This window comes from Pinus tabuliformis, chromosome Q (assembly GCF_031772625.1).
Source record: "Pinus tabuliformis cultivar Carrire ecotype Pingquan chromosome Q, CPIR1, whole genome shotgun sequence".
Classification (NCBI taxonomy): domain Eukaryota; kingdom Viridiplantae; phylum Streptophyta; class Pinopsida; order Pinales; family Pinaceae; genus Pinus; species Pinus tabuliformis.
Window position 1 is genome coordinate 681,009,863 of NC_142296.1, and position 133,246 is coordinate 681,143,108.

A 133,246-nucleotide genomic window follows, 5' to 3' on the forward strand; every position below is an offset into this window, starting at 1 on the left:
CGGTCCAGGTGATCCACATGGATAGGAAATAAAAAAGCAGAAATAAGAATTGGATGGCAAAGGAAGGCAACCAACTAGGAAGGAAAGGAAATAAAAGACCAGGAAAGATGGAAAAAAAGATGAAAGGCCTGGAACCGACTTCAAGAAAAGCACTAAGCAAAAGAGGTGGGAAAATAGGAAGGAGAGTATGCAAAACCTTATCAACACATATTATGTAGGAACCCTGGATAAGGTGAAAGCTATAATCTCTGAATGGGAAAGAGAACTAAACACAAACATTGAAAATCAAGAGATCGAGGCAGAGAAATGGGAAATAATTGTCAAAAATCTAGGTAATACCAGAGGTCGGCAAACCATCCAACAATATTGGGTCATGAAAAACATCCTGGCCCATGCTATGACAACCTATAAGGAAAGAGAAGACCCAGAGGAGGATGGACTAGCAGAACCAAGTACGAAGGACCTGCAGAGGGAGATACAATCTGTCAAAATGCAACTGTACCACAACAACCTCGTCTAAATAGTATCAAACAGAGTCTCCAGAATATGATGAGAAGTGAAGTTCTGGGTTCAAGCACGAAAGCCCCAACCCAATTGATTCTTCAGATGAATGAAGCAGATCAGCCAATATAGCCAATATATTTTTTTCTAGATGACAGTGAGCATTTAATTTTTTAGCAAGAATTATATAGCTGACAAAATCACCAATTTAGCATGGATGGTAAGAAAAACTATTTACAAATTTTGGACAGTGTTTGATGCAGACAGGTGGCCAACAAACCTGGTTTCCTGCGGGCAGGTTGAGGCCACCTGCAGTTTATTTGAAATCAAACTTATTTTCATGAAATATGAATAGAAAAAGGGATCTACCAATCTTACACAAAAAAAATTATGAATTGTCTTTAAGAGAAGCAGTGCATTATTATCTTCATTCTTTTTAAAAGCATTCGGTTGTTTCTGTAGATGAGTTGGAAGGAAGTTGCTTTATGATTACTAGTTTATTTCATGCCTTTTCACCTTTTCAACATAGCAATAATATTTTGAGATGTTTTTGAATTCTTTATTTCTTTCTTTTGAATGGGGCCTACATTCCCTTGTCCCCTGGACAACTGAGGAAGACTTTCTGCAAGAGTCAACTCAACCCATAAGTATATTCCCAGAGTGTGTTTACTTTGCCTTCAAAGAGTCTCGTTCATTTTTCCTGAATGGTGCTTCTTTTGAATTTCTTGCAAAAGCTTGGTTTTTTTTACAAATCCTTGAGGTCATATTCTGGCATATATTGTGCTATGCCTCTAAGTTTACTTACCGGAATTGACAAATTAAATGTTGGTGGAAATCTAGAATTGATACCTCCCGACAATAAATACCACAAGGCAGGATAAAACAGGGGATGACTGTGAATAAATATTTTGTGACTGTAATAATTTTGAAACTCTATGTTTTTATTTAGTGGAAGCGCCTTTGAAGACTTTATGCACAGTTAACTATTCATTGGAGCTTGAGACCACCTGTTTGTGGAGGGCCCCTGCAAATAGTGAGGGTTTTTAACCTGTAGATTTTCCTTTCTGTTATTATTTGTTGTAGCATTTTCACATATGTTTATTGCATAATTCATAGATTTATTTCTTATCTTAGTTTGATCTTAACTCTCTTCTATAGTTTCTGAAGCTTATTTGAATCGTCAAAATACCAATGATTTCCTTGTGACTTCTTTAGAATTTCATTAAAAAACATTTCAACTTCATAGCATAAAGATGTTTCTCTCTATAGATTTGGGTATATAGATTTCTTAGAGCTTTATGTTCACAACATTTTTATTAAAAGCGTTTCTTAGTTTAATTTGAGAAGAAGAGTGGTTTGTTTGCAGTTACTTTCTTTAACTTTCAATTTTGAAGCAAGAGTGAGTTAATATAGTTTCTATTAAGCAAGTGAGAGTTAACTTAGTTTATATTCATCAAGTGGGAGTTAATTTATTATTTTTTCTGCAAGTGTAAGTTAATTTAGTTTTTATTCTGCAAGTGTGAGTCTATTTCTGCAAAGTGTGAAGTCTTCATGGTTTCATTTTTTTTAGGTAAGGAATATTGCTTTAAATTCACAATCATTTTATTTTCACTACATAGCAATGTTAATTTCATTTTGAAATAGGAATACAAAACTTAAAAACAGATTTCCAATAACTCAATAAATTAATAAATCCAACTTAATAAAATGGCTTCTAGCATATATAGTGCACTTTCACTTCACAATTTTACCAACTACGGTCGATAATTTATGTAATCAATTTAAGACAATTAAGTTGACAAACATTTTGGTGTTGTTGCTGGGGAAGTGTAAATAGAAGTCTTTATTTCTCTTGGATAATAATAATAAAAAACAAACAACAAAAATAAAAACATGATATGCATAGGGAAAGAGGTTCTAGGGGTAGATTTGAAGGTAGAGGAAAGAGTTTAATTCCAACAACATCACTTACCCCACCATCACCTCGTAGTGCCACACCACCTACACAAACTCGAATTCCATCCATAACAGGCAAACAAAAACTCCATGATATATTAATATCTGAAATCCTACCTAGAAGAAGAAGATCCCATATCTCAAATAATAGGAGTAATTTTCCTATCTTCAATTGGAGAACAAATTCTAGCTCAAGAGTTGGAAGTTCCTACTGAAGAAGAGGAAGAAGAAGCCTATTTTAACAAACCATTGATAGAAGAACTAGAGGAACTAGATGAAATTGAAAACCCAATCTTGCAACCAAAACCATATATTAGTTCTAAAGAATCTATAATGGCTGGAGAAGGGGAAGAAGAGGTACATAATTTGAATGGTGAACAACCTAGGATTGGAGGAGAAAGAGGAGGAAATAGGGGAGGTGGAAGAGGTGGAGGAAGAGGAAGAGGAAGAGGAGAAGATATAAATCCAGAACCCTTTGGATTTCCTATCCTCAATGAAGATACAACTGTGACAATGAAAAATATCTCACCCTATATCCTTCCAAACTTTCATGGACTAAGGAGTGAAGATCCTGAAACATTTCTCTTTGAATTTTAAGTCTTGTATAGATCATATGATTATCTGCATGATGCTCAAAAGTTGAAATTATTCCCTGCAACCCTTAAAGATGCAACATTAAAATGATTTATGAGTTTAGGAATAAACTCCTTAAGAACATGGGAACAAATGAAAACTACATTCTTAGAGAAATATAAGTAGTACTCTATTCCCCATAATATTAAGGATGAAGTCTTTAAAATGGTACAGAAAGAAGATGAAAATCTTGAAGACTTCATGAAAGATTTGTTGATAATGTTAAAAGGGAAAAAATGAATAATCTAGATGAGGAGACTTTGAAAGATCTCTTATTGACATCCATTAGAGATGAGTGGATTGATCTTCTCAATCTAATGGGTAAGGGATAAATTTCTCAATTGTCACTAGGAGAAATTTTGTGAGTTATGCATACACATTTCAAGAGGCAAAGCAAGAGTCGGCAAAAATCTAAGAGATCCTCTTCTATAAAGGATTAATAAATCTGCAGCTGGTACAGTAAGTAGAGAAGAATTAGGAAATTTGTTTGATAATTTTAAAACAATATCTTAGGGAGTCTTAGTGACCAAATTGACACCCTTAAAAAAGAAACAAGCAAAAATATGAAAATGACGCATTGTCCACTTTTTTCCCTAATAGCAGAAAAAAACATGCCTTGCAAGAATGTCCTCTTGATTTAAAGAGTGTAGAAACTTGTGTTATATGTGAAAAAAATCATGATACAAAAGAATGTCCCTCAATACCATGTCCTAAAGCTATCTATCTAGAAGAAGGAGTACCAAATTAGGGAGATACTCTTTGTTTTATTGCTAAAAGACCTTGGCAGAATCCACAGCCAAATACAACTCAAGGCTTTAACACTCAACCATTTGCACAATAATCACAAAGTAATTGCACTGCCCCAATGCCTTGGCAATTTTTGCCACAAACTTGGTCACAAGGATGGAAAAATCCTTGTGGAAAGTATCCTCAATATTCTCAATTTCCACAATTTCAAAATTCATATCCTACTTTTCCTCCACAATATTATCCTCAGCCCGTTCAATGAACTCAACCTCACAATTTGAATCCACAAATTTCATTACCGTTTCGTCAAAGACCAAACCCAATTTCCTACCCAGCCACTCCCAAATCCGAACAATAATAAAAATTCACAACCTGTTTACAATATGGAAGGACACAATTTTCAAACTTACATGATAACTCCACTAGATATAAACAATGTTCAACTTAGATTTGGTAGAATATTAGAAAAGAAGTCCCCATGAGTTGTTATTCAAGAAAGTGAAAAAGAAAAGATCTTTATAGTAGAAAAATCTCTTAATGAAAAATAAAAAACTCAAAAAAAAGTTACTACAACACATTCAAATAACTCAACTCCTATTATGGAACAACCTTCAGTATTTGTTTCAAAACCACCTTTTCATGAGAGATTAAAAATTGATGAAGAGCTAGAAAAAAAAAAATTATTGCCTAATTATGACATGTTAGATGAACTGAAGAATGTTTGCATAAATATTCCTTTGCTACAAGACATTAATGAAATACCAATTTTCGCAAAGACAAATAGGGAATTAAGCATAAAAATACCAAGAAGAAAAAGAAAAGAAATCAAAAGAATTCAAATAGTTAGAAAAATTGTAGATATCATGATGGGTAAGACAACAATTCAGAAATATATTGATTCAGGAAGTCCCATTGTGAAAACACACATCAATGGTGTAGAGATCCCAAATACATAGATTGATCTAGGAGCAACAATAAACATAATGAGTAAATAAACTATGAATCAATTAAAACTTTCTAATCTTCAATATACACCTACACTGTTACAACGGGCAGATAGATCTGTAATCAAACTTGAGGGTGTATTAGAAGATATATATGTATCCTTGGATTCTTGGCAATACCTTGTCGATTCTATGATTTTAACATCCAAGAATAACTTAGGAGGACATCCATTGATTCTAGGAAGACCATGGCTAGCTACAACCGATGCTTTTATAAGTTGTAGATCTGGTGATATGTTCATTTCTGATGGGAGATTGACAAACAAATTCACATTGTATCCACTTGAAAAAACAACAATAGAGGTTAAAAATGAAGAATGGATAGATGATGACATTGATATAAGACCAATATTTTCTACTTCACAAATAGATGAGGAAGATCAAATTTTGAATTTAATAGAAAATAATGAATCTTCATCATATTGTGAATCTAGTCAGAGTTTTCAAGGACAATACAATATTGAATATTTATCATCTCGTCAACTATCCTTGCATTCTATGGAAAAATTTGGCAATTCTACAATTGAAATCTTTCAAGGAAAAACTTTGAATATCGATAATAATTTGGGAAAATTTCAGAGGAAAGAATTAATAAATATGTTACAAGAACATTCCTCTGCCTATGCATGGGAATATACTGACATGAAGGAAATTGATCCTAATACTTTTATACGTCATATCTTCATTGAAGAAAATGCCAAAACAATTCTACAACCTCAAAGAAGAATGAATCCAAATCTAAGGGGAATTGTTAAGGAGGAACTGCAAAAAATGTTGAATGTTAATTCCATCTATCCAGTATGAGATTCTTAGTGGGTTTCACCCTTAGTAATTGTTCCTAAAAAGAATGGAAAGTGGAGAGTATGTATTGACTATAGGGAATTGAATAAAGCCACTTTAAAAGATCACTTTCCACTTCCTTTCATATACCAATTTTTAGATGTGTTGGCAGGAAAGAAATATTTTTCATTCTTAGATGGATTTAGTGGGCATAATCAAATCAAAGTAGCCCAATAAGACTAAGATAAAACTACCTTTACCTTCCCATGGGGAACTTATTCTTACCGAGTACTTCCTTTCGGATTATGTAATGCACCTACAACATTCCAAAGAGCAGTATTAGGCATTTTTTCTGATCAAATTCATGATTATGTGGAAGTGTATATGGACGATCTTATAGTTTATGGAAATTCTTTTGAAGAAGCTCTTAAAAAATTGGAAAAAGTTCTCATTAGATGTAAAGAGGAAAATCTGTCACTAAGCCATGAAAAATGTTTTATGATGTTTACCGAGGGAAATGTTTTTGGACACCATATTTTAGGAAATGGAATTAGAGTGGACACATCTAAAGTAGAAGTTATTTCTAAATTACCAATTCCAACCTGTCAACGAGATGTTAGAATTTTTCTTCGTCTCACTGGTTATTATAGAATATTCATAGAAAACTTTACAAAAATTGCATCTCTACTTTTCAGACTACTCACAAAAGACTATGAATTCAGTTGGAATTTTGATTGCCAAAAGGCCTTTGAGACATTAAAAGATAAAATCTCTGAAGCACCCATTCTTCAAGGACCAAATTGGACATTACCTATTCACATTTCAACTGATGCTTCAGACATAACTTTAGGAGCTATACTAGGACAAAAGGATTTAATTCTGTATGCCATTTATTACACCAGTAAAAATTTGACTCTTGCAGAGTTAAATTATACTATAACAGAAAAGGAGTTTTTAGGTGTTGTCCATGCTATCAATAAATTCAGACATTACATTACGGGCTACAAAATAGTTTTACATAAAAATCATTTTGCAATTAGGTACCTAATGAATAAACTTGTCACTAATGGCATAATTACAAGATGGTTGCTATTGTTGCAAGAGTTTAACATCACTATTTTGGATCAATGTAGGAAATAAAATACAGTTGTTGACTTTTTGTCTATAATTCAAAATGATAATAATGATGAACCTATAGAATACAATTTCCTCGATGAATATATTTTTGCAGTATCTACTAAATCACCTCGGTTTGCAGATATTGCTAATTATTTGGCTACAGGGATGTTACCATCCTATTTATCTCCTCGAGAAAAAAGGAAGGTAATTCAAATTAGTGCATCTTATTCATGGATAAATGAAGAATTTTATAAAACAGGGCCAGATCTGATCATCCGAAGGTGTGTTAGAGAATATGAAGTACCAGAGATATTAAAATCTTGTCACGATGAACCATGTGGAGGACACTTCACTGACAAAAGAAATTGCTACAAAGTCCTTGTCTTAGGATACTATTGGCCTTCCATTTTTAAGGATGCCAAGAAGTATGTCAAGAGATGTGATAGGTGTCAAAGGATGGGGAAACTTGTTCCCTCCAAGGAAATGCCTCTACAGCCTCAGGTACCTATTCATCCTTTTGAAAAATGGGCTCTGGATTTCGTTGGTCCAATCAATCCACCATCGAGACAGAAAAGGTACATTCTTGTTTGCACTGATTATGTTACAAAATGGGTAGAAGCTAAAGAACTTCCTTTTTCTACTGAAGATGTTGTAGTTTCATTTCTTTTTGAGGATATCTTTACTCATTTTGGTGTCCCAAGGGAAATTATAACAGATCAAGGTACTCAATTCACATCCAAGTTGGTACAAAAGGTAATGGAGGAGTACAAAATCAAACATCAGAAGTTCACTCCTTACCATCCACAAGAAAATGGACAAGTGGGATCCACCAATAAAGTAATTGAAGCGATTCTCACCAAAATTGTGCATCTGCATAGAAGAGACTAGGCAAAAAAGCTTCCAGAAGCTTTATGGGCATACTGTACCACATGGATAAAAGATATAGGGAACACTCCCTATGAGCTTGTTTATGGGAAGAAAGTCATGTTTCCTATTGAGTTTCAGGTCAAAACTTTCAAGACAACAGTTAAATTTGGTCTTGACCTTTCAGAAGCACAAAGACAAAGGATGGAGAAGTTAAATGAACTCGATGAAATAAGACAAGATGAAATCCAAAGAACCAGCCTAGTTCAACAACAAAGATCCAAATGGCATGACAAATATAGCAAAGAGAGAAAGTTCTAGCCAAGAGATTGGGCATTACTTTTTGATTCAAATTTCAAATATTTCCAAGGGAAATTTCAAACTCATTGGCTTGGGCCCTATGAGATTGAAACAATCTTTGATAATGGTGCAGTTAGGATCAGAACTATTGATGAAAAAAGAACCGATTTTCTTGTGAATGGTCATCAATTAAGAATATATCATAAGCTATTGACAAAGGAGGAGTTTATCAAACATTTGCAAGACAACAGTGAATTCTAGTTGGTTAAGAAGGATTTTCCTTCTCCTCCAACTTGACTTATAAGTCTTTTTCTTTTCTAATATATATATATATATATATATCTATATATATATATATATATATATATATATATATATATATATATATATATATAAAATAAAATTTCTATAAACATGAAAACCAACACTATTGGCATGTTTATATAGAAAACTTAGGGTGAAAACCAAGTAATTTTTGCATTCTAAATTTTCTTTCCCATTCTCATTTTCTTTTTGTCCTCTTTTTCTTTTCAGAAATAAAATAGCTACATAATATCAAGAAATATGCATCTAGAAATATGCATCTTTCACATAATTCTGCAGCTGATGTTTAACAAGAATAACCAATTGGAGCAATTGAAGCAGTGATCAAATTCATTCTTGAAAGCACCTGAAGACAATGAAGAAAAGAGCAAACAAAGGTCACAAATATGAAAGTAAGGGAATGCAAAGGTATGCAAACATTTAAGTTAGTAATAAGGATAAAACATTAAGTATATAAATTTTATGATGATTGTATCTCCAGTTAAAAACATCGTTGCCTAAGGTTGAAAGATATTTTGGTCATATCACCATAACACCGCCATTTATCTCCAATCATTTCACAACACTCCCGACTCATATTCGAATTCATTGAAGTAATCGCCGAAATCACCAACTACATTCATTAAATACTCTAAAACAATCACTTCACTCATTCATCTCTCTTCCTCATTTTCGTTAATACCCTAGCAGAAACCACTAATTCTGAAACCTTGATCCATTTTCTGTCAAGAAGCAAGTCAGAGGCAAAAATTTCTGATCGTGGGGATCATTGTGAGGTCTGAACCGAATGGAATAGAATCCATGGAGTGAAAGAGATGTTGCAGAAAGAGCAGTGGCTACATTTCGCGGAGAAATTTGATGGTTTCAACAAAGAGGTGACCAAATCCTTCGCTGGAGATTTTGATGGAGTATAAGTTGAGATTGGAGATGTTAAATTCGTAGTGACATAGTCCCTTATTGATAAAGCTACCGGCCTATCCAGAGGAGGAGAACAATGGTTTAAAAACAGAGGCTTATAAAATCAAGAATGGAGATTTTCTTAAAGAATCCATGTATGGACATATCCATTTTTTAGAAAGGTATCCCGAGCGCTGCACTTAAAAGTAAATGGAGAAATCTATTATTGGTTATTCAACAATTTATGTCTTGTGAAGGGAGGTTTGGCTACATGTTATTTTATCACATTCCCCTAATGATTCATTTTCTGGAACGAAATAAGATCAATCTCTCATACTTTTTGTTGAATAGATTAACAAAAATGTCAGGAAATGTACAAAAAAAGATTCAAATTATAGAAACTACTATGTATCATGGCCTCATAAAAATGATAATTGAATTCGACCTTAAGGGTTAGGATATGATTGGGAAAACTTATTACTTAGAAACCATTTTAAGGAAGAAGAAGAAGAAGATGCCAGTAGTAGTAAAGGAAAAAAAGGGAGAAAAAGAGTATCTGAAATCCCAATTCAAAAGTTACCTCAACAATAGTCCCAGGAACAATCAGAGGATGAAATTCCTATTGCAAAAATTTTAGGAAGCATAAAAAGGAAAACTGTTAGAAGAAATAAAGTCAACAAAGAAGAAGAAAACACATCCAAGGAGATAGAGGAGGTCAAAACAGAAAAGAAAAGAATTCAAATAAAAAACCCTCCTCCATCAAATGTGAGAAGAAGTGCCATTCTTAATCAAGCACTGAAGGAACCATCTCTAAAAGTCATGGAATATGAGGAAATAGAGAAGCATAAGACTCCTTCACCTACTGCCATTTCACTCATTCAAAGCCCAAGTCGAGGAACACCAGAGATAGATTCAATACAATAAGAGATACACAATTATATCGAATCTCTAGAAAATAAATCCATAGAAAAGACATCTGGTTCAACAGTGCATGAAAAGGAAGACTAGGCTAGTAGCCCACAAGAACCTCCAGTTATAAATATTTTAAAACAAGAAATATTTCAGCTGGAGATGCTAAATAGATACATACAAAAGGAACATGAAGCCTTGAAGATGTAGAATGAAATCCAAAGAACCCAAAATGACAATATTCTCTTACATTTGGGTCAGTGGTATAAGAAAGATAAGAAGTTGAAACAAAAGAATCAAGTCCTTAAAAGAAAAATGATAAATCTAAAATACAAAATTATGATGAATAAGCCAAGGATGGCAATGGCAAGGAAAAAGGTGAAAAAGACAAATTTAGATGTGCTAGATCGAGTTTCAAAGGAGATGTAGTAGTTGACAAGGGCACTAATTTTTGCATTTTTTCATGAGGACATGCAATGACCTCCATGTGGGGAATGTAGAACCTCATGAATGCTTCATATTGACACTCTTCTTCACTCATTTTCCTTCTCCTTGACCATTATTTTTGACTTGATCGGCATCGAATTACATGTTTTTGACATAGGTAAGGTACTAATTATCCTATTTTTCATATTTCAAAAATGTTCCTTATTATTAAGTTAACTTTTTCATTGGCTACCGGATTCATGCAATTCTGCAGCTCACATCCACTTCTGTAGCCAACTCCATTATTGAATGGGGCTCTAGGTGCCATTCAAGGAAAGAAAGATATGGGCAGAAAGAGGTTGATCCCCTCAACGATCTCCTCCTATATATCTACACAAAATCATTAGAAGATAGCCTGAATCATGTGGTCAAAGGAAAATGTCAACACGTAGCTGGAGAAAGCAAGCGAGAGTCCAAGATGAAAACGCATGAAGATTTGCTTTGCCGAATAGAAAATCATGAGCGGATCGCTATCTATTAGAAGATAAAATTAGTAATATTAGTTTGATAAGTTTGAATTAGAACTCTGTTAGCGAAAACTAGGCATGAAAGCCTCAAACATTTATTAAATGACTTTTATAAATACCATAAGGTAGGAAAAAACAGGGGACAATAGCGAATTAATATTTTGTGACTGTAATCATTTTGAAACTCTGTGTTTTTATTTAATGGAAGTGCCTTTGAAGACTTGATGTACAGTTAACTGTTTGTTGGAGCTTGAGACCACTTGTTTGTGGAGGGCCCCTACAAACAATGAGGGTTTTTAACTTGAAGATTTTCCTTTGTGTTATTATTTGTTGTAGAATTTTCACATATGTTTATTTCGTAATTCATATATTTATTTCTTATCTTAGTTTGATCTTAACTCTCTTTTATAGTTTATGGAGCTGATTTGAATCATCAAAGTACTAATGATTTCCTTGTGATTTCTTTGGAGTTTCATTAAAAAACATTTCAACTTCATAGCATAAAGATGTTTCTCTCTATAGATTTGGGTATATAGATTTCTTTCAGATTTATGTTCAAATAATTTTTATTTAAATGTTTTCTTAGTTTAATTTTAAAAGAAGAGTGGTTGTTTGAAGTTACTTTCTTGAAATTTTAATTTTGAAGCAAGAGTGAGTTAATATAGTTTGTATTCAGCAAGTGAGAGTTAATTTAGTTTCTATTCAGCAAGCGAGAGTTAATTTAGTTTCTATTCATCAAGCAAGAGTTAATTTAGTTTTTATTCTGCAAGTGTAAGTTAATTTATTTTTTATTCTGCAAGTGTGAGTTTATTTTTGCAAAGTGTGAAGTCTTTATGGTTTCATTGTTTTTTAAGTAAGGAATATTGCTTTAAATTCACAATCATTTTATTTTTCACTAGATAAAAATGTTAATTTCATTTTCAAATAGGAATACAAAACTTAAAGACACATTTCCAATAACTCAATCAATTAATAAATCCAACTTAATAAAAAGGCTTCTAGCATATATAGTTCACTTGCACTTCACAAGTTTACCAACTCTGGTTGATAATTTATGTAATCAATTTAAGACAATTAAGTTGACAAACAGTTAGCTACACGGGCATAATTATCTTAAGAAAATACATTCATTAGCCTTCACTGCACTTTCTGATCTATCATATTTGAGCCATTTCCTTGCTCGTTGGTGCACACTTGGTCCATATAAAATCATACATGAACAAACCATTCACTTGCACACGTAACACCTTGATCTCCATCACCTTATATAGATTTTTCCTTTGCAAATACCTTAGGTAAATCCCTTAGTAATGTTATTATTTGTTGACGGGATCAAATAGATGTTGCCAAAAAAATACTATGGGAAATTACTATGTTAATAGCCTCTGGTATCCAACTTTCCATGGTTTGGATTATGCACACAACTTTTCTTCATACTACCTACATATGTATGTGACTCTGCTTCATAAGGGTTGCGTATGTTTTTCAATATGAACAATTTCCATGCATTCTATACCAATATTTCTAATATATACATTAGTTACATAACCATCATATTATAAGAGAGTTGACATCAAGGACATATTTGTCAAGTAGGTTTCCATCAAGAACAACACATTAGCCGTAATGCCAACAACTTCTTTCAGTCAGGTTTCTACCATGTTGTGCATATTATATGCCTATCCCAACGTCTCTGAATTTCATGATTCTTGGGTTTCCCTAATTGATGGGGAATTTTAGGGCTATAACTTTGATTGTGACACCCTATTGTCCAATAACCTTACTAAGCACATATTTTCTTTCCACACCTCCCGAAGTGTTTCTGAAAAACAAAATTCCTCCATTTTACATGTCTACTTACATTATGGATTGTCTTTGTTTTTCTTTGTATTTCCCAACCAGAGGATGGAAACGAACCCCTTCTGATCTTCTTCCAATTCATATTTATCATAATTTTATTTAGGATTCTAATTATTTTGATCATTTTTATGAAATTTACCACTGAGTCATCATGCCTATCTATGAAATAGTATTTGAAGCTAAGCCTCCTAGAATGTCCCCAGAAGCCATGGAAAACCTTAAGAAGATTTGGAACTAGTTTAGTGAAGAATTGTTTACATACATTAGAGCTTGGGGAAGATATGTGACACCTCACGTCTTACCCCTCTACATTCCTAACAAACTACTGTGCAGAGAAGTGGCCTACCAGACTATAGCCCATGGAATTACCAAGGTTCTCAGAGACTGCAATAAAAGGGTTTGGCCCCAGTTTCCTCTACCTTTCGACATTTATTCCCTAGATAATTATGGTCATGTAGAGAAAGAGGTGAAACCTATAGAAGTCTTAAAATTAGCCACCATCCTTGTGAGGGCATATTATCCTAGAAGAGTAGCATGATAGGTTTATAAAACCTATGAAATAAGAAGGTTTCATCATGAAGAACATAAATTTGATGATTTGTTTGCTGAAGCCTCCTCATACAGTACAATCTTAAATAGTGTGGATGAAACATTGTCAATAGAGGAACATGAAAAAAATTTCACTTTCAAAAATTCAAGATTGGCTCCTCTACCGATGGATTTATTACAACCCCCCTTAGAAAAATGTGTCTCTCTAAAGAGAACGATGGTTTTTGCTCAGTGTTGTAGCGGCTACAACCACCCTCCAAAATTTTGCCTTAGCTTCATTTTGGAGCCTCCCTACCAACCATCCTAACAACTTGTCTTGCATTGTCAAGTACATAGGCTTCATTAGTTTTTCAATGGATTGCCAACCTGTGCATGTCAATTTACTTCACTTATTTCAAAGGCTGCCATTCCTGACTTAAACTAGTTGCTAGTTGATTAGCTCCCTTAGAAACTTTTGCAATTCTGGAGGGGAACCAACCTTCCCTCCAGAAATTGCACAAATCTGTTAGACAGCCTACTAGGCTCAGAAATTGTGCAATGTAGTCAGATAGGCTTCCTTAAGAAAATTCCGCAATCTAGCCCAACACTGTAGCTCAACCCAGAAAATTGTGCAATTTCTGGCAACAATCAGCTGCTCCTCCCAGAAATTGTGCAATCCCTCTGGGACAACCAGCCTAGCTCCTCCCAGAAATTGTGCAAATCTCTCTCTCAATTAAGCATGTTGTTTCATGTGCCTTCAGGTTGACCAGTTCCACCGAGGACCCAGCAAACTTGATTTGCATGCATGGGCTACTTTTTCATGAAATAGCAGAAAGCAACATGCAAAAAGCATCCCTAGATTTTAGGGATCTATTTTTAGCAGTTGGAGGTTACATGCAAAGATCATTTTAGAAACTTCCCTCCAAGTGTCGCTTTTACTATATTTGTGGCATGCATGTCATAAGCCTCAAACTTATTTATTTGATGCTTCAGAGCTCATTCTTCACATCGATCTTGGAGCTATGACATCCCACAACACATCTAGGAGTCTTTGTCACATCCAGCTCAGTTATTTCCGAGTAAGTCCGCTTTACTTGTCTTTTGCAACATTTCTATCACATTTTGTGTTTTGGCTTGTGTGCGTGTTGTCTACTTGATTTTTGTGAATGCTTACTGTCGTTTGCATGCATGTTAGCCTATACAAGCACCATTTAATTTTTCATTTGCATCTCACTATTGTCGTATGCATGACACTATTTTGCACAGACGGACGCTGATTCGGCGAATCATTTCACACACATGCATTTTTTTCCTTTTTCTGAATCTTGCATTCGTTGTTTGCATGCATGGTCATTCAATCTTTCCTACACTCAATTTCACCATGCATTTTGATCTCCATATGTTTTCAGTCGCCTGTCGGCAGGTTTGGGAAACCTTGGCCTGGACTTTGCCTTGCCTGGACATCATTGCGCATTTCTGAGAGGGAAGGCTCTTCCTTCCCCTCAGAAAATGTGCAAATTTGGCTAGACAATGTCCTCGAGACTTGCTTTACGCAATTATGACTGGCAATTTCTGCTGGCCTAGAAAATTGCACAATGCGTCTTGCATGAATTCCCAACTAAAATTGCACATTGAACAATCTCAGCACCCAGAAGGTCAGTCTGGATTGTGCATTGCACAATTCCAGTAGTCAACCAGCCTCCCGATAGTCTGGACTGCCTTTTGTGTAGTCCCTACAGTTAGTCTCCCAACCTCCCAGTGAAAATTGCGCAATCCTTGCCATCATTCTCTTGGGTATGTTGCATGTCAGTCCTCAATTTTGATTTGTTTTAAACTAACATATTGCTTTCCATGGATGTCATAATGTCTCCAGATATAGCAGGTGTTAGTCCATCTCTCAGTAGTTTAGGATCAATGGCCTCCAAGAGAGCAGGGTTAAAGGACACCGACGAAAGCACAACTGGAGATGCAGTTGAGTGAGTGTCTATGAGTTTGTCGATCTATGAAGACACGAAGCTGATCATAGACAAAGAAATCAAGATGAAATGTGAAGAGATCAATGATGCATTCTCAGGCACATTTGGGGAAGATCTTGAAGACCGCAAAGTTTATGTGGACATTCACAAGTCCGGATTGTACCAGATTGCATGCAGGTATCCCATGTTTCCATGCACTAACATGATACATTGGATCATCTCGAACACTTCTCCTGAGACGATGGTGTTAAGCAGTGTCAATTGGACAAAGATTGCTACCTTTAGGGCACAGGACTATTAGCAGATGTACCACTTACCGAAGCCAGTGATCACCATGGAGACACCCTTCAGCATACCCAACAGTAATGCCAACTCCAGGGATATCTTGAAGCACTAGGTGAAGGAGCTAGCCAAGTTCAGAATGACACCCAACCATATTTATAAGATGAAGATACTATGGAAGGCATATTAGTACTTGGTCATCCTTGCATGCCGCTTGTATGACCAAGAGAGTATGGAGACCTTCCCGTAGAGTTGGGTGATCATGTTGGACCAATTGGCCAATGAAGGCAAAGCATGCAACTGGTCCGACATGTTGGCTCATAGGCTGAAGGAATAGGTAACAAGAGCTTTGAAGCCACCCAAAGGTTGGAAAGCAGAAATCTACATCTCCGCATACATATTGGATGCAATCTATACCCGTCAGGAATTCCTAGGGTTGAAGTGGGCATGGACATCAGTGGAAACTTCTGTAAACACTTATTGCAAACTATTTTCTGAATGTAGCTTCCACGGAGTCATCACACAGTTGTCAAATAATTTTGTCACCCCGGTGTGAAAGATGATATTTGAGCAGGATCCACCTTGCATATCAAAGGAAGCAATGGAGGCATTGATCGACATAGCGGATTGGTATGCCTCACCTTTTGGCACCTTCATACAGATATACGACGCGAAGAATCCTTCGCATGTTGTATTGAAGTTTTCCATGGAAAAGCTCATCATGCAAGAACTGTCGTACCACATCTCAGCAGGACTGTCAACTAAACTACATCGGAAGAAGAAGGCACCCAAGCCCACTCTTTCATTGTGGATCACGTTGTACGAGATATAGAACCTCAAGCAAGCGGATGTCGAGACATAAGAGTTCAAAAAATTTACCTTCGGCACTAGAAGCTTCAATCTGTATGAACCACATTATTTTATGAAGGATCACTGTGCGAGAGTGAAATTTCCTTGGATCTACGGGGTGTGTCATTGGGCTGAGAAAGACCCATGGAGATATTGTCACAACTTCTCCAGGCACAATGGACTAGTCGGCATCACTATGGAATGGTTAGCCGAGCAACATGTAGCAGCATCTAGAAGAGCACCAGTAGCAACAGTAACAGAGGGTAACACACTTTCATGTGACAAAGGCAAGAGAAATATTGTCGATGACGTAGAGGCAGAACAAAGCTACAAGTTCAAAGTGAACCCACTTGTGGAAAAAGCAACTTATGAAATAGAGGCGAAGAAGTGACACTGTGACAAGAGGAACGTAGAAAGGTAGAGAGATAAATAGAGGATGGAGGAAATAGTAAAGTAGTTGCAAGAGTTGAAGGAGCAACTTCAGAAGGAACAAGAGTTGTGTAGACATGAGAGGGAAGCACAACAAGGACTATTGGGCAGCGAATCCCCCCATAGCGGGTTTTTGGGGCTTGTAGCCCGAATTTTGGTCAAATGTAATGTAAGACCCCGCGAAATGCAGGTGCAGAGCACGAGAGTCTAGTGTTGTTTTCCCTAATTTTTTTGTAATTTAATATAGAATGTGTCGGCCTACCCATGGTCCATGGACCATGGGAATGTATAAATAGAGCGAGGCTCCAAGTGTAGAGGCAAGATTTTAGTCCTGATCTTAAGTGATATGGGTTTTTGAACGAGAAATTTGCTCTGAGTCTATAAGTCCACGTTTTGGGTCATAGTAGTAGGAAGAGGCTCTACAGCTGAGTGCGTAGAGGCCTCGTAGAGTCCACAGCTGTGTGCATGGACCCCTGCAGCTAAGTGTGCAAGGTGGAGTTGGGATTGTAACTGAATAGAGGTTTAATGAAAGATAAGTTGATTCTGCAATATTGTGCATCGGCTCGTAGATCTTAGTGTTTATACTTCTGTTATATTTTTATGCATCTCTTTATAGTTTATGATTGCGCACACTTGTTATGAATGTTGAATGATTGATAAGACTACTGGGCCCACAAAATTAAGTTAGATCTATAATAATAACATAGTAAGGGTAAAGGATCTAGAAAACACCTCGTCGCGATTTGTACTAGAGCTATGCCAAGGTCGGACGGCTGCGTGAAATAGTGCAAGTGCACAAGATTGGTTTGCGAACTTCCCAGACCTCATAAAGACATCCATAGGGTGTGGAAACCTAGTTCCAGCACCCTCCCATACTACCTCTGGTGAGACCTCAGTCCACGCTCCGCGGACTGTTTCCGAAAGGGCCGATAGTTTCGGGATTTGTTTGGCTAAATCACTTCTGAACCTGGGTCAGGCCCCAACAAGCCAAAAAATGGTTCTGTTGCTGGGACCGGGATCTGCCTAAGGGATATCTAATGTCAGAACACTGGAATCCCACAAAGAAGGAAATTGAAGAGTGATTAGATCAGAAGCTTCACGAGTTCGTGACACAGGAAAACAGAACTCCACAGGTATCCGAGAAGAGGTGGCTGTATCGCTACGTATATACAGAAATCCAAGAGATCTTCTTCACGTCCTTCTCTTCAGAGTTATATGATTGGATCGCGAGGTTAGCCAACAGCCAGGGAAGGTACAAGCTCGATCAACCAATAGTGTGGACTCCAGAGTTAGTGTGCAAATTAGAGGCATTAGAAGATAAGATCGTACAAGCTGTGGACCATTGGCTCAACCGGATAATAGGGGGATTTATAACTGAGTTTGCGATAGACATGACCATGAGCTATAATGAAGAAGAACAACATTTTCTTAAGGGACTGCGAGGTAGGTACATTAAATCCCTAAATACCTGGATTAAGATGTTGTTATGTGAAAAACGGGTGATGCGAATACATTAATGTTTGGAACAACGTGGAGCGGAAGGATATACAAAGGTACCAAGGGATCAGGAAACAATCCTTTAATTTCACCCTCGCCAGAGAGCAAGGAAGAACGCGCTCAAGTTTCTCCAAGAAGTGCGGTCAATTTGATAAGGCAGCGCATTCCGCAGTTATCACCTCTACTTACGCCATCACCCGCTTCACCTACTTCACCTCCATCTTCACCCACCCCACCTCCACCACGCCCATGGTTCAGCATGGCGACTGTGGTCAAGCTACCCGTATCCAGAGGAGTAGGAATGAGGATCCGGACCAGTTCTGGTTCATGGTAAGAGAAGTGTGGGAAGCACAAGGGGTCATAGATGACAACATTAAGAAGGCCACATTGGTAAGCACACTGCAAGATCATACGCTGACATGGTATATAAAGCACTCGAATGATCACCCAAATGCATGAATAGCGAAGATCCAAAATACGCTGAACAGAGAATTTAGCCGACCGAAATCAGAGACACAATCAATCATCGGATTTAAAGAGATAGCAATGCTTCCAGGCGATACCCCCTGGGATTTGGATCAGAGATTGAAAAGTACAATCCACGAGGCTAATATGACGCTAACAGATGCACAACACTGCGCATGGCTTTTAGCGTCTTTGACACCACACCTGAGGACGACACTTTCACAACAGAAGCTTTCAACCCAGGCCGAAGCATTGGAAATGGAGATGAGGTTGCATGAAACACTGATACAGGATCTGGGGTTGGGAGTCCAACAAATCCATGCGTAACTACAGAATCTATGCTTGGAGATCCAAAGTTTGAAGCAGGATAGGGCGCCGCGGCTAGAGGCGCGCGAAGAAGTGTGGTGCATAAAATGCAAAGGACAGGGCCACAACAAGGATCACTGCGCAGTATTCGCGAACTCCTTGGCAGGAGGGGGACCAATGCCGTTGAGACCAGAGGCACAGGTAAGGCCAAGTGTGGCACCCACGCTCTGGTGTGCGATCTATCAGGTATGAATAAAGCACACGACGGACAACTGTCATTTGTTGCAGAAGTATACACAGACTCCCCAACAGTTGTTCTGCAAATTTTGTAGATCGGTGGGCCACGACAAGCGTACTTGTCGTAGCTACGAGTTAATGATGGAGCCACCCCAACATATAGAATTCAGACAGAAACACGAGGCCTCGAATGAGCTGTAGGGATGGCGCGCATTGGATTTCAGGGCCAAGGTCGAGGACGAGGAGGAATGGGGCCAGGAAGGGGCTGTAGACAGTTAATTTGTTACAATTTCGGAGGATCAGGGCGCTACGATTGTGATTGTATGAACCTGAAAAGACTATCTTGTTCATACTGTGCTCAATTCGATCATGAAGCAGTAGATTGTCCTACATTGATCGCGAAAAAGCACGAGAAAGGGGTACTTTAGCCTACTCCAATGCAGAATATTCAAATGATGAGGTCTCAACCACGCAAAGAAGACCCAAATGTGAATGTGGTGCTTTGAAATGGCGCAAATACAGGGGAAGATAAGGGGAAGCAACCTGAGGAAGATACATGCGTTCGCAAGGAACCTACAAAGGAACCTGAGTTTGACTTGGAACACGCAAAGGAGGCATTTATGGAAGCTAAGAAGAGCTTTGTGGAGGCCTCTACTTCAGGTAGTAAGGATCAACCAGAGCCAAGAATGGATCCTTTTATGCTAACTACCTTTTTAGAGACATGCATAAAACTGTTGCGCGACAACAAGGCGGTTAAAGGACTACAGGAGTTGATAACTAGGTGCGCAGGGTCAGGGGAACCACGCGTAGTCCAGAAGCTGGGAAAGCATGCATTGTGCACTGGGAGGGAAATGAGATTGACAGCATAGATTGGTGAATATGAAATGGATCAGGTAATCTTAGACCTGGGTTCGGACGCGAATGTGTTACCAAAGCAGACATGGGAATGCATGGGCAGGCCCGCGTTACAATGGTCCCCTATTCAATTATGGATGGCGAACCAACCAAATATCTTGCCCATGGGGAGGTTGTAAGGGGTAACAGTGGATATCTAAGGCGCGAGCACGCAGACGGACTTTGAGGTAATAGAGATTGTGGATGATAGTAACCCTTACCCTGCGTTGCTAGGAATAGACTAGGCCACTGATATGAATGGAGTCATCAACATGAAGAAGCGGAAGATGATATTCGAGAAGAAGTCTCTACGCGTAGTAGTTCTGCTAGATCTAGCTAAGGGAGCGTGCTACACTGAACCTGTGCGCGATGATGATAGTGACGATGAGCTGGATTACATTTACCAGATAACGGCACAAGACCAAGATCGAGTGAACCCAACAATAGATGGGAGAATCTCATGGGAGCGTGACAATTCCTGTACTTTGGATTCAGATGAAGAAATAGAACACTGGCAAAACCGGTTGCACAAAGTAATGACGTTGAATTTCAACATGATGATTAGATCACTGTGGTGCGTGATGCCTGAAGCAAGGGAACTGCCAAAATATGATGGGGTAACAGGAGTGGATGAATTCTTAGACAAATTTGAAAGTGTAGTACTAGAACAGCAGTGGTATGGTGCGCTGGAATGGGCGTTGTGCGCGACACCCACACGATGGTGGAATACACACCAGAAGAATATTGGAAACTGGCGCGAATGTAGAAGATGGATGCGCTTACGATTTGGAAGTCCCCAGTGACGAATGCGAGTTGGGAAGCCAGGACGCAACAGTTTGTGCGCCCACTTGTGTCGATGGGTGCAGACATGTGTTGTGCAAGAACCTCCCAGACTAAGGATCGAAAATCAGAACCTGACGTGGCAGCAGGGAAGGCGACGCACTCCACAATTATTCCGCGATGGAGCATTCAAAAAGCTATGCGGAGTCATGAACAGAGTTCACCAGGCAAGACAAACTGACTGGGACCTGCGCATACCAGCAGTTCGATGGGCCTATAAGACCATAACCAAAAATCAGAGCATTGAAATGACCCCAACACTGACAAGAAGAGATGAAACCAGGAGAGCAGAGAAGAATCCCCAGGCTACAACTCTCGCAATTGGGACAAGACATGAGGACCTATGTAAAGGAATTAGGTAGTTACACAAAGCCATTCGGAGAGGGAGATTGAAACTTCGTGAACTCGACAAAGATTGGGCATGACTGAGGAAGAAAAACGTGACATTGGACAAAGAAATCAGCGAACTAGAAACCAAAGTCATGCAAGTGGGCCGCGAGAAACTAAGCATGATGGGACCAAGTCTAGGCAGCCCTACTACTGCATTAGAAGGAGTTGTGGCCCTACTACCATGGCTGCGATCACGCCTTACTAAACAAGGGAGTGTACCATACAAAGAAGAACGCGACGCACTAACGGATGCAAGGGTATTTGATAGGTGTTCACGGCCCAGGCTAGTAGGAAAGTTGAAGCCTCGCAACGGGGGTGCGACCACTTGACTATCTGTAGGAAGCACAGTCTCAGCACTCCAGGCAGTTGAAAGAGGGCGTGAGACTATAAACGAGTCTGTAGGAGACTACTGGGCCCACAAAATTAAGTCAGATCTATAATAATAACACAGTAAGGGTAAAGGATCTGGACAGCGCCTCGTCGCGCTTTGTACCAGAGCTACGCGAAGGTCGGACAGTTGCGCGAAATAGTGCAAGGGCGCAGGATTGGTTCACGAACTTCCCAGACCTCATCAAGACATCCATAGGGTGTGGAAACGTGGTTCCAACACCCTCCCATACTACCTCTGGTGAGACCTTAGTCCAAGCTCCACGGACTGTTGCCGAAAGGGCCGATAGTTTCAGGATTTGTTTGGCTAAATCACTTTTGAACCTGGTTCAGGCCCCAACAAGCCAACAAATGGTTCCACTGCTGGGACCAGGATCTGCTTAAGGGATGTCCAATGTCGGAACACTAGAACCCCACAAAGAAGGAAATTGAAGAGTGGTTAGATCAGAAGCTTCACGAGTTCGTGACACAGGAAAACAAAACTCCGCAGGTATCCGAGAAGAGGTGGCTGGATCGCTACGTATATACAGAAATCCGAGAGATCTTCTTCGCGTCCCTCTCTTCAGAGTTGTATGATTGGATCGTGAGGTTAGCCAACAGCCAGGGAAGGTACAAGCTCGATCAACCGATAGTGTGGACTCCGGAGTTAGTGTGCAGATTAGAGGCATTAGAAGATAAGATCGCACAAGCTGTGGACCATTGGCTCGACCGGATAATAGGGGGATTTATCACTGAGTTTGCGATAGACATGAACGTGAGCTATAATGAAGCAGAACGATGTTTTCTTAAGGGACTGCGAGGTAGGTACATTAAATCCCTGAATACCTAGATTAAGATGTTGTTATGTGAAAAACGGGTGATGCGAATACATTAATGTTTGGAACAACGTGGAGCGGAAGGATATACAAAGGTACCGAGGGATCAGGAAACAATCCTTTAATTTCACCCTCGCTAGAGAGCAAGGAAGAGCGTGCTCAGGTTCCTCCAAGAAGTGCGGTCAGTTTGATAAGGCAGCACATTCTGCAGTTATCACCTCTACTTTCACCATCACCCGCTTCACCTACTTCACCTCCATCTTCACCCACCCCACCTTCACCACCCCCATGGTTCAGCATGGCGACTGCGGTCAAGCTACCCATATTCAGAGGAGTAGGGAATGAGGATCCGGACCAGTTCTGGTTCGTGGTAAGAGAAGTGTGGGAAGCACAAGGGGTCATAGATGACAACATTAAGAAGGCCACATTGGTAAGCGCGCTGCAGGATCACACACTGACATGGTATATCAAGCACTCAAATGATCACCCAATTGCATGAATAGCGAAGATCCAAAATGCGCTGAATAGAGAATTTAAACGACCGAAATCAGAGACATAATCAATCATCGGATTTAAAGAGATAGCAATGCTTCCAAGTGAGACCCCTTGGGATCTGAATCAGAGATTGAAGAGTACGATCCGCGAGGCTAATATGATGCTAACGGATGCATAGCACTACGTATGGTTTTTGGCGTCTTTGACACCACACCTGAGGACGACGCTTTCACAACAGAAGCTTTCAACCCAGACCGAAGCATTGGAAATGGAGATGAGGTTGCATGAAACACCGATACAGGATCTGGGGTTGGGAGTCCAAAAAATCCATGCGCAACTACAGAATCTATGCTTGGAGATGCAGAGTTTGAAGTAGGATAGGGCGCTATGGCTAGAGGCACGCGAAGAAGTGTGGTGCATAAAATGCAAAGGCCAGGGCCACGACAAGGATCACTGCCCAGTATTCGCGAACTCCTTGGCAGGAGGGGGACCAATGCCATTGAGACCAGAGGCATACGCAAGGCCAAGTGTGTCACCCACACTTTGGTGCGTGATCTATCAGGTGGGAAGAAAGCACACGACGGACAACTGTCATTTGTTGCAGAAGTATACACAGACTCCCCAGCAGTTGTTTTGCAATTTTTGTAGATTGGTGGGTGTTATAGACATTTTTGGGCACTGCAACCCCAAGCATAAATGTCCATAAACCAAGGGCCCCTAAGTCCCTAAAGGTGTTGTTCCAACCCGTAAAAGAACAAGGTCAACTGATTACAACATCTCTCAGAAGTTCTCCATGAAAATCTACTCAGAACTGGTCAAAACTGGACCATTTCACCTGCTCCATAGGCAAAGTGCGTTGTATCCCACTTGAATACACACAGTAGGTGCGATGCATGTCAAAAAACCCTTCTATGGGGTGCGATGGGCGAGAAGGGACAAATGGCAGGGTCAATCCGCAAGGTGGAGGAGCATGGAATCTTCCAGAAACCTCTCCTGTGACACTTGCCTCTCTGAATTCGACCAGGGATGAGTAAGAGATCATCAATCTCCAAGTGGAATCAAGAACTATCAGAGAGAAGACACTAATCAAATCTCAAAAGCTGACTCACCTCCCTTGCAAACATCTATATATGGATCCCTCATCCTAGAGATCCAGAGGCTGGAATTTTGTATCTTGTAAGGAAGTGTTGTTGGTTTCTTGGTGCAATATCATAGTGTTAGGGGATCTAAGCTTTTCATGAGGTGAAGAAGGGCTTTCTTGCTGAGAGGATGATGCTGGGTCAGAACAATTGGTTGTAATCCTCTTTGCTCTTTCTTGATTACCAATAAAGTTATTCAAGTTTTCCTCCACATTTTTGTATGATTGATGATTTATGCATTTGTGTGGTCAATGTACATCTGATCCTATATTTTTTATGATAATAGATCTATGTTCCTAGATAGTGTTATGCTGCTTTGATTCTACAGGTACTCTTTGAAGTTGGGTAGACAAGGAAGCGAGTGGCAAAGACCTACCAGAAGAGAGAGGAATCAAGCAAGGAACCAAGCGCAAGACAGAGGTTGGTCTCCTTATTCTTCTCTTATCTATTTCTCATAAAGGAAAACGAAAGCAGTTTTTAGTGTGTTTGTTTCTAAGGTAGCTACTAGCCTTAGTGGGACTAGCAGCTCTATATAGACACTAGTTTTCCTGACAACAAAATGGTGACTCCACTGGGGAGCGAGTAGATTGTTTGTTCATATATATTTGTTTACTTTATAAACTTACAGACGGAGCCTGAAGTCAAGCCAGCTAGCCTTTGAACTGCATTTTCTATGCAAGTGCAAAGTAGATCAACGATGCTTCAGTCTATCTCCGGATTTTGTGTATGAATTAAACGATTGATTTACAAGCTCTCTAATTGCCCTCGTGGTGGCTCTAGTAACCTCAGATTACCCCTGTGATTGATTTATTGATTACCACTTGTTCAGCCTAAATACTTGAACTAAACTACAAACTGTGACTCAGAATCCAATCAAAGTCTCGTCCTTAGTCCAACGCACTGTCTGTTCTGTGAACTTCAAATGCATCGCACTTCCCAAGTGTAGTAGGTGAGTTGCATTTCAGTTTCACTGTGTTACAGGTGCGCTGATCAGACAAGGCCTTGTTCCTAAATTTTGGTTTCTGTGTTCACTCTTTTCAGCTCTATTTAGGAGTTTTGCTGCCTGTAGGCAGTACATCTCGGTTGAAACCCCTTTCCTTGTTGTTATTCCTCCTCCATTGTGCAAAGATCTGTAAATTTTTTTATGTATTTTTGAGTCATTTTCAGTTCTCCTTTACAAAGAAGTAGCGTAATTGTACTGTCGTTTCTTGATTTGAAAGTGTCGCAAGTGTCATTTTTAGTCATAGAAGAGAATCTGATTGTTCTTGATAGTCGATTACACTGTTACTCTTGTATTTGATTTGAGTTAGTAGTTTTTCAAGTGTCGAAAGCAAGTTTTCAATTCCAAATAACAAAGTGTCGTCATTGTCCTCATTTTGTTTTGAAAAGAAACTTGTTAGTAATTTTCGCTTTGGAAAATAATTCAGATTTACGCTTAGCTTTCCTTTTATCATTCACACATTAAGAAGGCTAAAAACAAATACATGCATGTGCATTTGCATTTAGACTGTTTGTTGGTTTGATTTAGGACAGTGCATATAGTGTGTGCTCTCTGCTCTTTGTTGAAAGAACGCCATCTCTCTTTCCTTAGTAGCTAGGATTTTCATTGCAAAAAGAAAATTAAACGATTGTTTATCATCTTAGATTGCATTTTAGGAATTGTACATCTACGTCATGTGGTGAACCCAAAGGGCAAATTTCTTAAGCAAGATCAACCATAAAATAAATTCAATGAATCTAAAAACGCTTTGGAACCTAATGCACAACATCTAGAAGTCTAGGCTAGAGACGTATTCCGGCGTCGTAAAGCCTAGTAACTATTGTTTTCACTATTGGTTGGGTGATTCCTCCACTTTGAGACGATAAGTGCCAGTACGGACTTGTGCTTTCACGTACCGTCGAGTATATTTTTGGAGACCACAATAGGCTTTATCCTTTATCCATAGGAAGCCGTGTCTGCCGCCCTATCGATCGCAATGCACTGAACACAGCATTCGGGAAGATTGACTGTCGTAGCATAAAAAGTATTCTGCAGTTTTGCGATTGGTTTGGTAATCCCTCTGTCTAGATTTCCAGAGCAGTCCCTTTCTTTCCTTTTCAGACTCCTTAATGGAAAAGGTCCATTTGAGCACTTGTCGCTTCAAGCTCATTAAAAATAGAAGGCGACTAGAGTCATCTTTTGTTTTTTCTCGACTCTTAAAAATTGAAAAAACAAGTTGTGTCAAAGCGTCTAAAATTTATTTTAAACAAAATAATCATCACCTTCCCTATGTTGATCTTAAGTTGAGAAAAATGGAGTCCACCAACCAAGGAGTTCCCCTTGGAGGAAATCCTAGTCCTTTCTCCTCTTGGGGAGATGTTGGTGCACCCCATATGACCACATTGTCTCTTCCAGGATTGACAATTGGCTTGCCCGTATGGCTCTTCTCAACTTCTGTCATTCAGAACACCGTGATTCTTGAACAATCAAGTCAGCAACTAAACGATATTAGAGTTACCCCCCAACCCTCTACTTCGTCCAATTCTTCCTCTCCTCCTTCCTCTTCGCTTGATGAAGCTGGTAAAGCCCAAAATCAAGTAACTGAGAAGAAGAAGGAGAAGAAGAAGAAGGAGCCAAAGGCGAAAAGGGGCAACCAAGCATCGTCTAGCGAAAATCCACACACTGCACCGACCAGGCCTAAATCGCCATGTGTCATTTGCAAAGGAGACCACTATCATCGAGATTGTCCTTGCATCCCTCGGATCTTAAGGGACTGGTCTCCTCGTTTTCACAATCCGGTGTCATCAACCTCTGACGATCATGTTGAGCATACACCGTCAAATAGTGAAAGTGAAGCCCCTGGACAAAAAGGAAAATATAAATTTCCTTGTAAATTGTGTGAAGGCGATCATGTCGTCCACCATTGTCCCTTCTTAGATGAAGCTAAAAGAGTTTTGGACGACCGTTCGGTTTCACCGTTACGGCTTCCTCCTAGATACAAGAAACTCTTACCGTGTCCGTCACTAGTTGAAAATCCGGCTGACACACCCTTGTGGTCAGCCGAAGCGTCTATCATTGAAGATAAACCATTTGAATCCATACTAGATGAAAGTCAAAAGGTCGAGGTGGCAATTGACCCGGTCTTGCCTTCAGAAGGTCCATCTTCAGATGATACAGTCACCGAAGAGAACAAGAACGACACCGTTCAAATTCTCTTCGTAAGCACAGACTCTGATGAACATGGTGGCAGTCTACCCGTTCCTTTACCGCAGGAAGGAAGTTCACCAGAGTCGTATCCGACCATCTATTCGGTCCCACCTCCAAGCAACCTGGTTGTTTCCTTTGACTGGAATCTACTAGGCAGACCCCGTTTACCAGCTAGTGTACCATTCCGAATCATTGCTCAAATATATAGAATGGTCATGGCTGGTACCATCATAGATGAAGGGGATTCTGTGAGTATCCTTTCCTCAACTGCTTGGAAAGCGCTTGGTTTGCCATCGCTTTTTCCTGAGATGAGAAACCTAATAGGATTTAACAAAGGAACCAGTCAACCATTAGGGATACTTCCCGATGTGTCGATAACATTGAGAAGGAAAACTATTCACATGAACGTAATGGTAGTCCAAGGACCCCTGGATTATAATCTACTCCTTGGACGAGACTATATTTATTGCATGGGAGCCATTGTCTCCTCACTCTTCAGAGTAATGTGTTTTCTGCACGAAGGAGGAGTGGTCAAGCTCGTAGACCAGCTTTCATTCCCCGGTTCACACACAGCAAATAGTCATATACCAACCCTGAATGGTATTTTCATGCAAGGAATGTCTCATTAATCCCCAGTCCGCCCTCCTGATGAGCGCGAGTGATTCGAAGGGCATGACTGAAACCCAGGGGGCATGCACCCTGGCCTGTTTCGACAGGAAAACCTTGGGTATAGGGTGGGTTTCCGCGGAGAGTATATGACTGGCCTGACACACCCATCCATTTTGGAAAATGGGATTAGACCGGAATAAGATACCTTTGTTGAGGTAGGCCTTTCCCGATAAAACAAATGTTTTGTCTGCAAATTGAGGGGTAACCTGAAAAGGTAGGCCTTTCCCGATAAAACAAATGTTTTGTCTGCAAATTGAGGGGTAACCTGGAAACTCTACTTCACTATACCTAGGGGCATGCAAACATTTTGGCATGCAAGCAAAGAGCGACCATTTATTTTTTAAATTTATAGGTCCTCTCACCCTTTAAACTCGTAGGATTGGTCGTTTCCTAACTTTCATAAAGAAAGGATGCAGGGAAAAGCTTTGAAATAATGTCGTTTTTATATATGAGACATCCTTATTATGCGACTGGATTAATCGAGTAGTTTTAACGCGGAATTCAAGCTCGTTAAAAAATAAACATAAGCAATGACCAAGTGTTTCCCCAAGCATTTAATCTCATTAAAAAATGAACCAATTTCCGGTAAATAACCATCGTGAATGTATTACTTCAGCCTTTGAAGCCTTGGTCGTGTTCTCGTCATCACTTCCACTCTGTATTAGCCGATCATTCACCTCCACTTGATTGTTTACCCCTTTTGAGAAACAACTGCGAAGAGTGATCTTGTTAGCCATCCTTGTGACACTGCCGTGATTGGAAAATTCCAAACCTTGCCTGGAATCAGCTGCTACCCGAATCTATCACTCGTTCCTAACAAAACGAGTCTCCTTTAAGCTCTTTTCAACTGACTCGTAAAATATGAAAAGATTGCCAAGCCATTGGCCTCTCCAACTCGTTAAAGTGGCCGGAAGTGCTATCCCTCCTTTAGATTTTAATCTTTTTGGCCCTGAGGGATTATTACACAAAAAGATCGAGCGCTTGTTTTGTTCAACTCGTTAAAATTACTGAAAATTCATCCCTTTTGTATTATTTTATACTTTTTCGGACTTAAGGGATTAGATGATGAAAAAGGATTTTTGGAGTTTCCTTTACGTCCCTTTTTAGACTCTCTAAAATTGAAAAGGACCGAGTTATCTTTGTCTCGTTAAAACCTAATAGCGGCAAACTTGTCCATAACATACAAGAACGAGTTTCACTATCGCTAGGCTCGTTAAAACATAGCGATGGGTTTGCCCGAAGGGAAAATTATAGAACAAGCATATGTTATCCTCCTCAAGCTTGACAAAAATAAAGAGGTACTGGCCAGCAATGACTGGGAAAAATTGGGAAGAAAACTTGAAGAAACTTTGTTGGTAGCAAGTCGCTCTTGAACATGACACTTTCACTCCGCATCCGAGTCGGGTTGGGTTGTTCCATTCACTGGTCACATCACCATGGTTCCATCACACCATCCACATTTGGGGTTAATGCTACCAATCCATCATGTCAGTGTCGCCGATATGTTCAAGAGAAGTCGCTCAGAGGATTCACCTGTGTCTCACCCACTATAATACATTTTTGCTCCATTCTTTCATGACTGCCACCCTGAACCGTATATCACCAGATCGTTTTCACCTCCATCAAAATCATTTGCTCCGTTCCGTGTCATTGATGTGGGATTCACTAAGACCCTCCTATGACAGATCACTTCTTGTCGACATCAGCTCATTATCCAAAAAGTTGATCTAGGAACAACCCTTTCAGTACTTTGAAGCTTGCATGCCTCAATGGCAAGTTTCTCACTTCCAGTGACAGGTTTACATCAATGGCCTTCGACCGAAAGATTTTGCGTGGTGTTTGACGCCAAGTCCCTTATTCACACCACGTGAATTGTACTGCAGTACCTTGAGGATCATTATCATTATCGGTGATTCCTCTCGCGCCTGTTAACAGCTTACATCATTGGTTGGTAATCAGGCGATGTCTTTCCATGTTCGATGCTAGAACATCTCTCACATGGATCGACTTGTACTTTGAGTGAATATCGAACGAGATTGAAGACCCCAGATCTAGTTTCATCCATCCGAGCTACGATATATATTCAGGAAAATAAAGACATAAAATGTACATCATTGCTGCACAGATAATCATCCAATCTAAGGGATGATGGCTCTACCAGAATCATCAGTCTACACTCAGACAATTGTCTGTCCTATGTACATGAAAATGAATTTATAAAGCTGAGCATGGGAATGCCCGCCTCAGCTAGATCATGAAAATAATATGAAGATAATTTATTGTATTGTATCTTATTACAGGTCACCTTCTAGCTCGAAAAAACTTCGGATCCTCATGATAAAGCATTTCACCCGACATCAAAAGATTAACGACCTCATGCTTTAGGGGGCAACTGTTATAGACATTTTTGGGCACTGCAACCCCAAGCATAAATGTCCATAAACCAAGGGCTCCTAAGTCCCTAAGGGTGTTGTTCCAACCCCTAAAATAACAAGTTCAACTGATTACAGCATCTCCCAGAAGTTCTCCATGAAAAACTACTCAGAACTGGTCAAAACTGGACCATTTCACCTACTCCATAGGCAAAGTGCATTGCATCCCACCTGAATACACACAGTAGGTGCGATGCATGTCAAAAAACCCTTTTATGGGGTGCGATGGGCGAGAAGGGGCAAATGGCAGGGTCAATCCGCAAGGTGGAGGAGCATGGAATTTTCCAGAAACCTCTCCTGTGACACTTGCCTCTTTGAATTCGACCAGGGAGGAGTAATAGATCATCAATCTCCAACTGGAATCAAGAACTATCAGAGAGAAGACACTAATCAAATCTCAAAAGCTGACTCACCTCCCTTGCAGACATCTATATATGGATCCCTCATCCCAGAGATCCAGAGGCTGGAATTTTGTATCTTGTAAGGAAGTGTTGTTGGTTTCTTGGTGCAATATCATAGTGTTGGGGGATCTAAGATTTTCATGAGGTGAAGAAGGGCTTTCTTGCTGAGAGGATGATGCTGGGTCAGAACAATTGGTTGTAATCCTCTTTGCTCTTTTTTGATTACCAATAAAGCTATTCAAGTTTTCCTCCACATTTTTGTATGATTGATGATTTATGCATTTGTGTGGTCAATGTACATCTAATCCTATATTGTTTATGATAATAGATCTATGTTCCTGGATAGTGTTATGCTGCTTTGATTCTACAGGTACTCTTTGAAGCTTGGTAGACAAGGAAGCGAGTGGCAAAGACCTACCAGAAGAGAGAGGAATCAAGAAAGGAACCAAGGGCAAGACAGAGGTTGGTCTCCTTATTCTTCTCTTATCTATTTCTCATAAAGGAAAACGAAAGTAGTTTTTAGTGTGTTTGTTTCTAAGGTAGCTACTAGCCTTAGTGGGACTAGCAGCTCTGTATAGACACTAGTTTTCCCGATAACAGTGGGCCACGACGAGCGTACTTGTCGTAGCTACGAGTTAATGATGGAGCCGACCCCAGCATATAGAATGCAGACAAAAACATGAGGCCTCAAACCAGCTGCAGGGATGACGCGCATTGGATTTCAGGGCCGAGGTCGAGGACGAGGAGGAATGGGGCCAGGAAGGGGCTGCAGATAGTTAATTTGGTACAATTGCGGAGGATCAGGGCACTACGCTTGTGATTGTTTGAACCTGACAAGAATATCTTGTTCATACTGTGCTCAATTCGATCATGAAGCAATAGATTGTCCTACATTGATCATGAAAATGTGCAAGAAAGGGGTACTTTAGCCTACTCCAACGCAGAATATTCAAATGATGAGGTCTCAACCACACAAAGAAGACCCAAATGTGAATGTGGTTCTTTGAAGTGGTGCAACTACAGGGGAAGATAAGGGGAAGTAGCCCGAGGAAGATACATGGGTTCGCAAGGCACCTACAAAGGAACCTGAGTTTGACTTGGAACACGCAAAGGAGGCATTTATGGAAGCTAAGAAGAGCTTCGCGGAGGCCTCTACTTCAGGTAGTAAGGATCAACCAGAGCCAGGAATGGATCCTTTTATGCTAACTACCTTTTTAGAGACATGCATAAAACTGCTGCGCGACAATAAGGTGGTTAAAGGATTACAGGAGTTGATAACTAGGTGCACAGGGTCAGGGGAACCACACGTAGTCCAGAAGCTAAGAAAGCATGAATTGTGCACCAGGAGGGAAATGAGATTGACAGCATAGATTGGCGAATATGAAATGGATCAGGTAATCTTAGACCTGGGTTCGGACGTGAATGTGTTACCAAAGCAGACATGGGAATGCATGGGCAGGCCCGCGTTATAGTGGTCCCCTATTCAATTATGGATGGCGAGCCAAGCAAATATCTTGCCCATGGGGAGGTTGCAAGGGGTAACAGTGGATATCGAAGGCGCGAGCACGTAAACAGACTTTGAGGTAATAGAGATTGTGGATGACAGCAACCCTTACCCTGCGTTGCTAGGAATAGACTCGGCCACTGATATGAATGGAGTCATCAACATGAAGAAGCGAAAGATGATATTAGAGAAAAAGTCTCCACGCATAGTAGTTCCGCTAGATCTAGCTGAGGGAGTGTGCTACACTGAACCTGTGCACGATGATGATAGCGACGATGAGCTGGATTACATTTACCAGATAACGGCACAAGACCAAGATCGAGTGAACCCAACAGTAGATGGGAGAATCTCATGGGAGCATGACAATTCCTGTACTTTGGATTCAGATGAAGAAATAGAACGCTGGAAGAACCAGTTGCCCGAAGTAACGACGTTGAATTGCAACATGATGATTAGATCACTATGGTGCATGACGACTGAAGCAAGGGAACTGCCAACATATGATGGGGTAACAGGAGTGGATGAATTCTTAGACAAATTTGAAAGTGCAGTACTAGAACAACAGTGGTACTATGCGCTGGAATGGGCATTGTGCGCGACACCCATAGGATGGTGGAATACACACCAGAAGAATATTGGAAACTGGCGCGAATGTAGAATACGGATGCGCTTGCGATTTGGAAGCCCCCAGTGACGAATGCGAGCCGGGAAGCCAGGACGCAATAGTTTGTGCGCCCACTTGTGTCGATGGGTGCAGACATGTGTTGTGAAAGAACCTCCCAGACTAAGGATCGAAAATCAGAACCTCACGTGGCAACAGGGAAGGCGACGCACTCCACAATTAGTCCATGATGGAGCATTCAAAAAGATATGCGGAGTCATGAACAGAGTTCACCAGGCAAGACAAACTGACAGGGACCTGCGCATACCAGCGGTTCGATGGGCCTATAAGACCATGACCAAAAATCAAAGCATTGAAATGACCCCAACACTGACAAGAAGAGATGAAACCAGGAGAGCAGAGAAGAATCCCCAGACTACAACTCTCTCAGTTGGGACAAGACATGAGGACCTAGGTAAAGGAATTAGGTAGTTACACAAAGCCATTTGAAGAGGGAGATTGAAACTTCGTGAACTCGACAAATATTGGGCACGACTGAGGAAGAAAAATGTGACATTAGACGAAGAAATCAGTGAACTGGAAACCAAAGTCGCGCAAGCGGGCTGCGAGAAACTAAGCATGATGGGACCAAGTCTAGCCAGCCCTACTACTGCATTAGAAGGAGTTGCGGCCCTACTACCATGGCTGCAATCACACCTTACTAAACAAGGGAGTGTACCATACAAAGAAGAACGCGACGCACTAATGGACGCAAGGGTATTTGACGGGTGCTCGCAGCCCAGGCTAGTAGGAAAGTTGAAGCCTCGCACCGGGGGTGCGACCACTTGAATATCTGTAGGAAGCATAGTCTCAGCGCTCCAAGCAGTTGAAAGAGGGCGTGAGACTATAAAAGAGTCTGTAGGAGAGCTACGTGGGAAGAAGGTTCTGCACAAGGCCAGTATGTCACAAGGGTCGCTGTCGCGCGTAAGGGGCTGCACTGCTGCACGGGTAGGCTGGGAGGTGACTGTTGATGTCACTGTTCATGAAAAGAGGTCTAATTTAAGGTAGAAAGGAGCGGGCGGTGGGCCATTAAGACAGGAATTAAGAGCTAGATTTAGGACGATCTACCGCTAAGAAGGTATTAATGACTCAAAAGTGGAGGGAATGGTCGAATTCAAATTCAAACGTTACTATAAAATCCCTTCGGGTAAACTCGAGACAACACTTGGTTATTTAAGATTTGAGGCAATACAGTGCATTGAGCACCGAGCTACCTTGCCACCTGTGAGTACGCGATTGAACGGATCCAGTATAGAAACGATGACGGCTGCAAGAACTAGAGTAAGATTCGTGGAAGTTACCCCAAAGCCCCGTGTGACCCAGGAGGAGCTTGGAGAGCCAATAGCTGCATTAGAGGTTCCAAAGTCTCCATGCACACTATGACCACAGAAAGACAAGCAGACAATGGGGATAGTCTGGGTATCACCACGGAACCCATGATTTAGTAAATTGTCAATGGCAGAAAAGGGCAAAGTTGTCACCGGTGAAACAAAGGAGGAGGAGGAAGATTTGCAGGCCCTGATCACCCAAGTTGAAGCACAGGATGATGAGGTGGAGAATGTTTCCCAAGTACCTTTGGTGATAAAGTTACCCCCCTACATCCCCCCATGGAAAGGGATAGCCAAGATACCGAGGGACCTGGACGCCACGAAGAGTGCGCTCCAGACCCCGCTTCTTTCAGATGAAATAAGGTTTGAAGGTCCGCCACTGGGATGGGTACCTAATATAAAGTTCAAAGACTGGGACCTTGCGGACAGCGAGAAGTTCCCACAGTTGGCCGCGGAAAAATTATTGCAGCATAAATGGTTACGTGGTGTGGAGAAGGCTGGGTTACTCCATCTGTGGTGGATACCCCACTACCACCGCACACCCATCACAATTTTTTTCATCTGGAAGCTACTGTGTCTAGTACATGATGAGTATCTCTGGCTGGAGGAGCCAATTCCCATCACAACCGATTTAATTCACTTTATTTCTCGACTGCCCGTCAAAGGAAACAATCCTGCAACCATAGTAGGGAAGGGCAGCGACTTGGCCCTCGTAGAAGCTATGAAGGCCAAATATAAGCTAGAGAAGAGGAAGCGAGGGTATGTAATAATGAGGATCAAGCACCAAGGGGTGTGCGTAGCCATCCAGCTACTGGTCGGAAAGCTCATGAGGAAATGACGCACAGACAAGGTACTAGCATCTGTAATTACGCTAGCAAAGTAGTGTGCAGAAGGGGTCTAGTTCAATTGGGCGTAGTTTCTCTGCGATGAGTTTTTGAAAAATTGTAGGGAGGCCCAGGAGCAAGAACCTACCCAAAGCTGCGAGGTACACCTCTCTCTCGGCGACGAAAGACACGACGAGGGTTCATGAGATCAAGGTGTTTTGGGTGTTCATGGAGGCGAGCATCTGAACATGGATCAACCGCAGGCCATTCTTGTCCCCGACAGTATATAACAGTTTGCAAAGCACGATAGAATTCAAGGAGGATATGGATAATCTATATATCTGGGCATGAAAGGATCCATGCAGCAGAAGGCGTATGAGGCAGCAGCGACAAAGCAGATGGCACAAACCACAACTGCGACCACCGAAGAGACCAAGGAATGCAAGGAAATGTCCACGGAGTAGGACATACAGGGGAGGTTGAGACAGAGGAATGCACGGACCCTACAACAAAATCGACCCAACTCAAGAGGTCGCGCATCCAGGAGAAGCCAACTGCACGAAAGAATAAAAAGGCAACAAAGACCTCTGAGGGAGCCCTTCTTGACAGTGGCGAACCAGTTCGCGATGTCACTAAGGATGCTCTTCAAGAATTAATGATGGAGCAGACAACTGTGTTGGGGGCACTCAGAGCACAGTTGCAGGCATTACAGGTGCAACCCCCAGGAATGATGACACCGCACCTTGCGGAAGGTGCATCCAAAGTTGAGCAGATGTTGCGTGCCCGCACAATGAACATTTTGGTGTTACCAGAAGGCACCGTCTTAGTAGAAGCCGAAGGTGATATGAGGGGCTGGGGGTTGAATTGGCTGCCCTTCCCAGAGAAACCCTGTACCAGCTGCAGGATGGGGTAATTTCTGAGCTTCATGCCAGGGAGGGTTGCGCCCTCTAAGTCTTGAGCGAACAGAAGTTAAATTTTGTATAGCTCGGCCTGTAGCTCGACAACCTAATCGCACAAAAACATGGATTAGAACAGGCTGTGGAGGATGCCTGTAGCAATATACCGGAGTTGGCCATGCCGGCGGCACTCCCCACCGTGTAAAATATTCACCAACTAGCAGTTGGAGTCTGCAAGACCCAGGAGGAGGCCGTGAAGGTTCAGTTGGAGCTGCGACTGAAGGCACAACGCTTTAGACACCCAGAAGTCAAAGAGTAGTGCCACTGTGCCATTCAATCAACGTTGGAAGTGATAGAGCATGTTGTATAGGACTGCACGGGATTGTTGGATTAGTCCCTCTTCATGCTCACTTCACTGCAGGAAGACCCGACGCTACAGCAGTTAGAGACAGAAGCGCGAGAGTTGTAGTAGGCCTATGAAAATGTTCGGGGGACCACGTAGATGATCACCCTTACTCAGCAATTGGCCAAGATGAGGGAGGCCCGACGCTTTAGACACCCAGAAGTCAAATAGTAGTGCCACTGTGCCATTCAATCAACGTTGGAAGTGATAGAGCATGTTGTATAGGACTGCACGGGATTGTTGGATTAGTCCCTCTTCATGCTCACTTCACTGCAGGAAGACCCGACGCTACAGCAGTTAGAGACAGAAGCGCGAGAGTTGTTGTAGGCCTATGAAAATGTTCGGGGGACCATGTAGATGATCACCCTTACTCAGCAATTGGCCAAGATGAGGGAGGCCCAGGCTTTGAAAGAACAGGTGGATGTTGTAAGCTAGAAAGAAGTAGGGCTTAAAGCACACATCCAACCTTGGCTCGAGAAAGCATTCACGGTCACCGCCACGATCAAGGGGGAGCTGGCCCAGATGCAGGATACATATGCGCTAAGGTAAGAAGGTTCCTCTGAGAAAGATGCATCAGCAAGTTGTGCACAATTGATACAACGAACAACGGAGGAATGTGTGGAAGACATCAGCGAAGCGCAGAAGTTACTAGATGGACTCCGAGCGAAGATCACTGCACTAGCCGAGTGACTCAAGGACGAGTCACGATGATTGTGTTGGGGGCCTGTTGGGCAGCGGATCCCCCCATAGTGGGTTTTTGGGGCTTTTAGCCCAAATTTTGGTCAAATGTAATGTAAGACCTGATGAAATTCAGGCGCGGAGCGCGAGAGTCTAGGGTTGTCTGCCCTAAAATTATTGTAATTTAATATAGAACGTGTCAGCCTACCCATGGTCCGTGAACCATGGGAATGTATAAATAGAGCAAGGCTCTAAGTGTAGAGGCAAGCTTTTAGTCCTGATCTTAAGTGATATGGGTTTTTGAATGAGAAATTTGCTCCAAGTCTATAAGTCTGAGTTTTGGGTCATAGTAGTAGGAAGAGGCTTTGCAGCTGAGTGCGCAAAGGCCTGGTAGAGTTCGCAGCTATGTGCACAGACCCCTATAGCTGAGTGTGCAGGGCGGAGTTGGGATTGTAACTGAACATAAGTTTAATGAAAGATAAGTTGATTTTGAAATATTGTGCATTGGCTCGTAGATCTGTGTGTTTATACTTCTGTTATATTTTTATGCATCTCTTTACAATTTATGATTGTGCGCACTTGTTATGAATGTTGAATGATTGATAAGACTACTGGGCCCACAAAATTAAGTCATATCTATAATAATAACATAGTAAGGATAAAGGATCAAGATAGCGCCTCATCACGCTCTATACCAGAGCTACGCGAAGGTCGGACGGCTGCGCGAAACAGTGCAAGCGTGCAGGATTGGTTCGTGAACTTCCCAGACCTCATCAAGACATCCCTAGGGTGAAAAAACCTGGTTCCAACACCCTCCCATACTACCTCGGGTGAGACCTCAGTCTGCGCTCTGTGGATTGTTGCCGAAAGGGCCGGTAGTTTCGGGATTTGTTTGGATAAATCACTTCTGAACTTGGGTTAGGCCCCAACAAGCCAATAGGGACAAACACAGTAAGGGGTGCAACATGCACAGATTGATGAAACTGTGCCCATACAGGTGGTAGACTCAATCGATCAGCTAATACAAAGAAGACAGGGTGAGCAGTCGTAAGAGCAGGACTTCGCTCAAGAGATTGAATGAGTACTTGAACAGATGGATACAGAGATGGAGCAGACATAGTTAGAGCAAGACATTGCCTCATGCCTTACCAACAAGAGGTTGACCCACTAGCTTCACCGAATCCAGAAGTAGAGAAAGTCCTGAGCGACCAAGGAGATATTGAGATCCTTGGAGATAATCTGGAAGAAGAGATGCACAACATATCATTCGACAAGTCACAACATAGAGTTGTGAAATCATGCAGAGTGTCTACTCAGGATGTCCACACATCTCCTGTGAAGTTTGAGGAATAAGTGATGATATCTAATGTGTGCAAGCATCCAGTAGCATTGGCTAATGCTACTAGAGCATATGCTGAAGCCACTAGCTCAAGTGTTCACTTCTTGATAGTAGAGAATGAGTGAATGGCTAAGGAGTTACAAATAGCCAAACAAGAAGGAGAACTGGTTACAACATCCGCTCGAGCAGAGTCGAAGAAGGAAATACTAGATGAAGTATTGTCCCTTGAGACAATCATGCGGTCATTGTATTCCAGATTTTGTACCATGCATAAGGCAGTTTTCCATCTCACCGATTGCCAGCAGCGTTGTGCTAGGAGAGCAGGTGTCTTGTCAAACTTTCATACTATTGTCGATTGCATGCAAACATGGACAATGAGATACGAGGGAGCCCCATTACAATTGCCCAAGATGATGAAGCCCATGGCGGTTGAGTTGAAGGCATGCATCAGGAGTTAGATCTGGAACTATGAGGAACTCCCGTAGCTCATCACTAGTTTGCAGGCTTCCCATGCATGGGTGTTCAGAAGCATGGATGTTATTGTGCGGGCACATGCAATCCCATCTACTGGGATACTCACCGTTGCAAATACAAAGGGCCAAGTCATACAGGAGTTGGACTCATACTTTGACGAGTTGATGCGCATAGCCACCAACGCAGACTTGGCGATCAGTGCAGAAACTATGCATCAGTATGCCGCTAGTCCAACCACAATCAATACAATAATGTGCATGTTATCAAATGAGTTGGAAAGAGGAGCCAAAGTAGTGTACTCGAGTGCAATAGAGGCAAGAGTTCGTTTCCAAAAAGATGTCATTACAGAGTACATGGACACCATCGCAGACTACCAAGCTTGGCATCATTTCACCACCATCAACAATCGTAAGGATGTCGAAGAGTTGGTCTTCCCACAGTTGTCCGAGTCATAGTGATGTATTTCATGGCTTGTTCAAGCCTATTTTGTCTCACATGGGTACGTCAGCAGATTTTATGTAACATTGTGTAAAGTGGAAGTTCAAGTGTCGATAGTTGAATGTAACAATCATAGAGTAGTTGAAGAGTCATGAGGGTAGGTGAACAGTCACAAAGGGGAATGTCAAGGGTCACCCCACCCTTTGTTATTTATAGTACCTCATAACTCATTGTAGAGGCTTTGGTAGGCCAAGCTTCTGATAGGAGTATGTTAGAGAAATCTTGGAGAGTATTGTAGCGAGCCTTGGCTTCTCCACAGTGCAGAGCTAGTATATCTCTTTGGAGGAGAAGGCGGCAGTGACTATAACATTCCGTTATCAGGACTAGTGGTTGGTCATGGTTGTACTGTATGATTGGAACTTTCACTTCTTAATATAACAGAGCCAACATGTTTCATGCATATGTTGATAGTGTATTTCAGTTAACTTGTTTACTCTAATGATATATGTATCTATTTTCTTAGGCATGTATGTATAGACTCTTTTTGTATATGTATGCATGAATCTTATTGAACTTAATGTGTTGTTGGTTTAACCATCACTTTGGATTGTTGGTTCACCTTCCTTCCAGTTTGTGATGCATCTTTTCTCGTGTGTTCCCTTCCAAGCTGCGTGTTTACACAGGTTCCCAAGGTGCGCACTCATTCCACCTTCTCTGTGTTAGAGCCATTCATGCACCTTCCTTGGCTTGCTGCGCATGTCACACCCTTGCTACCAACAAGGACATCTCACTTACCTCTGCGCGTAACCGTAGTCAAGCAGATACTGTATGACCCACTGCTGGGACTCCTACACCAAACATTCTGAGGTCTAGTTGGGAATTCTTACTGGGGAGATCCCCTGACATGTTGGCGGGTCCAACACCATCAACATTTTTAGCACTAGAAGGAGGGCCAGATGACATGTTGTGTCCTCTCATCCTATTTTGAATCTTCACACATCTATCATGGATACTGTCACACTCAGCCCTCTGCGATGTTTTTCCCATGTGGAACCTCTCGACATCATGTGGGAGTTTTCCGATGTCTTGTTCGAATTCACGTATGATGGTGAAGGCGAGGTGGCCTGGCCTGCGTACTTGAAAGAATTATTTGCAATTCTTGATAATGCAAATGAATTCTCTAATGAAGAGGCCAACCTGTTGCTTTCATACACACTTCGTGAATCCCCACAACGGTGGTGCTAGAGTCTGCCACCTGGCAACATACACTCACTTGAGCAGTTCTTTGATCTCATTGAATCTACTTTCCATCATTTTGATCCAGAACCTCTTGACCAAAAAATGTTCCAACAACAGAAGACCTCGCAAGAATCGCCTATGGAATTTTGGGATTGCTTTCGTGTATTGCAGTTTTAAGCTCCGAAAAGTCAAATGAAATTCTAGTATCTCATGGATAGATTTCAATATTGTCTTAGAAAATTTGTCAATCCTGAAAAGGAGTTCAAGCTCAAGCCCCACTCAGCATAATTTGGTGTTGGAGCTGTGCAATCACAGATGGACACAGTCACTGTCACACGTGACCGTCAGCCATCCCTTCATCAAACAGCTCCACCACTGCAAAGTGATGTGGGAGAACATGCACACACATCTGTTCAACTATCACATCCTCCCAACATCACTTCTCTCAATTTTCTCGTGGATTTGGTTGCGAAGCCCATGGGTTGTCACTTGCATGTTTTACCTCAACCTTCATCTTCATGTTCTCCTAATCCTCCTAATTGAACTGTCTTGTGTTCTTCCATTCTGAACTCTACTCTTGTTGTGAACGAGGATCAAGCTATCGACAGAGTTGGTGTTGCACAACCAACCTACACTGTCATTCATGGAGAGTATGACTGGGAGCCTGGGCATCAACCCACGGTGAAGGATGATTCCCTTCTGTCTGCACCTCCTCCATTTTTTCCGAACATCTTTGGTGATTCTACCATCCATGATTTTGCATGTGTATCTTTGTCTACGAATGCACCCATTGTTAATCATTCGTAGAACACACCGGATGTTAGTCCATCATCTAACAATGGAGATGACAAATCATTTTTTGAAAATCCACTAGATTTTTCATCCACCTTTTCTGGAAACACAAAGGGTGAATTTTTCTGCTTCTCATCTACCCCTTTGGTTGATTCATCAGATCATGAGGATGTTGATGAAATCATTGATTTTTCTGATCATAACTATTGTGATTTATTTACGCCCATATTTGATCATTCGCAGTTGATTTTTTGAAGCCACCTGTTTATGATGATCTATCTGTTGATGAAGTCAAAACCCCATGGACTGTCGAGGCACTTCAGCTCGAGCTGATGGTTCTCTCATGCCCTTGTTGTCTTGAGGTTGATTTCACTTCCAATCGGGAAATTGATGTAACATGCAAGGGTCCTCATCACTCAGCTGTATACATTGAAGATCAATCTCACACACATATTATGCTTCTTCCACTCGAACTAAACGATCCCATCGCTCATGCATTGGAAGAATCTTACATAGAAAGCACATGTGCATGACATAAGTTGTCTTTGTTTCTTTCGTTTGTTTGCATGTCATAGTAAAGAGTATGCATATGCTTAACGACTGCACGTAGTGTCACACAACATCATGGTAAGTCCACAGATTGCATGTCATGCACTTGCACTCACTTATGTTCTATGGACGCATATAAACTCGAAGTGTGTTTGTCTTCATTGTTATATCTTTCATGTTTGTTGGTTCGCACAACTATGTTGTTTTCGAACCATACCTTCACCAACATGGGTCGACCAATGCGCCAGTGGCTGCATTGGAAGTATCACTTCACGTGAGCAGACCCATGCACCGTTAGCTTAGGAGTAAGAGTAATGTTTGCTTTTGGTTTTTTTTCTTGCATGCATGTTTGCTTCTTACTTTGTTCATTTTCTTGTTTGCCTACATGTTTGCTTACTTTCTTTGCTTACGTATTTACTTCTTCTTTTGATTTGTTTTGTTGTTTGTTTGCTTGTTTATGTTCATAGGTTAGTTTTACATGGAACCATGTGTGACTCTTGAAACAATATGGGTAAAGTACAAGAGGACCTGTGTAGTTATCAATACTTGGTTATCTATCATCCGGCCTCTACATGAAGAATTTATTATCTTCAGTCCATGATACATCAATGGAAAATACGTATTGTTCGAAGTGAACCTTGGTGAAAACACAACGCTTGTGCGCTAACTAGTGTCACCTACTCTAGTCGGTTGTTTTTGGGTTAATCCTTTTCAGCTCAATCAAGTAGACTAAGGTGAGGGGGAAAACCTTAACAAGCACGTCAGAGGTATATATAAAATACTTCTCTAAAGGAACAACCTCTTCTACTCTCAATAAGCCTGGATCCCTCTTCCACTTCTGAAATTAATAAGTGCTATGCACAGTTACGAAAATGAAAAACGAAAAACATGAAAATGTGAAAAATTTTGAAAAAATGAAAAATGAATAAGGTGAAAGAAGAGAAAGGCTTCCTACATAGAGAGGTGATGTGAGTAACTCTGTTGGGGTATTGACTAGGCTCGCTAGCAGCAGAGCGATGCTTGTGTTCCTGCGTGACTCCGTCGGGGTACTGTCTAGGCCTGCTGGTAGCAAGGCAACACTAGGGGTGAAACTAAAACTCTAATGACCATATGACTTGTGCACCGATATACCCATCATCCCAATCAAAAGAACTGTGTTGGCTTGGCTGGGAATGTGTGCTGACTGACAAAGAGCTTGGCAGATGATACATCTTACAATCAAGCAAGTGTGGAAACCAAGACGAACAGAGAACCGAACAATACTTTCGGAGTTGTTAGAATTGCTTTTCATGAAAAAGGTCCATTCAAAGAATTGTAGTTCTACCAATGTGTCGCCAAGTGTTGTAGCAGCCACAAATGCCCTCCAAAATTTTGCCTTAGCTTCGTTTTGGAGCCTCCCTACCAAACATCCTAGCAGCTATCTTGCACTGTCAAGTACATAGGCTTCATTAGTTTTTCAGTGGTTTTCCAGCCTGTGCATGTCAGTTTGCTTCACTTATTTCATAGGCTTCCATTCTAGACTTAAACTAGTTGCTAGCTGAGCAGCTCCCTCAGAAAATTGTGCAATTTTGGAGGGGAACCATCCTTCCCTCCAGAAATTGTGCAAATCTGCTAGACAGCCTGCTGGGCTCAGAAATTGGGCAATGCAGTTAGACAAGCTTCCTTGATAAAATTGCGCAATCTGGCCCAACACTAAAACTCAACCCAAAAATTGCGCAATTGTAGGCAACAGTCACGTGCTCCTCCCAAAAATAGCAAAATCCCTCTGGAACAGCCAGCCCAGGTCCTCCCATAAATTGCGCAAATCCCTCTCTTAATCAAGGAGGTCGTTGGATGTGCCTTCAGGTTGACCGGTTCCACCTGGGACCCAGAAAAATTAATTTGCATGCATGGGTTGTTTTTTCTTGAGATAGGAAAAAGAAACATGTGAAAAACATCCCTAGATTTTAGGGATTTATTTTTAGCAGTTGGAGGTTATATGCAAAGATTGTTTTAGAAAATTCCCTCCAAGTGTCGTTTTTTCCTAGATTTGTGGCATGCGCGTCATAAGCCTCAAACTTATTTACTTGATGCTTCAGAGCTAATTCTTCACATCAATCTTGGAGCTATGTCATCCCGCAGAACATCTAGGAGTCTTCGGCACATCCAACTCAACTATTTCTGGGTAAATCCGCTTTACTTGTCTTTAGCAGCATTTCTATCGCTTTTTGTGTTTTGGCTTGTGTGAGTGCTATCTGCTTGATTTCTATGAACACTTGTTATTGTTTGCATGCATGTTAGCCTGTACAAGCACCATTTTAGTTTTTGTTTGCATCTCACTGTTGTCGCAAGCATGAAACTGTTTTTCACAGATGGCCACCGATTCAACGACTTGTTTCACACACAAGCATGTTTTTTAGTTTTCTGAATCTTGCATTCGATGTTTTCATGCATGATCATTCACTCTTGCCTACACTCAATTTCCCCATGCATTCAAATATCCATATGTTTTCAGTATCCCGTCGGCGGGTCTGGGAAACCTTAGCCTGGACTCTGCCTTGCCCAAACAACATTGGGCATTTTTGAGATGCGAGGCTCTACCTTCCTCCCAGAAAATGTGCAAATCTAGCCAAACAGTGTCCTCCGGACTTCCTTTGCGCAATTCTAAGAGGTAGTGTTTGTTGGCTTAGAAAATTGTGTCATGCAATTCCTCGGCCTACATGAGTTATCAACTGAAATTGTGCACTGTGCAATCTCAACACCTAGGAGGTCAGTCTGGATTGTGCATTGCACAATTCTAGCAGTCAACCAGCCTCCTGACAGTCTGGACTGCCTTTTGCACAGTTCCGACAGTCAGTCTCCTGGCCTCCTGGTGAAAATTGCGCAATCCTTGCCATCAATCTCTCGGGTATGTTGCATGTCTCTAGATATAGTAGGTGTTCGTTCATCTCTCAGTAGTTCAGGGTCAATGGCCTCCAAGAGAGCAGAGTCAAAGGACACCGACGGAAGCACACCTAGAGATGTAGTTGAGCGAGTGTCTATAGTTTGTCAATCTACAAAGACACCAAGCTAATCATAGACAAAGACATCAAGATGATATGGCAAGAGATGATTGATGCATTCTCAAGCACATTTAGGGAAGATCTTGAAGACCACAAAGTCTATGTAAACATTCACAAGTCCAGCTTGTACCAAATTTCATGCAGGTATCCCACATTTCCATGCGCATACATGATACATTGGATCATCTCACACACTGATCTCGAGATGATAGTGTTAAGAAGTTTCAGTGGGACAAAGATTGCTACCTTTAGGGTACAAGACTATCAACATATGTACCACTTGTCGAAGCTAGTGATCACCATGGAGACACCCTTCAACATACCCAACAACAATGCCAACTCTAGGGATATCTTGAAGAACTGGGTGAAGGAGCTAGCCAAGTTCAAAATGACACCCAACTAGATTTACAAGATGAAGATTATGCAGAAGGCATATTAGTACTTGGTCATATTTGCATGCCATTTGTAATACCAAGAGAGCATGGAGACCTTCCCGCAGAGTTGGGTGATCACGTTGGACCAACTGGCCAGTGAAGTAAAGGCATGCAACTGGTCCGACATGTTGGCTCACAGGTTGAAGGAACAGGTAACAAGAGATCGACAGTTGCCCAAAGGTAAGCAAGCATAAATCTACATGTCCGCATACATATTGGATGTAATCTATGCCCGTTAGGAATTCATAGGCTTGAAGTGGGCATGGACATCAGTAGAAACCTCTGTAAACACTTATTGCATACTGTTTTCCAGATGCAGCTTCCGTGAAGTCATCACACAGTTGGCAGACCATTTTGTCAACCTGGTGTACAAGATGATATTTGAGAAGGATCCACCTTGTATTTTCAAGGAAACAATGGAGGAACTGATCGACATAGAAGATTAGTATGCCTCACCTTTTGGAACCTTCATATGGATGTATATTGTGGAGAAGCCTACACATGTTCTACAGAGGTTTCCCATGGACAAGCTCATCATGCAAGAAGTGTCGTACCACATCTCGGCAGGGTTGTCAGCTAGACTGCATCAAAAGAAGAAGGCACCCTAGCCCACTCTTCCATTGTAGATCAGGTTGTACGAGACACAAAATCTTAAGCATGCCATACCGAGATAGAAGAGTTCAAAAAATTTACCTTCCGCACCAGAAGCTTCAATCCGTATGACTCACATTGCTTTGTGAAGGATCACTACACAAGAGTGCAATTTCCTTGGATCCATAGGGCATGCCATTGGGCTGAGGAAGACCCATGGAGATATTTTCATAGCTTATCCAAGCCCAATGAACAGGTTGGCATTGTTGTGGAATGGTTAGTCAAGCAATGCGAAGCAGCATCTAGTAGAGCTGCAACAGCAGTAGCAACATAGGGTAACATACCTACGCGTGACAAAGGAAAGATAAAGATTGTTGACACCACAAAGGCAAAACAAAGCTACAAGTTTAGAGTAGACCAACTTGTGGAGAAAGTAGCTTTGGAAATAGAGGTGAAGAGGTGATAGCATGACAAGAGGAATGTGCAAAGGTAGAGAGATAAACAAAGGATGGAGGAAACATTGAAAGAGTTGCAAGAGTTGAAGGAGAAACTCCAGAAGGAACAAGAGATGTGGAGATAGGAGAAGGAAGCACATCAGGGATAAACACAACAAGGGGTGCAACATGCACAAATTGATGAAACTGCGGCCATACAGGTGGTAGACTTATCCAAATAGCTGGCACAAAGTAGATAGGGTGAGCAGTCGCAGGTGCAGGACTTCACTCAAGAGATCAAATGATTACTTGAGCAGATGGATATAGAGATGGAGTAGCTAGAGTTAGAGAAAGACATCGACCTACTACCTTACCACTAAGAGTTTGACCCACCAGCTTCACTGGATCAGGAAACAGAAAGAGTCATCAGTGACCAAGGAGATACTGAGATCCTTGGAGACAATCTGGAAGAAGAGATGCACAACATATCATTCGACAAGTCACACCATAGAGTTCTGAAATCACGCAGAGTGTCTACTCTGGATGTCCACACATCTCCTGTGCATTTTGAGGAACAAGTGATCATATCTGATGTGCACAAGAATCCAACAACATTGGTTGATGCTACGAGAGCATATGCCAAAGCCACTTTCTCGAGTGTTTGCTTATTGATAACAGAGAATGAGCGAATGGATAAGGAGTTACAGACGACCAAGCAGGGAGGAGAACTAGTTACATTATCCGCCCGAGCAGAGCTGAAGAAGATGATACTGAATGAAGTATCGTCCCTTGAGACAGTCATGTGGGAACTGTATTCCAGATTTGGTACCATGCATAAGGCAATTTTCCATCTCAACGGTTGGAAACATTGTTGTGTTAGGAGAGCACGTATCTTGTCAAACTTACATACTGTTGTCGACTACATGCAAACATGGACAATGAGATACAAGGGAGCCCCATTACACTTTCCCAGGATGATGAATCCCATAGCGATTGAGTTGAAGGCACACATCCAGAGTCATATCTGGAACTATGAGGAACTCCCACATCTCATCACTAGTTTGCAAGCTTCCCATGCATAGGTGTTCAGAATCATGGATGTTGTTGTGCGTGCATAGGTGATCCCATATATTGGGACACTCATTGAGGGAAAGACAAAGGGTCAAGTTTGATAGGAGCTGGACTCGTAATTTGACGAGTTGATGCACATAGCCACCAGTGCAGACTTGGCGATCAGTGCAGACACTATGCATCAGCATGTTGTTGGTCCAGCCGCACTCAAGACAATGATGCATATTTTAAGAGACGAGTTGGACAGAGGAGCCAAAGCAGTGTACCCAGATGCAATAAAGGCAAGAGTTCGTTTCGAGAAAGATGTCATCACAGAGTACACAGACACCATCGTGGACTACAAAGCTTGGCAATAGTTTGCGACCGTCAACCTTTGTAAGGATGTTGAAAAGTTGGTCTTCCCATAGTCATCTGAGTCATATTGATGTCTTGCTCAACCTATTTTGTCTCACATGGGTACATGTGCAGATTGTATGTAACATCTTGGATAGTTGAATGTAACAGTCATAGAGTAGTTGAAGAGTCATGAGGGTAGGTGAACAATCATAAAGGGGAATGTTAAGGGTCACCCCACCCTTTTCTATTTATAGTAATTCATAACTCATTGTAGAGGCTTTTGGTAAGCCAAGCTTTCGATAGGATTATCTTAGAGAAAGCTTGGAGAGTATTGTAACGAGCCTTGGCTTCTCCTGAGTGCGGAGCTAGTATATCTCTTTGGAGGAGAAGGCAAAAGTGACTATAACGTTCCATTATCGGGACTAGTGGTTGGTCATGGTTGTACTGTATGATTGGAGCTTTCACTTCTTAATATAACAGATCCAACATGTTTCCTTTAGTTAACTTGGTTACTCTAATGATATATGTATATGTTTGCTTACACATGTATGTATAGACTCTTTATGTATATGTATGTATGAATCTTACTGAAATGTGTTGTTGGTTTAACCATCACTTTGGATTGTTGGTTCACCTTCCTTCAAGTTTTTGATGCATCTTTTCTCGTGTGTTCCCTTCCAAGTTGTGTGCTTACACATGTTTCCAAGGGGCGCACTCATTCCACCTTCCATGTGTTAGAGCCATTCATGCACCTTCCTTGGCTTGCTGCGCATGTCACACCCTTGCTACCAACAAGGACATCTCACTTACCTCTGCACCCAACCACAGTCAAGGTGATACCGTACGACCCACAGCTGGTACTCCTATGCCAAACAGTCTGAGTTCTAGTTGAGACTTCTTACTGGGGAGATCCCCTGACATGTTGGTGGGTCCAACACTATCAACACTCAGCAAGTGGTTTCCCCTCAACCAAAACAAGTAGGAATAGTCAGTTCTTCAAATCCTGAACAAAAATTTTAAAGAGAAGACCCGAAGTGGGAAAAGGTGTGGTAAGAGTTTGACCAAATCATTGAATAGTCGAAGCACGGGGCACAAGAAAACATGATAATAGAAAGAGAAACTTCTTCTCAAAGAAAAATACACAGAGTAATCCCAGTACTATGAAAAAGTCTCCACCATATCTTATAGTTTCTGAGAAGACACTAATGGTGACACATCATGATGTGGAGATTATTATTGCTAATCCCACCTCTAAAATATTCCTCAACATTGAGGAAATTCCTCCTATGGATTTTTTTTATTGTCTAATGCATAAATTTCTGGTAAAGAGGGGCATAAAGAAGAGAACATTAAATGAAACTCAAGTAGTAGTCTCAGGGAAATCCCCTCAAGCTATTTCTCTTGAAGTCCTTTGGAAGGGATTCTCTGTTTCCTTTGCTGATGAGCTTGGCAAATTGACCTAATTTATAGGTGCCTAGGCCTCTGCAACTATGGAAAAGGAAATTGAGGTACATTAATTATTTAAAGAGAAGGATTAAAGAATAGCCACCATGGAACATGGATTTCTAAAATAAAAATAACAATTGAAAGCGTAGTGGTAGACATACTTAAACCAAAAGGATATCACAATGACATAACTACAAAAGTAGTTTAGTGTGCTCCAAATCTAGCATGTTGAAGAAAAAAAGCTCAAGGATGGACAACTTAGGGATTTGCAATGGAAGTTGGAGAAGATGTAGGCCAAAAATTCTCATTTGATCAAATTTAAGCTTGATGCCTATGAGATTAATACTCATCTCGAAAAGAAACAAAAACTTTTCTGTGAGAAGTTAAGTTTGATTCAAGTCCAATGCAAGGTAGGAGATGCATTGACCAATGAGCTAGTCAACATGGAGTCCTACTATGATGAGACCAAATGCGACCTAACAAACTACTGAAATAGAAAAACAAAACTGAGAGAAAGAAATATGATTTTCCCAAAGCTAATGAAATGCAAAAATCCATTGTTTTAAAAGTTGGAAAGCTAGAATTTGTTTGGTAAAGAAACTAGTGAATGATGCACATGATTTTTCTAATGCCATAGTAGAATCCTGATCCAGGTGGATATTGGTGGCCACCAGCCTATTCCACTTGGACCCCCAACACAATGTCTTTCAGGTTTTCAATTTCCTAAATTATAGCACAATTTACTAGTTTTGGCAGTTTTTCGGGTCCTGAACTTCCAAAGCTGTTTTGAGACCCTAAACGACGTTTTTAGGGATAACAGAGATACTGAAAGCATTCCAAATCGGCTTGCCAATTTATTTTTTCTTTCTCTTTTAGATCTTCGAAACGAGGTATTATGATAGCCAAATAAAGATCGTATGCCAATGTTACGACCCCTGGAAGTTGATGTACCAATTTACCCAAACGGGGCCCACAGTTTTGGCACTTCATCTCCTAGGGTTAGTTTTTTGGATGTTTAGGATTTTCCATTGTTTCTGAATGATAAATAGCCCTTTGAGCCTCATTGTAACACAGTTCAGAGGCATGTAGTTGCCACATCTCTTCTCAAAGATAAGGTACCATCGCCCGAGTTAGTCTTATTTCAATTCTGTTTGTAAGCATATTTTAGTATTTGATATTAATGAAAGAAAGTGTTATTTCTACTGCATCTTTGTATTTATGGCTATATATGTAATTTGTTGTGTTCCTGTTTAAATCCAGATCAAATCCATTATAGGTTCATTTCTCAAATGAAATAATTGACCAATTAGCCATGGTCAATATTGAACTTAATTGAAAATTCCTAATCAAGCCTCATAGTCATTGACTAGTCCTGAAGTCACTTACCAATACATCCATTCAAACGATTCCACCCTTGAAGGCTTCTATGTTTAGCTTCTAGGTGCACATCAAGCCTCAATCACCTCTAGAGTTGTCACCACTTCTAGAAATTCACGACAATGGAAACAAATTATTGGTTCAACTTTACCTGATTGAGGTTGTTGTAACTATTTACCTTTTTATGATAGTTTTGGTTATTCTAAGTTGAGTGTTTGTAGGAGGATTAGTTTTACTCCTTTATTGTAAAGAAAGCTATAAATATCCCTCTCAAACTCATTGCAAAGCGTTCTAATTTTTGGAGAAAAGGATAACTTTTGTTGCACTTTTGTACATAATTTTTTGTTAATAATATATTTGAACCACTCCAATTCTAGCATGAATAGATTGTTTATAGATGAGGTACTTTTATCATTTTTGTTTGCTTTCTTTTTTTAAATAGAATTATTTATAATTTCTCAAGGATTGTTCATGTATATGTCCCTATTGACTCAAACATAATCACTTTTGATTTGTGGGAATCAATTCATTAAAATATAGTGAACAATGAAAGTGTTTTTTCATATGTGATGAGCTTGAAATTAATTTGATTAACTATTTAATCAAAATATTTCTTAAATCAATATTAAGAATGTTGATTTATGAGAATCTTCATTGTCATGAAATAAAATTATCTTTTAGCACATATCATTTGATATAACCGGGTAAAGCAAATAGATTAGAATAGTTTGATTTTATATTAATTGTTTTATTAGTTTATCCATTATCATCACCACCCATTCCATATTCATTTATAATTCAGTTTTACAGGTAACTGGACCCAAATACCAGTCAAAACCAATATCTCAAACATAAAATAGTCTAATTTGGGGCTCTTACTAGGTGGATTCCTAAACGTTGATGCAATTATTTTTAGTCATCATCATTTTTAGCACTAGAAGGAAGGCCATTAAACTGTGAATGGAAAAAAGGTCACATATTAAAACAATCAACCATCACAAGAGTCAATCTCCTCCACAAATATCTCCTTCAACTTCTAGATCCGATTCTAAGTCTCCACCTCTAATATCTAGAGTTGCATAACCTTCCCATAAATACCTTAGCCCGGTAAGAAGATCTTCTAGTGAACCCTTAGTAAATACTCCTCTTCCTATTCAATAAGTTGAGCCTCCTGAGACTCAAACCATTATTCGTAAACTTGAAGGATTCTCAATTTCTAGAGAGAAGACTAATGAACCTGAACCTTATGAAGGTAGTATTACATCTTCTTTAAAATATTATGGACTCTTGAATAAAGCTTAGAGCAAAAAATTAGGAATCAATCCATTTAAGCAAAATCATCGAAAAAAGAAGTTCACCTCTAGCACTAATTCTAATGCTAGTGAGAATATCACACCTTCTTCACCTCCTCTTACTCCTACTATTCCATTGATCCTTTCAAAACCATTACAATCTCCTGTTGTCCCACTTTCTCCTTTTTCTTCATCGATTACAACTTCTAGTTCTCCATCCTCATCCTCATTTATCCCCCCACCCTTATATACTCGTATTTCTTCCACTTTTGCTGCTATCTCCTCCACCACAGGTCCTATCATAATCACTAGAATGGAAAATTGACCTTCGAACTCCCTTGGAGTTGTAAATATGGTAGCTCCTTTGCATCCTATTCTCAAACATGAAAGTATATGGTTACCAAAGTACAACCCGGATGATGGTCTTCCAGCAGAGGAACATCTCCATAATTTCAAGTTGGCCATTAATCTCAATGGTTTCTCTGAGGAGGATGTCATATGTAGGCTCTTCCCTTATACATTTTAAGGATCAATTGGGTCATGGTAATTTTCTTTGTCCACAAGTTCAATAACTAACTGGGATACCTTTGAAGAATAATTCCTTGAAAAATTTGGAGAAGACAAAACACCGACCACTTTAATTAATGATTTATCTAATCTCAAAGTTAGAAATAATGAAAAGATTAAAGATTTCAACTCCATATTTAATAATTTTAAATAAAATCCCATTTACATCTAGGCCAAGCGAAGAAGTAGGGGTTGAGTGGTATATTGGTGCTCTTCCTTCCTGTATAGCCATGTTTGTCGATGGAGCACAAAAACAAACACTCAACGATAACATGAAAGAAGATTTTGTCGTTGAAAATAGAATGTTAGAATTAGAGAAGAAATTTGTTGCTGAAGAAATGAATCCTACAAATAAAGTGACATTTAAAGATGAACAAGAGAATAAAAGCACTAAGGATACATATGACATGGAATGATTACAAAATGTTCTTAAGACAATGTCAAACGAAATGGTTGAGTTAAAGAAAAAAATAGTTGAAAGTTCTTCTTCAAAGTGGTCCTTTAGTACTCTTAGAAAGAATCAACAAGCTGCATTGCTCAGTCACATGCACAAATATCAGCCACTAGTGAAGATGATGAAGAGGAAGAAGAAGAAGAAACACAATTTGCTAAAGAATAAAATGAAGAAGAAGAAATAGTTGAAGCACATGGAATTTGGGATTTTATTCTACCTACCTCAGTTAAGGAAGAGGAATAAACTCTTCCGGTTACAACTATAAGTAAAGGACTTGTAGATCCAGCTTCAAAAATTCAAAAGGTTTCAAGTGATTCTTTAGCTAAAAACAATATCCCTAAGAAAATTTATAATCAAACTACTGGTTCTTCTTCTAGTACTCCTAAAGCATCTTCCTCAGCTTCACCTTCCTCCAAAACTTTAATTGTATTTGATAACATCAAATATAACATTGTTGAAGATATTAAGGAAACCGAGGAAAATTTATCTGTCTATGAAGTCAGCAAATTAAAACAACAACAATAATTATTTCTTAATGCTTTGAATGTAGTTCCGACTTATTAATTTCCATCAACTACTATTACAACTAAGGCTCCTAAGAGTAAGGCTAAATCTAAGCCATTTACTTCATCTTCGGATAAGATTGATCCAACAAATGCTATTCTCATTGGAGATAGGTCAAATTCAAACACACCTCCTTTTCTCTTAAACTTTGAAGTCTTTAACAAGAATGTTCATAATTTTATAGTTGATTTAGGTGCTTCATCAAGCATTATGCCCTATTCGGTTTTCTTAAAATTGAATGTGAACCCTCATAAATTTGCCACTCAAATAGTTCAACTAGATAGGAAAAAGTTCATAGTCTTAGGAGAAATGAATGAATTTCTGGTTAGATATTCATCCAATCCAAAGGTTTTCCAAATAATTGAAATCTTGGTTGCGGACATTCCAAAATTCTATGGTCTTATATTGAGATGAGACTGGTCTAAAAAATTTAATGGTTATTTCACTACCAATTGGTCTAATATTTGGATACCCTATAATGGTGTTGTCACTGCTGCAAGACCCTCCAAAATTTTGGCTTACACTCAATTTCAGAGCCTTCCTTGGTCTTGTACATTGTTCTCGCAAACATCGAAGCTTATTTCATGAGCTTTATTAAAGTTTTTTGTCCCCTTTTTCATGTTAGGTAAACTTTCATCTTTGGTACATTTGGTTGTTGCATAATGTGTATAAGCCTATTATGATGGTTTCAAAGGTCTATATTTATGTATATGATTTTTTCTAACTATGTAAACATCTGCCGCACTCATCCAAAAAAATTTGAGCATTGTGACACAAATGTCATCACAGTCTTCCAAAAGTTTATCTTAAGTGTCGCACTTGTCGTAACTTTCCATAAAGCTGTCGCATAGAGGGAAATGATTTGTTCATTTATTTGGATGATCTATGTTTTCATGTCATCAAAATATTCTAAGTGTGTGATCACAGTCAAAGTTCATCACTGTTCACACTGATCTCACCAATCCAACACTTTGCCATTTTTGGAAAAAAAATTCCAACCGAGCAACCTAGCTTCACTGGGCCTCTCTTGAGTTTCGAATTGCATATAATCAATCCTCTAGCTAGGAAATTGCTACTTGGATCTACGCAATGCGTAGTTCCTGCCTCCCAAGATTGTTTCACTGCACAGTTTCTGTGCCCAACCCCCGACCTTGATCTCCAGAATTACGTAATCATGTCCCCAACCCAACTTAAACTGTGCACTTCACATCCTCAAGCCTCAATCTCATCCCCTGAGCCCTTCAACTACGTAGCTATGTAGAAGCCCCACCTCCCTTGACTCCCAGAACTGTGCAATTAGCTCTCTCAGTTCCCATTCCCTCAGCGTGTCCCATCGGCTTTGAAAACTGCACAGTCTTCATTAGGGGAATTTTGAGGTCTAAAATGTGTCTCCTAATAAAAATGTACAACCAAAATAAAATTTATAAGAACCAATAGGGTTCAAGATGATGATGTCAACCATGGGGGATGATTCACCATTATTGGAGTAAAAAAGTAAAAATATTAAGAAATAATAAAATAATAAAATAACTTTTTCAACTTATCTCCCTAAGGCTATACTCAAATTTTGAGTGGGAGTACTTGTTGGATGAAAAAATTGATTCCTCATCCAAGGATGTTGCATACTTTCGATGGACCCTGCCACACGAAAAATGAGAAATGCATGAAAAAAAGTGGTTGCAATCACGTTTTTCATGTATTTCTCATTTTTCGTGTAGCATGGTCCATCGAAAGTATGTAACATGGGTAATCCTTGGATGAGGAATCAAATTATACATCCAACGAGTGTTTCCACTCGAAAGTCGAGTAAACCCATAGGGAGATAAGTTGAATATACGAGTTGAAAAAATATATTTTTCTTTTTTTCCCTTGAAAATTTAATGATGTAATGTAATATTATTTTATTATTTCCACTATTATTTTATAATTTCCTAAGGAGGCCCATTTTACACCTCAAAAATCCCTTAATAGTCCCTCATACCTACCTGAGCTGCGCACTATGCAATCACAAATCTCAAGCTTTTCCCCTGGTTACTAGAACTGCACACCACGCAGTCATTGAGTCCCTCTTCCCAGCCTGTCACTTGTTCTCGACTCAGTTGGTGGATCGGAATTCATCATTTTAGAATAGGGGTGTTTTGGATTGATGTCATCTCATCATAATTGAATTTCAGGAATATGTACCCTATCATGTCATGGAAAGATGATGGAGAAGGAGAAGAAGGAGGGAAGCATGCTTAAAGACTCCCTTGTAGTTGAACTTGCAAGCTGGTCAATCAAGAGAAAGTGAAGGGACACTAGTTTTCAACCACTATCCAAGACTTGAGACCATTGAAGATTCCTTATCACCAGGCCATGCAGAGGTGAAAAGAAAGCATCTTCAAGAAAACATCCAACACTCAGTAGCAACAAATTCTTGACATTGCCACATCATCAAGCAATCCATGTTAGTAGTGTCATGTCATGTCATGTCATGAGTGGTCATATACCACATCACTATTGTGGATCATGTATATTGTATTCAAAATCTATTGTAAAGTGGAATTCTAAAGGACACACATGGAATGTAAAGAGTCATGTAAGTTGAAAAGTCATAGGAATTCAAATAGTCATGAGGGTAGTCAAAGAGTCACCCTTGGTTATATATACTCCCTCATTATATGAGCAAAGGAATTTTCACCTTGGCTCCTTCCATAAGGCATTAGAGATATAAGCTAGTTCTTTGAGGAGTAAGGAGTGGCTCCAATGCTCCACTACTAGAGCTAGTGATGTACATTGTAAACATATGTATTGGAACATCTACTTAATAACATAAGGCTTCAAGGCCAACACGTTCTTCATGGATGGATTACGAATGTTTGTAAGACTATTCTGCGAATGTTTGTATTTCGTTCTTACTTTCACATGTGCTAAGATAGTTAAACTATTTCAGTTATTTTAGTACTGATCTTATTGAGAATGTGATGTAATGGTTGTTATTGTTTTCCCATCCTTGTGGACTATTCCACAAGATATTAGAGAGATCTTTCTTCATTTATTGGTTGTAATGACCGTCAGATCCTTTCTGGACTATTTTATTGGATGTTATATGGATCGTTCTGGTTCACGTGTGCCTATTCTTGGGTGGTACTAATACCTCTCACTTAGAGGCTCACTTTTTTCCCATTTACACAGTATAAGAACCTTGACCCATTTACAATTGAACACTCACCAGGAACACCTTCTTTTTTTTCAAAGACACCATTGCATCCCTCTCTCTTACTGGTAGCTAGAGCCAAGGTAAGTCTTGAAGGATTCAACAACCAGACTTTTATACCAAATGGGACTCCTACACCAAACAATGTGAGGTCTAATTGGGACTCCGCATCGAGGAGATCTCGTGAATGTTGGCAGGTCCAACACCGTCAACATTTCTAGCGCTAGAAGGAGGGAAGCCATAATTTTATGGTAGATAACCCCACCAACCCCAATCTCACTTCCTTTGGTCAAGAGAGTAATATTCCCAGCAACTCCCATGCACATGTTCATGAAATTGGAAATTCTTCTCAGCCCAAGACTGCACAACCTTAGGAACTCACATACAAACAACTTTGGGCCATCTGCCCCATCACCTGAACATTTGCGAGATCTATTGGAATAATACCTGGAATAGAAACTCCTCTACTAGGATAATGGTTTCAACAGTTGAAGATTTGGTTCTCGCTACCCTTGAAGAGTTAGTAGACTCTGAAGAAAACATAGAAAAACTAGAACATAACCTTCAACGATGGTGACAGTGATAACGTAGTTCTCTTATATGATACTTCCTGTGGGTTTGGTGGAGAAGAAGAAGAAGAAGAATACCAATCAGAATATCAAGAAGAAGGGGGAGACAGTAAAGACAACATGGCAAACCAAGATCTAGAGTGGATGTCTTAGGGCCCACTTGCACTACCGTATGTGTTACACAAGATACCAAGACATCCAGAAAATATCCTAATGAAGTATGACCCTGACAGTGTTATGAAACTAGCTCACAAAAAGATAGAAAAGATATATCAACTCCTTAGGAATCAGCCTCTTTGAGGGGGAAACCTCCTTTACATTACACAAATGAATAATTCTTGGATGATACAAATGACAATACCTCCTTTCTATATATAGGAGTCTAAGGGGTCATAATATAATCAGAGCCAACATAACAATAATAATGTAAGGGCGCAATAATAACAATAGTGGGCTTCTATGGGGCTCAATAATAACAACATGGGGACTACATGGGAACAACAAGATAATAAGGGGGTTGCATCAATAACAATAAGCGGTTACACTAGTAGTATAGGGACCTAACATGCCCCTCTCCTTCAAAAAGTGTTGTCCTAAACGCTTGAGTAGTTCTGGATGCTTCTGTATAAAATTATTGTCCTCCCATGTGGAATCTTTAGTGGGTAAGTTATTCCACTTGATGAGATACTCTGAAATTGATCGATTTCATAGCTGTCGAGTTCTTGTTTCTGTGACTGCTCTAGGTTCCAATACGATTTTTCCTTCCTCGTTAAGTTCTAGAAATATTGTTTGAACTGGGATCTTCTCATTATGTAAGGTCGCCATTTCTTAAGTGCATGTAGTCTTGCCAACATTTCCTTCTCATAAATATCTTTGTGTAAATACTTTCCTTTGATTGGGTGACTTTCGAAAGTAATGAGCCTTTCTTCTTGCATTAAAACATCACCAATTCCATTCCCTGATGCATCATATTCCACAATAAAGGTTTTTGTGAAGTCTAGCGTAGCTAAGACTGGTGCTTGGCACATTGGCTCTTTAAGATGTTCAAAGCCCTTTGTTTCTTTTGGAGTCCATGAAAATGCATCTTATTTCAATAATGTTGTTTTCAGAATGTCTTCAGTCTTCATTCTTATTTGATGATATCCTGAATGAAGATCCAACTTGGTGAAGTAAATTAATCCATGCAATTCATCAAATAATTCATCAATGACAGGAATGGGAAATTTATCTTTAATAGTGAGTTTGTTGAGCTCTCTATAATCCAAACACATCCGGCATGGCCCATCCTTCTTGTGCATCAATACTACTGGAGCAGAGAAAGAACTTTGACTAGGTTGAATTATACCAACCTCTAGTATTTCTGCGACCATACGTTCAGTTTCACTCTTTTGGGCATAGGGATATTTGTAAGGCCTGATGTTTGGAGGAACACTTCCTGGAATCAGATGAATAGAATGATCATGATCATGAATAGGTGGGAGGCCTTTGGGAGTTCAAATACCTTGGAATGATTATCCAAGACTTTTTGGAGATCTAGAGAAATAAATGATTTCGATGTGGGAACCTCTAGCAAACATAATTGTAAAATTACGCCTCGTTTTTCTTTATTTAGAAGCTTTGTCATTTTGTTAGATCTGATTATCTTTCCATGTTTCCCTATGATACCCCTTAATTCAACTTCCTTTCCTTCCAAAGAAAATTTCATGAAAATTTATTGAAAATGAAAAGCTATTGTACCCAAGGATTGTAGCCATTGGACTCCCAGTACAACATCGGCACCACCCATTGTTATGTAAAGAATTGGGCTATTCATTACATATTCTCCCATGGATAGATTGATATTATGGCACTTTCCAGAGAAATTTATGGTTCCTCCACTTGCAACCATCACTTGACACTCTGGTGCTGGATATAGGAAGCAATTTAATTCCTTGGCTATCTTACAATGAATAAAATTATGGGTACTGCCCGAATTAGTCAACACTAGTACCTTTTTCTTCTTGATATGTCCTTCTATCTTGATAGTTTGAGGAGTGGTAATTCCAACCAATGCATTACAATATGTGGTCAGATTCATTTCTTCTTTCTCGATGTGATCTTTCACTTCTCAAACCTTTTTCTTCTTGATATGTCCTTCTATATTGAGAGTTTGAGGAGTGGTAATTCTTGCCATTGCTTTTGTAGCCATTGGACTCCCAGTACAACATCAGCACCACCCATTGTTATGTAAAGAATTGGGCTATTCAATACATATTCTCCCATGGATAGCTTGATATTATGGCACTTTCCAGAGAAATTTATGGTTCCTCCACTTGCAACCATCACTTGACACTCTGGTGCTGGATATAGGAAGCAATTTAATTCCTTGGCTATCTTACAATGAATAAAATTATGGGTACTGCCCGAATTAATCAACACTAGTACCTTTTTCTTCTTGATATGTCCTTCTATCTTGATAGTTTGAGGAGTGGTAATTCCAGCCAATGCATTACAATATGTGGTCAGATTCATTTCTTCTTTCTCGATGTGATATTTGACTTCTCAAACCTTTTTCTTCTTGATATGTCCTTCTATATTGAGAGTTTGAGGAGTGGTAATTCTTGCCAATGCTTTACAAGATATGGTCGGATTCATTTCTTTTTTCTCTGAGGTTGATTCCTGGTGCATATCCTCTTCTTTTGATGTTTCTTGATCATTTTCTTCCTCCTCTTTACAATCTATGTAAAATAATTTCTTCTTAGCACACTTATGACCTTTAGTGTATTTGCTATCACAAATGTAACAAAGCCCTCTTTCTCTTTTTTTCTTCCAATTGTTGTGGTGTAAACCTTGTAGGTTGTGGAAGGCTAGGAGAAAAAACAATTCCATATTTATATTTTTGAGTGGTGGGATTCCTTGTTTCCATAATTCCGCCTTTAATTTTTCTTGCCAATCTGAATTCCTTTTCCAATGAATCAGGTTCCCAAAGACGAACCTCATGTTGAATGTTATCCTTTAAATTCCCTATGAAGACATCAATCCTTTGCTTCTATGGAATATCATTTACCCTTATATTCAATTTTTGAAAGTACTCAATGTGCTCTTCCATTGAACCTTTTTGTTTGAGATTTATCAATTGGCTAAAGAAGGTGTTTCTCTTTGTATCCCCATAATGTGATATCATTTCCTCCATGAAAATTAACCACGTGACAAGTGGTTTATGAGAAAAAATTCCTCCATACCATAAAAATTGATTTGGTTCTAAATATAAAGATGCAATACGTACCTTTTGTAAAAATTTCACCTCATGTAGATCAAAATATTGCTTCAACTGTAGTATCCAATTTACCAGATACTTGCCATCAAACTTCCTCATATTTCCTTTTCTTGATTTTAGGAGCTCAATCTTGAAATGATTGTAACTCTGTAATTTCGGATCTCCCAGTTCTAAAATTGCGACCTGTGGTAGCTCTCTACGTCCTCTTTGCAATGCCACCAGTCTGAGGGAAATTGGATTCTCCAAGAAAGAGTTATGCACAATATCCCAAGATGACCTGATTAGATACCTTTTAAGAAGAGCGAACTTTTACAAAGTTCCACATGTCACTGTTTTTACCTTCGGATTTGAAAAAGATATAAACAAACTACAGTCCGTCCTCTTTATGTAAGTTCTTCTGAAATTTCAATATGATGCTCGGAGAGGAAATTATGACGATTTTCCCCAGGTCACCTATTTGGGATGTAGTTCGGGAGCTCGGAGAAACCCTAAATGTCTTGGACTGTATCTACGAACATATAGTGAAACAAGATTTGAAACTCGGGCTCGAGCTTTCCCATGACTTCGGATCAAATGGGTTTTAATTTTAGAGTCTGAACCTTCGTACAAAACAAAGTATAGCGAAAATTCCATGATGACTTGTTTGATATTGAATTTTGAAGCTTGCAAAAACCCTAACTTCCTCAAATCAAGTCTCTAAAAATATAGCGAGAAGAGATCTAAAATTCGGACCCAAGGTTCATAACGACTTCCTCTCAAATGGGTTTTTTGTTTATCTTCTTAAACTTCGTAGAAAAAAACGTTACAGCGAAAACTCCACGAATACCTTTTTGGAGCAGCGAAACCCTAGAATCCAAAGCTCTGATACCAAATGTTATGAAACTAGCTCACAAAAAGATAGAAAAGATATATCAACGCCTTAGAAATCAGCCTCTTCAAGGGGGAAACCTCCTTTACATTACACAAATGAACAATTCTTGGATGATACAAATGAAAAGACCTCCTTTCTATATATAGGAGTATAAGGGGTCATAATATAGTGAGAGCCGACATAACAATAATAATGTAAGGGCACAATAATAACAACAGTGGGCTTTTATGGGGCACAATAAGAACAATATGAGGACTACATGGGAACAACAATATAATAAGGGGGTTTCACTAATAACAATAAGCGGTTACACTAGTAGTATAGGGACTTAACAGACATAGAAGTAAAGGCAGAGGCCCATCTAGACAACTTCTTCCTACATTTGTAGACACTTGAAGTACGCTATGATGATGTTGCATGTAGACTATTTTCATATGCCTTAGATGGTAAAGCAACTATGTGGTATCATAGTCTTCCTCTGAGTTCCATCCAAAACTGGAGGGGGTTTAAGAAAATTTTCCTTGAGAAATTTGCTGATGACAAGACCCCTTCCATGTTATTGAAAGAGTTGGGCATTCTTAAGATGGACAAAAGGGAAAAAGTGAAAGATTTTAATTAGAGGTTTAACCTCATTTTAAACAAGTTCTCAAAAAACAATAAACCTCGTGACTCCATCACCATCGATTATTACACTTCTGCCTTTCCGACCAACATTACACAATTTGTAAAGAGAACTGCGAAAAAAACACTAATCGAAAATTATGAAGAGGCAATCGCATTTGAAAAGGACTTGTGCATGATTAGAGTAATTTTAGATGATGAACCAGATAAAGAATCCAAGGACATGGGTAGAAGGTCTCAGGCTTGTGTAAGTAAGGCCAAAGAGAAAGAAACTATTGATCTCGAGAGCTTGTTCCATACAGTCAAGACTCTGTCAAACGAGTTAGTAGAACTAAACCAAAGGTCAAGCGAGACCACTGTGAGCAACAAGACTCCTATGTTCAACATGTTTAGAAGGACTGCAACTTTTGGTAGTAGTAGCAATAAACTCGCTAAGTCTACGTAAAACTCCAATGTTGTATTGAATTTTGAAAACTTGGGCACAGATCAATATTGTTCGTATCATCAAGAATATCATTCTATGAAAATGTGCCCACAATGGAATCAGGCCATGAGAATTCTTGCTACGCATCTTGTTGATGTGGTAATGGTTGAGGAGCAAACTGAGCCTGCAGAAGAAAAGCCAGAATTTTCTACAAATAAAGAGACTCCGAGTGTGGGGCACGCAGTAAACATGTTCAACTGCATACTCACAGTCCAAAATAGTACTGTCGAAAAACAACCTTTGAGTGATGGTCTAGCCCAGAAGTAAACCAACCGGTATAATTTGAGAAGCCAAGGGTCGGCTATTGCACCAAAGTTGATGAAGCAGAAAATCAAAGAAAAAATGTTAAGAAAGATCATTCCACCGATCAACTTGGCATAGAACACTTAGAGCAAGTTTGCGAACCCATATACAATGAAAAGTGCTTCCATAAGTAGTAAGAATAATATCGACATTCCAGAAGTCACAAACCAAGTTACACCCCTAGACACTTCAACAGTCCTTCCTATTGTAGATTACAACATATTTAATGACATGAAGAAGGTTTGTGTGAACATTTCAATGTTTGAGCTAACAAATATCACGAGCCAATGGGACATCCTCTTACGCGCACTTGGGAAGTCCATCGTAAGTATTGATGCTTATTCTGACAAGGGATCTGGTACGTCTTCTAGTTCCCTCAAATCTGTACTTAATGCTTTAACAATGGATGAAAATACACTTTTTCCCCATTTTTTGTTAACTTTTTAAATCTTTAAATTCAATGTACATAATTTCTTGGTTGATTCTGGGGCATCGGTGGACGTAATGCCATTATCTGTCACCAAGAAAATTAACACAAAATGGGAGGAAAAAGATGCACAAATTATTCAGCTGGACATAAATGATGTCCATGCAATTGGTGAACTTGGAGATGTGATCATCTGTTTATCATCCGATCAGCGAGTCCACCAATGTATCAACATAGTGATTATGGACATTTCGGAAGCATATGGATTGTTGTTGAGCAGATACTTGTCCAACAAGCTACAAGGGTTCTTTGATACAAATTGCTCACATTTATGGCTTCTGTATAAGGGAAGAAATAATAAGATCTGGGTGAATTTAGAAAGATACATGAAACATAATGTCACTCCCTTGAATGGGCAAAATGAACTGCTGGCTTTCGCAAAACTTATCTTCGACAATTTCTTCCTAGAAACCCAACTAGTGCTATCTTTCACAACCATCCCTAATCCCACTGGATACATAGCTGGAGCTCCTTTGTAGTCCAACTAGTGAAAATGACGTTTGTACAGTCAGTAATAGTAATAATAATACTAGTGTAGTTCCAGTCCTTGTACATATTATATGTGGACTTTGTGCTTCGATGGCTACAAAACACAAGAGGGCTCTCGAAATTTTTGCATTTTAATAGACTAGCTACAAAGAAAGCATTTGACCTCTAGCCACTTGGAATTTAAGTGCACGAACAACACTGCAAAATATGAAGCACTCATATTGGCTTTGAAAATAGCCATTGACCTCAATGTTTCCATCCTTAAAGTAGTAGGTGACTCATAAATTATTGTGCAACAGTTACACAATACCATACATTGTGTCACCTCATCTTAGAAGCTATCAACAAGAGGTATGGTGTCTGATTTCACATTTACAAGATTTTAATATCATTTATATTCCAAGAATGCGTAATGCAGTTGCAGATGCATTAACAAATGTCACTACTAAGTTGTCACCGTTGAGGGACGATTTTTCTGTTGAAATTATTTATAAGCCATTCGTTCCCTATAATATCACTAATTTGCACATTTTTTATGATGACCAACAGATACCGTGCTCCATGGAAAACGTTGATATGTTCAAAGACACAATGATCAATGAGGACGAGCACGCAAATGCTTTATAGGATACAACCAGTGAAAATAAAGGAAATATCATCCCAAAGGGTGTGGTATCATTGGAAAAGTTGTATGACCTGCAAAATCGCTTCTAGGGACCCGTTAATGCTAAACCCCATAGTTCTACGTTGTCGCACGAGCAAATTAACTTAGGAATAAAAAACTATCTGAAGTATGTCAATCTTGGTACTTGTTGTACACCACAATAGTGGAAAGCCTTTATTCACCTATTCAAGCAGTACCGAGATGTTCATATATGATGAACTTAAACTTATGACACACAAATCATCCAACATGTGATACCAAAAAAAGAAGTGGCCAAGAAATTCCAACAAAAATTGAGAAAAGTAAATCCAATGCTTGAGCCTCTTATTCAGAAGAGTTAAGGAAATTACTGGATGCTCGAATCATATATAGAGTGTGACACTCAACCTGAGTGTCAAATTTGGTCCCAGTAAGAAAGAAGTCTAGGGAGATCCGCTTGTGTGTTGATTTATGAAATCTCAATCGCTCCTCGGACAAGGAAAACTACCCAGTTCCTTCCATGGAACAAATACTGCAAATAGTGTCAAGGTTGGAAATGTTTTCATTGTTAGATGGTTACTCAAGATACAACCAGGTTATGGTTTCAGAGCTTGACAGACTTAAGACCATCTTCTGCATGAAGTGGGGCATGTTCGCATTCAGGAGAATGTCGTTTGGGTTCATCAATGATGGTGAAACATTTCAACGCTCAATTGAAATCAATTTCACAGCTGATTGGATAGAGCATAGTGGTCTATCTTGATGACATAAAAATATTTTTGAAACAAAGTTCAGACCACATTCACCACTTGAAGAAATTTTTCGAGCGATGTTGCAAGTACTGGATATCCTTAAATACTAAGAAACATATCTTCGTAGTGTTTGAGGGTAATCTCTTGGACCAAATTATTGCCAAAAGTGGGATTAAGGTAGACCTAGACAAGGTCAAAAAAATCACACAGATTCCCTTCCGAGTGAATAAAAAGGCCACGCAATCCTTAGGGAAAATAATTTTCCTCCACAAATTCATCTCCGACTATGCTCATATTGTTAAGATGATATAGGATATGGTGAAGACGGATGCAATTTATAAATGGGATAAAAGGGAAAAGGATGCATTTTCCCATATTAAAGAGGTTATCACAGAAGCACCCACATTGTACAACCCATAATTCAATAAAGAGGTTTTTCTCTACACCGTTTCTTCTGACACTTCTCTCACCACTCTACTCACCCAAAAGGATGATCTGAACAACAAGCGACCTATCTCTTTCATGTACGCGAGTCTGCAAGGACCAGAACTTAACTACCCCATCGTGGATAAACAAGCTTGTGCAGTATAGAAGGAAGTAAATCAATTTCGACCCTATCTATTGAAAAATAATTGCATTATCTTTGTTCTACACCCAACAATCAGATCACTGCTTGTTCAACAAGAGTTGGGTGAAAGGAGAGACATCTGGATGACTAGGTTGCAAGAATGTGATTTAGAGATCAAACTAGTTCACACAATAAAGGGCCATGGAATTTTTTGACTAGTGGTAGAAGAAATGAATGAAAAGGAAGAATAATAATATCTTTCAGGATGGGAGCAAGAAATTGAGATGTACAATGTCGAGTGAACCTCCCCCACTATTAGTACAAACTCTTGGTACACTGATGTGCGCCAATACCTTGAGCACGACGCCATGCCCTCCCACTTTTCTGCACAGAATAATAGGGCACTCAGATTTAAAGCATTATCCTATCAGTTGGTGCATGGGGTTCTTTTTAGAAAGCACCACAACAAAGTATTTCTCAGGTGTTTGGAAGCACATGATTCAAAAAATGAATTGTGTGATTTCCATGACGAACCAGTCGGGGGTCACTTTGTGGGAAATACAACAGCACATAAGGTCATGCAGGCCAACTTTTACTGGCCTACACTATTCAGAGATGCTCATGCTTACTCCCACAAGTGTCGAGTCTGTCAGAGGTGTGCTGACATAAACATGAAGTCAGCACCCCATTGCATCCCATTGCAGTGGAGGAACCTTTTCAACAATGGGGCTTGGATATTATTGGAGAAATATTTTTGCATTCATTGAAGCAACACCGCTAAATTCTTACTGCCACAAATTACTTCACGTGGTGGACAGAAGTAGTTCCACTCAAATAGGTGAATGATTAGGAATTCATTAGCTTTTTGCAACAAAACATCATTTCTAGGTTCAACATTCTTACTTCAATTTTTTTTCACAATGCAACATACTTCTCATCGCTAATACTTTACAATTTTGCATTGGAAAATGGTATTATATTGAAACATTCAACTAATTATTATCCGCAGAGGAATGGTCTTGCTGAATCCACAAATTAAAACCTAATCCGCATGATTAAAAAGACTATATTCTCTGAGTAGTGAAACTAGCACTCCGCTTTGGTAAATACCTTATGGGCTAACCAAGTCACGCCTAAGCCTTCCCTAAACACCTCCCCTTACTTCCTAGTATATGGAAATGAAGCCATCTTCTCACCCCACATCTACTTTTCTTCCCTCCAACTCTCACAAGAATCCCAAGGTAAATCGTGTCTGTTAGTGCAACATAGGATGAACACCCTTTGCAAGCTATAGGAAGAAAGGTTGAAAGTGAAAGAAAATTTTTCACTTAACCAGAATTGTATCAAGAATTGTTTCAACAAGAAGTCTGTAGGGAAGAACAACTTCAATGTGGATTACTTAGCCTTGAAGTGGGATAAATACCACAAGGAAAAAGGAAAACACAATAAGTTTCAGTCCCTGTGGATTGGGCCATTCACAGTACACGAAAGGCTTAGCTAGAAAACTTATCATCTTTAATCACTTGATGGGAAGATTGAAACTCTCCCTGACAATGGGCAAGACTTAAAACTCTATTTCCAACGAAAATTTGGGGGTTGTGCCCTACACTATGTACATAGTCTTTTATTTCTTGTTTTCTTGAGTTTATTTTTGTTTTTGTCATGTGAATAAGTTTTGTGCATGTACATGTTGTGGCTTCTAAGTATGTGTGGGGCCGAACTCTAAAGAGTCTTGTGACACTTCTGTTAGCCTCCTGCTGCAGCAGGTTAATTATCTTTCATGATCGACATTTTTACAGGCCAAATATGTCGTACTATGCATGCTGCAATGCTCCATATTTGCTACAGATGGCCAAAGAAGTATCCATGAGAATGTGCTAGTCTGAATGCCACTGTTGTGTTCCATTTTTGATAAGTTGATCCATTTTCATGAGTTTTTAGTTAAGGGTAGGCCAAACAGCTTAATCTTGGCCTCCCTAGGTTTCAATTTCTTGTTGTAGAATATAGAGAATAACTATCTGTCCAAACAGCTTAATCTTGGCAGATTTGTAGATAGGTAGAGAAACAAGGGTGCTCAACAGCTTAATCCGAGCCCCTGGATGCAATAAGTGTAGTTGTAGATAGGAGGACAGCAAGAAGAAAAGAACAAAAAGCTGGGTATGCTAGTTCAAGTGCACCCAAACCGAAAAGAAGAGAAAATGCTAGGTGAATAGGCCGGGTAGGTAGCTTTGTGGTTGCAGAATCATGGCTTGTGATCCATTTCATATTGTCAAGTGTTATATCTATCATATCACAAGTTGAAGGTGATTTTTCAGTTGGAGGACCTCAAGAAATGCATGTCTAACTTCCCCTTCTCCCTCTTTCCCAAATCACTCACTAACTTCCCCTAAAGAGGTCAAGATCTGCTTGATACCTCTTAGATTCATCATTCTCCATATCATATGCCTTGGTGAAGATCTGCTTCACTAAAGGAATGTTCACACTTCTTCTATCAGTCATTTTCCCCCATTGATAGCCTAAGACTTCATTCTTAGCGCTTTTTCTCATCATTATCATATTAACTACTAACTTTATTATGTAACTCCCTATCTCTTTTCCCTTCCCCTACTAAAACTATCTCTATAACTCCCCTATATACTTATCCCCTCCCCTTGGTTGAAAAATAACCATATACATCCTTGGGAATTGCTAAGTTTATCTGAAACTCAGCAAGAACCCTCATTGACCCCTCTAACCATCTTCCAAATGCATAAGGACTCATTCCTTTGCATAGTTTCCCTTCATATGTATAAAAATCATCTCTTTGGCCTTGGTTTGCCTTTATAAGGCATGAAACCCTCTTTGGCCACTAAACCCCTCTCAAAACCACATCACTTTCCCCCTAAGTGCCTTTGGACTCCTTCCAAGGCATAAGAATAAAAAAACCATGCAAAACCATGAAAAACCTTCAAAAAAGGATAAAATCCTCCCTTTTCTGGCTATCGGACCCCTTCCGATGCCTTAGAATCCATGCCAAACTATAAAGGAACCCCTCTGAATTCATTTGCCTTGCCTTTCATAAAAAGCGTGCTCCGATGAGATAAGGGTCTGTTTGATCCCCCTCCGATGCGATACCGCTATTGGGAGGGGGCAGTGGCATATATAAGCGAAAATGGCTAAGTCTCAAGGCATGGGGCATAGTGCCGATGCGCCAGACCCGAAAACACATAAAGTGGACCGGTAATAGTATATCGGGTCCGTGCAGTTCGGTGATTCCATATGTGCCGCCCTTGGGTCCCTCTGACTACCGATTCGTCGATGGATCCAGGACCGTTGGATCGGGCCCCACATCTAACGGCCCAGATCTTGTCGCGCGGCCCCCCACTTCGCATCACCCCATATACTGCTCCGATTTGGCGGAGCCGATGAGTTATCAAATGCAGTGTTAAGGGTTTTCGGGTCCGCGGACCCATTCCACTGTTAAAACCACCGATTTGGGTTCTGCCAATGGGTCGGACCCGAAATAAAATAAAGAGGGCCTGTATAACTTATCGGGTCCGATGGGTTTCGGCGTTTCTATGTGGAAACCCCATGACCCCGCCGATAGCGAATTGCCGAGTTAATCTCAGCCGCCCATTTAGGCTCAGAGATCAACGGCCCATATTTAATCGCATCACTCCCATATGGCTCCGACCAGCGGAGCCGAAAAGTAATAAAGCGCGGAAAAAAGGCATATCGGGTCCGAAAGGGTCCACACTGTGTGCTCCTACATCCCGGAGCCGAAAAATATTAAAGGGCAGTTTTAAAGGATTTCGGGTCCGCATATTGATTTTGTTAAAATCCGCCGATATGAAATCGCCGACGGACCGGACCCGATCTCCATAAAGAAAGGGCATATAAGCATTTCGGGTCCGCCAGGTTCATTGCTATTCGGAGGTTTTATGTGTTGGGACCAATGGTCCGCCCCGATGCGAGTTAGCGCCAGCCGTTGGATCTTCCTTCACGCGATCCAACGGCCAGGATTTAATCTCCGCTACAGTGCCGCTCCCGCCTATGTTTTTCACGAATTTTACATAGAAATTGGTCTTTTTTCTGTGTAAAAGAAAAGGCGGCATTTGTTCATATTTTCACATATATGCCCGCACCCGGCTCCCGATAAGGGAATTCATGCATCCCTAAGCTTTCTGAGATCGCTCCAAGGCCCAGTTTTGCTTCAGATAGCCAGTCTCGGCCTCGGCACAGTTGGCAACACTTTTTCCTCCTGTTTGCACCATTTTTCAAAAAAGTTTAAGGCTAGTTTTGATCGGCCAAGCGCCGATTGCACCCAAAGGCCACGGAGGACATTAGCAGCAGTTATTTTTGCATTAAAAGGCAGAAAGGGGGCGATGGGACAGTCTAAAGAGTATCAGCGGTGAGAAAAGGCCCAGATTCAGTGCCAAAGTGTATCAGGATGCGGCAAAGAGTATCAGTCCAGTTTTTCAAAGCAGATGAAAGCAAAGCAAGCCCAGCAAAGTCAACAAAGCATCATTTGGCCATTAAGGCTCACCAACACTTCTTTTGTTGCTTTAAAGCCACCTAAAGGCATAGATGAAGCCTTTCAAGGCAGAGTTATTGCAGAGATATTGTTCCCAGTCATATTTTTGGAGCAGCGCTGCTTCCTTAAATGCATAGTTATCACACAGAGGACAGCGCGTGGCTCAAGGAACTCTTTCAGTCCATTTGTGAAGCTGCAGGACCATGCGCAGCCCTAAAGAGCCATTTTGATGAGGCTGCTCCCTCATGAACACCTGTTTTAGATATTTTATTGCATTTATTTCCAGCACAACTTAGCATTAGAAGCAGTTATTGCACAGATCTCTTTTGGCTCTGTTTTGATAGATATTTTGAGATATTTTCTCCCTTGACACCTGTTCAAGGGATGTTTGTAAATTTTTTCTATTTAAACCACCCTCTGTTATGATGTAAAGGGTTGGTTGGTCGATAACTTCCTCTAGACTTGCATTGTATTTTTTGAGAGTCTCTATAATCAAAGATCGCTGGAATGTTTGGGAGATGAACTGACTGTTGTGTTTTAATTTCTGAAGAGTGACTATGGAATCCTAACGCTTCTACATAGCCCAATAAGTGTTTCTTATCTCTGTTTACAATTTATATGTTTTATGCCATCATGGTTTCACTATCTAAATAGCAGAAAGAAAGAATAGTTCAGAGCTCACTTAGTTGTATTATGTTCTCAATTTCTGTGATTTATCTATGTTTTCCTCTGAATTAGTCCTGAATATGAATACTTATTTGCTCATATTTACACTAGTTCCTTCATATATGAATGTTGTTTAGGAATCCTTGATTGCTCCTATATAAATGTTCATTCACCTTCCCTCTGTTAGCATAATGAGAGCTACTTAGTTTCCTTTCATTCACTGACCTCCGTTCCATCTTTATTCTAGCTAGATATTGTTTTATGTGTAGCTATCCTGCTCTGTATTCCTCTTGTGACCAAGAAAATGCAACAGCAAGCCTAATCCACGACTCCATGCCCAATGGTTTGAACTTCTCACGCTATGCATCCCAACTCTGTTTGAAAGAATCCTCCATCCCACCAAAATAAAAACAAAACCCAAGAAAATCATAACTAGCCTAAAATCAACCCAAAACAAAGCTAAATTATAAAGAGAGAGCCCTCTCTGATTGCAGGTAGGCTAGGACCTGCAGTCCAAAGATTGGTTTGTGGTTACCTCGGTCGTATCCTTTAAGGAGCTTTAAGGACAACTTGAGTGATAACATAATGGCGACTCCACTGGGGAACATCCTCGGATAATTTCACAAATCAAGGTGGAAAGCTCCACTGGGAAGGAACCAGACCTTCAAAAGTTTCTTTCTAACCCTTATATTCTTAGAAAAATCCCCAAAAAGTAAGCTAGAAGCTGGCTCCCAAAAAGAATTCACGTTATACAAGGTCAAATCCAGACCCAAATCCCCCAGCAGCTTTTGAAAATCCCAATATAATCCCAAGGAACCTCAGGAAGCTAGAGCGAAGAGAGGATTTTGCTGATAATAGTCCTGAAGCAGTTCACCCACGCTGTGGCCCAACCCCTGTCAAAGTTTTATTTCGTTCAACCCCTAGTTCCCCTTGTTCTTCATCCACCTCTCAAAGCACTCCTTCCACACCTCCATTCACTACACATACTACCACTACTACTCCTATTATCCCAGTTGTTCTAGCTGTTCCGTTTATCCCTGTTGTTCCATTTATCCCTGCCAACATGGCGAATAGATATGCACCTTTACAGCTGCCTGCAAATCCTGGGGCTATGCCTCAGGATTACCAAACTAAAATCACATATTTTGATGGCACAAGTGCCTGCACAGCCCTTCAGCATACAAAGAAAATGCAGGATTACTTTGAAAGCTATGAGATTGACGATGATAGTGTGAGAATGAAGATTTTTGTCCAAAGCTTGTCAGGTGATGTCAGGACTTGGTTTAGAGCACTTTGAGCCAATTCCATAGCAGACCCAAAAGCCTTATACCAGTCATTTATCAACAGATGGGAGAAAAAGAAAGACCCTTGAACATACTAGCTGAATACGATACAATCAAAAGAGGTCCACAAGAAACAGTCTTGGACTATTGTGCAAGGTTCAATAGCATTTATAATGCTATCCCACAAAACTTAAGGCCCCCACCTGGCCTTGCCTTATATAAATTCCCTGATGGATTCGACCCAGATATGGCCTACCAATTAAAAGAAAGAGCCCCTAACAGCCTTGCAGACATGCAAAATGTGGCTGTCACTGTGGAGGCAAATTTAATTGCCAAAAGAAACAGAGCTAGAACTGAGAGAAGAACCACCTTCAAGGAAGAGCCCTCAGCCTTAGATCAAAAGCTAGATGCTATTATCAATGGCATGCACAAGCTGGGAGACAGAGTAGAGAGTGTTGAGAGGAAATCATCATGGGAGGAGCAACAGCCCAATACCATAAGGAACCCAAATTTCAGGAAAACTCAGAACTCAAATGCTGGTAGATCTAGCCCAGACCATGATATAAGGCCTCCTTTCCAAGAAAATTATACAGAAGCATCCACATCTAGTGATGCCATAGAGGAGACTCACATGAACTTGGTGGATTTGAAGGGTGAGCAACAAATTTTCCTAACTCAACAAGACCAAGATGACCATGAGATAAATCAATTTCAGACTAAGTCTGGTGAGTCTTTTGACTTTAAACAAGGTTATGATTCAACTGTTTATGAAGTCCACAAATAGTATAAGCTGAGGACAAGAACCATAGATGTGCCCGAAAAAGTTAAACCAAAGGAGGGCAAGCAGCCCAACCAGATTAGAGGCAAGGCTATTATAACAGAAACAGCTGATATAACTGTCCCAAACCCACACCAAGTGACTGTAGAGGACATAACAGACATGCAGCTCTCTAATGATCAACCTCTGCTACCTTCGTCCTCAAAGGAAAATGCAAATAGCACTCCTAAAAGCCTTCCCAAAACAGAAATACCGCAAGGTATCACTCACCATAACACTGATAAACAAGAGGAAAACGCAGAAAATACACTTGAAAAGGGGAAATCTGCTATTGCCAACACAAAGACTCCATTGGAGAAACCATTCAACTTAGAAGCAGAAATAAGCAAACTTAAGATTTCCATCCCCTTATCTGAACTTGCAAAGCATGATGTGTATAGGCAACAAATCCAAAGATCACTGCAAATGCCAGAGAAAAGGGATGATGTGAATGTTTTAGATGATACACCTGAGTTTCTTTTTGGTCCAGAAGTTGATGGCAAATCAGCACATGGAGCTGTTCTACCCTTTTATGTCAGTCTGCACATACATGATAAAGTTTTACATAATGCAATGTTTGACTCAGGTGCCTCACACAACCTTATGCCCAAAGCTGTAATGGAGAAGCTAAGCCTTGATGTAACAAGACCCTACAAAGATCTATTCTCCTTTGAATCAAGTCAAGTCAAATGTTTAGGCCTCATCAAAGACTTGTGTGTCTCCTTAGTCCAATACCCAAACAAGACAATCCTAATGGATGTGGTGGTTGCTGACATTCCACCAAAGTATGGCATGCTGTTATCAAGATCTTGGGGGCCAAAACTCCAAGGATCTCTCCAATTAGACCTCTCCTATGCCACTATTTCAGTCTTTGGGCAACCAAAGAGACTGTACAGAGAAACACTGATGAAGTATGTGGTAAGTAGTGAGGAAAAGCCCCAGAATTTCCCTATCTATTCAATCCATTATGATATGGATTCTTTTATTTTGTTTAATGATGAAACAAGTCCTCCAACTAATGAGAGGCCTTTGCCTTTAGAACAAGAAACATGCATCAATCAAGAATCGGTTGCCCATACCCAGGAAACTGTCAAAACAGTCAGTGCAACCAGCATACAAGAAGAACCACATGAAGCACAAAACCTAGGTCTGCCCAATCCTAAAATGACTGAAACTCTTAATATTAACCACAAGCAAGAAATCACATGGCATTTAGAGTTTGATGGTTCTGTTAATAAGCTAGGAGCAGGGGCAGGAATATGGATTCACAATACACATAATAGCCATGCAGAGGGTCATGCTTACAGACTTAACTTCAGATGTACCAACAACATGGCAGAGTATGAAGCTCTCCTTTTAGGCCTTAAACTGCTCAAAGCTTTAGGAGCTGCCAAAGTTTCCATTCTAGGTGACTCAGACCTAGTAATCCAACAAATGAAAGGCAACTTCGTTACCAATGATAGAAGGCTAAGAGCTTATAGGACTGCTGCCACTGCAATACTTGATACCTTCACTGAATCCAAACTTGCTAAGATTTCTAGAAACAATAACATGCATGCTCACAGCCTAGCTACTTTTGCTAGCACTTGCAAGCTTCCTTTTGAGTCCAATCACCACTTTACTACTGAGATAAAGCACAGGCCTGCTGTCCCTAACAATGTTAAAGATTGGCAAGTGTTTGAGGATGATGCTCAAATCAACAATTTTCTTACCTTACAGTATGCGTTTTCAGGCCTAAACATTGATATGGATGCTATGGATGATCCACTGCAAGCAATAAACCAAATCCAGCAAACTGTAACAACTGAAACAGCTAGAAAATTGCTATAGCCAACCATCTTTGATGAAGAAAACATAGAAGAGATGAAACAGATGCATTTGGAGGAAATAGCCAAAACAGAGGCCGAAATCATTGATCTAAAGGACAATTTTCTGCCGATTGGCCTCACTCCACTAGAAGACATGTTTGATGCAAATGATGTCCCCAGAAAACCAAAATTGCAACCCATAAACACTGAGATAGAAGAACATAACATTGGGACAGCAGAGAACCCGAAAATGATCAAACTGTCCAAAAATTTACCAGCTGATCAAAAGCCCAAGTACGTGGATTTGTTCAAAGAATTCCAAGATGTATTTTCTTGGAGTTATGAGGACTTGAAGTCCTATGACACCTCAATTATTCAACATACCATTCCCTTAAAGCCAAATCAAAAGCCCTTCAAACAGAAACTGAGGAGAATCAATCCTGTGCTTCTCCCTTTGATTGAGACAGAAGTGCAAAGAATGTTTGAAGCAGGTATCATAGCACCCATTAGATTTTTTGAATGGGTATCCAATCTTGTTCCCACAAGAAAGAAAACAGGTGAGATTAGGCTTTGTGTAGATTTGAGAAACTTAAACCAAGTCTCCCTTAAAGACCACTACCCATTGCCCAAAATGGACCACATCCTACAAAGAGTAGTGGGGTCATCTAGAATCTCTTTGCTAGATGGCTTTTCAGGTTTTAATCAAATACTGGTTCACCCAGATGATCAAGACAAGACAGCCTTTACAACACCTTGGGGAACATTCAAGTATGTTAAAATGCCTTTCAGCCTAAAGAACGCAGGTGCCACCTTTCAAAGGGCCATGGACATTGCATTCGCCAAAGAAATCCATGATTTCCTAGTTGTCTATCTTGATGATCTTACCCCTTTCTCCAAATCTGATCAAGAGCACCTAAGACATTTGAGACAAGTGTTCCTAACATGTAGGAAATATGGCATTTCCTTGAACCCCAAGAAGTCTTTATTTGGCCTTGAAGAAGGCAAATTACTTGGACATATCATTTCAAAAGACGGGATTAGAATTGATCCGGAAAGGATCCAAGCCATTCTCCAAATCCCATATCCAAGAAACATAAAAGAGCTGCAAGCATTCCTAGGAAAGATCAATTTCTTAAGGAGATTTATCCCAAATCTAGCCGAGCTGATAAGACTGTTGAGTAACATGTTAAAGAAGGATGCCAAGGTAAAATGGTCTCTTGAAACCAAGCAAGCATTTGAGAGTATCAAAGTTTCCTTAACTCAAGCCCCAGTCCTCACAAGTCCTCAATTTGATAGGGACTTTATCATATTTTCATTTGCATCTGATAATACCATAGCTGCTGTCCTATTGCAAAAGGATGACCAAGGAAATGAAAAGCCAATTGCTTTTTTCAGCCGAGCCTTAAGAGATGCACCCCTGAAGTACCAAATCATGGAGAAGCAGGCCTATGCCCTTGTTAAAGCAATCAAAGACTTCAGAATTTACATTTTATATTCACACATGATTGCCTATGTCCCAAATGTTGTTGTAAAAGACATATTAAACCAAGAAGGATTAGAAGGCAAAAGAGGCAAGTGGATTGCTAACATTCTTGAGTATGACATAGAGATAAAACCAACCAAGCTAATAAAGGGACAAGGTTTAGCCAAACTGGTGTCCGAAACAAACTTTCAAGCCTTAGACATCAACCAACTGGACAATGAACAGGAGCTGGTGACTCCACAGATCAGTGACACCTTTTTGCAATCCCCATGGTATGTTGATATTTGCTTTGTATTGTTAAACCTGTGTGCTCCCCCAGGATTGTCCAGGACCAAGGAGAGATTTTTAAGAATGAAGGCTTTGAAATTTTGTGTCTTAGATGGTGCTTTATTTTGGAAGAACCATGAAGGCATATTGCTTAATTGTTTGACCATGAATGAAACTAATAATGTCATGAAAGAATTCCATGCAGGGGACTGTGGAGGACATCTATATTGGAATTCCACTGCTGATAAAATTTTAAGGGCTGGTTTCTATTGGCCCTCTTTGTTTGCAGATGTAAAGAAGTTTGCTATCTCATGTCACAAATGCCAAATCTTTGAGGGCAAAAGAAAGCTGCTCCCCTTGCCTCTGAAACCCATCTCAACCGAGAAGCCTTTTCAACAATGGGGTCTTGACTTCATTGGAGAAATCCATCCCTCTTCCTCAGGCCAACATAAGTGGATTTTAACAGCCACCGACTATTTCACCAAGTGGATTGAGGCCATCCCATGTAGGCAAGCCAATGACACCACCATTATCCAATTCCTTGAGTGCAATATCCTTTCTAGATTTGGCTGCCCTGAGAAGATCATCACTGACAATGCCGCTGCTTTCAAATCCAAAAAGATGATCAATTTTTGCCATAAATTCCATATCACTTTAGGCCATTCCACAGCCTATTACCCTCAAGGTAATGGCTTAGCCGAGTCATCTAACAAGAGCCTGATCAGTATTATCAAGAAGATCTTAGAAGAAAACAAGAAGAACTGGCATAGAAAGCTCACAAATGCCCTATGGGCAGACAGATTGTCAACCAAGAAATCCATTGGGATGAGCCCTTATGAGCTAGTATATGGCATGGAGGCCAGATTTCCTTCATCACTGGGCATTCCTATTATCAAGCTGCTACAAGAGATTCAAGCTGAGCCAAATGATATACAAAGGAGGATAAACCAAACAATTCATTTGCAGCAGACAAGAGAGCAAGTCTATGACAGAGCTCGAATTATGCAAGAGAAGCTCAAAAGGATGTTTGATAAGAGGACTAAGGCTGAGAATTTCTATGTTGGCAAAAAAGTTCTAAGGTGGGACTCACGAAGAGAAGACAAGGGAAAACATGCAAAATTTGATTTCCTTTGGAGAGGGCCATTTGTTATTTCTGTTGTTCAGGGAAATAACACATATTTCCTCAAATCTGTAGAGGGTAGCACTGCTGAAGAAGGCCCTGTAAATGGCCATATGCTGAAGCATTATCATGATCCCTTTTGTTGAACATAACGCAGCTTTGTATATATCTCTTTGTACATTGATATTTGTATATATCAGCACTTTTGTTTTTATTTTGTATAAACAGTCCGATTGTTAGAGGAGCAGCAACAAAGTTTGTGAAGACACAGCCGATGCAAGTCCTCTATTTTTAAGCTCTGTCTCTACAGTAATCTCAGCAAAACAGCAAGAGTAGCACTGTCATATCACAGTGATTTATGTTAAAGATAAACTGTTTGTAGCTTGTAGTCTTCAAGTCAACAGTATCAAAAAGAAAGGAGGATTTGCAGTTTACTTCAGCACCCTTTCAAAGACAAGAAAAGAAGAGCTCCAGTTTTATTCCCTTTTTGTGTTTATTTCACAAGGCAGTGCTCAAGCAAAAGTGTATGCAATATCAAGCACACAAAAGAAAGCAGGCGATGCTTTATTTTTCATAGTGTTTCAGATAAGGAGGAGTGCTGCATTCGGAAGTTAAAGTTCTAGTCATTCAACAGTTAGCACAGAAGAAATTTTCAATTAACAGCAACTACAGAGGATCAAGGCATTCTGACCTGCTATTCTTGGCTTGTCACAAGGAAAAGCCATCCCCAAGTGGAGCCACTGTTAGCCTCCTGCTGCAGTAGGTTAATCATCTTTCATGATCGACATTTTTACAGGCCAAATATGTCGTACTATGCATGCTGCAATGCTCCATATTTGCTACAGATGGCCAGAGAAGTATCCATGAGAATGTGCTAGTCTAAATGCCACTGCTGTGTTCCATTTTTGATAAGTTGATCCATTTTCATGAGTTTTCAGTTAAGGGTAGGCCAAACAGCTTAATCTTGGCCTCCCTAGGTTTCAATTTCTTGTTGTAGAATATAGAGAATAACTATCTGTCCAAACATCTTAATCTTGGCAGATTTGTAGATAGGTAGAGAAACAAGGGTGCTCAATAGCTTAATCTGAGCCCCTGGATGCAATAAGTGTAGTTGTAGATAGGAGGACAACAAGAAGAAAAGAACAAAAAGCTGGGTATGCTAGTTCAAGTGCACCCAAACCAAAAAGAAGAGAAAATGCTAGGTGAATAGGCTGGGTAGGTAGCTTTGTGGTTGCAGAATCATGGCTTGTGATCCATTTCATATTGTCAAGTGTTATATCTATCATATCACAAGTTGAAGGTGATTTTTCAGTTGGAGGACTTCAAGAAATGCATGTCTAACTTCCCCTTCTCCCTCTTTCCCAAATCACTCACTAACTTCCCCTAAAGAGGTCAAGATCTGCTTGATACCTCTTAGATTCATCATTCTCCATATCATCTGCCTTGGTGAAGATCTGCTTCACTAAAGGAATGTTCACACTTCTTCTATTAGTCATTTTCCCCCATTGATAGCCTAAGACTTCATTCTTAGCGCTTTTTCTCATCATTATCATATTAAATACTAACTTTATTATTTAACTCCCTATCTCTTTTCCCTTCCCCTACTAAAACTATCTCTATAACTCCCCTATATACTTATCCCCTCCCCTTGGTTGAAAAATATCCATATACATCCTTGGGAATTACTAAGTTTATCTAAAACTCAGCAAGAACCCTCATTGACCCCTCTAACCATCTTCCAAATGCATAAGGACTCATTCCTTTGCATAGTTTCCCTTCATATGTCTAAAAATCATCTCTTTGGCCTTGGTTTGCCTTTATAAGGCATGAAACCCTCTTAGGCCGCTAAACCACATCACTTTCCCCCTAAGTGCCTTTGGACTCCTTCCAAGGCATAAGAATACAAAAACCATGCAAAACCATGAAAAACCTTCAAAAAAGGATAAAATCCTCCCTTTTCTGGCTATCGAACTGCTTCCGATGCCTTAGAATCCATGCCAAACTATAAAGGAACCCCTCTGAATTCATTTGCCTTGCCTTTCATAAAAAGCGTGCTCCGATGAGATAAGGGTCTGTTTGATCCCCCTCCGATGTGATATCGCTATCGGGAGGGGGCAGTGGCATATATAAGCGAAAATGGCTAAGTCTCAAGGCATGGGGCATAGTGCCGATGGGCCGGACCCGAAAACACATAAAGTGGACCGGTAATAGTATATCGAGTCTGCGCAGTTTAGCGATTCCATATGTGCCGCCCTCTGGTCCCTCCGACTGCCGATTCGCCGACGGATCCAGGACCGTTGGATCGGGCCCCACATCTGACAGCCTAGATCTTGTCACGCGGCCCCCCACTTCGCATCGCCCCATATACTGCTCCGATTTGGCAGAGCCGATGAGTTATCAAATGCAGTGTTAAGGGTTTTTGGGTCCACGGACCCATTCCACTGTTAAAACCGCCGATTTGGGTTCCGCCAATAGGTCGGACCCGAAATAAAATAAAGAGGGCCTGTATAACTTATCGGGTCCGATGGGTTTCGGCATTTCTATGTGGCAACCCCATGACCCCACCGATAGCGAATTGCCGAGTTAATCTCAGCCGCCCATTCAGGCCCAGAGATCAACGGCCCATATTTAATCGCATCACTCCTATATGGCTCCGACTAGCGGAGCCGAAAAGTAATAAAGTGCGGCATAAAGGCATATCGGGTCCGAAAGGGTCCGCACTGTGTGCTCCTATATCCCGGAGCTGAAAAATATTAAAGGGCAGTTTTAAAGGATTTTGGGTCCACATATTGATTTTGTTAAAATCCGCCGATATGAAATCGCCGACGGACCGGACCCGATCTCCATAAAGAAAGGGCATATAAGCATTTCGGGTCCGCCAGGTTCATCGCTATTCGGAGGTTTTATGTGTTGGGACCAATGGTCCGCCCCGATGTGAGTTAGCGCCAGCCGTTGGATCTGCCTTCACGCGATCCAACGGCCAGGATTTAATCTCCGCTACAGTGCCGCTCCCGCCTATGTTTTTCACGAATTTTACATAGAAATTGGTCTTTTTTCTGTGTAAAAGAAAAGGCGGCATTTGTTCATATTTTCACATATATGCCCGCGCCCGGCTCCCGATAAGGGAATTCATGCATCCCTAAGCTTTCTAAGATCACTCCAAGGCCCAGTTTTGCTTCAGATAGCCAGTCTCGGCCTTGGCACAGTTGGCAACACTTTTTCCTCCTGTTTGCACCATTTTTCAAAAAAGTTTAAGGCTAGTTTTGATCGGCCAAGCGCCGATTGCACCCAAAGGCCACAGAGGACATTAGCAGCAGTTATTTTTGCATTAAAAGGCAGAAAGGGGGCGATGGGAAAGTCTAAAGAGTATCAACGGTGAGAAAAGGCCCAGATTCAGTGCCAAAGTGTATCAGGATGCGGCAAAGAGTATCAGTCCAGTTTTTCAAAGCAGATGAAAGCAAAGCAAGCCCAGCAAAGTCAACAAAGCATCATTTAGCCATTAAGGCTCACCAACACTTCTTTTGTTGCTTTAAAAGCCACCTAAAGGCATAGATGAAGCCTTTCAAGGCAGAGTTATTGCAAAGATATTGTTCCCAGTCATATTTTTGGAGCAGCGCTGCTTCCTTAAATGCATAGTTATCACACAGAGGACAACGCGTGGCTCAAGGATCTCTTTCAGTCCATTTGTGAAGCTGCAGGACCATGCACAGCCCTAGAGAGCCATTTTGATGAGGCTGCTCCCTCATGAACACCTGTTTTAGATATTTTATTGCATTTATTTCCAGCACAACTTAGCATTAGAAGCAGTTATTGCACAGATCTCTTTTGGCTCTGTTTTGATAGATATTTTGAGATATTTTCTCCCTTGACACCTGTTCAAGGGATGTTTGTAAATTTTTTCTATTTAAACCACCCTCTGTTATGATGTAAAGGGTTGGTTGGTTGATAACTTCCTCTAGACTTGCATTGTATTTTTTGAGAGTCTCTATAATCAAAGATCGTTGGAATGTTTGGGAGATGAACTGACTGTTGTGTTTTAATGTCTGAAGAGTGACTATGGAATCCTAACGCTTCTACATAGCCCAATAAGTGTTTCTTATCTCTGTTTACAGTTTATATGTTTTATTCCATCATGGTTTCACTATCTAAATAGCAGAAAGAAAGAATAGTTCAGAGCTCACTTAGTTGTATTATGTTCTCAATTTCTGTGATTTATCTATGTTTTCCTCTGAATTAGTCCTGAATATGAATACTGATTTGCTCATATTTACACTAGTTCCTTCATATATGAATGTTGTTTAGGAATCCTTGATTGCTCCTATATAAATGTTCATTCACCTTCCCTCTGTTAGCATAATGAGAGCTACTTAGTTGCCTTTCATTCACTGACCTTCGTTCCATCTTTATTCTAGCTAGATATTGTTTTATGTGTAGCTATCCTGCTCTGTATTCCTCTTGTGACCAAGAAAACGCAACAGCAAGCCTAATCCACGACTCCATGCCCAATGGTTTGAACTTCTCACACTATGCATCCCAACTCTATTTGAAAGAATCCTCCATCCCACCAAAATCAAAACAAAACCCAAGAAAATCATAACTAGCCTAAAATCAACCCAAAACAAAGCTAAATTATAAAGAGAGAGCCCTCTCTGATTGCAGGTAGGCTAGGACCTGCAGTCCAAAGATTGGTTTGTGGTTACCTCGGCCGTATCCTTTAAGGAGCTTTAAGTACAACCTGAGTGATAACAACTTCAATACTTGGCTAGCCTTTTGTCTATATTCCTTGTGTTGGTTATATATTTTGGTCGATGAAGTTCCGAAGGAAAATACGATCCATTCGTAAGGAAATTTTTGGTCCAACCACGAACCCATGCCTATTCCGAAAACCTCATGCCTACACTCGGTATTTACGTTTCGGTGTCTTCATGCTTATCCAATTAGTAGAAGAGAAGAAGGGGAAAATATAAATGAGAAAACGTAAATCAAAAGTTTCTATATGCTTCTCTGAAGGAACGACCTCTTTTAATTTCAATAAGTCAGGGTCCCTCTTCTGCCCCAAAATAAATAAGTCCCGATGCCAATTTCTCTAAACTAAAATAAATAAATAAAGGCGAAAGAAGAGAAAGGCTTCATGCACAAAGAGGTGAAGAAAGCAACTCTTCCGATGTACTATCCAGTCTTTCTGGTAACAGAGAAATGTTTGTGCTCCTACATGACTCTGTCAGGGTACTTTATAGGTTTGTTAGCAACAAAGAAACACTAGAGATGAAAAATTATACTATGAAAATCTTAAGCTCACGTGCCACGCTACCATTCCCAACTCAAAACATTGTGATATCACTAAATCTTATGTTGTGTTCAACCAAGAAGGCATAAAGGGGACCGTGTCTATTCATGGGGTAAGTGGGAAGACCAAAGTAATCTGTATGATGAATCAATACTCCCAGAAGAACCAAGGACCCGCACAGAAGAAGTTAACCGAGATAAAGAAGATGGAATTCAACCAGTGTGTCACCAAGTGTTGTAGCTACTACAACACCCTACAAAATTTTGGCTTACACTCAATTTTAGAGCCTTCCTTGGTCTTGTACATTGTTCTCGCAAACATCAAAGCTTATTTCATGAGCTTTCTTAAAGTGTTTTGTCCCCTTTGCATGTTGGGTAAATTGTCGTCTTTGGCATGTTTGGCTGTTGTGCAATGTGCATAAGAATATTATACTAGTTTCAAATATCTTTCTTTGTGTATATGAGTTGTTCTAACTATGTAAACATCTGTCACATGCACCCACAAATTTTTGAACACTATCGCACAAGTGTCATCACAATTGTCCCAAATTCTATCTTAAGTGTCGTACTTGTCGTAACTTTCCATACAGATGTCACCCGGAGGGAAATGATTTGTTCATGTGTTCAAATGATCTATGTTTTCATGTTGTAAAAATATTATACGAGTGTGATCACGTTCAAATTTCATCACCATTCACACCGATCTCACTGATCCCACACTTAGCCATTTTGGGAAAAACTTCCTGATTGAGCAACCTAGCTTCACTGGGCCTCTTCTGAGCTATGTATAGCATAGTCTCAATCTTCTAGCTATGACCTTGCTACTTGGCACTTTACAATGCGAAGTTCCTGCCTCCCAAGACTGTCGCACTTCATAGTTTTTGTGCCCAAGCCCTGACCTTGACCTCCACAATTATTCAATTATGTCCCCATCCTCACATAAATTGTGCACTTTTCATCCTCGTGCCTTAATATCATTTCCACATCCCTTGAAATTCATAGCTGCACAAAAGCCTATCCACCCTTGACTCCCAGAACTGCGTAGTAGCTCTCGTAATGCCCATTCCCTCAGCCTGTTCCACTGGCTCTGGAAACCACGCAGTATTATCCCTCAAACTTGCATAAGTTGCACACGGCGCAGTCTCAAAGCTCAATATTTTCCCCTGGCTTCTGGAACTATGCACTGCGCCGTAAATGAGTCCCTCTTCCCATCTTGTCACTTGTTTTGGGCTCAATTCGTGGATTAGAATGCATTATCTTATACTAGGGGGTTTTCGTATTGATGCCATCTCATCATGAATGAATTGCAAGAACATGTACCCTATCATGTCATGGTAAGATGATGGAGAAGGAGAAGAAGAAGGGAAGCATGCTTAAATAATCTCTTATATATGAACTTACAAGTTGATCGATCAAGAGAAAGCGAAGGGACACTAGTTTGCGACCACTATCCAAGACTTGATACCATTGAATATTCCTTATCACCAAGATATGCGGAGGTGAAAAGAAAGCATCTTCAAGAAGACATCCAAAACTCAGCAACAATGGTGTCTTGACATTGCCACATCACTATAGTGGATCATGTATATTGTATTCAAAATTTATTGTAAAGTGCAATTCCAAAGGACACACATGGAATGTAAAGAGTCATGTAAGTTTAAAAGTCATAGGAAGTAAAACAATCATGAGGTTAGTCAAAGAGTCACCCTTGGTTATATATACTCCCTCATTGTATGAGTAAAGACTTTTCACCTTGGCTCCTCCCATATGTCATTAGAAAGATAAGCTAGTTCCTTAAGGAGCAAGGAGTGGCTCCAACGCTCCACTACTGGAGTTAGTGATGTACACTATAAACATGTGTCTTGGAACTTTTACTTAATAATAGAAGCCTTCAAGGCCAGTGCATTCTTCATGCATGGATTATGAATGTTTTTAAGACTATGGTGTGGATGTTTGTATTTCATCATTTCTTTCACATGTGCTAAGATAGTTGAAATATTTTGGTTATTTTAGTACTTATTTTATTTAGAATGTGTTGTAATGGTTTTTATTATTGTCACATCCTTCTGGACTATTCCGCAGGATATTAGGCATATAATTCTTCATTTGTTGGTTGTAACGATCATCGCACCCTCTATGGAATATTCCATTGCCTGTTAGACAGATTCTTCTGGTTCACATGTGTCTCTTGTTGGGTGGTACTACTACCTCTCACTTAGAGGCTCACATTTCTCCCCTTTCTGGAGTAGAAGAACCTTGACACATTTACAGCTGAACACTCACTAGGCACACCTCCTTGCTTTTCAAAGACACCATTGCATCCCTCTCTCTTGCTGATAGTTAGAGCCAAGGAAAATATTTAAGGATTTTGAAACTAGGCCTTTATACCTCATGAAAATCCTACACCAAAAAGTTTAAGGTCTAATTGGGACTTCACATTGGGGAGATCCCCTGAATGTTGGCATGTTGAACACAGTCAGCAAATGGAAAACCAAATCAGATTAGGACAAACAGAGAAAAAAACATGAAGTATATAATGACCGATCTTGATGAGGAAATTGAACATATTTCCTTGATGAAAAATATCCTTGGTAATTATTCTGTTGAATCCTTCTTTGGTAGTTTTCCTGCATAAATATATCTTCATCCTATAAAATATATTTCATCTCAAAAAAAAAAAATCATAGACATATTCATCTAGATGTGTAAATATTGTAGATTCTTCTGTAGATAATTTTATAGATAGTTTATTTTGTACCCTTTATTTCGATGGATCAAAGTCTAATGATGGTGCAGGAGCAGGTTGTATTCTAGTTAGTCCAAAAAATGAAAATTCCATGCTTACTTGTAGACTCGAATTTGAATGCACAATTAACATGGAACAATATCAAGCACTTGTGTAGGGATTTCAAAAAATAATTACTCTTGATGTCAAGTTCTTGAAAGTCTTTGGTGATTCTGAGTTAGTCATTAAACAAGTATGAAACAACATTCATTGTGTTTCTAATAATCTGAAACTCTATCAATCTTTGGTTCAGGACATAACATCCCACTTTTTAGCATTTAATATTTCTCTTATTCCCATATTACAAAATGCTAGTGCCAACTTATTGGCTAACATTGCATCTAAGATAATTCTACGAGAAGACTTTAGTCCTAATCACTTCTCAATTGAGTTGATTTTTCAACCTTCTATTCCTGATAATATCACCAAATGGAGAGTTTTTAAGGATAATAATGACATTATAATTTTCTTCACATCTGAAGGGACCTACGATGAAAAAATTAGAGATGAGGACATGCATGATAAGGGACTTGTCATGCGGAAAGAGTCAATTTTGCGGACAAAACCGACCTCCCTAGAAGCTAAGGCTTTCTAGTGACAAACAAGACAAGTAAACACTACCTTTCTCTAAATATGCATTTAGAATACAAGTAATCAGGTGTTCATAACATACCTTTAGTCCAACGCTTTGTAGTAGTCCAGCCTCGCCGATCCGGATGAGATCCTCCTTCTCTTCGAAACCTGCATTCACTAACAAGCCAAAAAATTAAATAGCACCTGAATAACTTATAAAATAACACATATTCATCATACAGACCAAGGAGTATATGAAACAAATCATGTATAACAATCTGTTGAGAAAAGTGAGCTTATTTGTATTAAGTGGAAACAAAAGAAACCATTACAACCTGAGCCTTGGTGTTGTGCAGGTCCCTCCTAGGGTCCCGCAAGAGTTTTCCTTTACTTTGATCAGCTCACCCACTTCTAAAATAAGGCTAGGAAAGGATGGGAATCTCTCCTCTCAAGCTCTATAAGGGAGTCCTAATTCCAGCAACATCTACCCTTAGGAATATTCAGCTTTCAACCTCCCCTCCTTCTGGCCCAATGCCTGTATTTATAGTGCTCTAGAGGAAGTTAATCAAGTCCACCATCAATGGGATAAGCCCCTCTTTGAATGGGATAGCTCCCCTCTTGATGGGATAAGTTCCTCTTTCATAGGGATACATGAACCATCTGGAGGCGCTCAATACACGTCAAACAAGCTTCTAGAATGCTCTACAAATGACCACAAGTAACTTTTTTGAAGTGAAACTTGCGCCTTTTGACCTTTACAGGAGTACGCACCCACCTTTTTACAGACAGAGCGTACAAGTACGCAGGTATTGTGAACTTGGAGTGCGTACACGCAGGTAAGTCTAAGAGAAACTGCGTACCCAGAGTTATTTGACTTTTTAAGGACTTTCTCTCTTTCTTGGAGTTTTACATGAGGAGCAGAGGTATGAGACTTGCCAAGGAGGATAGTATGACAGTTGATGGAGCCATACTAACTGCAAATAGTCATGGTGACAAATTTTAGTGTAACAGATTGCCCCCTAAAGTGCGAATTCTGTAGTAGATTAGGGTTTCATATCATCTAGGAAGGGTGAAGTACTTTATCATTTCAAGGATTATCTTGTGGAGAGCCCAGTCGGAACCTGCAAATATTCAACACAAAATACATATATGAGATCATATCATCGCTGAGGTAGGCATTCCCATACTCAGATCAAAACTTTAACTAACAAACTAACTACTGCTTTGATATAGGAATGATTTTGCAATACATCATAATCATAGACTCATGTAGACACAGTATGGACGCAACCATCTGTTTATGATTAGTCTACTGTATAATGAATACAAAACTCCTCGCAGCCTGGATGGTGGAAACTAGATCCAGGGTCTTCATTTCTACTTCCCGAAATAGTACGATTCTATCCATGTGAATAAATGAGTTGATGTCGAGCATGGTAGAAACCAATTGATTACCAGTCGATGATGTAAACTGTTAACAAGTGTGAGAGAGACCACCAGTGATGTCAATGGTTCTCAAAGTACCCAGTACAAACCATGAGATGTGAATGAATGAGTTGATGTCGAACATTTCACGGAGTCCTTCGATCGAAAGTCGATGATTTAAACCGTCGTCAAAGGCGAGAAACCTGCCATTGATGCATGCAGATTTCAAGGTACTGATGATTTCTAGGTCATCTTTCTAGATAATGTGTTGATGTCGATAGAAAGCGACCCGTTGCAGGCAAGCCCACAACACGAAATCATAGATCAAGTTGAAGAAATATAGCTATAAGGACTGACTCAGGGATGGTCGAGATGGATGACGGGTATTTTGCAGATGAATGGTTTATTTGCAGTGACCTCTTGAACACATAACGACACAACAGATGTCTTGGTGACATTTGACCCAAAGTTAATACCCGGCTGAAGACTTTCAATGTGGTTTGATCAACTGTGAGGCAAAGGATTTCCCAACCCAGGTGAATGGAAAGTGTCATGTTCAAGAGTGGTGATAAGGCTTCTTCTGAGACAAAGGATAACAAATAGGCTCATTTTTCTCTCTTTTCCCCCACCATTTCTGGCAAGTACCTCTTTATTTTTTACAACCTTGAGGAGGATAACATATGCTTGATTATAAGCTCATCCTTCAGATGAGTCCAACTTAGTTTTGATTCGAACCCTAAGAAGGAGTGGTCCATTCCTGTTTGTAATCGAACAGGTCCTTTACTGTGAAATTTTAATGAGTCCAGTATAGGAGAAACTCGGTGTTTTTCAATTTTAGAGAGTCTGAAAAAACTTAAGAAGACTCCAGGGTTGAACTTTTTCGTAAATTTGTGTCTCCCAAGCCCGAAAAAGTATAAAATAATACTTGAGAGAACCGCTTGATCTTGCGACCAAGGAGTACTTTCATGATTAGTGTCTTTGATCTGAAAAGTAAAAAGTGATCAAGGACACGTCGTTTTATTTCCAATATCGAATTTGAAACGACAAAAATCCGGCAATCCTTTCATGTTTTTACGGTCAAAAAAGGGCTATAAGAGGACCGTCTTTTAATTCCGTTTTAACGAGTGTAAAAGAAACGCTCGGCAATCTTTTCATGTTTTAGGAGTCAGAAAAGGGCTTAAAGATGACTCTGATGTTTTTCATTTTTTCGTAGGTTTTAATGAGTTCGAAAAAATGATAAAAAATGTACTCATATGGCCGACTTTCAATTTAATTTACGAGCAGGAAAAGATGGAAAGAACTCAGCATTTTCATTTGTTTTACGAGAATGAAAGATAACAAAATAATCTCGGGATTTTCATGAGTTTAACGAGTCTTGAAAATAACTGAAATTGACTCAAGATAGGTTTCATTTTTACAAAAGCTTGAAACAGAGAAAAACTATGCTTCAAAGTAGTTTCATTTTTACACAAGCTTGAAACAGAGAGAAAACTGTGCTTGATGCCCCCTAAACGTAACTCCAAGAGCGCATGCCCCCCAGCTTTATTTCATTCAACCAGTTGGATGAAAAGAAGGTTGAGTTACGAGATCATTTGAAAGACTTGACCTAAAACTGTAAGAAAATTATGTAAAAAAACTGAAATAACTAACCTAAATATACAACTTAACATTTATGAGATCTAGTCAAACTCTCGACTCAATTAGAGGAGGATTTGTTTCATTTTTTAACGAGCTTGACACAGGAAAATAACTATGCTCGGATTCGGTTTCATGTTTATGCAAGCTTGAAACGAAAAACTATGCTTGTTATAAGTTCGCATGCCCCCAGCATGATGATGCAAATCAAGGTACATGCCCCCCAAGCTTCATTGCATTCAACCAGGTGGATGAAATGAAGGTTTACTTTCAAAATCTTGGAAAGACTGGTGGGAGTTGTTTCATTTTTTAGTGAGGTTGACACAAGAAAAGAACTATCCTCAAAACCCTTGTTTCATTTTTTAAACGAGCTTGACACAAGATAAGGAACTATGCTCATAACTACTCTACAATCTACCTACTTAACCTACCCTTGTTTCATTTTTTAACGAGCTTAACACAAGACAAGGAACTATGCTCAAGACTCCTTGTTTCATTTTTTAACGAGCTTGACACAAGACAAGGAACTATGCTCAAGAAGTTCGCATGCCCCCAGGATAATGATGCAAAGCGAGGTACATGCCCCCCAGGCTTCATTGCATTCAAACAGGTGGATGGAATGAAGGTTTACTTTCAATATTTAACTTGAAAAGGGAGTTGTTTCATTTTTAAGGAGGTTGACACAAGAAAAGAACTATCCTCATACCTGATTCATTTTTTAACGAGGTTGACTCAGTAACAGGAACTATCCTCATACCTGATTCATTTTTTAAACGAGGTTGACTCAGTAACAGGAACTATCCTCATACCTGATTCATTTTTTAAACGAGGTTGAATCAGTAACAGGAACTATCCTCGCAAAATCCTGCTTTCTACAATCTACCTACATATCCTAAAATCTACCTGATTCATTTTTTAATGAGGTTGACTCAGTAAAAGAACTATCATCATGCTAGCCTGTTTCATTTTTTAACAAGGTTGATACAGGAAAAAACTATCCTCGTACACACTGATTCATTTTTTAACGAGGTTGACACAGGAAAAGAACTGTCCTCACAACAACTAATTCATTTTTTAACGAGGTTGACACAGGAAAAGAACTGTCCTCATACCACCTGATTCATTTTTTAACGAGGTTGACACAGGAAAAGAACTGTCCTCGTAACATCCAATTTCATTTTTTAACGAGGTTGAGACAGGAAAAAACTATCCTCGCACACACTGATTCATTTTTTAACGAGGTTGACACAGTAAAAGGAACTTTCCTCACAACCCTTGATCATGGCTTCCAACTGGAAGAAAGACATGTCAAAGGACACACCTTGATCATGGCTTCCAAGAGGTCTTCATCAGAAGGAAGAATACTTCTCTGGAAGGAACACATGTCAAGGGACTCAAAAGGGATAAGAACATCGTGTTCAAGTAATCCCATAGAGTTTTCCATGTCAATTACCGGATCTAAATCAAAGGGAGATGAGCAAACAGTGAGAGACTCACTTACATCGGTAACTGAAAACATGGGACCAGTTGCCACATAATTAACCCGTGGTAGGGTAGATACCACTTTATAATCAGGAACATTTAGGGGTGTCATATTATTGGTAGTTGAAACAAGACTAGGGAACGAAAGCTGGTCTATAGTCACAATACTGCCATTGTGAGGGAAAGACATCACGCGAAAGAGTGTCGATACGACAGCTTTCATTGCATAAACATAGTCTCGCCCAAGGAGTAAATTGAAATCCAAGGGACCTCGAACTACCATAAGATCAATACAGACAGTTTTACCTTCCAAGGTAATAGAAAACTTAGGAAGGATCCCTAAAGGTTCACTAATGGTTCTGTTAAAAGCTTTCAGATTCTGCGTAATAGGCGCAAGCTGAGGGGAACCCAAAGCTTTCCAAACAGTTGAGGATAAAATACTAACAGAAGCACCTTCATCTACCTGAGTACGATGTATGTCCCTACCACCAGCCTTGACAATGATTTGGAAAGGGATGGAGGAAGGAAGACGAGGTTCTGTCAGTCTATTCCAATCAAAGGAAAAGACCTCAGTGCTTGGAGGGGTTTCTGTAGAAACAGGTGAAATGCCCCCCGGCATAGAAGAATCTGATGTAACAAGAAGAACCTCAGCGGTATGAAGTTCACTCTCTAAAGGGAAAGTGGGATCGACCGAATGTGAAATTGAATCGACCACTTGATCAACTAATGGATCATCAACCTGAGTGACATGAGTTTCACTCTCCAATGGAAGAGAGTGATCGATTGTACTTGAAATTAGATCAATCACTTCGTCAGTTGACGGTAGGTTGGGAGAAAGTTTACGGTAACCAGTTGGAAATTCTTGCTGTGGAACAGTAAGGTTTTCCAACAATGTTGAGGCTTCATCCATATGAGGGCAAATGTGAGTTTGATGACTCCCTTTGCATAACTTACAAGGAAACCTAACTTTTCCCTTTTTCCCAGGAACCTGACTATCACTGGTTGATGGATCAATGGAAAGTTGATGAGATTTTTCTGACCATACTTCCAAGACCTTTGGAATACCAGGACAATTGATAAGGAAGTGGTCACCCTTACAAAGCTTGCAAGGGTATTTGGGTTTACGATGCATGTCGGAATTTTCCTCAACACAACTAACACTTACAGCCATGGTTGGTTGGTTGACTTCGTTTTTATCTTGCTTCTTCTTCTTCTTCTTCTTCTTCCCTTTCTTCTTCTTCTTAGACACCTGGTTACTAGCGTCAAGGCTTTTACTAGGCGAAGAGGAAGAAATGGAGGAAGAAAAATTAGGCGAAGAAGGTAAAGGGTCAACAGAAGGTTGGTGATGTTGAGATGGTGAACTCTGTTGAGGTGAAGCATTCGGTTGAGGTGGAACAATTGGAGTATTTGGGGCCAACGAAGTTGAAAATAACCATATTGGTAATCCTATTGTAAATCCAGGTAATGACAAAGTAGCCATATAAGGAGGACCAATATTTCCAAAGTAAGGAAAAGTACTAGGATTCTCGTTAGGAGGGGTTCCTAGGTTGGTAAATTCCGGAACGTTTGCCATTATATTCAACTTCAGTGAATTTTATTAACAATTTATAACTAAAATTAACAATTCACAATTCACACCTAACAATTAAAATTCACGATTCACACCTATGGTCTCTAAAAGTGAAAACAAACAAATTAACACGCACTATCAAATCTAGGAGTCAAACCACACACAAACAGTAACCTTCCGGACCGAAAACACTAGTTTGTGATGAAATCCAACATCGCAGAATTCAGTACAGAAGTGGCGGGTGGAACAGTTACCCCGGCAACCTGCTTAATGAATAGATTGGACCAAGTTCCTCCATTTTAACCGTCTCGAGTGAAGTGAACCCCCCAGAAAATCCAAGTGAGTCTAGCCGATGTCTGCTCCAGGTACAGTGGGATCTTCCCTCCACCGTCACCTTGGGTAGAATCCTAAAGAATATGGTCACTAAGGTCACCAACAGCAACAAATACACCTGGGGGAACAGTCTATGATCCGATAGTACGCAAGGGCAAAGTAACAAGCTCAATCCCCTTGCCGGCTCCTTGACAATAATCCAAGGTTTACCGACAAGTGACCCCAGGCTCCTCGACAATAATCCGAGGTTTACCATTTGTAGTACGTGCGTATCTGGCGTCATTCCCAATGAAGGAGGATTGATCCCCTCACTGGTTCGGACACGATCTCGTGCTTCTCCTTTAAGAGGAGCTTTCCCAGAGCATAAATGTAATAGCTGGATTTATCCTACCACAAGATGAGCTACTTGTTTGGTTTTGCTATCTTGGAGAGTTAATTACTCTCCTACTCCAAGACACTAGCCTAAGCTATGTTGGTGTATCAGAGCCCTAGAAATGTAAAAATTACTAGATGAATTTTAATTAAGCGTTGTGTTATTAAGGCTGTTATTACTCAAATGGGTAAATGGATATGAAACCAATGGTGTTATGATCCGACTCAACTGAATGCAATCGAATATGATAATGTAATCTTTTCAATTCGATGAATCCTAACTAAAGTAAGGATAGAGTTTCCATTCACTTCCAACAATGCAAGAAATTGATCACTAAGAGAAAATATAACAAATTCTCTAATGCACTAATTTCATCAAGAAAAACTAATGCAAATCAATTCCAAAATAGTTTTTTTTTTATTTTTATTTTTGTGTAAATTCAAATCAAAGAAAACTGATCTAAGTCTACGATTGATTTTTTTCAGAATGTAAACTATATGCAATTTTAATCTATGCACAATTCACTTGAAAAGTATGCAAATGTAATCTATGCACATTTTTCATTCATATTCTGAAAATGAGAATTCTAATTATGCAAATGTGATCTATGCAAGAGAATTCTCAAACACAAGATGATTCTAATGTAATCTAAGAACCAATCAAGTGCAAGTCGAGAAAATTGGGTGAGAGTTCCAAAGATCAAAAAATAAAATCACTCAAAGGCGATTAACACTCATACACAATTTAGCCCCCCCCGGGCGAATGAGGGGGAATTTTTTTTGCAAAAACAAAAGCAAAAAGATGCAAAATTGTGAAAGGACTGAGAGAAACCTCCAAGTAATGACCAAAGGAAATCAAATCAAGAATTTCTCAAAAAGAAACTCAAAACACCCAATTGATGAAAGCTTTAAGTAGGAATGCCAATGAAATTAACCAAGGTGAAAGCTTCTGACAGGTAACCAGTGGATCTGGGCAGCAAAAACAAGCTATAAACAAAATCTAAAAGATAAAAAATAAGAAATTGAAATTTTCTAGGCTTTTGACAGGGGTACGCAGGCAACCTGTTTGCACAGGTGCATGTACGCTCTGTGCACAAAGCTGCAGTGCGTACAGGTACGCACTGTGCTTAACGCAGAGGCTGCGTACTTCTAGCAAAACCAAGAAAAACTAAAATCTAATTTAACCCTAAGCTAAGCCACCCAAATGCACAGTCAGACAGCCAAAAACCAGAAAGAAAACGACTTATCTCAAATCAAAGTTTCACACAAAGGAAAAATCATTCACATCATGGAGTTCCCCAGCGGAGTCGCCATTTTGTCATGCGGAAAGAGTCAATTTTGCGGACAAAACCGACCTCCCTAGAAGCTAAGGCTTTCTAGTGACAAACAAGACAAGTAAACACTACCTTTCTCTAAATATGCATTTAGAATACAAGTAATCAGGTGTTCATAACATACCTTTAGTCCAACGCTTTGTAGTAGTCCAGCCTCACCGATCCGGATGAGCTCCTCCTTCTCTTCGAAACCTGCATTCACTAACAAGCCAAAAAATTAAATAGCACCTGAATAACTTATAAAATAACACATATTCATCATACAGACCAAGGAGTATATGAAACAAATCATGTATAACAATCTGTTGAGAAAAGTGAGCTTATTTGTATTAAGTGGAAACAAAAGAAACCATTACAACCTGAGCCTTGGTGTTGTGCAGGTCCCTCCTAGGGTCCAGCAAGAGTTTTCCTTTACTTTGATCAGCTCACCCACTTCCAAATAAGGCTAGGAAAGGATGGGAATCTCTCCTCTCAAGCTCTATAAGGGAGTCCTAATTCCAACAGCATCTACCCTTAGGAATATTCAGCTTTCAACCTCCCCTCCTTCTAGCCCAATGCCTGTATTTATAGTGCTCTAGAGGAAGTTAATCAGGTCCACCATCAATGGGATAAGCCCCTCTTTGAATGGGATAGCTCCCCTCTTGATGGGATAAGTTCCTCTTTCATAGGGATACATGAACCATCTGGAGGCGCTCAATACACGTCAAAAAAGCTTCTAGAATGCTCTACAAATGACCACAAGTAACTTTTTTGAAGTGAAACTTGCGCCTTTTGACCTTTACAGGAGTACGCACCCACCCTTTTACAGACAGAGCGTACAAGTACGCAGGTATTGTGAACTTGGGGTGCGTACACGCAGGTAAGGCTAAGAGAAACTGCGTACCCAGAATTATTTGACTTTTTAAGGACTTTCTCTCTTTCTTGGAGTTTGACATGAGGAGCAGAGGTATGAGACTTGCCAAGGAGGATAGTATGACAGTTGATGGAGCCATACTAACTGCAAATAGTCATGGTGACAAATTTTAGTGTAACAGGACTTAATAAGACTTATGGAGAAAATTCATTACCTAAATAAATATTTAAGTTGGACGATCTATATGACCTTAAAGCCAATTCAATTGGCCAACTAACTGCAAATCTCAAAGTTCTACTTTAAGGTTTGAGGTTACCAATCTAGGTACTACTGAAAAACCTCAAAACATTAATCTAGGGCTAGGTATCTCTCTAGATGAAAGGCTTAGCTTCATTTATTTTATTATGATATAAAAATATTTCTTTGCATGGAGCTATGCTGACCTGAAAACATATGATACTTCAATAAATCAACATACAATTTATTAGGTGTGGATCCTGATGATCTTCTTGATTCATAGGTATTGTTTTAGCCATGTTGGATCCTTGTTCCTATTGGGGCAACAAAGTCACCCATAGGATCACCATCATGGGGGTCTAGGGGGGCGTTGATGATTTTATTAGCCCCCCGAAGCAAACTTTTGATAAAAATTGCCTTGTGAAATACTATAATTTCATAGTCAATCTAGGCTGTTTATTAGGCGAAAGATCTGATGGTAGAAGTTATGTTAATTTAGGGTTTTTTTACTTAGAAGGAAACCCTCGGTTTATATGAGGGAATTTCATTACAACTGTAAATGATTATTTTGTGTGACAGAGAGAGAGGAGATTGTGTGAGAGTGAAGAGGAAATTACAACAAATTTCTTGCATGTTGTATCTCTTCATTTTGCTAGATAATATAAAAGGAAGGCATGGTTGTTTCTCCGTGGATGTAACCCAAATTGGGTGAACCACATATATATGTGTCTCTCTCGTTTTATGCTTTTCTATATTTGTGTTTCTGCAATATTTTATGTGTTCCATTGCTCTATTATTTAGTTTCTAACATGTGATAGTCAGATTTCCTTCTTGGGTGCCAAATTATCTACCCTTTGCTGCTCTATTTATTCTTTAGGCAGTTTCTCAAGGTCTTCAAACTTGCCAGAGTAAAACTGAACACCATTTTTGGGAAGATGCATAAAATTAGTTTTAACTCTAGTGTAGTTGCACATCTAATGTGGAAGAAAAATCTTTGCATTAGATGAAATGTTTTTTCCCGTAACATCCTTGACTCCTCTTTTCCTTTATATGTATTTCCATAGTAGATACAAGGAATTTGAGAAAGACATTATGGAGAAATCTGAGTGAAGATTTCAAGGAAAAAAATTGAAGTGGAAATTCCACCAATTGAAATTGCTTAAAACATTTAGAAAATATTCCCATCATGGAAGATTTGAACATCAAAAACAACTGTTCACTTCACCTCTTCACTATCTACTATTGTCCATGAATTTGTTGTATGAAAAATGGCATTGAAATCCCCATCTTTCTTCTTCTTCACTTTTGTATTGTTTCGTTCTTCAATATGATAATGGAAAGGTAAAACTGAAGTGTCTTTTTGTTCTTTTGAGTTCATAAGAGTGTTTGAGAAGTGATGGATTAAAGTTTTGCACGAGGGTACAACTTTTTCTTTTTTCTTTTTTCTTTTTTCTTTTACTGAATATTTTATTTAATTGGCATGTAAAAATTGCCTTTAAGAGTACTTGATTTTAGTGTTCACATCTAAATCGAGGAGTGTACTTTTTTTATGGGGGAGGAGGTCCCTATCATTTGCTTTGCTTTTTCTTATAAAAACATTTTGACATGCAAATGTCACCCATAAGAGTACCCAAATTTTAGGGTTCCTATCCCCATATGAGTATATGTTTTGTTCTTCTAGGTGAGAGGTACCTAGTCATAATTAGATAGGGTGGGTACTAAATGGTGTGTAGTCGCTCCTGAAGTGGGTATAGGATATTCATATGACTACGCAATTGTTTACCCAAGGTAGTGTAGGTGTATCTTGAACTTAGATCATATATTTCAGTCTTGATTATAAAACGTTTTAGGAATTCATCATAACTTTTAACTAAAATTCTAGTATAAAAATTGATATGTTGAAGTATCATGTTAGCATTTTACATTACACAAAATTTAATTGCATAACTATTATTAGCCTCACTTACATTTTTCAAACTACAGAATAAAGGAACAACTTGGATATGTTGTGGATTGAGGTAGTAGGATGACACACCATGTACTAGGATTGAGTTTTTATGTTCAATCTTTGAAGCATAGCCCACCTTATTTATAGGAAATACTAGATGAATTTATTGATAAATTGCAGCAAATTTTGGTAAGAACTTTAAATTCTTATGTTGTAGTTGTTACCTGAATTAAGTTCAATAAGTTGTGAACTTTCTTGTTCTCCTTTTGTATTTGTTGTCTCTAAAATATATGTTGTATGTTCATAACTCTCTTGCTTTCTAATTTTCTGATTTCATTTTTCATCTTGAATTAATTTGTTTAGTACAACTTATGCCTTTCTGGTACAAAAATTGTTGGGTGTTGCTTGATTATCCAAGAAGCTAGTGGCCTAGTCTGCCTAAATGGCCCATTTTTTGGGCTTCAAAAATTTTCTATATGGTGTCTTTTCATGTGAATCATACAAGTGCAAAGTAGAGAGTACTAATCATTCAACCTCCTTAGTAACAGGGTTGAGACCATCTTATATTGCACTCTGAAAATTGAGTAAATGTCGAGCATGCTATTTTAGAGAGCCATTATCATTGTCCCCTTCAAAATTTCAATGGTGTTTGGATATAATTAGAATTGCAAAGTGTGTTGTATTTATTTTATTGGGGTATCCTTGTTCGAGGGTGAGATGTATGATAAATAATTTGAAAACTACAAAGTTGGATTGATAGCAAAATAAATAGAGAAATATCTATCTCTAATTGATGAGACTAATTATCACTGGAGTCAAGTTGTGGAAAAAAGGGTATTGTTTACTAATGACCAATTTTTATGCATACTTACCAATTGTCTAACTTGTGAGGTTATATAGATTAAAATGTAATTCTTAAACTACTTTTTGCCTTAATGGTAGATAATTTGTGTGTTCTTAACAAGAAGATTCTCTTCAAGCGACTAAACATTTATCTTTAAAATATTGCTCTAGATTTTGTACAACTTTCCAAGAGCCTCATAATGCAGTAATGCCATTAACTTACTAACGTAATACATATTACACTGGTGCATATTCTCCTCAATGATAATGGCATAGTCTAATAAGCCATAAGGGATATTACATCGATTCTATTTCTAGATAAAATGCTTGCATTAGTCTACTACATATCACAAGAATGGAAACACATTGCTCATATGGGTATTATTCTAATGAACTTAGAATTAATGGTTGGTAATATGAACCCCTCCTAAATTTTAAAACATCACAACATGCAGTTGCATGGATTGATTTTCTACCAATGATGTGGGTGCCTTGCCGACTATGACAGTTTGGAATTTTGGTGTAGGTTCCATATCGAAAAGTATTTGGTCTTAAGTTCTTAATGAATTTTGTCCACCACATTGGAATTTGAAAATTTGTATTGATTCCAAGGAGACTCATTAGACATCTATATCCAATTCTTAAGATCTAGTTCTAATAACTTATGGAAAGAACACTCTCAATCAACAACCATATGCTCTTAGAGTCTTACGTCTATACTTGACAATCGCCACCATAGGTTGATCAACTTATCTTTAAAGTTGTTGAAGGTGATTTTGATTTAAAACATGCTAATAGAGAAATATTAAGGAGCAGATTAGGAACCATGGGAATTGATTTTATGGTTATGATGTGATGAAAATTGGATGGCTAGGAACGAATTTTATGTTTCAATTGATTTCCAATGCAGGATGATATCTATGTTTACAATATAATCTGCCTCATATATTATGTTCTATTGATTAGGTATTTGTTTGAAATGCTGAAGCTAGACACAGATGACTTAATCAATTTATGGAAATCAAATGTTATTGATTCCTATAATTCATTTCTAAACAAAAATTCCTCCAAGTGTCATATACTAAAAATTCATGTATGGGGTTGCAATGCTCATAACGTTGAGGCAACAAAGTCAACAAAGTTAGTTAATGCTATTGATGATGTCTCAACAATGAAATTTACTAGTGATTTCTATCCATTGTTATACTAAAAGAATGTGCCTATCAAGTGAATATTCAGTGAGCTCCATCTGTTTTTTAATGTATAGCATCCTAAGTGCCACAAAATAGACATATCTTCCTATTTTCATTTTGATGATGTTTCTATTACTTGGAGAACAAAAATAAACTCTACTGCTTCCTAAGCCATAATCCGTTGGTTCCTTCACATGCTTCATGCTCTTATAGATTATACCATTTGATTCAGCATTGCAGTGCGCTATTCATTTGAGGAGTTCAATCATTGTGTTTTATAATACATGTTAAGGCATCCCCCATTTATTGATTCATTGGATAAAAGAACCATTTATTTCTAACCGAGACAATTTAACATTTCTGAATTTTTTTGGGGGGCACATGTGATATAGATCCACTCCAAACAGAAGTCTAGAATTTCCATTACATTTATATTCTTGGTTTTTTAAGTATTTCATAACCAATCCATGCGTATCCTTTCACGATTGTGATGACCAGGATGTATTTTTTATATCTAATTATAGAGATGGATTAAATGCCCATTCAATTTATGGGTAGAATTATTATGCATTATAAAGGTTTTATTTTTATTTTATGTCAAGGTCCACACTCACTTTGCGCACTTACTTCAATAATTATCTTGTATCAATAATGAAATTATTTATTTATTTTTCATTTCATTTTTTTTCCTTCTACCCAACACTTTCACTTGCGTATTTTTTTAAATGGTATATCTATTTTTGACTTGCTCCCATGGAATTCATGATTATGATTATCTTTATTCATTTTGTTTTGGAATTTCAAACAATTCTTATAGTTTTCCAAATCGAAATTAATATAAAAATCAAATTCCTTGTGTTTGCACAAACTTGTTTGTAACCAAAATGGACCAGAACATTACATGAGTCCTCACTATCTCGATGTTCAAATTTAGGAAAAACTTGTATCACCACATTTTAACAATTAGCAAGAAAACTTGCCCAAAACTAAAATGTCAATACTTTGCAAGGGTTGTTGAACTTTGTAACGAATTCAACCTAATCTCCTTGTCCATATAAAAAATCAGAGATAACTTCCAAAGGATTTCCAAATCCACCAAGATGCATGGAACCATGGCCCATACACAAGATCTACACACAAAGGAAAACCAAACATGCAAGGGAGTGACTCCTGATGTATGCATACAAAATGACCAAATAGAGTCCAAGGTAAAAAAATTCATAGTTCTATGGCATAACATACAGAGATTTCAAAAGCCAGTATGTCATGTTGTTTCTTTAGCAACAATAACTATGCTTATAGTCACCAGTGTTGTCACTGTTATGACATTGACTAATGTGGGTAAGAACAAGCTAAGCAAAGGAAATATTCATAAATCCCATTATGCCCCTTCAACCAAGGCTCTTTCCTCCCAACCAACTAGGAAGAACCTCCATTTGTTGGAAGAATGCCAACCTAGTAAAGTTACATCTCATAATGATAGTATAGATGGTTCACTAAAAGAATGTAGTTTCTCTCTTTCCTTGAAAAGAGGAAAAGTTTGTGATGTTTTCCATGGTCTTTGTTGATTACTTGTGACAAACTATAAATCCAATTGCAAATTATGTTTTCATGCTAGCTTATTGAATTCATCTAAATTTTTCTATTTAGATAGGTGATGATTTATTCAAGTTCGCTTATGACTTATAGGGTGAAGAATTCCAAACAAATCTTATTCTTTTCCAAATCAAATTTAACATAAAAATCAAATTCCTTGTGTTTGCACAAACTTGTTTAAAACCACAAAATGGATAAAAAAGGTGAGTATTAATGGGAAACAAAATTTGAACATGGTGATGCATTGTTGGTTTGTGAATCTGATAAGTTATTTATGGTCTAGATAATGTATATTTTATTGATTTAAAAATAGAGGATGCATGGATATAGAATTTACAAAGATTATGCCATTATGTTTCGAGCATTTTTTAAAAATCAATGTTTATTTATGCAATTTCAAGGAATGCCATAACTCACATAATTTTTTGAAGGGTTCCAGCTCAATGGAAAAGAACTTGTCTTATAAGCAGGAGGTTGGTGGTTCGATTCCACTGTTGGTACCATCCTATGACCTCCTTTTTCCTCCTAAAACATATCATTTGCCTACTTCTTTCCATCATATATCTCTTAGATCCCTTGAAAATTGATTAGTTAATAGTCCTATAGTTATTAAAATGCATTGAAATTGATTTAGGAGTTTTATGTTAAAGAATTAGGAATTTTTGGTAAAATGGCTACAGGAAGTTCCAACATCCTGTAATTGGTTCATTGTTTGACATGTGGCATGACAGCTAGGCTAGAGCGAAGGGTAGGGATGAAAAGTAGAATGTCCAAGCATGGATGAATACCTGTCCTACAGCAGAATCGACCCTCCTACATGCGCGGTCAACAATGGTCAAAGTATAGCATGTTGGCGACAAAGGCAGCAACAGCAAAGCATTCTAAATTGATTTAGTTTTGTTCCTTTTTGAAATCAGTTTAGGATAGAAACATTTTAAAAATCTCGACATGGTAAAAGCGGCAACAGCCACATCATGAATGTACATTCGTTTTCGAAATGTAAGGGTTGTAAAAACATATGTAAACACAGTTCTGTGTAGTCAGTTGGTTGGTTATCGTTGTATCGTTTGAAAACAGAGTTTGAACTTAATATCAAGAACACAGTTGCAGTCACGATCTTTTCCTTGTTGCGTTGATTTGTTGAACACAGTCCAGTATACCTCTGAACGCGGACGGGCCCTGCGTTAAGCTGGTATACTGTCATTTCCTTTTCATTCGCAACTTAGGTTATTAAATGATATGCATAGCAGTTAAGATTGGTTTTCGATTTCAATAGAATGCGTATGGTTTATGTTTATGATCGTGCTTGAACAGTTCATCACTGAGATCGTGAATCGCATCCTGTAAGGGATTCGATCCTTTGTTGTCTTTTAAAGCAATGTCATGAACTCTGCTTTCATTTCAAAGTATGTTTATAATTTCCAGATGTCTTTAGCTTGCATGAATATTAGTGAATGCTGAGTATTTGCTAAACAGGGTTTTCGTGTATGGTGTCTCTGTAAGGAGATTGAAATCTGGGTTTGAAGTGATACACAGTGTTTTAATTTGGTAAATGCATTGAGTGGCAGTGTTGTAATTAAGTAGATTAACTGAGTGACCTAAGTGTTTGGGTGATAGGTAACATACCTCAATCTTCCGTAAAGAAGTCCTGTGACCTACCATCATAACCACTTAGCTAATAATCCTTTATGTCTATATACCTTTATGTCTATATACTTTAGACGCATGCCTCTAAGTCTACGCATCCTGGTCGATAATAAATATAGCCTAGTCTAGCACCCTAGATAGGACACTACATCCACTATGCCTTAACATGAATTAAATAATGAAATTGTAGTTTATTTTTAATTAAATAATTTTTATATTGATTTATTTCAATGGTGAGATATTTTCCTGGATTCATTATCTTATATTGTCTCTAAAGAAACAAGTGATATTGTATTGTCTTTAAAGATAATTTTTTATTTTCTCTAAAGAGACAATAGTTAGGATTAAAGACGTATTGTCTATATAAAGATAATATGTCTTTAATCCCAACTATTATCTCTGGAGAGACAAAAATGAAATTATCTCCTAAGAAACAATAATGCTTGTGTTTTATATTGTCTTTACAGAGACATTGTTTTAAGACAATAATTTGAGGCCGAGTAGTCTTTAAGTGCGACATTTTGGAAAGTTTTCTGATTTATTTTCTGATCTAATTTGTCTAGAATTTGGCATCCTGATTCACTGAAATCACAAGTTTGACAGGTGAAATCTTCGCAATCGAAGTACCCAAGGGATTTTTGAGGGTGTTGAATCCATATATGTAGTCAAAAAACCAGTTTAAAAAACAAAAATAAAGATTTGACCAAAAAACATTTCATCGGATTCCAGAAAAAAATTAGTGAGAAATTTCAAAAAGTCACAATTAAAGACTACTCTATTTGAGAAACTTGCATAGAGACAATAGACAATTTTTTTTTGTCTCAAGTTAAGACAATTTACCCAATAATTGTCTCAAATATTGTCTTAAAAGCCCCCTATGTGTAGTAGTGGGTGAGTGAGATATTGAGCTTCATGTGATTTATTCGGGATCCCACACAAATGAAGTGCCATCAACCCTAAGTTAGGTAGTGATTAGCTCCTGAATGAATGTAGTAGGATAGAAGTTGGAGAGGAGGTCATTCCATGAGGATGTCTATTTTGGAATAAAGTTTCCAAAATTTTAATTTAATTATCAATGATTACTAGGTGGATGGTAAGGATTTAACCTCCATGAAATATTCTTCATAGTATAGATGAATCAAAACTTGAAGTTTGTCTCCAAAGTAGTTATGCCTTTTTAATTGAATTTATTAATTAAAAATATGTCAGATGAGCAAATACCATATAGAGGAAGTTATGGTTTTTTGAGCATGTGGTATGAATAAGTCATGATATTGGCCCATGGTATTGTAACACAAACTATTTATAAATTAACAATATCCATGGCAAATTGGGATAAATATCCATGGATAAGAACCTTGTTCCATGTTTTTTTAAATGTATATATGTTTATCTTATATATTAATTCTTTTTATAATTAATAATAATAATTTAAATAATCTAAAATAATGTTGTAATTAACTTAGTTATTATTAATTGTTTATTTTAACAATGTGAGATGTATCACGAAGGAAGTGTTTTGATATGTGTTTTGAGAGATTGATGGTCATCATTTAATTTATATGATTGTGCTAGTAATATTTCACTAATAAATATGTTTCAAATTTTACAAAATACTATATGGTCTCGGTGGTTTGTTGAATAATCTGCAGTCTAGGTGGGTTGTTGAATATACTTTGGCTCGTCAAATAGGTGTGAAATATGAACAGACCCAAGCTTCTATAGTATATTCAACTCCTATACCAGGTCTGAACTTCAGAAATTAAAAGCGGCACCTGTAGATGATTTTGATGGGACAAAATCAAATTTGTTGACGTGGATCGACATTGGGATAATACACGGATCCTGAGCAGTGCAGTTTTTGCGTAGAATTTAAGGAATTTGTAGTATCTGGAACTTTTGGTTAGGTTGTATTCGTAGATCTCTGCAGTGAACCCTAATCTCTATGGCACATAAATTTTGAAGTGTTATATAACCTGCTTTTGCGGTGGTGTATTCGTAGAACTTTGCACAATTTCTTAGTGGTTCGTTGAATAATCTGCGGTCTAGGTGGGTTGTTGAATATACTTTGGCTCGTCAAATAATCATATACATCTATATTGGGTCTGCCACATTTAATACAGCTCTGCAAGAATTCTCAGCACCAGGCGCGGAGGACTTTTATAACGAGCCATTTGTTGTGACTAGAAACTCGTGGGTTTTTACCTTTGGATCTACGGTCAATCCAATCCGGGGCAAGTGCGATCTGCAGTCAGGTTTGTTGATATCAGGTGCACACATTCCTTATCTTTTTCTAATACATATTTGCTCATATATTTTCAAGTATGAATATTTCACCACAGCTACCAAAGATTACCAAAGGCAGACCTAGCACAGTTACTCTACAAGGCCTTTATGAGTATATAGAGTCTTTAGAGAAATGTAGAGAAGAAAGAGAAGTCAAGCTACAAAAAGAGTTAGAAGCCATGCTGGAAAATAAATTTGCATCTCTTGAAGACACGATCCAAAAACAAATAGAAAATAAAATAGAACTATTGGAGAATAAAATGGTGGCAATGGAGACTAGGTTGCAAGTCATAGAAAAACAAAACCAAGATACTAACCAAACATCCCAGCAAGGAGATGCTGATACTTTAGAGAGTCTTAAAATGAAGGACATGATTAAAGAACTATAAGAAAAAGTTGATAGCCACCTCACCCTAAATAATGTGGTAGATAAATTAAATATCTAACCAATTAAAGATGAAATGAAAAAATTAATAGAATTAGAACATGAGCGTAACAAAAGGGCCTTGAACCTTATAATCTTCAGTTTAAAAGAGGAGGTAGATGAGGATACTTTAGCCATAGCCCAGATAGAACTACATAATAGATTACAAATTGAAACAATGTGTCTCACAGAAGCAACGAGGTTGGGGAAATTAACTGAGAATAAAGGAAGACTGATCGGAATAAAGGTGAGCTCTATTGATCATAAGTATGAAATACCTAGTAAAACCTCAAGTCTAAAAGGAACGAGAATATTCATAAATGAAGATCTCATTCCAGAAGATCAAGTAGAATTAAGAAAGGAGGTTCAAAAGGTAAAAGAAGCTAGGAAGGAAGGAAAATGGGCAATAATCAGAAATAGAAAAGCCTTTATTCGAGATAGAAACCAAAAAGATAGTAATAAATAGCAATTCAACATGCTCCAGATTCTTTCTTGGAACTGCCAGGGTTTTCCATGGAACAAAGGCCCCAAGCTAAGTTGGATCTCAAATGATGTTGATATTATTTTTCTTGTTGAAACTTGGGAGCACGAAGAATCTAAGGTCCCTAACATAGATGGCTTTACGCTATGGTCTACCTGGAACAAGTGATCCTCCTGTAGAGGCATTGGGGGAATAGCTTGTTACATTAAGAAGAACATCTCCCCCCATGCTAGGATTTATAAAAACAACCCTTACAACCAATATAGTTGGATAGAGATCACTGACATTAATAATAAAAAGACTTGCATAGCAATAAGTTATTTTCTCCCCATCAATTCTAACTTCTATAAGAAAAAGAATCTAGATAAAAATAGTCCTTACAATGGTTTAGAGAATGATATTTCTAGCCTAAGGAATGAAGGTAATATCCTTTTAATATGTGACTTTAATGCTCAAACTTCAAGCAACCAAGCTATTATTCTAAGCAATCATTCCAACCCTAATCCTCTTTGGTTAGACAAAGACCCTACTCTGGCTAGTAGGTACAAAAGGAGCTCTAAAGACCTCAGGGAGAATTTGTTTAGGTCAAAGCTAGTCAAGCTTTGTAGTGCTCAGGATCTCATAATTTGTAATGGTCTAAAGAAGTGGCCCAACTCTAGCCAGATGACCTACATCCATGGGCTTGGTAGCAGTGTGGTAGACTATGTTATTTCCGATCTCCCTTTATACAACGAAATAATAAATTTTGACATCTTAAACGACCATGAGCCTGACTCTAATCATAGGCCTTTACTTATAACTCTCAATTTTGTCATGCATAGAGATCCCATAGAAAATAATCCTTATAACCAAAAGAACTTAATATTTGATAGAAATAAAAACGATCTCTTTCTAAATGAATCGAAAACTAATTTGCTTCCTTTATCTAGTATAGACAACATAGAAGACCTCTAGCTCCTAAGAAATTTTGGAGGCAGATTCTGAATAGGAAAACTAAAGATAATATTAAAATTTCTTTACACGATTGGAATTCCTATCTTAAAAAGCTTTATGAATCTCCAAATGTCATGAATAACTTTGAAACCCTGCTCACAACGAAAGAAGTTTTCTCATTAGAAGACATTGATTTTGGGGTTAATCGCCTGGCAAATGGGAAAGCTAAGGACATTGAAGGTTACCAGGCAGAAATCTTAAAAATTGGAGGTCCTGTCCTCATCCCCCACATTCACAAGCTTTTCAATCAAGCAGTCAAGCAAGGGTTCCCTAAACCATGGACTGAAAGCCTCATTATCCTTATTTTTAAAAGTGGGGATACAAATAACCCCTCTAATTATCGGAAAATTATGATCAACCATCTCTTAGCCAAGTTATATGGTATTATTTTGGAAAAGAAGTTGAGCATATGGCTTGAAATTGAAGGTAAGAGGGATAAAGGCCAAGCGGGTTTTAGAAGGCATCACTCAACAATAGACCACCTTGTTATGCTTAGGATCATTGTGGAGGAATGTCGTAATGATAAATCCAATCTATTTTGTTGCTTTGTGAACTTTAGAAAGGCTTTCGATACAGTTCCTAGAAACAACCTTTGGAATAGATTAGAAGAGCTAAAGGTTCCTTTCGAGTTGAGAGCTGCCGCTATAAGGTTATACGAGAATGTAATTGCCAAGCTAAAAAACAATGAGAGGTGGTCGAAAGATATTAAATGTAATATCGAAGTTAAACGAGGTTTTGCCCTCTCCCCTACCCTATTTGGCATTTACATCGACAAGCTTGAAGGGTATTTAGAGGAAGCAGGATGCGCTGGCACGATCTTAGCTAGGATAGTCATCATCCTTCTTCACTATGCTGACGATATTGTTCTTCTCGCAAGGTGCCCATCTGATCTTGATAAGCAACTTAGGCTTCTTAAGGATTTTTGCTCTACCATGGGTGTGACTGTTAACATTGACAAAACAAAAGTTATGACTATCAAATCCAAGAAGGACACTTACGCTAATTTTATGTATGACAATAATAACTTGAAGGAAGTGTATTCTTACAAGTACCTAGGAATTGATATTCATCACAAGCTCAACTGGAACTATAGCACTGAGAAAAGGATTAATGGGGGGTGGAAAGCTTATTTTGGTCTTGAAAATAATTGTAAAATAGCAAACCTTGTAATGTGGGATAAAAAGAAGTTCCTCTTTGAAACTTTAGTCACTCTTTTTATCTTATATGGATGTGAGGTCCGGGGTTGCAGCATCTCTAGAGAATCTTGGAGAAAGATTGAGCAAATCTAGAAGTGTTTTATAACGTATAACCTGAAAATTAAAAGCAACACACCCTATCCTATTCTCCTTATAGAAGTAGGTCTTTCCCCTATTGAGAGCCTAGCTATGACTAGGCTTCTAGTGTACAAGCACAAACTCAATAACATAGGAGACCATAGACTTCCTAAGCTAGCTTTAAATTCCAGCCAAAACCACCTAAGGCTCAAGCAGGGGTGGTATAAAGACACGAGAGCCTGGTTAAACCATTGGGAGATCAACTAGAATGATGTATTGCAAAACATTAATAACATTAAAAATATTGTTACTCCTAAGTTCAAAGAAGAAATGTGGTGTGAGAAAGATTTAGCAGCTAAAAGAAAATTAAGTTATTATAAGAAAGTCATCAACCCCACCCTAGAAGATCAAAAATATCTCTCTGTTTTAACTAGCTCAAAGAAGAAAATTAATATAGCGAAGATTAGAATGAACTCTCATGAGCTCCATATTGAAACAGGTCGTTGGGCAGTTCCTAAAACACTATGGATGAAAAGGATCTGCCACCTCTGTGAGAATAGGAACATTGAGGATGAAAACCACTTCCTCTTAGAGTGCCCCGCGTAAAACCACATTAGATCTCAGTTTCATAATCTCTGTTGCAATACTAACCTTCCTAGCCTTTTACAATGTCAAAATTATAATGAGCTCAGGAGGCTTCTCTCCAAGCTTTTTGAGCATAGGAATAAAATCTTAAATCAAACTAAATAATTTGTTTCTTTAGGTCTGATAAACCAAAGTTTGGTCTCAGTGAACGTTAACCACCATCATCATCATCATCATAAATAATTATAGAAAATAAAATTACAATTAAATTAAAAATACTCTTTATTTTAATTTATTATTTATTTATAAATTTAAATTATATAATTTATGAAATTTAAATTTTTTGAAGTATTGAATTTATTTTATGCATTTTAAAAATATTAAACTTAGAAGAATCACAATTTAATTTAATGAAAAAAGAAACATCGGTTAGTTAGACCCAAAAAACGTATCTTCATCAAACCACCCCGAAGATTGAAATGTAATTTGAGAAGTTTAACAATGAAATCTATTCGTGTCAGGTTTCGAGTTTAGAGAATCAACTTTCATGCATTTGAATGGCACTCGGTAGTGATTTAATAATATAATAAAGTTACATAACATTATATGAGAAAACGAGTTTAAATATTAAGATACATAATATTATTTTCCTGAGATAAAAAGATGCTCCACTTCATGGTTATTTATTTATTTATTTGGTCAGGGAATCACCCTTCCCGTCAACGCGGATAATAAATCTCGGCCAATTGAGGGAAACATATTCAATGGAACTGGGGTAGTGATGACAACATTTATATACTATCTAGATTAGATCAGAGAACACAAATGAGATTATTTTAAATTTATTTTAAATATTAAAATTTTAAAAGTCGGAATTGGTGAGAATGCATTCAATAACTATGAACGTTATCATCAACTGATTTTTAATTTCAGCTATAGGTGAAGAACACATCTCAAGCATTTTCCCTCTGACAAAAAATAAAACGCTTTATTGATCTCCTAAAAAGGTAGTTCATGTGTAATATATTCTTCAACTCTGATTTCCTGCCATCAATAAATATATATATATAAAAGAGAAAGAGGAAATAGAGATGTGAAAAGTCATTTTTATTTTAAAAGTAGATTTTTAAAATATTTTAAAATTTGAGGAACATGAATGAGGTGAAACACTTTTGTTTTTTTTAAATTCAAAACACCAAACATGAATTGCAAAAAAACTAATTCTCACTAAAATTCCAGAGATCAGAGTGGGTGAGAGTGCATTAAACAACCATGAACGATATCATCAACTGATTTTTAATGTCACCTACAGGCGGAGAACACATCTTAAGCACTTCCCCTCCAACAACAAATCAAACGCTTTGTTGATCTCCGAAAAGGGTAGTTCATGTGTAATATATTCTTCAACTCTGAGTTCCTGCCATCAATATATATATAAAAGGAAATAGAGATGTGAAAAGTCATTTTTATTTTAAGGGTAGATTTTTAAAATATTTTAAAATTTGAGGAACATGAACGAGGTGAAACACTCTTGTCCATTGAAATTCAAAACACCAGACATGAATTGCAAAAAAAACTAATAACATGATTAGGAGATGATAAAAAAAATTAATAAAAATACAAGTAATGGATATAGTTTGTACCTTAGACATATACTTGTCTACTAGAGCAGGCAACTGGGTTTTCCCCTTGACACCGCCAAATATCGTGGTCACTAATCTCCTGCCTGTAAATAATTCGATTGGATGAAAGCTTATCTTACGTGGACTTGCATCCATCCCCACTAACACTGTCAAACCCAATGGCTGCAATGCCATCATATTAATATTAATATGGTATTAAATGCACTGAAATTTGAGCGATGGAAATTGGATTGCATTACCTCGCTAGTAGCCCAGAAGGCCTGATATAGCACCTCTGTGTTTCCAATGCATTCGAAGCTGTAATCCACACCTCCATCTGTCATCTCTGCTATTATCTATCATACATCAAGTTTTATATTTAGCATTAAGGAGAACATAATTAAATTTTCTTTGGAAAAATAATATTCCTTAAAGTACCTCTTGAATGGGCTTTTTATGGTCCTTTGGATTTATGCAGTCTGTCACTCCCAAGGCTTTCGCTGCAACGTAAATCAAGTAAATGCGAATTTCTGGCTTAATTCCACGTTCTTATTTGTATAATAATAAACTAATAATAATAATAAGAGTTGCTTATATAATAATTGATGTCATAATATTAAAAGTTTGACAATTCCCATTCACAGAATTTCTACAATTACCTTTGGTGAATTTGCTTGGATTTATATCTATACCAATTATCTTGGAGGCTTTTCTCATCCGCGCACCCTCTGCAACCTGCACACAGTGTTCAAAATGTCACTGATACTGTGTTTAGACTTTTTCCATCTTCATTCGTATTGAGGTATTATTTAAACTTACGATGGGCAGGGAGGGATTAAATTATTCTAGACGTAAATTTCAACTGATGCCCTCCTTTATATTTAACAAATCTAGAATAAAAATGATTCTAGAATTCATCTCTGAAATCAATAATTAATGCATAAAACTACACTAATTTTAGGGCAAAGAATACTGACAGCAAGGCCAACAGTTCCGAGGCCAAAAATGGCGACAGTTGATCCAGGTTCAACGTCCGCTGTGTTTAAAACAGCTCCAACACCTGATTTATATCCACCACAAATATCTCTCATTCATTCTACCTTAGTTTCACCACTCTATTGAAAGAAAACTATATTACTGTCAAAGTGCATAACAAGCATCGAGAGTAAATATACCTGTGGTTACGCCGCAGCCGAGCAGGCATGCTTTATTCAAAGGTGCCTCTGGATTTATTTTGGCAACGCATGCATAATCGACAACTGTGTACTCACTAAATGTGGAAGTCGACATGAAATGGAAAACAGGCTTTCCCATAATCGAGAAACGCGATTTTCCATCGTTTCTCATCACCTTTCTTCCGAACTCAATACGGAATTTCTTACACAGATTGGTCTTCTTGGATTTACAGCACACACAATCTCCACACTCCCCTGTGAACAACGGGATTACATGATCTCCCTCTTTAATATCTGTAACGCCTTCTCCTACGCTCTCCACTATCCTGTAATCACCAAAATTATCTGTATCGTTTAGTTGAGATTGTGGATTTCAGAAATAATCAAATGATTAGGAGCACGCTCATTTAATTAATTTTTTTCCTTTATTGGATTTCTAAATATTCTCAAAATTTATAATAAAATTAAAAGGTAAAAAAAATATACGATTATAAAGAAAAACATGATAATGAAGTGTTTAACTATATTTATGGCAGACTTCAAGAATATCTCAATAATATGACGATTAGAAAAAGGATCAAACAAACATTCTTAGAATTTGATAGTCTTTAGAAAAGTCAATAATTGAGTTGTTTTTAGTGAGATTTTGAAAGTTTTTTCATGGGTTTTCTGGTCTAATTTTTCTAAAATCCAACAAAAATTTATTGAAATCACTAGTTTGATAAGTAACCCCTCCATAATCTAAATGTGTTAGGTTTTTTTTAAAACTAATATAAATAACACAAAGCAAGATTTCACCTCAAAATTTTCAACCAAATTCAAGTAACCAAAAATCCAAAAAACCCAGACAAAAACAACTCCATCAATAATTATTTAACCCTGTCCTCACTGTTAAATTTCAAGATATTACTAAAATCTACAATCCCCATAAAAATACCCATAATGAGAACTTACCCTGCACCCTCGTGTCCAAATATGCGGGGAAACGCTTCCATATTTCCGTCCTGTAAACATAAGCGTATTATGTGAAAAATCATGAATTTGATTTTTTAAAACAATACATATTTTAAATCCTGTAAATTAAAGTTTCCATCATTGAACCTTATTCTCAAAAATTTATACCCAAAATAGAGTTTATTGCCTTTTAATACTATATCATTATTTTACAGCTAAGGTTTGAAAAGTATGATTTCCCGACTCTTTGCTATACATGCAGATAAATGACTCTGTTTGCTAAAACAAAACATATAAATAAAAAATAAAATGTCTTTTTGGACAAAATCACCAAATTTACACTCATAAAAAAGGAAAAAAATTGATTGTTGAGGACCATCAAAAAATTAATTTACCATATGAATACAGTAAATGAATATAACAAGCTAGAAAACGAAGTTATATATTACCGTGCCCATCCAGACTGTAATATCAGTATGGCAGAGCGAGGTGTGGGTGATTTTGATACGGACTTCCATATACTGGGGGGGATCCACCTGCACTTCCTCTATAACAAGGGGCTGCTTCGGCCCCCATGCTACTGCAGCTGCTTATCAGGCAAAACATGATGACACTGTGAATCTCAACGACGTTAGAGTTGATTTGAAACTTATAGGAAGAGAATAGAAACAAGTATAAAATGGAGATGGGTTAAACATGGGACCAAAACTATACCTCGGCAACTGATGACTTTACCAGCCGTTTTGACGGGCAGGACACACCCTTCGTCAATGCAGCCGGTGCCCACCTTTTGAATCCCGTCGCTGAGAAGACGAACACTTTCTTCACACTTACTTTCCATGGCAACTGAGAGGATCAATACACATCACAGTACTGAATAATTAAGTGGCTATACTACTCTCACCCAACAGGGAGTTCAACATCATTTATAGGAGGACCTCGTATAACAGTACGGGAAGGTTCTTCAGCCATGTGAGGTAAGAGGAAAGCTCGCCGCAGAAGCCGATGGATTTTGAATATTTAAAACCACATTGCAATACAAATTGCTTGCCGGATCAGTTGACTTACGAGGAGGGGGACGGGCTACCACCTGTTCAATGGACTGAAGATGTGGTAGCATGTTCGAGATAATGTTCTAATGTTAATGTACTAAGGCAAGAGGATGGTCATTAAGGTTTGTCATTCTAAGTGAACTTGCTTAATGGGTTCGGGTTGATTAGCCTTTGGTTTGAGTGATTGTTGGAGCCTCAAGCATGAGGAGGTAATGCGCGTTAAGCTTTTAACCATGGGAATTGGCATGCATCTTTTAACAGATTTGGTTCACTTTCAATATATTTGGTTTTAGTGGACACCCACATAGGATTGGATTAACTTGGACAATGCTGGGGTTAAGATGGAATTTTGAAGGTGGGAATTAGGTCACAGATTTTATAGGTAGTATTCTATTAGCAAGGCCAAAATTCTATCTTACCAGTGATGATGTGTTAATATGTGTGTGGGAATGTCATTGTGGAACTAGTAATGAATTCTCACTCTTTGTAACTTGTTATTCATTGTGGTTCAAACATCTGTGGAGGTCGGGGCCAGCTCAACAATGCGTTCTTATGACTTCCTTGTGTTCTTCTTCCATTCTCGAGGCTTCCCCTCTATTCCCACTTCCCTTTGCCATTACCCATTTTGGTTGTCTGTTGTGGCCTCAAGTTGTAGCAACTTGCACTCCCCTTGTTCATGTTTAGCCTCCTCTCTCCATGGTTGTCGAGATTTTTCTAATTCAAGTTGTGGTTTTGATGTTTGCTAGCTGTAAATTTCCTCGCGGTTATCCTTTGGCGGCCATCTTCTTAGTTGGGCCACATTCTTAGCCCCCTTCTCTTGTATGGCAATTCTTTTCTCTCCTACTCGAAGGTGGCAACGTTGATGGTTTTACCTGGCTTGCCTGACATGGCTCCTCCCTTGTCCTCTCATCTTTTGTTACCCTCTGTGGCTATTTCCTGTGTTTTTTGTCCCTCTATATTATTCCCCATGCCTCATCAAAGGGCACAAGTTCGGAGGGGTGTCATGTACTACCAAGAGCAAGCCCATAGGGGCAACACCGGCACGCACCACCAACTAGAGGACTTTGCATTGTGCTATCATGAATTCATTCTAGGTCATCTTTAGGATGAACTGATACATGCAAAAGGAGAAGCTGCTATGACCACTGACTGGGTTACACGAGAGGTTGCTTCAACCAATACATGCAAACAATGGATCTTTATTGGGAGATGGAATTTCAGAGAGATGAGCACCGAATTGATATTCTCCACTCCCTGAAGCACATACACCAACATTTGAGCAACTTAGACTAGAGAATAGAAAGAATTGAACAACATTTGGGTATTCCCCTCTCGATTGAGAAAACATCGGAGAGCTCTAAGGAACCCATCCAAATTGCAGAGTCTCATTCAGATCACTCTAGCTATTAAACATGTCTATATATTTTATTTGCTATGTTGTAGACTATGTACTTCAATAATATTTTGGACAATGTATATGTTTTGTTATGTTTACTTTTGAATCACCTAGTAATTAAATGACGTTCCCCTCCTTAAGAAGAGTAATTTTCAGATCTAACCCTCCCCTGCTTAAGAAAAACAATTTTTAGATCTAATCATATCTTCATAATAAGAAACTAACTTCAATATTTTTAGTTTCTCTTAGATACTTCTGCTTGTAAAAAAAAAAACCCATAAAAACACATTGTGTTTTATCTAATTTACTAATAGAGAAATGGAAAGACCAAATCATTGCACGTAGTTAATTATTTATTTCGTTGATGAAAATTGCTCTCCCCTCTATCTTCAACTCAATAAAAATAAAAAGGGTAAATCATATAAAATGTGAAGTTTGAGCGTGATCCTTGGATGACTAGCATGTGGGAAAGGTGCAGAAACATAATGTTTTTTTTAATGGATTGGATGTCGAAGGATAGCATTTTTATTTATTAGATGGGTGGAATTATTGATATTAATATTTTAATAATACATTTTATTGTATACTGAAATTTCTATGAATATAAAAGAATAATATTAATTTTATCACAAATTTTAAAATTTTTAAATAATAAGATAATAATATTTAAGATTGAAAAATTATATAAATTTTTTTTAAATTTTTTTATAAAATGATTTGGATATATGGAAAGATAAATATTTATTCTATAATAAATTCTCAACTTTATAATAAATTAATTTTTTATAATATAAAACACAAGAAAACCCAAAATGTTTAATACAAAACTTATACATCCAAATCTCCACATCAATGGAAAGCAAAGATTCCTTTAAAAATTACAATATTCACGCTTTTCGATATGGAGTCCCACATTGGTACGCACCTCTTGATACTATAAAGCAAGTAAAAATGGATACTTGTAAAATTGGATGCTTTATGTCGTAATATTTTATAAGCCGGCAAGGTGGACGTTTAAAAAATTCTAAAAGAGAGAAATTTGATATATTTTCATAGTATATAGTTTAAAATTTAATTATATATTTAATTTTTAATTTTATAATAAAATAATTTAGCATGATATTTTGATATCAGAATTAGTGGAAAAAATTGAAGTGAAATTTTGAATTGTATTATTTAAACTGGTTTTCTATTGTATATATGGATTCAGCCTCCTGGAATTTTTTTAGGACTCTTTTATTGTGTAAGAATTACCCATCAAACTTGTGATTTCAATAAACCCGACTGATTTTACACAAATTAAACAAAAAAACTTTAAAAAGTAACATTAAAAATAACTCGTAAATTATTATTAAATAATAATAAATATTTATTTATTTGTAATAATAAAATATTAATTATATTAAAAATTATAAATTTTATAGAAAAATAAATATATTTATTTTTAATTATTTTTAATTTATAAATTCATAGTTTATAAATACACGTTTCAGAAAATGAAGATGGAATAAATAAAAGATGGAATACATTTATTTATTTATTTATTTAATTTTTTTTTTCAAAAGGTGGAAAAACCTATCAAACTCAGTTTGTCAAACCAACAGTGAGGACAGCCATCTCTGGCTGCTATCCACGAATGTTAGTTTAACACATCACTGTTATCAAGGAAAACCACGCCACCTGAAATAACCCGCTGGTGGTCCATAAGGGAGCAGGCTATCACTCCTGCCAGATGCCTCTGGGTCTTGGGCCGTTAACCTGTTTCCTTACGTCTGAGGAAGACGAGCTCTTAGCCAAGCGGAAGCAGTTTTAGGACATACTCCAGGCCCAAGATGGAATATATTTATTACCTATACACTCTTAAAAAAAAATATTTCTCAGAGGTTTTTATGAAAATGAAAAATTGTTCAAACTAACAACGCGTGACGCAAAATACACCCTCACAACTAATATAATTATATCTATATTAATCATGTAATATATTTTATAGAATTAAAAAAATGATTTTATTTATCTAATCAATGCTAAAAATAAGCGATTGTTGGATCTAAAATGCTCAATTTCTATAAACTTAATTAAAAAACATTAAGTTTAGTTATTTAATTTGGTTTATATTTTTTGCTTTAATGAAAATGAGAGATTGTTGGATCTAAATTGTTCAATCTGCATGAACTTACTTAAAAGACACATTATATTTAGCTATTAAATTTTGTTTTTTTAATTTGTTTTGAATTAAGTTTTAACTTTTTAAACCTCATATATTTACATTTTGTTTTTAAAAGTTAATTTATTTTTTAAAATTTTATTAAAATTATAAAAATTAAAGAAATTAAAATTAAAAAAATATATAACCATATATTTTATAATATCAATATTTTAATACTTCAAAATAATTAAGTTCTTATAGTTTTCTGTTTGACATAGTGTGATATATGGTAAACAATTTATTTAAATTAATTATTAATATAAGTGTAACTATTTGAGAATAGAGTTTCCAAATTCAAAATTTTAACTAATTTATCAATAATTAATATATAAAGGGTGGAAATTTAGCTTCCAAATTTTAAGTAACATGAGAATATAAAATTGGTAAGATAACTATAATTATTTTTTTTAATTAAAAAATGATATCTATGAATGCTATATTTTGATTCCATTTATATTTATATTTTTTATGGTAGATATTTGCATTTTGTAAATAAATTTATTATATCACATATGTATTTATTTATTTATTTTACATGTGTTTATTAATATTTTGTTTTCCTATGTAGAGACATTTAATTTTGATTTATTATGGTTGATTTTTTTTTAAATGGATGGTTCACATAAATGAAATTTGTTGATTAATTTTATCATTTTATTAGACTAGGTGTTAGAAATTCTTTTTTGTAACATCTCCCTACACATCAAGAGAAGAAGAACACTTGGTCTTATTTTAACGATAATCGTTTTATTTATTAATATTTAGGATCCTTGTGCTATTAGGATTATGATTTTATTGGTTGATGTAGTTGGGCACCATGCTAATTATACGAACTCTAATACAGACTATTCACTATAATCTATAATTATATGGTTGATATGAACGATGTTGTATTCGCATATGACTTGCGTACTTAAGGTATTAATCCATAATATATTGGAATGATACCCAGGTAATTCTTGGCAAGCAATATATCCAAGACTATACATTATTTAAGACACTCTAAGAGTCAGCCTGACAATACCGTGACATAGATACATTCATCCACATCTATACACCATAAGATACGAGCATCCCCATCCAAGGCACCATCCCTATACTTGCCTGCATATCGTACCACGATATTTACTCATTGAATGCAATAAGATGGCGAATATGAAAGTAGAGATACGTCACACATCTCAATTAACCCCTCTGTTGTTATCTCACAAATCAGACCCATTCTCCCACCATCACGCATTGCATTTTCTCTCTGGCTCAAACCTGCAACAATGTCGACAACCTGTAACAGGGTTCATTTCCTCTCTGCAACAGACGTCAACCTACAACAGGGTTCACCTATAAGTTTTCTTTGCTCTTCTTCTTCATATTTTTTTTATAGGCCATTCACTCCCAAACCCAAACCCAACTTGAATTTCGCTTGGCTATTCAGGCACACTTACACAATTTCTGGTTAGTTTTGGTTGCTTTCTCCTTGGTTGGTCTTGATCGGTTACCCTTGGCTTGTTGGCTCTCTGTTTTCATATCATATGTTGGGGCTTGCATCAAACTTCTTGGCTTCCAAGATTGATATTCCCTCTTGCTTCCTTTTTCAGCCTCGTTGATCTCTTGTCTGGCCTCTCAGGCTTCAATGACTTTGATGACGGCTTCGATTGCTTATCCGGCTACCTCGCTGGCTTGTTTGACTTCTTCTTCACTGATGGCTTAGTGAGCTCTTATTGTTCTCGCATAACTAACTTCTTCTTATCATTCTCCTCTAGTGGCGTCTTTCCTAGTGGGTTCATCTTCTTTGCTCCTGGATTTTCTTGCTGCATGGATGGCTGCTATGACTTGTTGTCTGGGTTGTCCATCTTCTTGTCACTGGTTGATTCCATTGTTGTCAACTTTCTTCATGTTGTTCTTCTTTATTCTTGTATTTGTATTTAGATTGTTTTTATTTTCTTGATGATTCCGACCCGAATGAGGGGTAGATATGGTGCTCAGATGTTCGATTCCCAAGTTTCAAATCTCCAGATAGTTATGGGAATTTTGGATGTTCTTATGCTACTATTATCACAAGCGAGCCCTCTGCAGAAAGCTTTATCTTATGAAACTATTAAGCCCCACCTCCTTAACATAGGCCACCTTTTCACTCTCAAATTTACCTGTTAAAGGTCCATAATGGGGGAATGAGCCAGCTACTTGATACACCACCTTTTAAGTAGTGAATTTTGGTACCTCGATACGTTCAATATGTCTTGCCCTTATTTATGATTGGTGGAATTTTGGAAGCACTAATGACACGTGGGAAGGAAGTGCATTGTTAGAGCAGATATCCCCTCATATTCTCTTGGTTGTCGCTAAGAACCATCAAATGTGGATAAGTTCCTGAATACCCGACCGAGAGAATTTTAAGGTAAATTTGCAATCCAATGCAATTTTCAGGTACTGGTCAGTTTAAGCAAACATTTATAGGAAATTATTATAGTAATAATTTTTTAAATACCTAACTAATAAGTAATTGATCATTTTCTAGAGATATATTAAATACATTACTTATAATAGCAAGCCATAGAATTAAGACATTATGCCAAAATTTTGAATAAAAATACCCATTATTGTATATGGCTATCAAAATTATTTCAAAACAAAATTCACATACATAGAACATTCAAAATTAGAGATGCTTGATGTTTGGATTGTGCGTACATGCAATTATGGCATATTTAGTACTTAGGTAGGGTCTCTTGTTTCCTCCTCTCTTGCCTTTGGCATTTACTTGTTGGTTTGACTTTGCTAGACCCTTTGAGACACTAAATTGGGATGATTTTTCCATTGGTTAGGATTTTTCTTAGAGATTTTTGCTCCTTATCTAACCTACATTTAATTGGAGCAATTCAATTTAGGCCTTCAATGACCCAAATCCATTTGGGTATTATAAACATAGGGTCCAATGTGTCAATCCTTCCTTGCCCCTTTCCTTAATTCTTGGTGCCAAGTAAACAACAACTTCCTTAGGCAATAATAAGTCATGACCCATCAAATAGAATGTGTATTTAAAAGGAATTATTTGTGGTATAGGGATCAAACCTATGGTTCATAGTTCATGGTACACTTCCAATGGATGACATACTTTTCCTAGTGGCTAAAATGGAATTTATTAACTCCTTGAAGTCATCTCCTAACCTATTTATATCCCTCTCCTCCTCTTTGTAAGGCCTCTTCAACTATTTGATCTCTCTTTGTATATCTCATAGGAACACTATTGGATTGTCATCAAATCTCAATCTAGCTCCTCTACTCCTTTTCCATGCTCTCGAGTTACTTGGTCCTATCATATCCATCACCTCTATAGGTATATATTGTTTTCGATTCAATTTATTCCTTGAAGGTTTGCTATCTTTTCATAAGACATCTCCATTGGATTTGTACCTCTCACCCCTTTGATAGTTCAACTCTTCTACGTCAAGGGATGGTCCAACATAGTTAAGGTAAGGGAGGTATCACCTTTATGAGGGCACTCACCATCCATCACTTCATTGTTTCATTACATTATATAATACATATGATGATATGAAATGGAGCAGATTAGTAATGATGAGCTAATACAAATACCTCTGAAGATTTTCCACTGTTTTACTTACATCGAAATGTCTAGCAATAAGAGAAGTGTGTGCTTGCCTTGTGACATTTACTCTCTCTCCCTATGGAAGTCAAAGTTTTTCCAAATGATACAACCTATTATCATATACATGGTAGTCTAATTCCTCAACTTGTTGGCCTTGAATCAAGTTTAAATATACCTCTTGAAAGTCAACATCTTGTGCGTATTGTTCAACATAACTTTCAGGCATAACATAATGATTCTTGAGTAAAATGGCTACATTAATAGCTGGTCTAGAAAGCATATCAACAAATTTGTTATAAATACCTTTCTTGTACCTAATTACCAAGTGGAATTGCTATACAAATCCCATCCAATGAAAGTGCCTTGATCGTTGTAATTTGGTTTGAGATTGCAGATATGGAAAAGGTTGATGATCGATGTGAATAATGATTTCTTTTCCCATTAATTAATGCTTCGATTTGTTGACACTTTTCACCAATGCATAAATCTCTTTATCATACATTGGATAGTTAATAACAGCACCATTAAAAATCTCAAAATGAAATGAAATGGGCTTACCATGTTGTAAAAGAATTGCACCCATGGTGTAGTCACTTGCATCTGTTTGTATTTCAAAGGGTTGTTTGAAGTCCGACAATGCTAAAACTGGGGCTGAATTGATCTTTTGTTTCAAAGCATCAAATGCTTTTTTTTGTTTGCCTCCCCACTGGAAGACAACCTTCATGCTGGTCAAAGCATGTAGTGGAGCTGATATGGAAGAAAAATTAGTAATGAACTTCCTCTAGTACTGCGCTGCACCCAGAAAACTCCTTACTTTTGTAACTGATTTGGGTATTGACCAATTCACAACGACTGAAACTTTAGAGGGGTCAATCTTCAACTCACCTCCTCCAACTATGTCGCCCAAATACACTAAGGAATTTTTTCTAAATTCACACTTAGACATCTTCAGAAATAATTGTTCTTTTCTCATGATATCAAAAAATTTTGTCACATGCTTGACATGCTCTTCTCGTGATTTTTTGAATATCAAAATATTGTCTACATAGACAATTACAAACTCATCAAGAAATTATCTTAAAACAACATTCATAACTCTCATGAATGTACCTGGAGCATTGCAAAGACCGAAAGGCATAACCAGCCACTCAAGCAATCCTTGTTTGGTTTTAAAAGCAGTCTTCCAAATATCCTCCTCAGCTATTCTTACTTGATGATATCCACTTCTCAAGTCTAATTTAGTGAAATATTTTTCATTTTTCAACTGATCTAGCAAATCATCTATTATGGGCAGTGGGTATCGATTCTTTATTGTAATCTTATTCAAAGCTCAATAATCTACACACATTTTCTAGGTTCCATATTTCTTGGGTACCAATACAATTGGTGAACCACATGGAAAAGTTGAGGAATGAATTACACCTTTATCTAACAATTCTTGGACTTGTTTCTTAATTTCTAAGCTTTCAAGAATTGATATTCAATAAATACCAATGTTTGGGAGTGGACCATCTTGTTGTAGCTGAATTTCATGTTGAATTCCCCTTTTTGGTGGCAATCCCTTTGGTTCTTGTAACATGTCTCCATATTGATTGACCACATCAACCAATTCAACTTTCAGCTTCATGTCAAACCCTACAAAGGATTCCTACTTCATGTCATTCTTCTGCTTGATCATAAGGAGCACGAGGCTCTTGCTGGAAGTAACTAGTCACTTCATTTCCCTCATGCTTCCTAATGACATACTAAGCTTTCTATGATGGGCTCTCACAACATAATCCACTCCATCTTTGAACAAATGATATTTTTTCTCAAATTGGTGGAAAACAACTTTCCTATCATACAGATATGGGCTTCCCAACACAATCCCAGAAATATCCAATGGCACAACGTCTAATTCAACTTCATCAATGAAATTGGCAATAATTGCAAACTTGAAAATGCATTTTCATGTGACCTGCAAATTGGCATCCTTGGTTATCCAACCCAAAGGATACGGTTTATGATGAGGCACGGTTTCCAGATTCAATTTCTTGACCAAATCCACAGAAATTAAGTTGGCCTGAGATCCACTATCAAACAACGTATCGATTTTTGTATGTTTGAAATAACTTGGATATTGAACAACTCGATTCGATTTTCCTCATTTGAAATGTTGTGGGAGTTATTTGCTCCACTGGTGCTTTCCATGACTTTCTTTTTTATTTCTTTTTCCATTTCTTTTCCCTTAGTGGCTGCAATCTTTGTTTCATCTCCTGAGTCGGAACCCAAGTCTTATTGTGCAGCAACGTTTCTCCTTTGTTTCCTTTTATTGTTAAATTTATTTGGTCTTAATTCAGGATGAAGCTTCCAGCAATGTGCTTCATCATGTCCCTCTTTGGAACAATTCTTGCACACAGGTTTCTCCCCTTCTTTCTTAACATAAGCATTTTTCTTCTGCTTTCCTTTAAATTTCTTCCCTTTTTCACCACTCTGAAATGGATTCTTCTTACCTTCTTCCTGTACATTTTTCCCTCTTTCTTCAAGGTGTGTAGCTTGAACACAGACCTCATCAAGATTCATGGGACTAAACATAAGACATGTAGCGAGGTGAATAATGGACATGTAAACTCGAAAATTAGAGAGTCCTACCAAGCTTACAAAAAAAAAGAAAAAAATAGGAAAGAATGCTCGGAAATAAGAATGGTATGTCAAAGATAGCTATGCAACCCTCCTATGTATTTCAACAAAGTATCTTGTGACTGTAAGTCTACTCCTAACATATGAGCTCTTTTCCTAAAATATTGAGTATACTCTTGAACATTTTGACCTTTTAACTATCTAAAATTTTTCCAATTCATGAAAGCTTTTTGCATATGAACTAAAAGGTAGAACTGTCTTTTTATAGCAGCAATGAAATTAGACCAAGTAATAGAGATCTTACCATGTTTTTTGATCTCGTCCTGAGTCCTTGATTCCCACCATATAAGTGCTACACCGTCCATTCTCAATGAAGCCAACTGAATTTTGATATCGTCCTTTTGAGGGTTCTAAATTCTAGAATACACCTCCAACTGATGAATCCAATTATCCAACTTATCTGCATTCACTTCAGCATTATACATAGGCAACTTGAATTTAACATCAAGCTTTAGAAAAGGTGATTTACCAGTAGTAGTGGTATTAGTGGAAGAGGGTGAAGATGCTTTCGAAGAAGAAGATGAAGAAGATGGTGGAGATGATGGAGGTTTGCCCCCATTCCCATTACCTCCTTTTCCATTACCTCCTCCTGAAGATCCTTCTCATTTGGGAGGCTTGGAGCTTTCTCCTTGCAATCTGTTGTTCCTCTCTTCATAGAGGACCTTCACCATCTTTGTCATATCAAGGAAATCCTTTCTAAAGGTCTTCTCATCTTTTGTCATGATAGGTTCTCCTTCATGAGACATGGTCTATGAAGACTCAACTACAACTTTTGCAACTTGAGGATGTACTAGTGTAGAAGACTTTGGAAACCTTTCTCTTCTTCCACTTGACCCAATTTTAGGGCTTTCAACTAGCTTCCCTTCTCCTCTTTTGAGTTTTAACCTTGTAAGCATGACATAAACTTGAAAACAATTAAATCCTTCTTTCACAAAGAAAATATAGTAAGCAAAAACACATGCTCTAATACCAACTTGATTTGAAATGGAGCACATTAGTAATGTTATGTTAATTCCCCATTCAGAATAAAACCCAGGAGGCTTATTATTTTCTTATCAAGTGCTTAAGGATTCAATATTTTGCTTAATTAACTGATTCCCATGAGAGTTTCTTATATAAATGTTAGAAACAACTTAACATAAAACATATGATGAACAACATCAAAATAAAAACAAAGAACATCAAAATACAACACACAACAATCACATGATAAAGGAGTTCACCCCTCTTGGGCTACATCTCCTTGGTCCAGCTTCCAATGGCTTGGGCCTCTCTATTATGCTCAAATTACAACAAAAGTTTGTTTACAATGCTCAGATGCCTCTGAAACCTATCTCAATGAGTTCATAATCCTCAAAAATGGATATCTAGCCTCTTTTTGCATCCCATTTGGATAAGAACTGAAGAAGTTATGACTTATCCTATTTCTCCCACTATTTGTTCCACAAATTGCTCCAAAACTGGCGAAAAATCCCATTTCCGCTCCAAAATCTGCTAACAAAGTGAGAAATTCACTACACAGTGGGCTATATCTTATCGGACATATCGCAAATCACAATCAACAAGTGTTTCGGGTTCTTATGGAATGACAAAACATTGCGATTGTGACATTGCAGACCCGTCAAGGATAATTAACTGCAACATATAAATCCCACGTCTGAAACCCATCACTCATCACAATCGGTGAAGTTCAGTAGCCGAAGGTTTTGTTACCATAGGAAAATTGCGATTGCGGTATTGTGGACCCATTAGGGTATTAAACTGTGTCATATAAAATTCCCGTGTTCGGGATCTTATTGCTCATCGCAATCGACAATCGGCTACGGGCTCTTAATAAGAAAAATGTTGCGGTGTGATATTGCAGAGCCACCAGGACGTTAAACTATAACACAATAAAGTATTGCATCCAAGCAGTCATCGCAATCGGAACTTTATCAGTGGTAACAAATAACAACGAGGTTTTAGGTGTGATATACGATTATCGCAAATCACAACCCAACTTATCGGGGGCCGATTCTTGTCTTGCATCCTTTGCTTTTCCTCGATATGCAATATGAGGGACCCAATGGAAAACTTCCACTTTGCGCTTCCCCATTCGTTGGGACCCTTGCCATGTCATCCAATCCTGCCACATAGACAAGTCAAACTTGAACTTTGACTTTCTCTAACTTCTGCATATGAACTCGGATTTGAGTATCGTTCACACCATTGGATTTAGAATGACGAGATCTTCAATCTGAAGTTGAGTGTGACAAGATTCTAACACTTTTATTTCTGAGCATAATTCTGAGCACCTGATCATATGATGTATTATATTGCATTGTATTGAAGATTAGGATGAACTCTATTTTACAGGAAGGTGCAACAATGCCTGTAACTCCATTTAAGTGGATTTCCACTCACCTTAAAATGCCCTATATTTCTAGATTTTCATCTAGATTAGCCTGTATTTCCATCTAGATTGCATGAATATTTGAAAGCTTCACTTTTTATTTCTATGAAAGTTTGCAAATACGTTGGCCCTTTTGTCTAGCACTAGAGGATTTGAATTCATTCTTTTACATTGGTTTCTTTGAGGATATTAGCATTTATGTATATTGAAGTTTTAACAATGTAGCTCATCAGATTTTTATTTTTGCAATTACGTTTTTAATTTTTGTGAGATTTAAATTTGGAAAATTGTGATTTAATCGTTTTTAATTTTTGTGAGATTTAAATTTGGAAAATTGTGATTTAATTGAACCACGACATTGAATATATTTTTTTGTTATTATTAAGTTATATTTATTTTAATTTTAGATTTATTAAAAGTTATGGAGTATTAAATATTTTTTTTTTAATTTTAAATTTAATTTTTGGTATAAATGGGATTTCTAGTATAATTTTTTTTGTATTGTTAATGTCTTAAAATCTATGTTTAATTCATATATAGAAACCTTGTTTATTTTTATTTTTTAAATGAAAGATGAAAGAATTAAAATAATTGTAGAAAAAAAAGTTATCTCCAACTTTTGGATGTGAATTTGTTATCATTTTGGTTACAAAGTTGCATATCTACTCATATTTATCTATATACATTCAATATATAATACACATTTTCCAAAATATGAAAGATTATATATAATTTTGTTTATTTAATTGAAGACTATATATTGGTGTATGAAAGTTTGTAGCTAGCCTCCTAAGAGAAATGAAGTGACATCTTTTTCAATTTGCTTTTCTATTTTTCACAAGTCACATAGCTTAATTAGTAAAGGAGTAAGTGGCCCATAATCCACACATCTTTTTTACTAACCAAATCATGTGTAATTCATTAGCATTTGAATTAGGAATCGAGTGCTATTAAAGAAATGGAGTAGCCCGTGCTTCCCTTGCATCTTTTAGACGATCGTGGACATATATATGAAAGATTTCTCAAAGAACTTGGTTTTCCTTCTCCCTTTTTAGGCTCACATAGTGTAATAGGAAGGAAGTAAGTGGCCCATCAACCACACATTATTTTCTTTGCAGGTAAGGAAAAAATATAACTTAGTGTAAGTAGGGGATTTTGTAAAGGATCATCACATATCCACATCACTACACACTTTGTATGTTCACATTGTCACTTATACACACATTGCACTACACACACTAAGCTACTCTAAAATTTGAACAAAGGACATCCAGTTTTAGGAGATTTTGTACTTAGTTTACTTGAGCTTACTTTTTCACACCTTAAGTGAAGGAAGACTCCTAAAAGCAACCATAACTTGAACAAACTAAATTTCCCCACAGGGGCCATAAAATAATTTATAGTTCAAGTTAGGACCATTGGGGGTAAGCATCCAATAAGCCACCATGGTCATGTTACATTTTGAAACATAGAAGTTGTCTTTTAGGGTGCTTCAAATCCTTCACCATCTCACAGAAAATATTACTTGGGCATGCCAAAAACCTAATTCAGAGGGGGTTTGACTTAGGTCCCAGTGCATGCGGTACTATATGGTTCTAGAGAACCTGTATAGTGCTCGGTACTAATGACTGATTACCAAGAAGCTAAAGACACGACTGCGCCTATGAGATGAGGGTATCCTAGTGGTCAATTTTTAGGGAATCTTTCTCTATAGGTGGAGGTATGTGAAGCACTAATGCCTCAATCATTACTTTGGTTGATTCTTTTGGGTGTTGGAAGCTTCGCCAATTTTTTGGGATGTAGCACCAATATCCGTCATAAAAAATATCTCCGCAAGACTCAGTTACTTGGAGAGTGGAAAGGATGAATAAGTCTTCATAGGATCTTTAATCATACGCAAAACAAACAAAAACCATTTTTCTTGTTTGATTGATCACATAACATAACTCAAAGGGAAAGTAACCATTTATTTTTCACTTTGTTTTATGTATGTAATTTTTTTTTGATACATATCCCTCCCCTCACCACAAAAGTGACACACACTCCATTTTAAGAATACATAAATACCTTACTTTTTCATATTAAGAATAATACGACATACACAAAATATTTGAATTCTTATTTCACCCGAATATACATTAAAATAAATTCTACAAATAAAAATTGAAACAAAATATTTTAGTTTACCCAAAAAATAATTTAAATAATTAATCAAGTTATAGTTAATTAAGAAAATTGAAACCATTAACTATATTTCATTCACTATAATTATAAATTATATTTACTTATAAATAATGCTTCCTTTTCTTCCCATTAATTATTGTGGAAATGTAATTATGATTGTAAAATAATATTATTAATATAAAAATTTAATAATTTAATCAAATTCAAATTATTCATTGAAAAAAATGAAAAGAAGTGTAAACTTACTTCACAATATATCTTGTACAAATTGAAATATGTTCCCAAAATATTGTTGTTAATATCTAAATGTAAATTTGTTATACTAAAATGTAAATAATAAACGTACTTGTGATTGAGATTTTGAAATATGTTACCAAATGATATATAACCGGTTATGATTTATTAAGTTTTATGTCTTAGGTGCCAAATCAATGTTCTTAACTTTTATTTATAAGCCGAGAAATAAATATAACTAACATAGTTTAATAAAAGCACAAACATATTGAATAAATAAATAACCTACCAAATTCGTCAAATGAAGTGACAAAAGTAGGATTGCGACTCTTAGAACTAAAAAATTTACTTGCAAAGTTTATGTTTGGTTAGAAAAATTCAAAATAATAAAACTAGTGCAGCCATATAAATGAGATGGCTAATAAATATTGGTAGATATCAATTTTCAAAAGGAGAAATGCCTTTATCTGTATATATCAAATTACAAATTTTACTTCCAAAGCTTTTGTTTTTGAAAAAAAAATGTTTGATTAGAAAAGTTCAATAAAACTAGTGCAACCATATAAATTAGTTGACTAGTAAATATTTATAGACATCAATTCATAATCAATAACAAAACACACTACTTTAGTATATCTCATATTATTAATATTTGAAAAAAACCATAAAATTAACTAAATTATAATTTTATTTTAAATTAAATTATTATTATTATTATTAATTACAAAAAACAAGTAATACATAAATTAAACATATATACATTTATAAAAACATGTAACAAGATTTTTAGTCATGAGGATTCACGTATTAATGGCCCCTTGATCAGGCACACTCAATTCCCTCCAGCATTTTTAGTGATTCTCTTTGTAATCTTGTCAACTAAAATCTCGAAATTAACTGATTTTTCATATTGCAAATTTAGGGAAAAAATAGATTTTAAAACAATTTACAGTTAATGTGTTTTCAGATTTGGATTGTTGAGCATATCATTGATCAAAATGATAACTCATCAGACTCATCACCACTGCTAGAAATGGGATCATCAGCAAGAGCTATAAAAACATCTTATGGCTTAGATTCTTCAGACTCCTCAGACCCCTTGGGGACATTATCACCTGCATCAACTCAGACAGGTTCAGGCTGGTTCGAGCTAGTTTGGTACCAAATTGGTCCCCCAAGTCGAGTTGAAGGCCAAGTCAACGCAATTGCCTATCAACTCAGCCATTTTGTCCGTTCTAAGTCGAACATAACCAAATTTTAAAATAATGCATTGAATAGGTGCAGAAAGAGGAGTTTTTTTACTAGCCTTAGAGACATTTGAACAAGAAATACAATTGAAGAATGTCCAAAGAACTAGTGTGAGAACACAAGTGTAAAATGCTACAATTTGTTTCCAGTCATCATTTCATGAGGATATTTGACTTGCTAGGAATGTGATTTTATTTGATGATAAGAATATGCCAACTATACAACTACATTATGTGCTTCTCCAGGCCTCAATATACTCAACATCTTTAAACAATAAAAAATTGAGAAGCATGCAAGATAAATATTTGTGGAAGAGGTAGGAAAATCAAGTTCTTGGACTTATTTTGATGGGGCTTCTTAAGTTCACCCACAAGTTAGTGGGGCTTGTGTTTTATTCCTAAGGGAGTCACATGTGATAAAGTGTAAAGCTAGGTTGGAAAGAGGAACAAATAGCTTTCTAATGAAGTTAATTCTCATGCTTGACGTTGAAAAAAGTGTACAAAAAACCAAATTTTATGTGACTCTCTTGTGGTAATAACTGCATGAGGGGGCTAGAAACTTTATAAAGTTTTTTATTAAGGCCTATCTTTGAGGAGATACAAATATTTTATTCTTATTCTAACTATATCTCTTTTCATCATGTTTGCAAGGAAAGGAATGAAGAGGCCAATGGATTATCAAAGGATGGAATATTTTGGATGTTGGTCAATGCAACATTTGGGAAGATATGGATGAGCAGTCCTTTGAAGCTGATCATCCCACTTTTTTTATGACAGTTGTATCATGACATATGTTTCTATTTCTTTCTGGGGGTATCTTTGGATGGTACTTGGGCTTCAATTGATGATACATGCAGGTACATTAGATGAGGGGGATCACTAGAGACCTCTAGTTCTTAATGATATAGTTTGTACAAATTTTTTATGGGACTTTGTCAACTTGGTATAAGAAAATAATTTAAGATTTTTGTAACAACTTTTCAGATTTGTTTAGTGTGGGTGCCTTTAGATGTTCTCCATTTCCGATACTGTTGGGAAGTGTTATACTTTATTTGATATTTGTTTTTCTATAACATTGGAATTCTTTTGAGGGATCTAAGGCAAGCTATGAATCATAAAAAGAAAGTGATTTTGTTTTATCATTAAATGAGATTATGAATTTTTCTTTTATCTTTTCTCTCCATGTTATTGTGTCCAAATATGCTCTTTATCTCCACTTTATTGAGTCTATTTCTGCAGCACGAAGGGCTGAAGAATTCTATAATTACCTTAGGAATTTCTGGTATGGAAAAATATTCTCCAAGAAGAATGCTATAATTATACCATGTACTTATGTTATGAAAAGTCATATTTGTTAACCAAAATATAATAACTTCACTAGATTCATGTATAAAACTACATGAAATGCGTTAAACAAAATGATGAAATAATACCATATATGCATCGAAACTACAATTCATGATATTTGTCTACCAAGATAATGAAATAGTGCCATATGTTTAGTCAAATAAGACCTTTTTTCTACATGCAATTTTTCAATTCAACTTGGGTCGTCCATCTCCTTTATTTTTCATGATCGAGGTACCAAGGGACATCCAAATCCACTAATGATCATCTTTGTTGTTTTCGTCTACATGTGACTAACCCTAGGACTATACTTGGATTTGGAGAAGCATTATTTGGTCACTGTGAAACCTACTATACTCTAGGTCTAACTATAGCATAAGCTTCGATTTGTAGAGGCATTATTTAGTCATCGTGGAATTTACTTTAGGCCTAAGTCTAGTTACGACCCCAAAAAAGTAAGAGATTATAGCCATGATAGGGATCTTCATGTTAAATCTCAAGCTCAGTTTTAGAAGATACGCATTATGATATGCATAGAGATTGGTACATGAATGGTATAGTATCAGATAGAAGCTCATTGCATGAAAAGAGGATAATCGATATGCACAATAGTCTGGCTATTGCCGAGGGTCAACTCGAAACTAATTTATTGGAATCAAAACATTCATTTGTTAATCTAGGGACCAAGCTGAGTTGGATTGAGAGAAAATATGCTTTGATAAAGCTACACTTTTTGAATAGGAAAGTAGCTAGCATTCATTTCAGCCAAAAATATATGGATTCAACTAGGCCCTAATATTTATCCTATCTTCTCTAATCATTTGGCTGATCACTATTTTTGGTCTTGTCCTTGTGCTAAGAATTGTTGGATGCATATATTTATGGTATTTGTTAGTGATGATGTTGAATATAGGTTAAATAAATGTTAGCCTAATTAACTTTGATAAGTTTTTTCCTTAATTATGGCATAGCTCAAAATTTTGGTTTGAGAAATCATCCTAGCTAAGGAAACCACTTATTTTGGCAATTAAGGTAGTCCTATAACCATGATTTCACATGATACTAGTGTGGCTTTCTTCCCCAAAATAAGTTTTCTCTTATGAGTTTGAGATAAAATAAGAGGTGAAGTATGAACAACAATCAAGGGAAACGATATATTATCAACGCTTAGTTAGGGTTTAACCACAAAATTTTTTTGATCTTATCTATGGATAATGGGATTTGTTTTCACCTAGGTTTGGGTTATTGTCCAAAGGGGTTTGGATGTCACTAAATCGATCCAAAGCCTAAAAAAACCCTGAATCAGGCCAATTTCATTGGAGTTTCGAACTTTTGCTACATTTGAAGCTAACGACCAGTGACAGAACTAGGCTAGCGTTATAACATTTTACAAGAGACTCTATTACATCATGAAATATTGCAACATTTATGATCAATGTACCTTTCCTGTGTTGGGTTGTGTTATATTCTTTTCACAACTAGCCCACATAGTTAACCAGGGGGTCAGATGGGGGGTGAAGCCCCCCCTTCATTGCGCCGATTGCGCAGCGGGTGGGTCACAGGGGGGTTTGAGGGGGGCGGGTAACCCCACTCTATGGGGTCCGGGACAATGCCCCGGGAAAATGTTTTTTGGACCCTATATTAGGTTGGGCGGACCTACCTATGGTTTTGTGCATGGTTTTTGCCCATGGTTTTGGACGCGATGGTTTTCGGTCCATGGTTTTGGACGTGATGGTTTTCGGTCCATGGTATTGGATGCTTCAACATGTATAAATATGTATTGTAACATTGAAATTAATATAATGAAAAATCAAGATGGTAGTCCTAGTTTTGGGATCTAGGGTAAATCTCTGTGTATATGTGTTTTATTTGTTATGCTCTCACATTGTTTGTTTTCTGTGTTTTAGAATTCGTATGCAGGTAATTTCAGTACAGGGTTAAAACCTACAGCTTGAAGCTTACCAAAAAGGCTCTGATAATAAGGTGGTATTACGTCAAAATTT

The 133,246-nt window shown here is 38.2% G+C and overlaps 1 protein-coding gene across 1 annotated transcript; it reads right to left on the bottom strand.

The window, feature by feature from the left end:
• Positions 1-66,351: 66,351 nt before the first annotated feature.
• On the bottom strand, positions 66,352-113,740 carry LOC149221378 (alcohol dehydrogenase class-3-like). The gene is made up of 12 exons (XM_089387368.1): positions 113,614-113,740; positions 113,349-113,485; positions 112,900-112,949; positions 111,946-112,271; positions 111,748-111,830; positions 111,430-111,505; positions 111,209-111,270; positions 111,031-111,126; positions 110,792-110,953; positions 110,459-110,565; positions 108,147-108,216; positions 66,352-66,420 (listed from the first exon to the last, which is right to left on the bottom strand). The coding sequence occupies exons 1-12, from the start codon at positions 113,738-113,740 to the stop codon at positions 66,352-66,354; spliced, it is 1,365 nt and encodes a 454-aa protein (XP_089243494.1).
• Between the last annotated feature and the right edge of the window lie 19,506 nt (positions 113,741-133,246).

Coding starts and splice junctions, on each gene's coding strand:
- LOC149221378 (XM_089387368.1), bottom strand. CDS start 113,740: ATGGAAAGTAAGTGTGAAGAAAGTGTTCGTCTTCTCAGCGACGGGATT. Junction 111,271..111,429: donor TCCAAGCAAATTCACCAAAG/GTAATTGTAGAA, acceptor TTTACGTTGCAG/CGAAAGCCTTGGGAGTGACA. Junction 66,421..108,146: donor CTTGCGAGAAGAACAATATC/GTCAGCATAGTG, acceptor TATTCTGTGCAG/AAAAGTGGGAGGGCATGGCG.